We start from the raw sequence: 121,896 nt of genomic DNA, 5'->3' as shown, positions 1-121,896 counted from the left end.
CTCAATCTGCATAAACAAGGAGTAACCTGCCAGTGAGTCAGCTGTTTCCAGGCAATCTCCACCCAGCAACAGGTTTTTCTACTTTAATCAATCACAGAGCCAAGCGGGGCCAAAGTGACCAAGTAAATCGAAATGACGTAGGCTATTGAAACATACCTTGCGCTAAATACTCTTCTATCTTTTCCCACATCTCAAACCAATACTACTTCTTTTCCAGATTCACAGGAAGACCTCCTCCCTTTGCTATTATGATGCATGAAAATAACCCAAAGGCAAACATTTCAACAGAGTTCTCATGAATCTTCAGACCGAGACTTGCTCAACAATTCCAATGCACAACACACATGAAATTAGGCTTGTTGTTTAGTCGTTTAGTCGTGTCCGACTCTTCATGACTCCATGGACCAGAGCACGCCAGGCACTCCTGTCTTCCACTGCCTCCTGCAGTTTGGTCAAACTCATGTTTGACCATGGTCAAACTCATGTTTGACCAAGAACACTGTCCAACCATCTTGTCCTGTCGTCCCCTTCTTCTTGTGCCCTCAATCTTCCCCAACACCAGGGTCTTTTCCAGGGAGCCAGTGTGGTGTAGTGGTTAAGGGCGGTAGACTCATAATCTGGGGAACCGGGTTCATGTCTCTGCTCCTCCACATGCAGCTGGGTGACCTTGGGCTAGTCACACTTCTCTGAAGTCTCTCAGCCCCACACACCTCACAAAGTGTTTGTTGTGGGGGAGGAAGGGAAAGGAGAATGTTAGCCGCTTTGAGACTCCTTAGGGTAGTGATAAAGCAGGATATCAAATCCAAACTCTTCTTCTTCTTCTATTCTCATGAGGTGGCCAAAGTATTGGAGCCTCGGCTTCAGGATCTGTCCTTCCAGTGAGCACTCAGGGCTGATTTCCTTCAGAATGGATAGGTTTGATCTTCTTGCAGTCCATGGGACTCTCAAGACAAGAGTCTCCTCCAGCACCATAATTCAAAAGCATCAATTCTTCAGCGATCAGCCTTCTTTATGGTCCAGCTCTCACTTCCATACATCACTACTGGGAAAACCATAGCTTTAACTATACGGACCTTTGTCGGCAAGGTGATGTCTCTGCTTTTTAAGATGCTGTCTAGGTTTGTCATTGCTTTTCTCCCAAGAAGCAGGCGTCTTTTAATTTCGTGACTGCTGTCACCATCTGCAGTGATCAAGGAGCCCAAGTAAAATCTCTCACTGCAAAGGTGGCAGGTTCTCCATGTATAGTGAAAACAGATTGCTGGACTAGATAGGTCTTTCAGTCTGATGCAGCTGGCTCCTCTTAGGTTTATGTAAAGGACAGAGACAATCACCCAGATTTTTTAGGGTGGCATTGCCCCCAAAATGGCAGATTACAATTTGCAGCTCTCTACTGTGGAGCTTGTTACTTCTGTTGATGTTTGACCATCCAATTTGCTTTGGTTTCTGAACTCGCTATGTTCCTTAAGTGTCTGCACACACCTGGTTAGAGCTTGCAGTATTGCCATCAGTAGACAGTAACGGGGATTGGTTGTCTATAGACACAAGAGTTCCATTTGTTACTATACTACAGACACATTAAAAGAGAGTGAAATATACATTCACCAACCTGTGAGATTTTTTGATGCCCATTTTGGCATCTTGTCAATGTGCCATGGTGGGACACAGAGCCAGAGAATTACAGAACTGTAGAGCTGGAATAGGGTGGATTCTGAAAACACACACCTGAGATATCACAGGCCAGGTTAAAGAGGGGCATCCCCAGCACTCACTGAAAGATAGTGAAGATGCCAAGGGTCATCTAGTCCAACCCCCTAGAACATGCCATAGGGACATGTAGGTACAGCTCTAAACATGTTTACGCAGAACTCTACTATGTGCATAAAATTGCAACCCAATATACCAAAGTATAATATTTTAAAATAGTAACTTTTATTAATCCAAAATCAATAAATCATCATTCATAATGATTTTGTAACCCAGGCATTAAAGAGGCATGTTTATTTGATAGTTTCTTCAGTGCTGGCAAATCTTGATTAGCTCTATACAATTTTTATGTTACGAGTAGCCCAAGAAATTGATATTTGCTTCAGAACCACAACCCCTTTCTAATTTCCTAACGTGGCCTTATGAAAGGGATTGTTTACAGAAACAAAGCAAAAATGATTTATATCCAGAACAAATGATGCCGCCACTAATGATAAATAGGAGGTCTGAAAGATGATAAATCAATTTCAGCTTTGCCAAAGAACATCAGAGTTTCATAACATACTGAACAGGAAGTATAGAGAATTTTTTGGAGCTTTTATTAATAGTGAAATAAGCTCTGGTACATGTATAGCAAACTACAATAAATTAGGGTAGAAAAATAATTGTTTGATTCTTGATTCACATGCTAGAGTGATTAAGTAGACTCAAGTAATGTCTGCAGGTATTCTCAGTAACTCTTCCACTTCTTCTTGTAATGCCTCGGCCTTTTCAGTCAGGAGCATCTGCATCCAAAAACAACCATGTAAAGTCAAATTAAACTGATATAAGAAACATTTCTGAATACATTTTGGTGGTGGTGGTGGTGGGGGAGTTGACAGTTCTCAGAGACTCACAAAGACAAGACTAGTCGGATCCCTGCAAAGGTTGTATCACACACTCATGCATGCCAGTAAAACAAAAACAAAAAATAGAACCAAGGAAGGGGTTATGCAGACGAAAGGACAGGGCTTGATTCTCGGTGGCTATGGTCTCCAGGAGCAAGTGACCCTCACTCCAACTATATCCCTTTACTTTCTCCCATTTTAGTGAAAGCTTATCGTTCATAATGACTTAAGAAGAGCCTCCTGGATCAGGCCAGTGGCCCATCTAGTCCAGCATCCTGTTCTCACAGTGGCCAAATAGATGCCTGTGGAGAAACCAGCAAGTAGGATCCGAGCACAAGAGCTTTCACTCCTATGCAAAAAGCAGGTGTTTTTTATGCACCTTCCCCCAATTTCTGGTTAGAGAACTGCATTGCAAAATTCAGAGAAGTGCAAATTTAGAAGGATAATTGTGTCTTGGTTGGCATATTGGTTTGAAAATGTGCAGATTAGACCATTCCCCATTAAGATTCACATTTTTCATCCCCATTCCTGTTGATGCTTTCCACAAATTTTACTTGCCTTTGCAGATGAAACTATTTGCCTAGCTTGGCTTCTGGACAAATGCTCAATAGTCTTCACCAACACGTCTGGATTTGCATTAGCCAAGTGTGCTAAAGTTTTATACCCTGCGTTGTAGAGTTGCTTGGCTCGAGCCTGAGAAAGTGAACAAAAGGCTAATTAAAAAGAGGTGGGAACAAATCTATTCATCATCACCACACCTCTAGTCTCTACCAACCTGTCATATTTCTAGCTACTGTTTCTGACCACTAAATCTTTCATCAAACAGCCCCTTTTGTATATTAGTCGAGATCTTTCACCACCTCAACGCACACTAGCCTCAATAAGATTTATTGGGCACTATGATAAACACTGAAACAAATGTTTTTGTTTAAAATTGAGGGCTTTTGGAAATATTTTTATGGTTTGTATTTTGAGCACATACACATGTACTAAGAAGATATTTAAAATAGTGCACCAACCGCTAAGCTTTTAGCTTTTCAATCCAGCATTTTATGTGGAGTTGCAATGTCACTCCTGTATAGAGATGATGCAGTAGGTCTATTTAACAGCAAAACTTACTGAGGAAAACTTTCAACTTTAGAAAGCTCAGTTCAGGGCCATCTCCAATCTGTCTAGTCAATTTCCATAAAAAGACTTTCATGAAAAAATGACACCAGAGAACTTTGGCTCCATTGGCCAAGTTCATTTTGTCCTCTGTCTTGTACTGAATATGTGTTTGCTGCTCAGGGTGCTTTTCAACACGTACTCCACAACCATACTGCAATGGTGCACAATTTACAATTCCAAGACACCCCTTTTACTTAATGCATTTATATACACCCTTTTAAATATTTATCCCAGGGTGGTGTTGACAGCTGTGAAGCTACAATTAATGGTGCATAAAATAACTGAAAGAACACAGAGTTCGAATAACTTCCTCAGTGCCAGCCCACAGCAAAAACAGCAATCATGTCATTATGACATATCAAACAGCAGCAAAGATCTGTTCCTGTACTGCCCCCTCCCAAAGGCACATCATCTCAAAAGCTAACATCTGAGTGGATGTAGCAACCGAGTAATTTCGTTGTTCCCGCAAGGGGACAATGACAATAAAGATATCTTATCTTATCTTATCTAACATGGCAAAATGAGGCTTGCTGTAGTGGGTCAGAAGCATAGGAATGCAAAGCAGCACACCTCTGCTGCAGGAATTACATTTTTTTGTTATTTTGCTGGGTATTAAAACTATGCTTCCCTGGAAAAGAGAAAGCTGTACAGTGGTACCTCTACTTACGAATAACTCTACTTACGAATGTTTCTACTTACGAATGGAGCTCCGTCCGCCATCTTGGATGTGGTTTAGATAGGATTTTTTCTACTTACGAATTTTTAGATAGGGTTGCTTCTACTTACGAATTTTTTCTCCCAATGCATTCCTATGGGATTCGACTTACAAATATTTTCGACTTACAAATGTGCATTCGGAACGCATTAAATTCGTAAGTAGAGGTACCACTGTACCAATCTCAGGTAGTAACAGTTACTTTGAAGGATTTTTAAGAAACAATATTTAAATTCCGGTTTGGATTTGTTTGGTAAAATAATACAGTCGTACCTTGTTTGCAACCAGGATCCGTTCTGGAGCCCTGGCCGCTAGCCGAAAAGGACGCAGGGCAAAGTGCAGCGTCTGCACATGCGTGTGGAGTGGTTTGTGCTTCTGCGCATGCGTGAAGTGTGATTTAGCGCTTCTGCGCATGCAGCAAACCCCAAAGTAACCCATTTTGGTAATTCCGGGTTTGCCATGGACATTTGCCGGAATGGAAGCTAGACAAGGTGGACGTTCGTGGAGATATTACTGTACAGTTATTCTGGTTTGTTATGCATATACTGACCTCTAAAACTCCTGCCACCTCCATAAGAGGGATAAGCTCTGCCTTAACACAGTAGGTTAGTCTCTTGGTAAGTTCTGTCAAAAGAGCTTTATAAACCCAAAATTCATTCAGCTCCTGTAAAAATAAATTAAAACATACTGTAATTTAAAATGTTAGGAAACCTTCATTGTTCAGTCTGGACACTGAGGTCTAATGCCGAGGGCCTTCTGGCGGTTCCCTTGCTGTGAGAAGTGAGGTTACAGAGAACCAGGCAGAGGGCCTTCTTGGTAATGGCACCTGCCCTGTGGAACGCCCTCCCATCAGATGTCAAGGCAATAAGCAACTATCTTACTTTTAAAAGACATCTGAAGGCGGCCCTGTTTAGGGAAGTTTTTAATGTTTGATGCTGTATTGTGTTTTTAATATTCGGCTGGAAGCTGCCCAGAGTGGCTGGGGAAATCCAGACAGATGGGCAGGGTATAAATAATAATAATAATTAATAATTAATAATTAATAATTAATAATTAATAATAATAATAATAACAACAACAACAACAACAACTTGTCTGTCCATTTTGGTCAAAAAATTGTCTACCGAAATCCTGTCTAATTTCTGGAAGAGGAACCAATAAGTTATTGTGATCTTTTAGCTGCAGATAATTTAAAACACTGGAAGGTTACTGGAACAGATTCCTTGGGTACCATCTTAAAATGCAATGATTCAATAGCAATAGAAGCAGCTAACAGCAAGAAATCCTTTGCTTCTAGTTGACTAATTTCAATGTGGTTCTTTTTAAATGGATTTTTAAATTGAAACATGTATGAAAATACTGTCATAAAAGCACAATGAAATGGTATTTATTCTCATCTTAAGGATTCTCCACATGCAAGTTAAGTAAAACAGAATGTGCTGAATGTGGACTATTTTTAAGAAATGCAGCCTTGACCAGTTCTGGAATTTGAAAGGGAAGCTGCGAGCAACAATTTGGAAAATCTGAAGTAAAAGAAGTTTCTGAGTGACATTTCTGTGTTCCATCAATGAAGTATTCAGCTACTATACATTACCTCACAGAAATGTAGAACTGAGGAGGAGAACGAAGCAGCTGAATTAAGAAGGGTTTGAATAAATCCTCGCGATATGTTGAATTTTTCTGCCACCTCCCATACGTTGTTCACTTTTAACAAAGCATGAAGAACCAAGGACAAGTAGAGTCTACTGGCTGTGCCAATGTCCACATCCTAAAGGAATATGGAGTATAATTAAAAATTGAAGACACAATCCAATGGAAAAATTGGTTGAATCTTTCAGTTTATCTGAAATAGTGGAACACTGTTACAGTTTTAAATTCATCCATTTCTGAGGCTATCTAAACCATGAAATGCAACATAAGAGGCCACACAAGACAATTTCCAGCTAGGAATTTCAGAAACAAGTAGTCCCAAATACGACAACAAATAAGCTTTAGTATCCCTGTGACAGGGTGAGCTCCCGTTGCTTGGTCCCAGCTCCTGCTAACCTAGCAGTTCAAAAGCACATCAAAGTGCAAGTAGATAAATAGGTACCGCTCCAGTGGGAAGGTGTTCCTGTGCGCTGCTCTGGTTCACCAGAAGCGGCTTAGTCATGCTGGCCACATGACCCGAAAGCTGTCTGTAGACAAACGCCGGCTCCCTTGGCCAGTAAAGCGTGATGAGCACCACAACCCCAGAGTCGTTCGTGACTGGACCTAACGGTCAGGGGTACATTTACCTTTATGACTCTAATATGCTGCTTTTCTGCCATTCATGTGCAACTAATTTCTGATCTACTTAATGTTAAGGTACTCAAAATTTTAATCCAATCATTTATGACCAACTCCAAGAAAGGAATCACAAGTTCCCCTGAATTCACAATTTTGATGAATACCGCAATAATCCATTCCCACAGTTATCTTTAGACACCTGAAATAAGAAATATATCTTCCTCTTACCATTCTGACAGCTTGTCCAGAAGCCTTTTTGGTAATAAAGCTCTCCGGCACACCAACAAGGACTGCTACTTGTTGTTCTGCTGGACTTAGCTGACTGTACTAAAAAGTAGAATTAATCTCAGATTTAAAGGAAAGTTACATTCTGCAGAAAAATATTCTGTCCCTTGTGAGAGACATAGGAGAGTGGCACTGGACTCAAACTTGGCATGAGTGCAGAGATGTGCACAGTGCAGCACTGCAGGGAATCTCTGGGAATGAGAGGCCCCTCCATAAACCCTCCGAGTTCTCTTGTCTTCCCCGGGTGCAAGTTACTCAAATCATGCACGTGCTGGGCTATGGGAAGAAGAGTCCCGTGACATTAATTTCTAAATTAATGTTGCTGCACGTGAAATGAAAAACTTCAGACGTGTAACAGATAAAACACTCACGAGGTATACTGCAAAAAATACACTAGCTGCACATAAGTTTCAATACCTGCCTTGTAACAAATGCAAAAAAAGAAAAACCCAGGAGTTTAATTTTAAAAGGTCTGGATCCTGCATGTATCTGAGCATAATTTATTCCCTAGGATATTTAAGACCCCATGTGTACAAGGAACAACTTTAGCTGTTCCACTGAAGCTGACAAGAGAGCCTTCTGCTTGCTCAGAAAAAGAGAGGAAGGCTTCCAGGGACGCTATGTAAAGATATAAAATTCTTCTTCTTGTTGTTGTTTTAAAAAAAGGTTACCTGTCTAAAATATATCATCCAGTTTGGGCTACACTGCAAAACCATACTATACGGTGTTGTCAGGTAGAGTAAGTGTAGGCAACTTTCAAGCATTAGCCCCTCAAGCCCTTTCTTCAAGTCTGCATAGAGCGTGTCACAGTACGCCAAATCGATAGAACCTAAGATGTAATAAAAAGGTAGACATCATACAATGGCCCACATTCTAGAGATCTGATCTTCAGAATTTGGTGAGACATTTCAGCATGCCAACATGTTGGAAGACTGAAATGCTTACTACCCTTCCCGGGTGGCAAACCATTTACTTTTCTTAGCAGGAAGCGCTGTCACATCAAACTCCATATTTCACCTCCACAAACCAGGCCCGGCAGAGCTCTCCTTGATTCAAGGGGGCATCAGTTCTGTGGGGAAGTAGCCTTTCCTTATGTCTATGACATTCCACACTAATTCATCACTATCATGGGCATGCTTGCAAGCATCGTAGAATACGTAGAGTGCTGCTGTGTCTTTCCCATACATATCTAGTTGGCTGCTGTGTTTGAAAAGATTGCGGAGACAAAGAAAATCCCCTGTGTTACAACACGATCTGATCAACAAAAGGCAACACATGGGATAATAATGTGCTGTTTGCTGCTGCTGTGCTTACAGCACCACCCGGCTCCAGTTCATTCTCAACCAAACTTTGATATAGATATTGAACTGTGGAAAGGCTTTCTGCCTCAACTTCAGTGTTTCTTTGAGATTACACACCATTCTAAGCATTACTTTTGATGGAATATTTGACTTCTATTAGTTCGTGACTTCTTGCACATATTATATGGCTTTTGTTTATGAATTAAGAAACAATTGATAGTGTTTCATAAATATTGCCAATACATTATTAGCCCATGTGTGGCCTTTTGTTGATCAGATTGAAAAGATTGCTGAACAGAATGCTGGATGAGATAGGCTTTTAGTCTGATCCAGCAGGTTTTTATGTAGCTTACAAGCAGATTGATTTTGTGGAGTACTGGGAAATTGTTGTTCCCTTGCAATACACACCAGGAACATGTTTTACCTATTAATGTTTCCTTCCACCCCAATCTGACAGTCGGACAAGGTCTGAATGTGATTAAACTTCAAAACAAGGACAATATTTGGGGGGGCAGAAATGACAAGCTAAAAGAGACACTGGATTTATTTTTATACGTCCATACAAAATCAGTAGTCGAGCTGGGAACTGGCCAGGCCAAGACATTTTGATGAGTGAGGTGAAAAATCAAATCAAATCAAATCTCTTTTCACTTCAAAAAAGATACAGGCGGCAACCATTTCGCATGGGGGGTGCGTCCATTTTTGGTCCCTGCATGCGTCAGCAGAGTGAGCATAAGCCCATCCCACCCCATTCTGCCCTCTTCTGGGTCCTGTGCATCAGCAGATGCACACAAAATGCTCGCTACCTGTAGCTATAAATTAAAATTATGGAGATTTCCTGCCCCCTAATTGCAGTCAGAATCTAATTCATGAGGCTAGTCACTTCATTCTGCTTGCTGGTAAGACTGGCCTTGAGTGATTTTAATAGATCCCAGAGAGAGGTTTCATACCTTTGTAAGTGGCTTGACCCAACCTAGTGACCACTAGAATTTGTCCACCATCACAGCTTGTACTAGCTTTTAGGAGTCCATTTTGTTTCAGCCATTGCAATACTTCCGTAGTTACATCCCGTAGGCTCTTTCCTTCAGGCAGAAGCTGTGGCTGGACACTAAACAAGGTTAGATGCATGAACTGGAAAACCTCTTCAGGACTGGTTGCTATCTGTAGTGGAACACAACAGGACAAATGAGGGTATACTAAGACAAGCTAAACACCACTTTAAAAAAAGAAGAGTTTGGTGTTTCGTTATTCTACCTGGAACTTTCCCTCCCCCAATCAGTCTTCTTAATACAATCAACCAGTTTTAAGGTTTCAAAATTACCTTTAATCCAACCAATGATAAGATTAAACTCCGGATACCCTTGTTGAACTCAAGCAGGAGATTGCTGTAACAGCTTTCCAGAGGGCTGTATACTAACTTTTGAACCTTAAAAAAAGAGCAATAGCTATGTGAATGCAAGTTATAAAATATGGCATATTTGTACCTAATGTTCCTAAAAGATTATCTTCTCCATTATGTCCTAACAAGATCTCCCCAAGATCTGCACTGCTTTAACCACTGCATTTGTGAATCAACTGCCCTGTTCTTTACTGCCTTACAAATAAAGTCATTTGCAGCTTAGGAGTAGCATCTTCTCACAAACTTCAGGTTTATGGAATGACCTCTTTCTCAGGGAGTGGCTGTGAACCACTGGCTATATAATGTCCATCTATTAATGAAACCTTTGGGAAGTAACAGCTCTTGGCTCTTTACAACTCCTTTTGAGTTTTTATGATGTATGATAGTTTGCCCTGTCTTCTGCTGTTGCATTTGTATTTTAAAAATTGTGGTTTTGCTCTGCTTGACTACAGCTTTAAATGCTGCCTGCAATCTGTCTCGAGCTATTTTGGAAAGTTATAAAAGTTTTAAATAAAAACAAGCAAAAAGGATACAGAACAGGGCTGTTCTCAGGGGATGTTTCCCAGATCTACAGATCTATTCCTCTTCAAATTTACTGGGAGTAGTTTTCAATGCTTGTCCTACTCAGAGTAGACCCATCAAAGTTAATGGACATGATTAACTTGTGTTCAGTAATTTCAGTGAGTTTACTCAATGTAGGACTTAGCTGAATACGACACTGAGCCTTTTTCAGTGGTGACTTAAGACTGCAATTTGACATTTGTTTAACATATAAGAAAACAATTATTTCAGCTGTATATAATGTTTCATATTTTAAATGTGTGGATTTATAATCAGTATTTTATTTTTCATATATCACCTTTTTGTTAAATAATTCTACCTACCCAAAGCCCATGCAGACAGGCAGTTAAAACAAACATTTTCTAAAGTCAGTATGTTATGTTACTGGGTGGTGATGCTCTTTTATGATGAGATATCACTAGTTTTCAAGATGAGGTTAACTTATAATAAAACAAAAAGGGCCTTTAAATATACATCCGAAAAGGATGATCAATTATTTCAGAGCACGCTTACATTAAAAAATTTGACCATTACCCCATATTACGCAATTGACTTATACTGATCAGGGTGAAAATCAGTTTTTTTTGCTTAAGTTACCAGATTCCGGTCTTTCTCTTGCACGATCAGAATGCTTTCACCAGCTTTGTCAATACCGGCACGGCCAGCTCTGCCTATCATCTGTTTATACTGGTTTTTCTTCATGAATTCTGTTGCAACATATGGAGCTCTTAAAATGACCCTATGGAAACATTGAGAATGCGTTTTAATTATAGTATATAATGTTCAAAGCATTTGATTTTTTAAAAAAGTAATTACTGAAATGAAGAAAACAAAATGCATCAGATTGTCGGAACCCCAACATTCCTCAGAATTGTTACAGTGCGTACAGTTATACAAACTTTTATACCATAGCAACTTTTGACTTTGGAGCACCTCTTATTTCTGAAATATGCTCAAAAGACAAGTAGAAATCTGCCAAGCATTGCATGCAACAGGGGACACAGCAACAGTATCCTTTATAGCCAAACACTAGACTTCTGCTACGTTCTCTGCCTGGTCCTACTGAGAGAATAAAGAATAGTTAGACCAAAAGACAAGTATGCTACATCCAACTTGATTTAGATTTAATCATATAATTTTGTAGTTGGAAGGGACCAAGAGTGCAATGCAGGATTTGCCCAATGTAGGGCTCAAACCCACAATTCTGAGATTAAGTCTACCGACTGAGCTATCCTCAGAATTAATGAGTAGGCAGCAGCTGAGCAGCAACAGAAACATCTGAACAGTTCATTAAGGGACACTAAAATTCTCAAGACTAATCCTGAAAATTCTCTTCCTTCTTCATGGTTGCCAGAAGTGCTTCAAGGAGGAATAACTGAAGAGCAAAATGACACTGGAAAGGGAAGTTACTCACTATCTCCAGTACTGGCCTTATCTGAGCCCATGCAATAGGACAGGCATAGGCAAACTTGGCCCTCCAGATGTTTTGGGACTACAATTCCCATCATCCCTGACCACTGGTCCTGTTAGCTAGGGGTCATGGGAGTTGTAGTCCCAAAACATCTGGAGAGCCGAGTTTGCCTATGCCTGCAATAGGAACTAGAGAGCATCTTTACACCAGACCCTGAACCCTAGTACGTACCAACAACAAATAAGGTGGTAAATCTGTTTCTGCAAATTACCACTTCAGACTCCTGCATTTCTTTTGTGTATGGGAGGAGGGAAGGAGGCTCAGAGGACAAAATATTCTTCTATGTAAAAACATTTCCCTGCACACAGAATGCTAGCATATCAGGAAAAGGTGCCTGAGCTCTTGTTTTCTGGTCAGCTTCTGATGCCCTGCTAGACCCCTGCCTCCGGCTTCATGCTTCTGAGTGAAGGAGATGTTAAAATCTGTTCTACGCTCCACATGATAAAAACAGAAAGACGCAACATAGCTTAAAGATTAACCTTCGAGCTGGCAAGTTAACCCCGGCAGCAAGGGTAGAGGTGCAGGTAAGGAGACAGAGGATTCCTGAAGAGTAAGCTTCTTCTATTCTTTTCCTTTCCTCACTGGTAAGGCCACTATGGTGATAGGAGATTCCATATGGAATTGTTTGCTTCAGGACTGGGCAAAGTCTTCCACTGCCGATGCTTCTCAAATCTGTAAGAAGATCGTGTTTTTCTTTCTCCTTCAATTTTTTATAGTCTCTAGGAAAGAAAAGTACACTTAGATTATATGTTTGCATACCAACCATTTTGGGAACTGTGTACATAAGCTGCATGTGTCACACAGCGCTAAATTATTCCTAGTCTCTCCCTTTCTCCATCAACATCACTGCCACAACACAGAATTATATGGTACTTCAAAGGCTGTTATTCTGGACACAATAGTACCATCACACCCTGCAGTACTCAACAGTTTGCTCAAGCTGCAGATATAATACTACAGTGTTATACATGATCCTGTTTGATCAATGCATGCCATTCTGATCACTCTGTTTGCAAAGTGAAGGAACAGGCCTTTGCATCAACATTAGTAAATTCTGAGGTTAATTGTAAACATGCCATTCAAGTAGGTATACTACATCCAGGAAGCATACCTGTTCAAGTGCTTGCAAATCATTTCTGCTACATTTTCACAGTTCTTTTTAGTGGGGCAGAAGACAAGGCAGGAGTACTTTGGAATAACTTCTGTCACCAGTGCAATAAGGTGATCAGGGTCAGTCTTCTGCAGACCAGTAGAATACTAAAAGATAACACAGTTTTCTTTCTGTTCTGGATAACTTTGTTGTGCCTCAGTTAATCAAAATATTCATACAAAACTTCAATGTATTTGATGTTACAAACTTATTCATGACTGAAGCATCCATTTTAAATTGTTGCTTCAAATGAAAAAATAAATACAAAAACAGCATGCATTTATTTTGTCATTTTAGTACCCCCCCACCCCACCTAAGGATACTGGAATCTGGACCATACATTCTCTGCTGGCAAAATACACACATATCAATCATTCTCTGTAAACAAAGTAAGCAAATCTATTACTACTACCTAGACTGATTTGCATTTTTTAGAGCCAATTGTTTTTGTCAGACACAAGGAAGAATATGTTGAAGCATATTACTTTAATTTGCTATGGATAAATGTTAAAGAATTTTTTTTCATGCTTATTGACATTACCTTGAAATTCAGAAGACGTGAAAATCTAAAGCCATCTTCCGCTTTGTTGTCAACTTCATATATTGTGTCTCGTATTTTTACATATTCTTTCAGTTCTACCTATATTTTTTTTAATGTACATAGAATAATCAGATTACGACTTCTACTGAGAAAAAGCCATACTGTGGGTGCAATGTGGAAGGCATTTGAAAAGAGAAGAGTAGCTTATTTTTCAAAAATGCATTATTCTTGCCTTTCCTAAAAATCACAAATAAATTGAAACACCTTCTTGAATTATGGTGTCTATGGCTTTTAAATTTGTAAGTTATTTTCCTTATGACTTGTTTAACAAAGAGGAATCCGTAAACTCATTTTTGCCACAATAGTGATTAGAAGGTAACATATTTTAAAGAAATTTGACCATGTAAAGCTAAACATTTGAAAGGCTAATAATGAATGCTATCTTCACTGTCAAATTAAATGTCGGGGACGACGACGACAATGCCACTTTTCACCAAATTAATTGCCTTAAAAGCTCAGAAAGGAAAAATGCCTTCTCACTCCTTCAGTTAGTTCAAAGTGGTCAAAATGCAACATTTACCTCTAAGAAAGTCAACAAATTCTCTAGTCAAATACATACTGGTCTGAAATTACTGGTGTAATATTCCGCTTTCAGGAATTGCTGCAGATCTCCAACGTTATTTAAAGTTGCACTCATTCCAATGATCTGAGTGGTTTCTATACAAAATATAGCAACATACTTTGAAATATTACCCTCAACGTATCATAGAAGAATAGAAAAGGAAAGTCATAGTATCTCATATTCGAAATAGAACAAGACAACCACTTTCTTCTTTAGATAAATAGCAAGAGCAGCATTAACCTCATAATCACCCTTTTTGACCAATTGCAACAGATATTATCAAGACTGCAACACAAAATGCAGCCCTGGACAACTCTACGCTGAGGTGGCAAAACTTCCCAAATCTAAAAGTTACATAGTAAAGTATTTGTATATCTGAGGCTGCAATGGTATTCACATTAACTGCGGAATAATTTCAGTAGAAATCAGTGGGACTTGCTGCTAAAATAAGCAGACAAAACAGAGCTATCCCTATCATGAGGCAGAGTGAGGCAGCTGCCTCAGGCAGCAGTGGCTGTTCTTCCTAAGACCCATGGTTGTACAGTGGAACCTCGGTTTATGAACACCTCGGTTTATGAATTTTCGGTTTATGAACACCGTGGACCCATCTGGAACGGATTAATTCATTTTCCATTACTTTCAATGGGAAAGTTCGCTTCGGTTTATGAACGCTTCAGTTTATGAACAGACTTCCGGAACCAATTGTGTTCATAAACCGAGGTACCACTGTACTTTTCTGTTGAAGGAGAGAGCTGTGCTTGCTACATAGTCTGTTGCCTCCCATGCTCCCTCCATCCTAGGGTGTAACTTGAAAAGGTGAACAAAACAAATCTCATTTAATTTGTATTAAATGACATCATTTTAAACTTCATGTTGCCAATGTTGTTTGCCATTTTATTTTGTATAGCTAACAGCTGCCAACTAACATGTTCTCTGAGTGGCTCACAAAAATTAAGAATAAAATACAAATAAAAAATACAAAATACAAAACAATACAACTGGAATGTATTTTATGCTTCCTGGGGTCTGGGGGCTTGAGATGAAAAATCAGCATTTAAAACACTTTACATGTTGAAATATACTACAGTGGTGCCTCGACTTTAACAAATTTAATCCGTTCCGAAGGCACCTTTGTAAGTCGAAAAATTTGTAAGTCGAAAAACGCCATTGGAAACGCGATTTCCCATAGGAATGCAATGGAAATGGAAAAATTCGTAAGTTGAAGCAACCCTATCTAAAAATTCGTAAGTCGAAAAATCTCTATCTAAAACCGCCACTTTTTTTATGTCAATACATTCGTAAGCGCGCGGCCAATACCCCCATTTGTAAGTTGAAAAATTCGGTTGTCGAGTCGTTCGTAAGTTGAAGTACCACTGTATTACACAAATTATTTAAGTTTTTTTAAAAATGGCACAATTGATATAGCTTTTATTTGAGTTCAAGACATGCAGAAATCACTTACTGCTTTTATAAATAATCTTTGCAAGAGTCATTTCTAGAACAGCCCCACGACTTCCTTCTCCAAGCATGTGCAACTTGAATTAAAGAAAGATGTAAGGAGATTATGAGAGTAGGAAAGCATCAGAACCCAAGAACTTCATGAACATTAAAATGGAGGTCAGATTTCTTTGGCATATGTGCTGCATTTTTACCCACCTCCCTCTTTAAAGCTGTAGGCTTGGTTCTCTGGCATAGTGTAGGGAGACCAATTAATGCCAGTCTTAAACACATTATTATATTTTGTGTTGGTTACAACTGGGACTGAATGCAAGTACAGTATGTGTAATATTACTAGTTACCAATACAGAGTCTTGAATATATTTCAACCAATTAGGGATTATTTAAAAAGCCAAGTGCCCATTAATATAAATAAGTAGCACAGTGCAACTTCTGCAAATAAGTTTGAATTTATAAATAAATTAAAAGCATTTTAAAATAGTGTCAGGAGTTTTATCACAAACCTCATCAACCACAACTAGACCCAGGTCACCAATTCGCCCAGTTTCAATCAAGGAATTCACTAGGGTGTGCCCTCTTTCAATAGTGGCAATGTACAGAGATTTCTTAAGCCTTCTTTTGATTGGAGGAATCCTTCCTCTACTTCCTGCATATTCTTCAACCAGAAAACCTAGTTCCATTCCAAAACCCGACAAACCAGCAACCTACCATATGCAATAAATAAACAATAAAAACACAACAGAGAATTCTTTTTTTACAATTATTATCAAAATTTTATACCAGTAACATGTTTGCAAGTAGCTTATAATAAAGACCAGCTGCTGCATGCAAGCTTTATTTCACAGCTATTTTTATAAGTGTTCAGTGGCACTGCATCTCAAAATTAATAAGAAAATATCAACTGTCAAATAAATGCCTGTCCAGTGCTGTGCTAGTTTCCTCAGAAGCGAGTCCCACAGAATTCAGTAATTCCAGTTAAGGAGCACCTAGCTGCATAAAAGAGCTTTAAAAGAGCTTCCTTTGATAATCTGCTCCCTAGGGATCCCACACTTCATCTTTAATAATAATAATAATAATAATAATAATAATAATAAATTATTTATAACCCGCCCTACCTGGCCAAGCGGCTAACAGGGCGGCTAACATCAGGTATAAAACAATTGATTAAAATACAACTTAAAATGCAGTGGAAGCTCATTCATTTCAGTGGAAACCCAGATCAAAAACTGTTCAGGGGGGAGAAAATGTCAAATCTTCACCAAGCTCAACTATCCAGACTGATCCTACGTGGGCCAGAAAAAAGCCAGGGAAGTCCCCAAACAGGGGTTCCATCACAGAAGGAAAAGGAGAGGGCAAGGGGATCAGGCAGATTCCAGGCCAAAGGCTAGGCAGACTAACTCTGTCTTACAGGCCCTGTGGAAAGAAATCAGATCCCACAGGTCCCTGGTCTCATGAGAGTGTTCCACCCGGCTGGAGCCAGTGTTGAAAAGGCCCTGGCCCTGGTTGAGGCTAATCTGACTTCATTAGGGCCCGGGACCTCTAGAGTGTTGCTATTTATGGACCTTAAGGTCCTCCGCGGGGCATACCAGGAGAGGCGGTACCGTAGTTATGAGGGTCCTAGGCCGCAAAGGGCTTTACAAGTCAAAGCCAGCACCTTAAATCTGACTGATCAGATGCAGACCCCCGTCGTTTAACCACCAGCCAGTTATTTCCCCCTCTCCCACTCGTTTTGTTTATCACTAGTCTGATTAAGAATACTGGAGAAAGCTTGCACACTATTTGGGGGCGTTTTTATTTGGGGGCGTTTTAATATGGATTTTGGAACTCCCACTTAAGTGTGCACAGGGTTGCAGCCCATCACCTTCAGCAATCTATGCAAAAAAGTTGAAGTATACTACAAGGATACATAAAGACAAAAAGCCTATTATTTCCACACCTTCTCCTGGACTATAGCCACGTATGGTAGGATCATTAAAACATCCATTTGTTTGCAGAGTAATTCTTGAAGAATTAAAATTTCAGCTACAAGTGTTTTTCCACCGCTGGTTGGCAAGGAGTATATTAAATTCTTTCTCTGCTGCAGGGATTCTAACGTTAAACAAGCATGCTGCCAGTCTGTAAAAATAAGAAGACAGGTGTTACCCTTCTATGTTATTCAGTGATTAAATATTAAAATAAGAGTCTTTTGGAATTCTGCAAATTGTTCACTAAACAGGATCATTATCGGTCAATTTGTTAGAGTGTGGTGCTGATAATTCCAAGGTTACAGGTTCAATCCCCATATGAGACAACTGCGTATTCCTGCATTGCAGTGGGTTGGACTAGAATGATCCTCAGGGTCACTTCCAACTCTTATCACTAGCACAGAATTTAATACTACAACAAACAGTACAGTGGTATTACCATAAAGTTTGTCAATTCCTCTGAACTCTGTTAGCAGCTCCTTGACCTTGGTTGGCAATCCATAAAATGGACCAATATCAACAAAGGAAGCACTGTGACTTCTCTCAGCAACCCCAATCTCTTCAGATACAACAGCCTCTTTGAGTTGTTTGCTTTTAGACACCAGTGAAGCAGGAGCTCTAGCATTTTCAGTCATTGCACTTTTGAGATGATCTTTGAGACTCCTCCTCCTTGGTTCAGACAAAGAACTTGTAGATGGTTCACTATCTTTTTTAACATTTTCTGTATCATGACAATGAGGTACGTCTGAGATCTTATCAGGACTTTGATTCCGGTGATAAGCTCTTTCTTTTACATTTGCCACTTTGTGAGGATGAATCAAGCATTCCTCTGATTGTTTAAGAAATAAAAGCTGTGATGATGGCAGGTTTTCTAGACTATCACCATGAGGCTCTAGACTGCTATCCTTCTGCTCTTTCATAGTGCTTATAAAATCATATTTTCTTCTGGAGTCGGTAGTTGATTCTGGAATTGGCAATATCTGTTCAATATTCTTAGCATTTTGTAGCTGAACATCTCCACATACAGGCTCAACAGCAGTATTGCAATCTAGGTTTTTACTATCCAGGATACCATCAGTGGACTTCATGCATTTTTGCTCCAGATCATGTACTTCAGCTAACAAAGAATTGTTGCCAGAAAAACTGTCAAAGTCCCCAAACAATTCAACTTCACTGTCAAGATACTGCAAGGAATAAAAATCTGAATGAGGTTTTTTAAAATAATATTTAGCATTTACATAAGCACCTTAGAGAGTTTAATGCACTTCAAACACATTATCTCAATAAAGCTTATGGTAATCTATTAGGGTAGAAGAGTAATATTATTCCCACTGTTCAGAAGGGGAACTAAGACATAGTTTATCAAGGGCCATCTAATGAGGTTTTGGATGAGACAAGTTATTGTTATTGGTTCTGTGTCATTAACAGAATTCTAAAGTGGGAAATTAAATAGTGAAGCTTTCCTTGTCTCATGCTTTAAAAGTGTCCTCTGTTTAGGTTGCTTCAAGTTATTGTTAGAAATGCATCAAAAAATTATGACAGTTCTACTAAGATTTACAGGACAATTAAATGTGAATCTGGTTCAAACACTGACAAAATTCACCTAATATACACTAGTTTCTTCAAGTTAATGTTTAAATTAGATGGATTCCAATGGTAAAATGCACAGCACAGGTTTGTTTCATCTGCCAAAAAGCAAATTAACCTCCACAATCACAGTTGTCAAAATTTCTTTACAAGTCTCACAGACAGAGCTGGAAGGGCTTGGAAAACATTACTCTGGATTCCTTTCCGCATTGGGAGCTGGCTCATACTGAATCGCAGTCCCTTGGCTTCACCTAACTCAGTACAGTATTACAACCGACAGGCAGTGGCTATCCAATATTTCAGAAAGAAGCCCTTCCCAGCCCCACCTGGAGATGTCAAAAGATTGAAGTCTGCATGCAAAGGCAGATGCTGTACCACTGAGCGATGGCCCTTGCCCTTTGGGGAAACGTCACACAAAAGCAAATAGGAACACAACAACACAGCAGATCCACCTCCTTGGCTCGGCTCCCCCTTGCCAAATCCCACCTGTGTCTCCCAGAGTCAAGGCGAGGGCCATCCCTTCCTGCTGCACTGACAGCGCAAGAATTCATACTTCCAACCACAGTGCCGCTGCACCTAACAGGTGTTTTGCACTGGGTGGGAATTATCCCTGGTGTCTTGAGTACACTCCGCGGAAGGTAGCAGGGAGCATCTCCTTTTGAATGCAGGTGGTCCCAGGTTCAAATCCCAGGTAGGGCTTGGAAACCTTGGAAAGCCACTGCAGGTGGGTGAAGGTAATACTGAGCGTGACAGGCAGACCCCTCTGCTCCGAAACCCACAGGGGAAGGGCTGCCGCTCAGTGGTGGGCAGCACTGCGCTCTGCGCAGGTTCAAATCCCCCGCGGCAGCTCCAGGAAGGGCAACGGCTTGCAACCCTAGAGATAAGCTGCCAGCCAGTGTAGGCAATACGGAGCCTGATGGATCTGTGGTCTGAGAGGGGGGTGGGGCCCAGAGTCAGTGTGGGTACCTCATCCTCCGGCTCTCCCTCCGTTTCCCCGGTGCTCAGCTTCTTGGGAGCCGGCGGGGAGCGGGAGGAAGCCCGGCCGCAGCTCCCCTTGCCGTCGCCGGGCTCGGCTCCCGGCCGCTGCCTTTTCTGCCGCCGCTCCCGCGCCCTCCTCACAACGACCCCGTCGCCCTCCATCGAGCAGCGGCATAGCCTAGCACCGGGCTCCCCCGCCAAGCCGGCACCGGGCGGGCGGATGGAGGAGGAGAGAGCCGTTTCGCGTGAGGGGAAGCCGCGGCTCCATCGCCTCGCGTTTGCCTTCTTCACCCCTCCGGACACAAATGGAACGGCTCAGCTCTCCTCACAGCCGCGTTCTTGCCCCTAGGAGGGCGATACCAACTGCTATAGAAAGAGGGCGAAAGGAAGAGAAATGGTTGACTCGAGCAGCTCCACTTCCCCCCTCAACGGCTGTTCTATAGGACATAGCATTAAGGAGACCTTCCGCAGCACCAGTGCCCTCTTGGACTACAACTCCCATCAGCCCCAGCGGAGGGCAGTTGTAATTTGAAACAGGGCAGTTGCAGTTTAAAATCCTCTACATAGGTAAAGGCTGTGAGGGATATGTGTGTGTGATTAAAGGCACGTGCGGGGTGTTTTGTCACTTTCCGTTCATGACCCCTTTGAGCAGAAACTCAGGAAACGGAAAAGTGGGGGGGGGGGAATCTCGACCCAATGACCGTTGAGAGAGGGGAGGGGCAAAGAGAGAACGCCGTGCGGCGATTGGACACCGTGTTTTGTTGACAGTTCGAACGGGGCGCCCTTGCGGCTTCTTCCCGGCGTGGCGCATGCGTGTCACGTGACAGGAAATGTACCGAGAGGGAAGGATTTAGGTGCTGCTCTGTGCGTTTTCCGCAGCGGACGCTTGAAAGGCGGAAAACATGGCTGCCTTGGCGATGGCCGCCAAGGGCTCAGGGCGGGTTTTCAGCCTCTTCGCTGGCGTAAGGAAGGGCGCTATTTCCTCTGCTGCAGGTAGGAAACGGAAGGTCCCGCTCCAACCAAGGAGTGAGTTTACTTCTTTCTCTAAGGCTTGGCCTGGCTTGTGCGGGCTGGGAGACAGATAATAGGCACACCTCGGAGCTCTAAGCTTGGATAAACAAATGGGCGCTGTGTTTCGATGCACGACGACGTACTAACGCGCAGCACAAGACCTATGCACTTTTATTGCTAGGGAATAAGTCCTGCTTGTTGTTAATAAGTGGGCACGGTTTTGAAGTGTTAAAATAACTGCTTCATCTGTCTTCAGATGTAAGTAGTTCGAGCTAGGCTTAAATCCCTTATGATTTACAGATATATTTAGGAAGAGCAGCTCCTCAAGCAAACCCTGAACCACATTACACATAAGCTCTACAATTCTGTTCATTACTGCACTATTTGTAGATGTCCAAGGGTTTACATAATCCCATTGTGAGGCCAGATGTCCAGACTTACATATGCATGCATTGGCTCAAGGGCTGAAGCAGCCCAGCTTTTTATAATCAGTGTTGTATTTCAGAGTTCGAGTGGAACTGAGGCTGATTTCATTAGAATCTGCACTTGGATTTGGCTTGGTCTGGAATATTTCCCTTGTGCGTGCTGGACCTTACAAAAGCCTTTAGAGAGAGCCTGTGTCACAATAATGGGTTGATGACATTGACTTTTGCTGATGCCTAGTAGATACCATCTGCAAAAACTGTGGCTGATGCACTGCATGCTGGGCTTTTTCCATCTTTCTTTTTACTTGGTGTGCATTGTTACACACCCATTTTAGCAGTGAATGCAATTACTTAGAAAATCTACTGTTTGGGGGATTTCCCCCGTTTGATCACCTTTGCATCCAACTGTGTGTAGTGGATTGCCAAAGCTGGTGATTGGGAGCTTTCCATAGCCTGTGTGCTCTCTCTTTTTGAAGTAGCTGAAATCAATAGTATAGTACTGCTTGCAGAATGATATTGGAGATCATGTACCAGCTATATAATTGTTTTTACAGGCTGTGTATTCTTTGTGTGGTTCCTTCTAATGCAGGCTTGTAAATAAGCCAACAGAAATTACTAGCTTGCATTATTGTTGTTTTCACGTTTGCTGGCCACAGAGGAGGGGAAGCCTCTTCTCTGCAGCAAACATGGAAATGCAGCTTCTTAGGCTGCAACTCTTAATGCCATCTACCTGGGCTCACTGAATTCAATAGGAACACTACATTGCACCTCATCCAGCCTACTTGGCTTCTGTGCTTGTTGTGGAGGAAGGGAATTTGCTTCCTCTTGAGGCTAGCATGAAATTAAGTGGGCTGAAAGAGGAGTGTGTGTGATCTGTCCCTCCTCTACCAACCTGCTCAGTCCTCTGCATGGATTTCCATACAGCTGCCTGCATGGGACTCTTTCTCATGTATGGTCACTAGGTATGTTAAATATAAACACAAAACCTGTGCTAACATCAGCATTTTTGGCCGGGGGGGGGGGTTGGGGAACCATTGCTGGTATTTCAATGCATATCTATTGGGTTATGATAAATCTCCACAAAAGTATTTAAAGGGGGAGATCGGCTTTGGGTGCTTTAACATTAATTCTTTGCTACCACGGCTAGCTTTAAATTTCTTGTGAATACTTAAAAACATGTTGTGAGTGTGCTGTGTTACATATGTCTTTTTCAGTTGCATCATGGAGACGGGAGTGTAGTTCATATAGTGAACAGTTGTCCAGTAATGCAGATATGGTAAGAAATGTGTGTTACCGTTAACATTCTAATCTATATATATAAAAATGTAGGCATTGTGCGTGCGGAGGTCACAGCCTTTCTCCATAACTGCTGAACCGTAATGTAACAAATTTGGCCACAACGTTCCATGCCCATCAGGGAGGGATCTGGCATAATTCCCCCCCCCCCCAAAAAAACCCTGCACCTTTCACACCTAAAAGGATTAAACTCAAAAAAGTGGCACCCAAATTAGACGTCACCGCCAGAAGCTCTGAAGACTTCAGCAGCATCCAATAGAAAGGCAGATCACACGCTGCTGCCTCCAAAGCTGCGCCGCCAGATGACATCACAAAATTCCACACCAACCAACTGAAAACAGTAGGGGGGTCAGGGTTGGGACAGGGCAGGTGAGGGGACTCTAAAGGGAGACTCTGAAGGTCCATTTAACAGAAAAGGGTCCATTTAACACAAAAACCCACAGCATCGTGTAGTCGGGCCAGCTAGTCAGCCTATATATTTGTGAAAGTTTTCAAACTCAAAACATAGGATTATAGTGATTAAAAGAAAATAATTGTGTTCCAACTGCATTTATTTTGCTGTGAAACTGCACAGGAGCCAGTATAAAATACATAGGAACATACATCAGGTTTTTCTACTTTATTTAAGGCTCATTATCAACTATACTGTAAACATAGAAGACACTTTGTAGGAAGGTGGCCGAAGTAAAAACGAGAGTTTCAAAATTACAGTGTTTACTATTAACAATCTCAATTTATTTACTCTGAAAACTGTGAGGCATCAAATACAGAACTTGTTTGGTAAATAATTAAAAGAAACTTTGTGACAAGTTGGAAAATGGTACCAAAATTACCAAGGAAGAATGGCTAAGACTGTCTGTGGGTGGCTAGCCACAACGGCTATATTCTGCCTCCCCTGTTGGAGGCAGTATGGCTCTGAATGCTTGTCTCTGGGATTTACAGGTGGTGAGACTGTTGTCTCGCTCAGGTCCCGCAAGTGGCTTAGGCATCAGGTTGACAACAGGCTGCTGGCCTAGAAGGTCTCTTGGTCTGATCCAGCAAGGTCCTTCTTATGAATCTCACCAGTTGATCTTAGGCCAATCACTGCCTCTCAACCTATTTTATTTATTTATTTCATAAAAAGAGTGGCTGGGGAAACCCAGCCAGATGGGTGGGGTATAAATAATAAATTATTATTATTATTATTATTATTATTATTATTATTATTATTATTATTATATAAAAATTATATGTATCATGATTGTAGAAAAACCCCTAAAAGTGTTTTACAAAAAGGAAAAAACAATAAAAAAACTACAACCATAATTAAAAAGATGCAGGTGGTTTAAACCACAATATAATAGACTAAAACAAATCAAAACTCACGCAAATGTTCTAAACATCTGGGTGGGCTTGTCCGAATATGAATGTCTTCAGTAACCCCCCAAACAGAATACTGTGAAGGTGCCTGCCTGATATTAAATGTTTGACCACAGCCTGGTATAAATTACACTAGCCAATGCTTGTAAACCAAAGTGCCAGAAATATGGCTAAAATTTCTACCCTGCCTTTCCTGTACTAGGATGGTACACAAGGATTTGAGATGTAGTTAACGTAGCAACATTTTATAGGCTGAGTGCATAAATACGAGGGGAGACAATGAAGATGATTGATCAAAGATGGATTCTGTTTTTACATTTAAAGTTTAATATAAGGAAGTATGTGGCAATTTTAAGATAAGTTAAAAAATGGTCAGAAGCAGCCTTTTGCTTTTTTTAGTCTATTCTATAGAACAGTTCTAACTAGAAGCCCCATTTGGTGGGTCAACCAAATAGACATGTACCATATATGTAATGGTGCTAGAGTCGTCTGACCTAGGGCTGATTTTTGTGATAACATGTTGGAAGACACTTGTCCTGTATGATAGTATCATGTCTGCTTCAGCACTTGAAGCAGTCAGTACTAGAAGAAAGAGTAGTAAGACACTTCTGCTAAAACTATTTCTGTTTCAGCCTGTGCCAATGGACAATCCCTATAAGGAACCTCCTAAAAAGTGTGTCTTGTGTGGGGTAGCTGTTGACTACAAAAATGTACAGGTAAATTCTTCTGTATTTGTGTTTGTTGTCAAGGTGTATTAAAGGACGCTGAGCAAAGCCTCCTTTATGCTTATCAGAGGAGATCATGCTAGTTCACTTGTCTACACTCCTACGTGTTACAAGAGTACTGCTTCAGGGCAGTACTTTTGCAACATTTCTGTTCCTTTCATGTGGCTCCATTCACCGAGGAGTGAATGCCATTGGCACTAAATATGTAAAATTAAGTTTCACTCTTTTAGACTACACTCAGGAATATGTGCAAGGAAAATATAACAAGATCAGTTGCATGTTGGAAATCCAAAGTATGCCTTGGACCTATGCCAGATTCCCATGGTACAGTATTCGACTTAAAGGTGCGGAGGCAGAATAATTGCAGGAATGCAGAATACAGTGGTGCCTCGACTTGCGAATTTAATCCGTTCCGAAGGTACCTTCGTAGGTCAAAAAATTCGTGAGTCGAAAAGTGCCACTGGAAACGCGATTTCCCATAGGAATGCATTGGAAACGGAAAAATTCGTAAATCGAAGCAACCCCCATCTAAAAATTCGTAAGTCGAAAAACCCTATCTAAATCCGCCACGGGTTCTGTTTGGATGTCGAGAAATCAGTAAGTGTGCGGCCATTTGCCCCATTAGTAAGTCGAAAAATTCAGTTGTCGAGTTGTTCGTAAGTCGAGGTACCACTGTACTGTGCTTGCCCAGCACATGTGGTTGATAGGGTGTCACCTTGTAAGTACAATAATTCTACACCTAATGAGCAATAGTAGGAGATGGAAAGCAAGCATAGAAACAGGATTGCATTTGGAATAAAGTATATAACATTAATGGATCTCTTAACCATGGCTATATCAGGATTATCTTGTGGGGTCATGTACTTCTTCTCTTGCATACAAAATAGTTTCTATACCTGTGGTACAGTGTTAAGCCTCACCCAGTCTTAAGTGCACTGGGCCTCTACTTTGGTTTATTCTACCAATCCTCGGGTCTTCCTTTGGATTTCCACTTTGCAGACTGACCAAACCAGAAACTAGTTACATTTTAAAATGTTTTCTGCTTGTGAAATTTCAGCACAGTACTTAATTTTCTTTGCATGCTTGGTATGTTTAAATGAACTGTGGAGATTTGCTACAAATATGTAAAAAAAAAGAAGTCAAAATGTTGCTTAATATTTGCTATTTTTTCCTTCCTTCAACAGCTTTTATCACAGTTTATTTCGCCATACTCCGGTCACATTTTTGGAAGGCATATAACAGGTATGTGAAAGATTTAGCAGTATTATATTTAAAGTAAATGTTTTTCACTACTTATTAATTTTAAGGCTATTTAAATAGCCAGCCACCTATGACCTGTGCATCATTCTGAATTATATTGAATTTGGTTTCTAAAACTTAAATCGAGACCAGTCTTGAGTGCTCATATTTTTAAAAGCCCCTTATAGGTTTAATCCGCATTGATATAGAAATTGATCTTTTGATGTTTTCAAATGAAGTGGCTTTTTAGGATTTTTTGATTTTACAGGCTTATGTATCAAGAAACACCGAGAGGTTGCAAAAAATATTAAAAGAGCCCGGCAATTGGGTGAGCATCTTTTTAAAATATGGAGCTACTTAGATGTTTTGCAAATTGCTTTGTTTCTAAAGCTTCTGTATTTTATTATGTTGCAGGATTTATGTCGGTTACATTTAAGGATCCAACATTCCTCAGCGACCCTAAAGTATGTAGTATCAAATATCCGGAATGAGTTATGTTAACTGTACTTAATAAAGCTGATTTTGTAACTGATTTGTAGTCATTCCTGGTACATCCTTAATAAGCAAACCACTTAACACATCAGATACGATCCTGTTAATTCTGCTGTATAGAGAGTACAAAGTATTGCCATGTGAATGGAAGAACGCTTCTCCTCTGTGCTAATTATCACGATGTCATTCTTCAAATGGCTGTCACTTTTGTATGCAAGATGGAAAACATGCTGTCATAAAATGAAATAAAAACTTTATAAAGAAGAAAACACATGCTGTCATGCCTAATGATATACCTACCTACTTGGAAGCAAGTATCTATGTCTAATAGGGCTTACTCCTAGGTAGGTGTAGGCTTGGTGCATCTGTGTGCTATATTATATGTACTATATTGCTCCATGTGGAAAATGGAATAGTGGAACACAATTAAAGGCAGTATCATGAATGGAATATTTGTATTAAGGTCTTGCCCATATTTCTGTAGGCTGACATGAAACTATGTTTAGCCTTCAATTCAGCTGCTTCACTTTCAAGCACAGCATGTTACTTAATGGGTTATAACCATTTTGTATCCTACTGCTAACGGAAGTCTCTGATCCAGTGAAGGAGGAAATTTCCCCCTCCTTTCCTCTGCAGACCTGTGCACCACTTTCTGCTCTGCAGACCCTTTCTGCTCCAGAGGGCTGGTGAACCCTTTGGAATTACATGGGAGAAGAGAAGTCTCCACTGAATCAAAGAGGGACAAGTGGATAAAAGTCAAATTGCACTCTTAGTCCAGCCTTGGAGAAAACAAACATGGTACTATCAGTACAGTACATTTTATGCTGAAGTCTTCCACCAGGGATAATCTCTGTGGAAAATAAGGAATACAAAATCTACTGAGGAAGAAATTGGACTATTTTGTTTCCCCCCCAATTGTGGGGATAATGCTGGTTTAATTTTTGATGAATGAATTTTCATAAATAAGACTTCCCCCCAGAGACCATGAACAAATGGAGTTATATAGGCAAAAACTTCTGGGGAAAAAGAAATCCTTTATCTGTACTGAAAGGGATTAAAAACTTGGAGACACACTGCGTTCCTCGGGCTCTTTTGTAACATCCTCATCAGGTTCAGTGTCACTGGTTGCAATGTTTGTTTCTTGGTCACTGTTCTTTTGGTCCTCCCGAAATAGATTTCGACGAAGTTTGAAAGATCGTAGCCTTTTGAATGGCTTTGGTCCACTTGTAGTTACAGTAGCCTTTCGCTTAATTACCTGCTTTGTCTCGGCTTCAGGGAAGCTATTTTCTTTGAACATTAAGGTCAACCAATCCATTATTTTTGTGTTGTGGTCAATGTTGCAGCAATGCTTAGAAATCTTTCTCCCTTTTAAAGTAACACTGCTTGACTGCAGTCCAGAATTTGGGAAAAAGTTTTGCAAAGCTTGACAAAGGAAGGTATTTTCTTTTGATTCATCTGGGTAACTTTTCTTTGTTTGGGTAACTTCTGAAACAGACAGAGGGTATTTTCTTTTGATATAACAGCTACAGCAGCCTACAAGACTTCCAACTGCGTAGAACAGCAGCTGCTTGACTGGTAACTATTTAATGAGCAGTCCTAAGACTTTGGCAAGCCTCAAGTTCCTTGATTTGGATGACGTGACAAGCTATGGTTAAGGAAAGGTAAAAGCATGGGGCCTGAGACTTGCTGAAGCCTTTTCATTTTGTGCGAAACTACAGCTTAATAAAACATCCAACCATAGCATATGTGAAATAGCAGCTCATACATTCTAAATATCTCAACTATTTGCTGAACGTTGCTTTTGTATCATCAAGGTCATTTCTAGACAAGTAAGTATATTAGAGGTAGCCAGCCTGGTGCCATCCAATTGACTGTTGTATTCCTAACCATTACCAACCCCTGCCAGCATGGCCAGGGGTCAGGGTGGTGAAAGCTGCAGTCCAATAACAGCCGTAGGGCATTGCGTAGCCTATTCCTGATCTGGTTCCCATTGTAGAATTCTGAGCAGCGTCTGGTTTACTGCTTGATTAAACATGTAAGCTCTTTTTACAGGAGCAAAGGCTGGCAAGTAAACTGAAGGTGCCAAATGTAAAGGGAAGCCAGTGACAATTCATAAGCGCACCCCTGTTTTAGAATCGGAACCAAGAGACTGAATTTAAGATCCCAGGACGGGTACTGAAGTAGGAACCTGTAACTCTTATTCTTCTGTCTCCTACATTTCTAAGGAGCTTTCACTAAAAGGGAATGAGGGTTCCTATTTCAGCTCTAGTAGATTACGTACCCTGTCAGTTTAATGACATGGAACAGAAAGTTAGGTGTTTTATGTTACCTGCAGTTTGCATCTGTTCTTTTTTTCTTCGTACTTCTTGTCTCAGTTGATCTACTTCTGCTAGCAGATTCTCTACTGATCTTTCAGTATCCGCTACTTTACTGCCTATATTCTAGGAGAGAGAGAAAAATGGACACCTTGTGGAATTCATTGGCATCTTATCAGTAGACAATAAGCATTTTCATTAAGCTTTTTACGAATTAACAGCAAACTGATGATGGCTATCCTCTACCTCCGCAGTTGGAAGTAGCAATGCTTCTGAATACCAGTTGCTGAAAACCACAGAAAGGGAGAGTTTCTCTTGCACTCATGTTCTGCTTACTGGTTTCCCACAGACGTCTGGTTGGCCACTGTGAGAACAGGACACTGGACTAAATGGGCCACTGGCCTGATCCAGCAGAGCTATTCTTATGAAACTGAGGCACTCTCTATGTGTGCTGTTGGAGACTAGATAATGCTGTCACAGAACACTTAATTTCCTGAATAAAAGTTGTGCGATTAAACTTTCAGGTGACCTCAGAACAACAGGTTTTTCTGGAATACAGCCTAAATAAGTGTGATTTGGCACATGCCACTCATTTCCCTACACATGGTTAGGATCCACAATAATATTGTATCTGACTGGTGCACAAGTTAATGGGGTTTACTTTCCCCCAATTTCCAACATCCAGCTTCAGGACATTTTGCTTCAACATTTATTCATATATATATATAGTGTTGCCAAACACTTATTTCAAACTTTGTATTGCTGGTTAAAAGCTGCATGAGAAGTTTTCCAAAAGCATGTAACTTACCTCCATTTCCTCCTGCAAGGTAGCAGACATTTCAGCAGTCTTAAGAACCTCTTTTAGAGACCCATCTTCATTAAAAAACTCTGACCTTTTGATACAAAAAAGGAAATCTAGAATGTACTATTTCCATCTGCCATTTTATGCCAAGTGGATTTTGAAATTAAATTTTGGCATTGATGATTGAACACAACCTTTAAAAAAAGGTAAAGGACCCCTGACAGTTAAGTCCAGTCGCAGACGACTCTGGGGTTGCGGCGCTCATCTCACTTTACAGGCTGAGGGAGCCGCTGTTTGTCCGCAGACAGTTTTTCTGGGTCATGTGGCCAGCATGACTTAAGCCGCTTCTGGTGAAACCAGAGCAGTGCACAGAAACGCCGTTTACCTTCTCGCCACAGCAGAACCTATTTATCTACATGCACTGGCGTGCTTTTGAACTGCTAGGTGGGGAGGAGCTGGGACAGAGCAACGGGAGCTCACCCCGTAGCAGGGATTCGAACCACCGACCTTCTGATCGGCAAGCCCAAGAGGCTCAGTGGTTTAGACCACAGCGCCACCCGCGTCCCTTAGCTGACATGAAAGCCTATAGGAATAAGCAGGAAATCTCGAGCACTATGGCATTTAGGAGACAATGCTCGCTGATCGAATTGCTGGTTAAAATAAGGCAAGTTTGTTTATAGCAAGTTAAAAGTCAAACTCCAATGTAGTGACACCAGTTCTTAAAATAACGCAAGTACATGTTTTTCCTTAGTAAACACCAGGCAGTCCAGCTTTCTAGGCTGAAGCCTCCCCTCCTCCCCTCAGTTATTTAATTGCTTCTTCCAACAGTGAAATTGAGCCACTGAGAAACAAGAGGGGAGAATCCTGAGGTTTGCAGAATAATTAAAAAAAGAAACTTTAACACCGCCAAAAAAGAGCAGCATTTCAAACAAAACAAAAAACAGTCCAGTGAGGGCTGAGCATGCTAATAATATACAAGCAGGCACAGAATGTTGAGTGTCTGGTGAAAGAGAAAAATGGAAAGCTGAAGGAGGAAGGTGAAGTGGCTTGCTTGGCCCTCATTGTGGCCTGGGTCACTTATGGCACTATAAACATAAATGCACAAGCTCACAAGTACTTTCAGCAGAAATTGAAAGCACTTTGCTCCTGCCTGAACCTGGGTTTGTGGTTTCTCTCACTTAACAAGCTGCAAGCGATAGCCAAGGCTTTTTTCTTGGCTTACTGTCCAGTGTTTGAGGGAGACAAACCACAAGGCTGAGGTTTAATTACAACACTATGCCGAACAACGGCTTTGCTTCTGGTAGCACAAGAGCATGAGGACTGAAGAAGGAGCAAAGTAGTCACTATTTCTGCTTTGGTTACCTGTACACTCAGGCTTAACTATAGTTTAGCTTGATTTTACATGCATACTGGGCCAATTTGTAATATCCAGGAAGAGGCCATAGCTGGAACAGGAGCACTCCTATTAGGGGAGATGAAGACACACTGTAATATTTTCCCACTTGTATGTGTTTTTGTGTGTGTGTGTGTGTGTGTGCGCGCGCGCGCAAACACACGCCTATGCTGCTAGTTGGCAATCATTTGGAGTCACCAAAAACGCAATGCAAAAAATTAAAACATCCTTTTCATACCTGTGTTTTGCAACTGCTCTACAATAGCCAGAAGAAATACAAGAACCAGACACAGTATGGTATCCGTGCTCTTCTGCCATTCTCAAATTGACGATAACAAGAGGAACTTTCTGAAAGGGACTTTAGAAAAAGAGAAATAGAAGAATTTAATATAACTACAATGGGAAGGTTTACTGAGTCCACAAAATAGTACCATTCCATTATTAATTCATAATACAACTTACTTTTGAGAAGAGTTGTATAGGATTGCACTGTGTGCCCCACTAAGTTCAATGGGATTTACTCCCAGGTTTGCAGCCTTACAAAAAAAATCTTGTACATTCTTACCTGGGAGTTAAGTCTATTGAGCTCAGAGGAACTTACTTCTGAGCAAACTTTAATATTTTAAGATTGAGTACTGCTCAGACACAAACTAATCCCATGGTTATCTTGGAACTTACAAAGATGGTGTGCAATGCCTAGTGGAACTGCTATTACCGTATTATCTAGACTCTAATGCTCCATCTATTCTAATTCACACCTTAATTTTTGCAACATGATTTGGCCAAAAAGGGTGCCTATTAGATTCAAGTAAATATGGTATTATGCTTTGTGACAGTTTGCTATCACTTGCACCACATCAGCTCTCAAGCTTTTTGTGCTAATGTGATGTTGGGTCTCTCAAGCACATTTCTGTAGAGCTATCACAAGTCTAATTATGTGTAAGCTTGCAGCCAGTGATATCAAGAGTAAGAAAGCGAAATTTCAACAGAAAGAAATCATTTCCATTGCAAGATTTCCACAAAATTTCAAAGGAAAAGGGATTAACCCAAGAAAGTGATTAGCTCTATTTCAGTGAGTTGCAGAAGTGCACTAAAGGATAACAAATATACTTACCCTTCTTGCGGTTTATGTAAGCCATATTCAAATTTGTAAGTAGATAAATTTGAAGACGTTGCGCTGAATGTTAGTAACAGAAAAACAAGGCCCTGATTTGACAAGTGTGACTGTAAATGCCTATGGAGGAGTCGCTCTCTGAACGTCATTGTCTGGTCAGTATTACGCCTGAGTTTGTACCAGCCCACCACAGTCTGGAAAAGAAATGGCAATCTGAAAATTAGATATAGCTTCTTTAAAAATTCAGGGTTCTCATACCTCTTGCATAATGAATGAGAGTCACCCTATTGCTGGTGCTAAAAGGTGATCTTACCTGGGTTCCCCAAGACTCAGCTTGTCTTCCGAGAGGCAATGGAATTTCCACCAGCCAAGATAATAGGCAAAGGGACCCCTGACCATTAGGTCCAGTCGAGGACGACTCTGGGGTTGCAGCGCTCATCTTGCATTATTGGCCGAGGGAGCCGGTGTACAGCTTCCAGGTCATGTGGCCAGCATGACAAAGCTGCTTCTGGCGAACCAGAGCAGCACACGGAAATGCCGTTTACCTTCCCGCTTGGAGCAGTACCTATTTATCTACTTGCACTTTGAGGTTGGCAGGAGCTGGGACCGAGCAACGGGAGCTCACCTGTCGCAGGGATTCGAACCGCCGACCTTCTGATCAGCAAGCCCTAGGCTCTGTGGTTTAACGCACAGCGCCACCTGCGCCCCAGCTCCAAACTTCTTTCAAAAACGCAAGCATTATATTGTACTCCTAGCAAGTGCACCAACAGAAAAACAGCCAAGGTAGTAGGCCTTACTTAAAATGCCTTTTTGGTAACAACAACCTTGTGCCCATAATGTGAAAAGTTGACAAATGCTGAGAAAACTATGTGACTGGCAGAGCAACTGTTTGTATGTTCACTCTGAAGTATGGTCCACTGTATTCAATTGAGCTTCTTTGCCAATAAATACGTGGAGAGAGCAGTCAAAAGCTGCAGTCCTAGGAACACTTATACTTACTTGAAGTAAGCCTACTGAACTCACTGGGACTTTAAAAGTAAAACATCCCTATACATGTCAAATAAGAACCAGTCTGCAGGATATTATGCATGCATTTAAACAAGAATATAGTAGTAATCTAAATTATCCATACATTTCTATGAACACATTTGAGTTCTGTGAAGAGGTTAGTTCTAAATGCAAAATACCTTTTTGCAACTCGACAATATATTATCCAGCAGAGGCTCGTTCAATTCTCCCGCTGAGTTGTAAAAGCTGGAAAAGATTAGAGAAATCCCAAGGGCAACAGAGATGCTGAATCAAAGACATTCCTAGGGTGGCATTTGTTTTGTTACTAAGCTTCACACATTTGTTCATACAGCAAATAAACACAAAGTATAATGATAATTTCAATAAAAATACAGAAATCTAATCCTTTGGGCCTTTGGAAGAGAAGGAAGTCATGGAGAAAATCATGTAACATCTTCTACCCTGAAATAATAATCAGTTTGTTTGATTTACTGACTCTCCACATGTATTGTTCAACATCAATTGAAGACGTATTTATTTACCCAAGCTTTTGCAGTGTGACGGCCCTAGCACCAATATGTATTCAATGACTAGTTGTTAAAATTGGAGTTTGTATATATATATATATATATATATATATATATATATTTATCCTTGTTTTTAAATTTATGTTGGTTGTACATTGCCCTGAACTCCTATGGAGGACATGCAACTAATAAATGCCCTGAATGAATGAATGAATGAATAAATAAATAAATGCATTTCTGCGAAAGGATAAACAGCAACAATGTTTTCAGAATGGCGTCCATATTTTTAGAAGGCGCAAGGCAAGTCATTTGCATATTACATGTGTTTCTAATTGGCTGAGTACAGACTGCTAGTACAGAAAAGAGTCAAGCAAACCATGATTCGTATTCCTTAGTAAGGCAGATGTTAAAAAAAATTGGAAACATATTTCTGCATACTTTTACAGTGCACATTGGATTGCTGACACATCTCTTCACTAGCTTCAAAAATAAATGTACAGTAGACTTAGTTTTCATCTTTGTCTGAGCTGCAGCGCCACAGGCGAGGACTCCAATGACTGAATGCTTCTTTGTACAACAACACAGAAAACTAGGTTATCAGGTAAAACTCAGCCTTCTGCCTAATATGCTATGTGCAGGGAATATTCTTACATGGAGAAGCATTCAGTAACATGACACAAATTCTCACATGTAGTCTGAAGCAGTACAGCTCAGATACGCTTACTGTTCTGTTATGAGAATTATAAGGTCTAAGATATAAAATAAATGTACCAGGCAAACACATACATAAATATATGAACCACGTCTGAAACAGTACAGGAAAACAGTCCTAAAGCCATTTTGACTAATTTCAGTGACCACAAATATTCCTTTGCAGTTTGAATGGAAATGGGAAAAGCCTTCTCCATGGCCTCTGTGCTCACAAATCCTGCCTTAAGGGCACATTTGGATATGAATAGGGTGAGCCTGTGACCTGGACTCAGGAATTAAGTATTTATCATCACAAAAAATGGCCAGGCTGTCTAGGACTAGGTAAACCATGGGTAGGCAAACTAAGGCCCAGGGGGGCCAGATCCGGCCCAATCGCCTTCGGAATCAGTGTATTTTTACATGAGTAGAATGTGTCCTTTTATTTAAAATGCATCTCTGGGTTATTTGTGGGGCATAGGAATTCGTTCTTTTTTTCTTTTCCAAAATATAGTCTGGCCCCCCACAAGGTCTGAGGGACAGTGGACCGGCCCCCTGCTGAAAAAGTTTGCTGACCCCTGATAAACCCTTTAACAGGTTTCCTGCCAGAAAGGATTCTGCTGTAGACTGTCCCCTGTGATGTATTTCTGCTGTAGATTGCCCCTTCTGTGATGTATGTATGATGTACTGGGAGGTGGTCTTGAGCTATAGGGTGGCAATTTCAAAAGTCTATATAAGGGCTTGCACACCATTGTTCTGGGTTCCTCCTCCCTCCTTGCGTGGGGGGTGGGGGGTAAGAACCCTGTTGCAACAGTTTAATAAATATCTGACTTATTAGCTGCTTTGCTTCTCAGTATTCTCAGGTTGGCCTCTGTTATTTTCTCCTACCGATAGAGAACTGACATAAGGACTCTATACGGGCTCTTGGATACCCCGTAAGGGAAAAGGAGCAGTTTTTTCCCCTTATAACAGTTCCCAGACCACATTACCAGAGAAACAATGTTCTGATTCAGATCACACAACTGTGTATAACCTCTGTAGTGTCAAAGTATTGGGGAAAGAACTCTCTAAACATGCTTCTCTTGCTTACTTAGGCTGCAAACTGTGAGCAAGCCCCACCGAAATAAGTTTCCTTAGGCATGCATACTGTATTCTGTTGCCATCCAAGGCTCTGATTGAATCCATCACATGAAGTGCTTCGTGCAAGGGAGAGGGTTTTAGCACCCCCTTGTGTAAAACAGAATTCAAATTTCTTTCTGAAATAGGGTGCAACACTTACCTGAAGGGTTGGTAGCATGGAATGTGACTTTGTATATCTGAAAATGAAACGACATTTTACTTTCCCCTGAATGATTGTCTAAGCCAGGGTCCCCAAACTACGGCCCGGGGGCCGGATGCGGCCCAATTGGCCTCCCAATCCGGCCCGCGATGACCCACGCCGCCGCCCGCTCTTACGTCGCGCAGCACGGCGGCGCTCTTCCAGGTCGGAAAAAAGCGCCGAAAATCCTTTGTGCGCATGCGTATGGGCCTCTCCCGACCCAGAAGAGGTCATTTCTGGTGCACTTCTGGGGCGGGGGAGGCCCATACGCATGCACACAAACGATTTCCGGCGCTTTTTCCGACCTGGAAGCGCGCCGCCACGCCAGTAAGCGCCCGTGCGCATGCGCACAGGCGCGCACTCCCCCGCCCGCCGGCCTGCACGGGCGCGCACTCCCCTGCCCTCCGGCCCGCCGCGCGATCGGCGCGGTGGGAACTGGCCCAAAGCCCGGTAAGTCTGGGGACCCCTGGGACTCTAAGCATATCTCTGCACAATGTGGTCTGCTAACAGCAATAACTGAATTCTGTGTTCAGTCACAACCTTACAAGATACTCAAATGATTTTAATATTTATTACATCTGCTAGTCGCTTTATACAACAAAAAGTCTTAAAGCGACTTAAGATGAAATACAGCTAAAATCAGGCATCCCCAAACTTCGGCTCTCCAGATTTTTTGGACTACAATTCCCATCTTCCCCGACCACTGGTCCTGTTAGCTAGGGATCATGGGAATTGTAAGCCAAAACATCTGGAGGGCCGCAGTTTGGGGATGCCTGGCTAAAATCAACTAAATGTCAGAAAAATTAAGAATGTACCATATAAAATTCCTAAGATGCTCACCCACATTCCATTTATTTACTTCAAACAGTGGATAAGCAAAGGTCCGTGTGACTATAGAGCCTTGAAAAAGGAATATACAGCTGGGTATACCCCCAAAATCACACATCATAGGTATTTTCTCTCATGTGTACACTGACACACAACCTACTGTACAGTAAATTTGAAGATCTGTATAATTTTTCTTCCGCAAAAACAAATGCAAAACAAAGTAGGCAGGCCTTTGATCACGTTTATTCTCTTTCTGCTGCTCTGAAGAGATAGGAGTGTCAAGGGACCCTTATGAAAAGTTGCATAGAAATAAGAGAGCTACACAGCCACAGGACGAACCTGGGGATGACCCTATTCCTTGTGGGGGAGGAAAGGACCAGTTGCGGTATAAAATAGATCCTGCTGCTAGACACCATGGAATCCCACAGAATGACTTCACAGCAGCTCAGAAGCAATTCAGCACCATCACCACATTCAAATATACTGGTACACTCAAGCACTAATAATAATATTTTGCAAGCGCCGCATAATGTTCATTCCGCCCCGAAGGAAATGCGTCAGTTGGTAGCTGACTTACCAATTGTATACACAACTTCAGCACCACCCATCTGAGAGTCAGTAATGATGTCCTTGGCTTCAGCTTTCACCTCCCCAAGGAGGAATCCTTCCTTTGCAATGGAAGAAACACCAAAGTTACACATCACTCCACTAGCAGGAGCTGTATAGTCGTTGTTTTAATATTATTTTCGTTTCTAAACCACTTTATATTTTGAAGAAAAATACCTCAGAGCCATTTGCAACCTACATTAAATCATCAAATAAAACAACCCCGAATAAAACATTACCGAAGAAAGTAAAATACTATATTGTATACACATCCAAAGTAACAAAATGAGCAGGAATCTAAAACGTTAGATTTCAAAACAAAACATTACAAAGGAGGTCAACTACAGAATGCATATTTAATGCAACAAAGTTAGCAAAACAAAACAAGACAAAATTTCAAAAGAAAACATTACTAAAAGAAGTCAAATATAAAATGCTCATTTTAAACAGCATAATTTAAGGGCTGTGCCTGAATTGTCCCCCCTTCAAAAAGCAGATCAAATCGCACCCTCTGCCACTGACTAGTCCCAAACTTTAGCAAATTTGGAAGCATATTCTAACATTAAACTAACTATGGATGCTTCCAGGTGACCTGTCCATGAAGCATCCATTACAGCTGTTTTGCAAGGAGGTTGAGCGACGTTGTGTCAAGCGAATAGTGGCTATGGAGTGCCAGACGACTAGGACCCCGGAGATCTGCGAGGAGGGAAATTTGAAATATATCTCAAGCACGCCCAAGACACAGTGGAGACACACTGCAGCATTTTATGGAGACGTGAAATTTTCATGGGGATGAGGGGAAGCTCAGTTTAATCTGTGCTTTTAAGAGGGGTCTGAGAGAGGGTTACGGTCCCTCTGTTGTTAGAGACCCACGCAGGGCACCAGGCTGGCTGCGAGCACAAAGCACTCGGGTTTGGGAATCACACGAGACGCGAGACAACTCTTCCCAAAGTAAGTGGCGGGGGGGGGGGGTTCTGCGCGCGTTGCAGCTCCGTCGCTGTCTAAAAGTGCGAAATGCACACGTGCATATATACACGCATGCATACAAACATTTAACCAGGAGCGAAACTTGGTGCGGGAAGGGGCAGCCACGGCAGGAGATGCGCCCCCACTTGGCCTCTGCACAAACACATACACCACAACAACACGCCCTGGCTCCCTTTTACGCACAAAACCCCCCAGCTCCCATTAAACAAGGACAAGAGATGCCGGAGCGAAAGCACTTCCTCGGGGTCACCCGAAGGCACCCCCGTCCGCTCCATGCGTAATGGCGCTGGGGATGGGCATCTTTTTACGCACAGTGTCGGAGCCGCTGTTGACCTGGTGGAAAGCCAGCGCGCCCACGAAGGCGCCCGAGAGGAGGGCCGTCGTGCTCTCGGCGGCTGCCATGGCCGGATCCGCGCCCAACGGGCCTGTTCAGCCGCGCGGCGGAAGGCGGGCGAGGCCGGCGGGGAAGGAAGCGAGGCCGGCTGCGAGCGGAGCAATGGCCGCGCCCGGCCCTGGAGACCCGACGAGGGAGGAGGCGGAGACATCAGGCGCCCAGAGGGAGAGAGGCCGCCCACTGGCACACAGAGAAAGGGATCTAAAGGGATCTATACTGTACTATAGTCCGTCCGTCTCCGTTGATGAAAACCAAATAAAGATACGTGTGCGTGTGTACATAAGGAATCACTATACTGTGCACAAGCACAGCCTTTATTTGGTTTTTATTAAGATAACACGCAAGAAACAAGGAATTACAGGTGTCTTAAGTTGGTTTTTATTAACACATGAACATAAGGAATCACACACACAGAGAGATGTATACGTATTTATTTGGTTTTTATTAGCGAACATATGGAATGTGTGTGTGTGTGTATCGCACGTCTTTATTTTGTTATTTATTTAATTATTTAAGCCCCGCCCCCCAAATTGTGGTCAGCACAGTGATGAAAGGAGCTGTACTGTAGTCTGAAAACAAATAAACGTATCTAGGCACTATTTTAATTTATATAGCAGAAATCCTGCCCAGTATGGATAAGGTTTTCCTTTCCGTTTTTTAAGCATCCTTCTTGCCTGTGTTAATAGTAGATCAGGGGTCAGCAAACTTTTTCAGCAGGGGGCCGGTCCACTGTCCCTCAGACCTTGTGGGGGGCCGGACTATATTTTTTTGGGGGGGGGGATGAATTCCTATGCCCCACAAATAACCCAGAGATGCATTTTAAATAAAAGAACACATTCTACTCATGTAAAAACATGCTGATTCCTGAACCATCCACGGGCCGGATTTAGAAGGTGATTGGGCCACATCCGGCCCCCGGGCCTTAGTTTGGACCCCTGTAGTAGATAATTCAGTGTACTGTATACAGATAAGGGGGGGGGTATGCACACTCCCAAATAGTTGAAAGCAGAAAAGCTAATAGGAACCCTAACCAATTATTGAATTAACCATTGTACTTTGGGTTTGAGGTTACCAAGCATCATTCAAGAGTTACCAATTATTTTTGACTGCTATGTTGTGCAACTATAGCAGGTTGACAAACCTGCATTTCTAATAATAATAATAATTCATCTGACACACCTCAGGGTTCTGGCACTTATAGTGGATGGATAAGTGCCAAATGAGGGGAGGGACAACAACTCATGGCATAAATATATACCCTCAAGCACTGCCTACTAGTGTGGACAGTATTTCAGAAGCATAAAATTTGAAACTGAAAACTGCCAGTATGTTTATTATAGCCATGTGCATGAAAAAGGTACTGTCAACTTGATGTCAGTGCTAATCTGCTTTATATTTTGGAATCCTGTTTGTTCTCTGTGCATCTGGGAACCTCTTAAAACACTGTAACCAAATTTTGCATGATGTTCTGGAGATGAGGAGCAGGTTTTCATCTACATTTGGGATGCCATTTTGAATCAAGATGGCGGAATGAACCTTTCAAAACACCACTGATTTTACCCACTGATCTTAAAACTGCATTCATTCATTCATTTATTGTACTTCTTATAATTCCTAAACAGTGCTGGGTACAAGGCTGCTGGTATGATTTATTTCAGTTTTACTCTGCAGTGGGTTCATTGGACAGCTGGTGGATTCTGAGGCACTGTAAGAAAACCTGTAGGAACTTTTTTAAAAAACAAAACAACACCAGTCCAAGGTTCAGAAATAGCAGTTCTTTGGAGTCAGCATTTCCCTCTCACCTAATTTAACCACCAGTTATTAAATGATGAGAATGCAGACAGTGCGTGGACAGTGACCTTTAGCATCTTTTATGGCAGAGTTTGCCAACAGTTGTGTCATTAAAAGATCATGATTAGGCACATTTTTATAGCTGAATGATAACTACAAACAAGGTTAGAATAGATTTTTAATTTTTTTATTCCACGCTGCCTTTACACTTTATAAAAGTTTCCTGAAGCAGTTTAGCATGCAAACCTCTGCATGTTACTTGGATGTAAATTGAACTGTGTTCAATGGACCTTACTCCCAAGTAGTGCATGTTTGCAACCTGAGCATAAAAATCCAATCGAAATAAGTAATAATTGTAATCACCTTGAGCTCAGCTTAAGAAAGACAGAGATGTTTTAAATCAGGCACCCCCAAACTCGGCCCTCCAGATGTTTTGGGACTACAATTTCCATCATCCCTGACCACTGGTCCTGTTAGCTAGGGATGATGGGAGTTGTAGTCCCAAAACATCTGGAGGGCCGAGTTTGGGGGTGCCTGTTTTAAAGGAACAAACATCAGCAGCGGACGACGCTAGCAATAATTTAAGATGTACGGTAAAAGTAATTGTAGCAGGTGAGGCCTCTATCCTCTGCAGAGCTAGGTATGCTTAAATTCATTTATTTTTAATGGGCTCAGGTGCAGCTAACTGTATAGGATCGGGCTGTGCATGATAAAATACTAAGCCTGATAGTTGATGCTAAGCCTGCTGTAGTGCAGGAATGGAGAACATGTGACTCTCCTGATGTTGTCAGAAGTACAACAGCAGAGATCATTTTGTGGGTGATTGAATGGTTAAGTCAGCTATTCAAGGGGTCGTGGGTGTTGTGTTGTTTAGGTGTCTTCGAAAATTTTTACACATCACTTGGGAAGACAGACGAACTAATACCAGTGTACTGGAAGAAGCAAAGGTCACCAGTGTTGAAGCAATGATTCTTCGACTGGTCATGTTGTACGGATGCCTGGTGATCGTCTTCCAAAGCAACTATTCCGAACTTAAAAATGGAAAACGCAATGCTGGTGGTCAACAAAAGAGGTTTAAAGACTGTCTCAAGGCAAATCTTTAAAAATGTATATAAACACCAACAATTTTGGCCTGCAAGCGCTCCAGTTGGAGAACAGCCTTTACCAAAGGTGTCATGGGCTTTGAATACACTCGAACTCAGGATGCAAGGGAGAAACGTGCTAAGAGGAAGGCAGGTTTGGCAAATCCACACCGTGATCAACTCCCACCTGGAAACCTATGTCCCCACTGTGGAAGGACGTGTGGATCCAGAATTGGCCTCCACAGTCACTTACGGACTCATTGTTAAAACCGTGTTTATGGAAGACAATCTTACTCGGCTACGAGTGATCGCCAAAGAAGAAGATGAAGCAACCAAGCAGAGTGGCATATTCTTTGCAGGGGTAGTGTGTTCTCTGATGGGCTATGCAGTTCTGCAGTTGTCGTCCTTTGTATGTTTGGTTGTTTACGACCCAGCATAATTGACACATGCTGCCAAAAAACTTCTCCTGGGCCCCACCTCCACTATACATTTAAAGTACAGTACTGTAGTACCATACCACTTTTAAGAATCATGGCTTTCCCCCAAAGAATCCTGGGAACTGTAGTTTGCTAAGGGTGCCGAGAGATCTCCATTCCCCTTGTTCAGCTCCAGTTCTTATTGTTGACATCAGCCTTGTCTTGAGAGACAATGGTGCGTGCCTCTGGTGGCAAAGTGAAACTGCTGCATTAGCAGAACCAAAGTGACCTCAGGGTGCAAGCCTGGGCAGTGGTTTAACAATACAATTCCCCCCCTAAGACACTCTAGCATGGGTGTAGCCAAGGGGGGGCAGGGAGGGGCAGCTGCCCCCATCAATAAAAACCAATAAAAATACATAGCAAACTGAGGGTCTTCCGCCCAACAAAAGGCCTGCCCCCCCAACAAAAATCCTGGCTACGCCCATGCACTCTAGGAATTGTAGCTCAGTGAGGGGAATAGGGGTCTACTAACCAAACTCACCGTCCTTAAACTTCAGTTCCCAGGATTCTTTGGGGGAAGCTATAACTGCTTAAAGGCAGAGGGCCTTCTCGGTAGTGGCACCTGACCTGTGGAACGCGCTCCCAGCAGATGTCAAGGCAATCAGCAACTATTTTACTTTTAAAGGACATCCGAAGGCAGCCCTGTTTAGGGAAGTTTTTAATGTTTGATGCTGTATTGTGTTTTTAATATTCAGTTAGGAGCCGCCCAGAGTGGCTGGGGAAACCCAGCCAAATGGGCGGGGTATAAATAATAAATTATTATTATATATTATAAAGTGTTACAATACTGCTTTAAATATATAGTGCAGATGTGAATCTGGTTGTGGCACATGCCTTAAGTGCAGGTTAGACCTATCCAGTGCTTTCTCCCCTAAAACAATGTTCAGGGGTACTCTCATTTTCTTACTCATATTGAAATACTGCTCTTCAATGAGGCCAAACCTAGATTCACAAAATGTTTAGGGGTATGCCCCCCCCCCCAAAGCACTGGACCTATCTGTGATCTTGAGGATCATACAACTTCATATCTTGATGCAGAAATAAAACCTGCTTTCAACTGAGGTCATTTCCTTTTGTTTCCTGCTATTATTTCATATCCCTCAAAATACCTTTCCCTTCCCTTCCCTTGATTGATAGAAAGCTTTGACTGCCTTTGACAAACAGCAGAGCTGTTTAAATAAGTGAAACCTGAGCCACCGCGGATAAATATCTGCAAGGCAAGGTGGTTTCCCCTGACAAAGATGTGGGGCCTTGAAATGCGTTAGTGCACACAAGCACAGCGAGGAACACATAGGAATACTGATGGCTCACTAGATCGGAGCATATTTCTGTGACCTTGAAAAGGGAGCTGGTATAAAATTACATTTTCTCCTCTCTCCTGCCCTGAGAATGGGCACTCCATTGTCCAGGGGAGTCTGCCTATACTACAAATATCGGATACATAAAAATACCATATATTTAAAGCACGAGACTTTCCCAAAGAAGAACTATAGTTTATCCCTCACAGAGCTACCATTCCCTTAACAAACTACAGTTTCAGGATTATTTGGAGTGCATGTATTCTTCATATTTCATAATGGTTTTATCTTATTTGTAGATTTTTAATTTTAAAATGGAATTTTAACATTGTATTAATCTGCGTTTTAACTGAATTGTTTCTTTTATACTTGTGTTGATATTATTTGTTGTTAGCCGCCCTGAGCCCGGTCTTGACTGGGAAGGGCGGGGTATAAATAAAAATTATTATTATTATTATATGGTTTATTAACTGCTTTACTTATCATGTTTGCAGAGGATTCTCACCATTCAATATTCCGCGACTACTGAACATGCCTAAGCCACACCAGGATTTTATTTTATTTTTGAGCTGCAGGGGTGGGTGGGTTGTCTGCTTAGTTGGTGGGGTTTTTTTTGGGGGGGGGGGGTAGATTTGCAAATCTTTGAATTCCCCTGAAAATGCTGCTCCCTCTCACATGTTTCTCAGTGGGGCAGTTTGGGTCGCAATCCTGTCGGCTGGGACTTACTATAGAAGGACTTGCTATAACGCAGTGGATAAAATGAATGTAATCAAGGCTGGGCCCATATCCTGGGTACGGTATGTAACTTCCACTATCCACACCCTCAATACTAAAAACCACTTCTTTAGTCTGCCTGATGCAATAGTTACCCGCGTTCATCTGTCACATAATTATGCAATGCATTAATACGAGATGTGAAACCCTGCCTATTGCTATCATTTTTATTTAGATTGAACTTTGCAACAAGTAGGCACCTAGCCTAGTTCTCCAAAGGAGATGTTTACCTTCTGAACTCTCTTACATATTTATCGTAGAGGTCGCTGGCCGTTTTAGCTGCTTATTTTGATTTACCAGCCTCAAAGCCTCTTGGTAGGAAGACGGTTTTTCTAGAGGAACGAGGAAAGTCACATCAGCACAGCTGGACTGAAGCTTCGGAAACCCGTCTATTGGCCATATCTGTGATATAATTTTCCGGTTCCAAAGAACGAATGAAAAGCCTGCTGAATGAGGCCAGTGGCCCATCTAGTCCAGCACCCTGTTTTTGCAACCGCGACCCAGATGCCTGTAGTAAACCCCCAAGCAGGACCCGAGCATAAAAGCAAACTCCCTCCTATGTTTTCCAGCAAACCAGCATTTGGAATCGTACAGTGTTTGGAGAGCATAGCCATCATGACTAGTAAGCCATTGATATTATCCTCCATGAATTTGTTCAGTCCTCTTTCCAAGCCATCCACGCCAGTGGTTACTACTGCCTCCTGTGGCACAGAGTTCCATAGTTTAACTATGTCAGGGGTCGGCAAGGTTTACCTCACCCGGGTTGGTTCACTCCAGCAGAGATACCTCTGTGGGCCGGATCGCGCACGTGCATGCCCGCGATTTCCAGCGTTTGCGCAGACGCAATTTCCGGCACCGCGGAAGTGACTCCCCACGCCGTGCTGTGCCGATATAGCGCAGCGCACAGGGACTCGCCGAGCGGGCGGCTCAGTTCGTGGTCCGGTTAAATGACCCCTGTGGGCCGCTTGTGGACCATGGACCTTAGGTTGTCGACCCCTGAAATATGAGCTGTGTGAAGAAGCACAGCTGTTTGCTCATCTTGAATCTTCTAGCATTCAGCTTCATCAAATGACCCAGGTTCTAGCATTATGAGAGAGGGCCTGACCATTTTCTCCCTGCCCCCCCACGTGTAAAAATTTATACCCTTGGAAGGGGAAAGACCGCAGCTCAGCAAAGTGATGGATTATAACCCACTGCTTGTCACTGATAAAAGATAATAATAATAATAGTAATGGTAATAATATTTATACCTCGCCCATCTGGCTGGGTTTCCCCAGCCACTCTGGGCGGCTTCCAACAGAATATTAAAATACAGTAATCTATTAAACATTAATACCTGATGTTGGGAAAGATTGAGGGCACTAGGAGAAGGGGACGACAGAGGACAAGATGGTTGGACAGTGTTCTCGAAGCTACGAACATGAGTTTGACCAAACTACGGGAGGCAGTGGAAGACAGGAGTGCCTGGCGTGCTCTGGTCCATGGGGTCACGAAGAGTCGGACACGACTAAACGACTAGACAACAACAACAACAATTAAACATTAAAAGCTTTCCTAAACAGCTTCCTCCTTCAGTGCTCTTGGATGACCAAATTAAGAAGAATCAAGGATCACCTAACTAGGTTATAGGTCAGGCAGTACAGAAAGGCATTTAAATGTTCTAGCTGTTCTCATACCTGCAAGAGTACTTCACTGCTCATTTTAAGTCAGCTGTCCTGTGTTGCCTAATCATGTTCTTTCAACCATTTCCTCAGATGACATCTGGAGTCAGAGAGGCAAAATGCGTCTGAATACCAGGTGTAGGGGAAAACCAACAGGAGAGTTGATAGGAATAGGATGCTGGACCAGATGGGCCTTTGGTCTGATCCAGTCATGGCTATTCTTGTGGGTTTTTTTTTATGACAGAGGCATATCTAAAATCACAGTGAGGTCAAGTTCCTGGATGACAACACGTTTTCTTAAAAAACAGGACTGGACAAATTCATGGATGATAAGGCCCACCCATGGCTACAACCCACAATGTCTAAGTTGTAATTATTATCATTACAGTGGTACCTCGGTTTATGAACACAATTGGTTCCGGAAGTGTGTTCATAAACTGAAGCGTTCATAAACTGAAGCGAACTTTCCCATTGAAAGTAATGGAAAATGAATTAATCCGTTCCAGATGGGTCTGCGGTGTTCATAAACCGAAAATTCATAAACCGAGGTGTTCATAAACCGAGGTTCCACTGTATCATTATTGAATTTATATACTGCCCTATACAGTACCTGGAGGTCTCACAGAATAAAACCAAAATATGAAAACCACAAAATACATAATCACGGCAATATACGTGAAGACCAGTTTTTGGGAATCCCAGGTGGGCAGGGGTGGAGCTAGGAGCTCTGGCACATGCTGTGCACCTGGGGGTGGAGCGAGCGACCGGGGGGGGGGCGTCGTCGTGGCGATGTCATCCCCCCTCAGGGATGACACCCAGGGCAGGCCGCAGCCCCCAGCCCCCCCCTCCTCCGCCAGTGCAGGTGGGAGACTTGCTACTGCACTTAGGCCCTGCTTGTGGGCATCTTTGGGCGTCTGGTTGGCCACTGAGAACAGGATGGCACATTAGGTGCTTTGCTTCTGTTCTCCAGGACACGTTGCTGAATACACCTGCAGCTGGTGGGGGCGGGGCTGACAGCAGTCCCGCCCACTGCCGCCGGTCTTACTTGCAGCCCCCATGGGTGCCAACTTGAATAATAGGGGGTGTGCCAGGTAAGCCAGATCTCGCATAATCGATCACAGGACGGGGCACACCCACACTATTTAAATGGCAATGACTATCAACTGGGGCTGGGGTGGGGTGGGGGGGTTTGGGATGGCCGCCTCAGCTATTTTATGGGAGTTGACTCGTATGCTGAGATCACAATGCGGCCGTGAGCGAACAATCGAAGGGGCGCGCCGGAGTTGCGCCTTGATGGCGCGCCCCCCGGAACCTTCGCAGGGAGACACCCACGCCGCTCATGAGATCGGTGAAGCTCGCCTCTTGGGGGGCTCGGCAGGAGCTCCGCTCCTCCACTACCAACCCGGGTCCCAGCTCCGACGACGCCTTCTTGCACAGCGGCGCGCCTTGGGCGCAAAGGAGTTAAGTGGGTGGAGCTGCGCGGAGAAAGAGGCGGCCTCTCCGGCGCTGCTCTTTGCCCAGCCTTCCCCCGGCGAGCCCGCACGGACGGCTTCCCCCTGCCGAGGCGGGGCGCGGCGAGCCGGCGTCCGGCTCAGGCGCTGCAGCAGTAGGGCGACTCAGGAAGCCAGCGCGGCGCCCGCAGCCCTCGGGATGGAGCACCTCTTGGATCTCCTGCTGCGCCTCTTCGGCTTCTGGTTCTCCGCGGTCTTCCTGCTCATTGTGCTGCCCTCCATCTTCGGCGTGTCTTTGGGGATCTCGGAGCTGTACCTCAAAGTCCTAGTGAAGACCTTGGAGGTGAGTCCGGGCTCAGCGCAGCCTGCGCAAAGGGCGACGCGTGCCGCCCCCTCGGGGCTGCCTCTCCGAAAGGAGCAGCAGAGCTTCCCTCCCTCTTTCTCGACCCCCCCCCCCAAGGTAATGCTTCGCCGCCTCCTTTCTCCTTGCTGCGCTTCCCCCCCTACCCGCCCCCTCCCATGCCATAAACAACAGCTGACCTTTCTTGCATGATTCAGCGGTTTGAAACGCGGAGGCGGGCGTGGACGTTTTCGCACCCGCGATGCTTTAATATTTTTTTTTTTTTGCACTTCAATGAAATGGGCCTTTGGGAATCCTGGAAAGGGTCTTGGACGCGAACAATGGCAGCTCTTTAAGGATTCCCCCCCCCCAGGCCGACCTCCAATTCGTTGCTGCGCCTGTCATTCATTTCTCCCCCCAAAAAATCAATCTTCGCGTTGCATGCCCGGCGTTAGCCAATGGGGGAACGCAGATACGCACACACCCAAAGATAATAAAGGGCTATAGGCTCGAGAGATGTCTCCTCTGTGTTGTTCCACCGACAGGTTAGTGCATTTACCCGCCCACCCCCATAAAATACGCTAATTCTGCCTTGTTGTGAGCTTATGTTGGCTTCATTCTAGATGTCTGCAGTGCCTCGGATAATTTCTTCTGATGGGGGAAAAACGGCCTACTAGTCTTTTCAATAAGCCTGAAGGGCTTCCGTTCTTCACCATGCAGAGCATCTGGGATATATCCTTCCCACTTAGTGCCTCTACCTCATTTTTGTGTGATTTCTGGTTTCCTTTTTTTTTTTCTAGGGTTTGGTTTTACCCTAATCCTCCCTCCCTGTTGTTTTGGGCTACAGCTCCCATCAGTGCTGGCTGGGGCTGATGGGAGTTATAGTCCAAAACATCGGGGGGGGGCACCAGGTTGGTTAAGGCTGGCTCTGATGATATCTATTAAATGCTTTGGACTCATATATATGCTGACACACAATGGCAGAGCCAAGCCAATAGAAGAAAAGATTGACGGCGAGACTATTCATAGAGCAGGTAAACAAAAACCTTGTCTTCTCTTAACAAAATTGCATAGTATTGCAGGGAGTTGTTGCGATGGTAAATTCAGTCGCTTGTCAGAGCCACCCAGCCTATTGTCAGCAGCTCCTAAGGCCAGCTGACATCCATCCACCATGTGTGGGATGCAATTGCTCTCCAGAGACTGAAATCTGATCCTCAGGAGCACGATTAACTCAATGTCTTCTTCTTAAACTGTCCTGCTTGCCTTTCATCGTTGGAAGATGATTTATGGGATCTTGGTTTATTTTGGACTTGCAACTGGCTATTAATGAATCTTGTTTGTTGGGCAACAAAACCAGGAACTTAAAGGAAAAGTGCTTAAAGCAAAAGGAGGACAATTTAAGGCTGGAGGTGGACATAAAGAGTTGCCCTTTGGACTCCCCTTACTGACTCGAGGTGGAATAGCAAAATACTGTCCTGCAATCTTTTCCTTAATCTGAAGCAGGTTTTAATTAACAGTGCTGGGAGAGAGAATGGACTTTATTGTCCTTCTGCCTGTATAAAGCTGGCCTTAGACCCAGAATCATGCTTACACTCTTGCAATGAAGTCCTAATTCATCATGCAAAGGGGTTATGCCCATAGTCAGTTTTGTTCTTGGTAAAGATGCAAAGGATGCTTCCAGACTGTCCCTTCTTTTGGGTGGGATTCAGTCACATACTGGCCAATACAGGTTGTGCAATTAAAGCTGATTTGGAGCTCTCTTGGCAATGAAACTGCTTCCCCGAAAGGGCGGTCATTTTGCGGTAAGGACAGTGGTAGGAAAGTGTGGGATGAAACTTGCTTGACACAACATGATCTAATCTCCCTGCAAACAAATTGTGATGACTGCACAATAAACAGGTCATCTGGAAAGGGACCTTGGAGTCATAGCTGTGGTCTGCTGTGTGATGTTAGTTTTGCAAGTTGTGGCATTTCATGAGCATAACTTCGTTGCACTGGATCTTGCACTGAAGATATCGGGTGCCTTTGTCCTGCATCAGCTGCAGCATACATAGATATGCCTTCAAGAGCATCGTTCAGAGACCATACTGCTGTACTAAACTTCTTAACATTGCTAAACATCATGACATTGCTGGATCATAATTAAATGCATTCTAGCACTGTTTCAACCTGTACTTTCTACACCCTGAAAGCATTTACCGAGTCGTGCTTGGACATTCCGATCCAGGCCTTGGACACATAAACATACATAACTGGGAAATAAGTTCTGTTGAGATCAGTGGGGCTTTCATTCAAGTCAGTGTGCTTAGGATAATGATTATGATGATGATTAATTTTGTATACCGCCCTTCATCACAAGGTCACAGGGCGGTTCACAACATAAAAATACAAAATGAGAACACAATTGTGTGTTGGAGGTGATAAGAATTAGCCAGATGCTGTTCATCATGGGGTTAGCTATGAATAGTAGAGCCTTAAAAACAATGTGCTGTCTCTGTTTACTTTCTTCACGGGGTTGCTATGAGGATTAAAATTAGATAACTCCATAATAAGCATCCCTGGACTCCTTGGTGGAAGAAAAGTAGCAGATACTGGTTTGATTCCAGGACTCAACACAGCTAAAACAAGTTAGCTGGGAATGAGGATGGGACTGGGCATGTGAGTGCAGAGAGAATACAAGAGGATCCTTGCAGGATCGTGCCAAAGGTCCAACCAACCCAGATTTTTGCTCCCCAATAACCAAGGAGAAGCCTCTGGAGAAGGGCACGAGCAGGGCTTGTAGGACAGTAGAATAGGAGGCATGTGATTGATTAGAACTTATGTCTGGTTCACCAAGAAGAGGTGAAGTTCACAGGTTGAACCGCTAGCATCTCCAGGTAAGAGATCCCCTGTTGAAGTCCTGGAGAGCTGGTGCCTACTAAGCTCGATAGATGGTCGTCGCACTCTGTAGAAGCCAGCTTCCTGTATTCCTGTGAACAGGTCCCGAGAGTGCTCTAGAGACCCAAGAGTCCTAGCTGAGGCCTTAACTCCTTTGCTGTCATAGTTATGTGGAAGTAGGCAAGGAGACAGGTTTGAAAAGGAATGGGAACTGAAAAATAATGGGCCAAAACATTACTCCACACAGTGGTGGGTAGCCGCGATGCCTGTGCTGTACCTCCACCATTGGAATACCAGCATTCGGGAATCACAAGTGATGAGAGTGTTATTGTGCTCAGGAACTGCTTGTGGGCTTCCCGTAAGGGTTTGGGTAGCTATTGTGCAATGTTGAAAATTAGCCAAGTGCCAAGCACATTTTGCACCTGGCTTTCAACTGCTTGTGGCCAGGTGAAGATGCCTGGGTACCAGGTTGGTGCCTGACATCTCCACCATCTGGGGATCATTGGATCTGGACTGTTTACACACACTAATACCCCATCCTGTAGAATCATATCGGTTCTATTTTATCTGCACAATCGGAATGAATTTCTGAATGCAAAATGCCTTTTCTGTGCAGCCTGAGCAGGAGCAGTCACCATTAAGAAAAAGAGGTTAGAACAGGTCAATATATATGCAAACTGTCCCTGGAGCAAGTGGCTTTTCTTTTAAGTTCTCAAAGCTCTTGACCTAGCTCAAGGTTGTCATCTGAACTAGCCTAGCCAGATGTTTAACTGATAATCACAGCCGGTCAGTCCTTTGAAAAATAAGGATTTAGAGCTGTCTTGCCGCCAAATGGCAACATGTTTTAGTTGAGTTGTTGAAACCTATTTATTTGAAACTGGCTTGCCCCATCTGTTCCTGTGGGGATTAAGTTATTATAGTTGTTAGGTGTTACCTTGTTGAAGTAGTCTGTTGTTTGAAAACCAATAAGATTACATATTACTCCTACACCTTAAAACCAGTAAAGATATTATACAGTTAACAGGGATGAGTATCACATGTTACAATCTGCATGCAGGTTTTAGATTAATTTCTACTGAGAAATGCATCATACATAGCTGCCAAGTTATCCCTTTTTTTAAGGGATTTTCCCTTATGCTGAATAGGCTTCCTCGTGAGAAAAGGGAAAACTTGGCAGCTATGATCATAAGCCTTATAGAGATGTCCAGATACCTGCTTTAAAAACTGCCAATGAGGAAGGAGATTCCAAGAAGTGTTGGTTTCTCAAGGACAGCTTTCTCCCTCCTGCTCTATTTCTTCCTCTCCCTAAAACATGAACATATGGGAGTTGTTGGCAAGCCTTTTCATTTTTCGGATCATAGTTGACCTAACATGAACGGGAGAACCCTTGAGTAGGTGCTGCTGGCTGTTTCTCAAGCTCTTTCCTCAAATCCATTTATAGATCCATCTTCAGACCATTTATCTTGGTCTGGTAGCTCAGCCCCCATACCTGGATTGCAACCAGCCGTGTCGTAACACTCTGTCCCTATAGGTGATGGGAGCAAATTCTGTTTTGTCCAGAGGGGTAGGTTCACATTTACGAGAAAGAGGATGGAGACGAAACATTAGGAAGAACTGCTTGACAGTGGAAGAGACGGCTCTTCATTAGAAGGCTTGAGAGTGAGGCTAGATGACCACCCTCCGCAGATGCAGTAGAAATTCCTGGATCAACAGGAGGTTGTTACTTGCTGACCTTTGACTGGTTGTGTGGTGCTGCTGTTACAGGCGTGTGGTCCAACTGATCTTTGTGGGAAGCAGATTTCTGGTGACTTCGGTGCCCTACTTGCAAAAGTTTCTTTTGAGTTGGACTGTGGTGACAAGTCTATAAATAGGAAAGCTGGGGCTGAAAGAATTGCTTACCTCCAAGTCCTGGACTGCAGAATCCGGGACTGGCAGCCGTGTGACACCGGAGGTTGCGTCGACGTAACTTCCGGTGTCGCTTTGCCTTTCTATGGGCACCAAAAATGGCCGCCGCTGGCTTCGAAAGTCGCTTGTAAGTATGTCAGGAAGTGCGTCGACGCAACTTCTGGTGTCGCTCGGTCCATCTATGGGCACCAAAAATGGCCGCTGCCGACACTGGAAGTCGCGCCTATGCACTTCCGGAAATGCGTAGATGCGACTTTTGAAGCCGGTGGCTGCTATTTTTGGTGCCCATAGAAGGGCAAATCGGAAGGGGGAAAAATGGCCACCGGCAGGAGAAAATAACGGAGAAAAACGGGAGACGAAGTGATACGGGGGACCACCAGGAAAAAGTAAAAACGGGAGTTTCCCGGGGAAAACGGGGTACTTGGCAGCTATGGAATTGTTTCCTATGAACCTGGCTTGGCATATCTAACAGGTGGGGGGATGGCTCTTAATATCAGAAGAATGCTGCCAGTTCGGGGCAAATGCCCATCTAGTCCAGCACTTTGTTCTTACGGTGGCCAAGAAGATGTCCATGGAAAGCTGGCAAAGAGAACAAAAAACTTAAAAGCCACATTGACAGGGCTTGGGCTAGATGATCATTGACTTCTCTCCAATTCTTTAATTCTGTGGCACAGTAGCAGTTAGAATATGATTAGAGGTGTGGTGCTGGTTGGTTTGTTTTGTATAGAAAGCTTGAGAATGGAGAACTGAATGCTCAAGTAGCTACTAGAGTATTACCAATACAGTATTAATTCAAATAAGTACAGTACATCCCTTGTTTTCATCTCTTATAGCAACTCTTGAATGGGTAATAGTCATCATAAAAACACACACATACCAATAAGATGTTGGAAATGATGAAAGGGTAAAGCGGGCATCTCTTGCAACAACAACATTTAGATCAGGAAGATGAAATAAATCAGAATTAATACTGCACATATGCCTTATCTGTCCCTTTTCTTCTTTCCAAAACAGTGGGCCACACTGCGTATTGAGAAACAGAGAGAGGCACAGAGGCTTCCTTCTTCAAATGGTAAGGGTTTTCTTAAAAATTAGAACCGTTGCACCATTATAACAAGAATGGCTGTTTGGAAGGGGGAAAATTGGTCCTGAAATCAGATGTAAAAATACTTGGCTGTCATCTAATGGTGGAGACACTCATGTGGGTCTATCGAGGGTGTTAAACCAAGTCCTCTGTGTGGGGGTCTTGAGGTGATGGTCCTGGAACCCTGATTGCATGCCTGACCCACAATTGCCTGTGTTAGTCATTTGGGACCCATAAGTGTGGCTTTTAAATAAAACAACTTTTGCAATGTTTTCCTTCCTGGACACTTAGGAGATGCCCTGGCGAGTGGCTGTTTATAATCTTGCGCAGATCCATTTGGTTCACGTTGCCCAAAGACAGTGGAAAATTTGTTCACTAGTTGCCTTTCCTTTTTATAATTTTGGAAAGTGATGCTGGATTGCAAGCTAAGCCCATGTCCCCTTTAGTAAATAAGGCCTCTGTCAGGTTTGCGAAAGTACAACTCACTTAATCCCTGACCATTTGGCAGGCTGGCCGGGGCTCAAGGGAGTTTAGAGTCCATCAATCACAGCTTAGCCACCTCTGATGCAGATGCACCCACTGGGTTCCAGGTAGCTTTAATTAGGAGATTAATCAAACAGACAAACATTTTGTTGTGTGGTAACTGTTGAGGTTTGGCTCAAGCAAACATAATACCAAATTATGGTTTTGGCACTACATAGACTAGCCTAGAAGAGTTTGTGTGCTTCTTGCACAAAGCAATTCCCAGTCTTGGTCTGAGGAAAACCATAGTTTATTTTTCCCAAATGACCAAACTATTGTTTGTGCTTGCCTGCAAACCAAGGCCACAGATTTGTCAGTTTGGTACAGAACACAGTTTTGCACTAGGAGTGGAGAGAGGCGGATTCGAACCCCTGCTTGGCTGTGAAGCTTGCAGTGTGGCTTTGCACCAGTCACCTTTTCTCCGCCTATCCTGCCTCACAGGGCTGTTGTGAGAATGAAAATTGGTGTGGCAGAGCCATAGGTTTTCCCTAAGCTCCTTTGGTGGGAGGGTGGCTTTTTTATTATAAAAAACAACAACATAATATTGAAATAAATTGGTTAAATCTTTCCTTTATCCGATTTATTTTACTTGCTCTGATTTCTTTAGTTGCAACACATTTTTTCATCTCGATTCCTTTGCACTTAAGGAAGGGTGGTTGCTTAATACAACTTCCATTTAACCAAGATTTTGAAATTGTGGTTTCACTGTACTGCGGCTGTCAATAGGCCGTGGTTGACCGGGGGGCAAAGAATTACGCTGCTTTTACTTTTGTCGTCACTAGCTTGAGGTTTTGAAGTATTCTGTTGTTACTACTTGATATCCCTACCCTACCCAGAAGAGGGTAAAAGGAGGGTGGATTCTCTTCTCCGAATGTTTCCCCATGCTGTCTCAACTTCATGCTTCCCCTGGCATCCTCTGAGGCTTGCTCCAGTTCTCTCTGCGAACGTGACCCCTGGATTACTCAGTCTTGCACCTCCTCCTTCTGTAGCACATTGTTAGCTAAAACGCCGCCCTGGGCTTGCATAATTCATCACTGTCAGGCTGGCCCCGAGGAACAAGATCTGTGGGGAGGCTCTTCCCTTCACCAGCTGTTGACTTGGAGGAGTGTATTATTCTCTTGAGACCACAGAAACAACTCTCTTATTTTCCCCACCATTGGGGACCTTGGGTCGTTCCAGAGTTGCCGTGTCGTCACTCCTCCGGTTCGGGTTCCAGCGCATTGGGCAATTGTGTGGCAGCGAGGAATCCAGCCTTTTCTTCTTGGCTCAGGAAAGAGAGTAAATATGTAATTAGGAGGAAAACAGAAGCTTCGCTGGCTGAACTGAATTTTCCCATTGCCGCAGGTGGAAGAACAGATGGGGAAGTGGGTGGGTTCTGCTTGAAGCAGCCATGATTTTGCCCTGGGGAAAAGCAGCTGGCAGGTAATTTAGGGTGACACCAACACTGTATGTTTAAAGCACTCTTAACACAGCTTTTGCAATCAATCCTTCCCCCCCCCCAAAAAAAAGAATTCTGGGACTGTAGTTTATTAAGGCTGATAAATTGTTAGGAGATTCCTGTTCCCCTCACAGGACTACAGAGGTTTAATGCTCAGTTGCTCTTCCCAGGGAATTCTGGGAATTGTAGCTGTGTTAGGGGACTAGCAAACTACAGTTCTGAGGATTTATAGGGTGGAAGCCATGACTGTTTAAAGTGGAATGATACCGCCCAAAATATACAGTGCGGATGGTGCCTAAGAAGTTCCGTCTTGGCTCATGGTGCTAGTTCTCAAGTCAAGCCCTTGACCCAGCTGACATCTGAGTAAGAGTTGAAAGGTGTGTAGAGGACTTCTAAAAGCCAAGGTGGGGCACCAAACTCCTTGACAGTCATCTGGTACATCTTGTACCAGATTAAAAAGTACTTATGTACTGCGTAATGTTTTTAAGGATCCCTAAGCAGCATCCTTTTTTTTTAAACCCACAGAATAAACTTTTAGAATGAAAGCAAAACTGGTAAAACAGTAGTATAAAAACACTTAGAAGTGAATAAAACGAATTCAGAGGATTCAAACACGGAAAACTGGGTCCAGTCTCATGGGTCAGGGGAAATGCTTGGGCAAAAATATATGTATTTGCAAGACATCTGAAGCCACTGCTTCACATACGGCAGAGCGAAGAACATTCCGCAGTATAGGGATGAGACCACATAACACTGATCCTGAAAAACCTACATTGGCTCCCAGTATGGTTCCGCGCACATTTCAAAGTGTTGGTGCTGACCTTTAAAGCCCTAAACAGCCTTGGCCCAGTATACTTGAAGGAGTGTCTCATTATTATTACAATTACAGGAATAGTAGCTCAGTCGGTAGAGGATGATAATCTCAGAGTCATGGGTTCGAGCCCCAAGTTGGGCAAAAGATTCCTGCATTGCAGGCGGTTGAACTAGATAATCCTTGTGGTCCCTTCCAACTCTACAATGCTACGCTAAGATTCTAATTTACTTATACCCCACCTTTACCCTGATAGGGACTCAAGGTGGCTTACAGATAAAATAATTGTATGGGGTTGCTATGCAATTAGGTATGGCAAAGCGCAGAGTTGAATTATGGAATATTTGTAAACCTCTTGGAGGTTTTCTTACAGTCAAGTGTTATGTAAATTTTGTTAACTAAAATAAATAACTGAAACTGCTCCCAAAAGAAGTAGTGATAGTCACCAACTTTGATTGGTGGTATCCACCCCCATCGTTCAGCCTGGACACTGAGTCCAGCTCCGAGGGCCTTCTGGTGGTTCCCTCCCTGCGAGAAGTGAGGTTACAGGGAACCAGGCAGAGGGCCTTCTCGCTAGTGGCGCCCGCCCTGTGGAATGCCCTCCCATAAGATGTCAAGGAAATAAACAACTATCTGACTTTTAGAAGACATCTGAAAGCAGCCCTGTTTAGGGAAGTTTTTAATGTCTGATGTTTTATTGTATTTTTAATATTTTGTTGGGAGTCACCCAGAGTGGCTGGGGAAACCCAGCCAGATGGGCAGGGTATAAAATTATTAGGGCCACAGCAGAATATGCCCATTTTCAGGTCACTGCCTCTGATATTCTGTAGGGTGTGGTGTCATTAGTAGAATTTTTTCAGAATCTCTAAGTAATCTTACAGGTCTATACAGGGGCAGGTGGTCTTTTAGGTAGCCAAGCACACTGGAAGTGCAATCCCCACTCAACGGAGCAAACCACTGATGTAGGATCAAAGCACCATCTCCATCTCCACACTCCCAATCAATTTATGCAATTGGTTATTTGGAAGCTGGTGCATTAGATGTGTTGTGGAAAGCTGATTATGGATGAAGTAATTCCAGTTGGTTTAAGCCAAACCACATGTGGAGGAGTGAGGCTTTCCCGCCCAGGGAGTCACCGGGCTAATGGGACTTTGAATGGCAAAATTCTTTCCTGCTGATCTCCTAGATAAGATGTTGCCACCTGATCCCTTTAATGGCAGGTATAAACTGACCTTGTGGAAATGGTAGCAGGTGTTGCGGATAACTGACCTGCCTACTGCATACCTGCCAAGTCCGGGGCTGCAGAATCCGGGACCGGCAGCCGCGTGACAGCGGAAGTTGCATAGATGCAACTTCCGGTGTTGCTTTGCCCATCTATGGGCACCGAAAATGGCCACCGCCGGCTTTGAAAGTAGCGTGTATGCTTGTCCGGAAGTGCGTAGGCGCAACTTCCGGTGTCGCTCTGCCCATCTATGGGCACCAAAAATGGCCGCCGCTGACACCGGAAGTCGCGTCTACGCACTTCCGGACATGCGTAGACACGACTTTCGAAGCCGGCGCTGGCCATTTTTTGTGCCCATAGATGGGCAAAGCAGGAAAAAAAAATGGCCGCTGGCAGGAGGATATAAGGGAGAATAACGGGAGACGAAGAGATACGGGGGACCGCTGGGAAATGGTATGAGAAAACGGGGGTTTCCCGGGGAAAACGGGGTACTTGGCAGCTATGGCCTACTGCCCGGCATCATTTTCTCATTGAGCTATAATGTGCTTTTTATTTATTTATTCCCCACCCTTTACTCTGAAGTTATCATACAGAGGGACCAGACCACCATGGAGAAAGCCATTGCTGGCCTGCGCCATGGGGACTTTGAGCTCTCCGATGTGTTTTACTTCTGCAAAAAGGGGTATGAAGCGATTGTGGAAGACGAAGTCACCCAACGGTTCACCTCGGAGGAGCTGGTCTCCTGGAACCTCCTCACCAGGACCAACGTCAACTTTCACTACATCAGTTTACGGCTGACCATCGTGTGGGTCATTGGAGTCTTCGTGCGCTACTGTCTCCTGCTACCACTTCGGTGAGCCTCTCTCTGTGTGTAGACGTAGGAAGCTGCCTTTATACAGAGTCAGGGCGTGGGCCCATCACGTTCACCATTGGTCCACACCTTGAGTAGCCAGTGGGCAGCATCTCCAGACTATCTATCTAAAATTTAAAAAAATCAGTGAAAAAATAATGTGAAAGAGAAAAAAAAGGATGAATAGTGTGAAAGTAGGGTGGATTTTATTTAAATTAAATCTGTTTAAATCACTAGTCAGTAAGACTTGATTTGAATCTTTTTTTTAACAGAAAGACTCATTCTTGCTGAGATAATATTAATGTTTACAACCAGGTGAAGGTTTCATTTTTGGAATAATTTTCAGAGTAGCTTTTTCAGTTACATCAGAAATTTCCTGATTTGGTTATCCTATTAGAAATACATAGACAGATAACTTATTAAACCTCACAATAATTTCATAATTGACTGTTAGAGTCTAGGGCTTGCTGATCAGAAGGTCGGTGGTTCGAATCCCATTGCTCGGTCCCAGCTCCTGCCCACCTAGCAGTTCGAAAGCACATCAAAGTGCAAGTAGATAAATAGGCGGGAAGGTAAACGGCGTTTCCGTGCACTGCTCTGGTTCGCCAGAAGCAGCTTTGTCATGCTGGCCACATGATCCGGAAGCTGTCTGTGGACAAACGCCGGCTCCCTCGGCCTATAGAGCGAGATGAGCGCCGCAACCCCAGAGTTGGAGACGACTGGACCTGATGGTCAGGGGCCCCTTTTCCTTTATATTTGGACAACTTTTCTGCTGTACTTTATTGGAAGGAGAAAAAAAAATCATTTCCTTTTCCTTAATAACACTTTAAACAATTCATTTAACTAAAATTGATTCTGTGTATATAAATTTGCAAGGGAACAATAGGATTAAGGTTTTTCCTCAACTGTGTGTTTATTTTATAACATTTTTTCCTGTGGAGAAAAGGCATGTTTTCTCTGCAGACACAAATCCACACTTTTGAGAACTGCAAAAACAAGCATCTGTGATAATATCTTCTCGTTAGAAAAACTGTCCCAAGGTTACAGAAACCTCTGGCAGAACATGGTATTGTGAATGGATTAATGGAATTCATTTACCAAAAAAACCTGCATATAAAGCCTCATGCTGCATAATTAAAAACAAATCCTTATTTCCTGATGAATAGCTTTTGGACTATAATGTAACTTAAATAGAAAACTATATTTAGAAAGATTTTTCCTCCTAAAGCATTTTATTTTTAAAAATTCAATTTAAATTAAAAAATGATTTATATATATATATATATATATATATATATATATATATATATATATATATATATATAAAATCACTGATTTTTATCCACTCTGTGTGAAAGTAAAGAAAGAGGAAAAAACCTCCCATTTATTCAGAAGGAACCAGTCAAGCTTTAGCCGTTTTAAATGAGCAAGGGCCTGGTGCACAAAGGCTGTTCTCTGCTCAGCTAGCCCCTGAGAACAAGCCCAAACTGCATGCCAGGTTGAAGGTTTATGCGCAAGGCAGCACTGGTTCCTTTTTTAATTGGGTGGAATAACAAGCCTAGCTGCGACTTAAAGACGTGGCACGTCTATTTGGCAAAGGGCGGTAGCTCGGTGGCAGTTGCACCTGTTTTCCACGCAGGAGCTTTCAGGTTAAATGCCTGGCAACTCCAAGGAGGGCTGGAACCATGGAGAGCAGTGGCCAATCAGCGTACCAATGGACCAACGTGGAATAAGGCTATGTTGTCTCTTGGTTTTCTGGATGATGCCTCCTGCTGGTCTCTGGAACCTGGCAACTGCTCTACTTTGCTATTCTCTATCACTGGGGTAGAGCTGAAATGGACCCTTGGACTCTGCAGGAATGCTGCAAATAATATACAAAAGTCCAAAACAAAACAAGCAGCACGCAAAGGCACCAGATTCGATCAAGTTTCAATCAAGTATTATTAATCCAAAGAGAAAACAATAAGAGAACCATATACAAGTGCTGACACAGGAGCCAAAATCAAACGTTAAACAGATAGCATGTACAAATTAAAGGCAAACCAGTCTTTATAGTCTTTGAGGCTATACAAGCTTGATTTAAGTATTATTTATTACGCTAGTGGCCAAAATTGTGGGAACCTTTTGGAAAAAGTGTATTTCTGAGGTTTGATGGCTCATAACACCATAGTAACGCCATAAAATTATATATCAATGCAAATATAATTTAATGAAGAATGTAATGCAACAGAGTTTGTTCATTTATCTGTATTCTATCCAAAGCTATAGCCAAATAACCGGAAAAAGGAAGCACAACTTGCTTAGGCTGATATGCGGTAGCTTTCCTTCATTTGAATGTAACCAATGAGCATCAGTGTTTGGAGAGCCAATCAGGTATTGTGAGCCATCAAACCTCGGAAATACACTTTCTCCAAAAGGTTCCCACAATTTTGGCCACTAGTCATAGCTGCCAAGTCTCCCGTTTTTCACGGGAAATCCTCGTATTTTGTTACCATTTTCCGCTGTTATCCCGAATTGATTACCGGTATATCCCGTAAATATACCGTAAAGCTCCTGCCGGCGGCCATGTCCCAGCTCCCGGCTGTCTGCGCATGCGCAGAAGTGATTTCTGGTGCCCAGACATGCAGACACGGGCGGCGCCAGCACTGGAAGTCGCTTCTACGCATGTCTGGACATGCGTAGAAGTGACTTCCGGTGCTGCGTAGAAGTGACTTCTGGTGCCGCGCTGCCGCTGATCCCGGATTTTTCAATCCGGAAGTTGGAGGGTATGCCACTAGTGTGTATCTCGGCTTGCCTCCAAGAAGCTCAAAGTGGCAACATGGTCCTTTCCCTCCTCATTTAATCCTCACCACAACAACCCTGTGAGGTAGGTTAGGCTAAGGCACAGTGACTGGCCCAAGGTCACCCAGCGAGCTTCATGGCTGAGTGGGGATTTGAACCCTGGTCGCCCAAGCCCTAGTCTGACGCTCGGTGTTTCCCAAACTTGGGCCTTCAGCTTTTTGGGGGGACTGCAGTTTTCACCATCCCTGACCACTGGTCCTGCTAGCTAGGGATCATGGGAGTTGTAGTCCAACAATAGCTGGAGACCCAAGTTTGGGAAATATTGCTCTAAGCACTAATCCACACCATGATACGTGACCCAGGCCCTCGCCTGAAGGCATACGATGCAGTACTTTGCTGCAGCCAAGGTGGTCCATTCCTGGATGGGAGAAGGATGATGATGATGATAATAATAATAATAATAATAATAATAATAATAATAATAAATAATTTATTATTTATACCCCACCCATCTGGCTGGGTTTCCCTGTGAACCCAAGTATGTTACATGGATAGGGTTACATTTTAAAAAAACTCATCAGGAGACCAAAAGTATGCACTTTAAGGAAGCCTTTCTTCCTCCAGGTAGGATCTGACGGTCTTGAATGGCTAATGCATTTTGGGTTTTCCCTTCTGTTTTTCCCCTCCCAGGGTTACCTTGGCACACATTGGGATCCTTTCCATGATTTGCGGCACCACGCTGGTAGGCCAGCTTCCAAATGGGGAGTAAGTGGATCTCCTTTGCATCAGTAACTTCGGGAAAAGAAGAGGTTATGAAACAGAAAACGGAACTCTACCTCTGCCTTGGGCCAGCCTCTTGCATCAACAACGCAAGCTGTTTCTTAGAATTATTGGAATGCCCTATTGACAGCTGGGATTCACCTGCCAAAGCATAGCGTTATGCCGTGCGAAACTTTATACGCTGTGTAAAAGTTAATGGCCCATCAGTTTTGCCAAAAAAGTTCTTATAAACATACGTGACTGTGTTTATAAGAGGGAAGGCAAAGGGGGGAATTTCCATTTATGGAAACATTGAGATAACAAGCAAAGAGATGGGAACCAGCTGGCAACAGAATCTTAGAGACTTGGGGTGTACTGTAAAAGTAATTGGTAAGGGGAGATCATGATCAAAAGCAGAGTGAGAACTAAGTGGGGGGGGGGGCTGCTGGATTTTGTAGAGAAGAGGGTGTCCGTTATTTTTGTGAGGCCACTTTCCCCAAACACCCATTTTCTGAATATGTATCTTTATAGACAGAGCTACTGAACTATTTGTTCTTCAGCTTGTTTAGAATGCTGACTCCTCTTTTGCTATCAAGAAGTTGAAATTAGGTTGTGATGTATAAATAACCAGTGCTGCAACTCTTAGATCCTGGGAAATGTGGACCTAACTTAGATTTCTAAGGCTGCTATAACACCCAGTTTTTCCTGTTTTGCAGAACCAAAGACCGGCTGAGTGACCTTGTCCATCTCACCTGTTCCCGTATCCTTGTCAGAGCGCTTTCTGGCAACATTTATTACCACAACAAGTGAGTGAAAGAGGGCACGACCCCTTATCAGGACTAAAGTTAGGATAAGTTCTTTGCTGATGGTGCAGTGTTGAGTAGACTACGGTTTATTTTGTTGATGTTGCTGCTGCTGATGTACACATCAGGCAGAATCAAGTGGTAGAATGAATTGTACCACCAAAGTTTACAAGTCTGAAATCACATCTTTTTAACATTCTGATGCATAAAAAAACCCCACCCCTGCAAGTAGACCGCTAGCACAGCAAGGAGTAGATGGCGCTTCAATTCTTTTAAGCTGAAGTTGTGTGTGTGTGTGTGTGTGTGTGTGTGTGTGTGTTGGCTCCTCCAGACAGGTGTGTTGTTTTTGCAGGTACATTCTGCACTACGTCTTTGGTACATCAATAGTTCCCTAGTGGTGGATTAATACTGGGTTGTCCACACATTCCTTCCACTACTGCAATGCTTCTTCAACATTACTGCATTATTGTACTTTTGTGCTAGAGCACAACAAATTTGGGACAACCTGTCGTCCCCCCCCCCAATACATTTGTGGTCTAAAAAGTTACAGAATTTGGGTGGGAAGCAAAAGGGCAGCCACCGATTGGAAACAAAGAAATTACGTCCATTCTAAAATCTATGCAGGCGCAAACGGTATGCAAAGTGGGATTGCACATAACTGCCCCGAAAGCATCATGAATACACAGTCAAAAGGACCCTTGGAAGGGCCTGTTGTGTTTTGTTGTGAGATGGATTCAGAAACTTCATCTTCCCCCAGCTGTCTCAAGTGGTACAGCCCACTCTGTCGTCTCTGGGCTGTTACCTGCATGATGCTTCTGCCTAGTAAGAAGAAAAGGGCTTATCTTTCCCTGCTTGGATGTGAAGATCCTCTTCTGAGTATAGTCTGTGGGCGCCACTGCCTTTTGAATGGGTAGTGACACGAAGTAGGGCCTTTTTGGTGGTGATGCCTTGACCCAGGAGACTTGGGGAGACTTACCCAGTAGTCATTAATAACTGTATTCTCGACAAAGTTGTCTAAACCTCTTTAAAAGCCATCCAAGTTGGTGGTCATAGTTGCTTCCTGTAGGATCATAGAATCATAGAATCGTAGAGTTGGAAGAGACCACAAGGGCCATCCAGTCCAACCCCCTGCCAAGCAGGAAACACCATCAAAGCATTCTTGACATATGCCTGTCAAGCCTCTGCTTAAAGACCTCCAAAGAAGGAGACTCCACCACACTCCTTGGTAGCAAATTCCACTGCCAAACAGCTCTTACTGTCAGGAAGTTCTTCCTAATGTTTAGGTGGAATCTTCTTTCTTGAAGTTTGAATCCATTGCTCCGTGTCCGCTTCTCTGGAGCAGCAGAAAACAATCTTTCTCCCTCCTCCATAGGACATCCTTTCATATATTTGAACATGGCTATCATATCACCCCTTAACCTTCTCCAGGCTAAACATACCCAGTTCCCTAAGCCGTTCCTCATAAGGCATCGTTTCCAGGCCTTTGACCATTTTGGTTGCCCTCTTCTGGACACGTTCCAGCTTGTCAGTATCCTTCTTGAACTGTGGTGCCCAGAACTGGACACAGTACTCCAGGTGAGGTCTGACCAGAGCAGAATACAGTGGTACTATTACTTCCCTTGATCTAGATGCTATACTCCTATTGATGCAGCCCATAATTGCATTGGCTTTTTTAGCTGCTGCATCACACTGCTGACTCATGTCAAGTTTGTGGTCTACCAAGACTCCTAGATCCTTTTCACATGTACTGCTCTCAAACCAGGTGTCTCCCATCCTGTATTTGTGCCTTTCATTTTTTTTGCCCAAGTGTAGTACCTTACATTTCTCCTTGTTAAAATTCATCTTGTTTGCTTTGCCCCAGTTGTCTAATCTGTTAAGGTCATTTTGAAGTGTGATCCTGTCCTCTGGGGTATTAGCCACCCCTCCCAATTTGGTGTCGTCTGCAAACTTGCTCAGGATGCCCTCAAGCCCATCATCTAAGTCATTGATAAAGATGTTGAATAAGATTGGGCCCAAGACAGAACCCTGTGGCACCCCACTAGTCACTACTCCCCAGGATGAGGAGGAGCCATTGATGAACACCCTTTGGGTTTGGTCAGTAAGCCAGTTACAAACCCACTGAATGGTAGCATTGTCTAGCCCACATTTTACCAGCTTCTTTACAAGAATATCATGGGGCACCTTGTCAAAGGCCTTGCTGAAATCAAGATAGGCTACATCCACAGCGTTCCCTTCATCCACTAGGCTTGTAATTCTGTCAAAAAATGAGATCAGATTAGTCTGACATGACTTATTTTTCAGAAACCCATGCTGACTTTTAGTGATCACAGAGTTTCTTTCTAGGTGCTCACAGACTGTTTGCTTAATGATCTGCTCTAGAATCTTTCCTGGTATTGATGTCAGGCTGACTGGGCGGTAATTGTTTGGGTCCTCTCTTTTCCCCTTTTTGAAAATAGGGACAACATTTGCCATCCTCCAGTCTGCTGGAACTTTGCCTGTTCTCCAGGAATTTTTAAATATTATTGCCAGTGGTTCTGAAATCACCTCTGCCAGTTCTTTTAATACTCTTGGATGTAGTTCATCTGGCCCTGGAGACTTGAATACATCTAAACTAGCCAAGTATTCTTGTACTACCTCCTTACTTATTCTGGGCTGTGTTTCCCCTGCTGAATCATCTGCTCCATATTCTTCAGGTCGGGCGTTTTTTTCTTTCTTGGAGAAGACTGAGGCAAAGAAGGCATTGAGGAGTTCTGCCCTTTCTCTGTCCCCTGTTTGCATTTCACCATCTTCTCCTCTAAGTGACCCCACTGTTTCCTTGTTCTTCCTTTTGCTACGGACATACCCATAAAAGCCCTTTTTGTTGCTTTTAACCTCTCTGGCGAGCCTGAGTTCATTCTGTGCTTTAGCTTTTCTGACTTTGTCTCTACACGTGCTGGCTATATGTTTGAATTCCTCTCTGGAGATTCCCCCCCTTTTCCATTTTTGTACATATCCCTTTTAAATCTTAACTCAGTCAAAAGTTCTTTAGATAGCCACCCTGGCTTCTTTAGGCACCTTCCATGTTTCCGTCTCATTGGTATTGCCTGAAGTTGTGCTTTTAATACCTCTCTTTTAACAAACTCCCAACCATCATGAACTCCCTTCCCTTTTAGTATTTCTATCCATGGGATCTCACCCAGTGCTTCCCTAAGTTTTCTGAAGTCGGCTTTCTTAAAGTCTAGGATTTGAGTCTTAGTATGCTTGGTTGCTCCTTTCCGCTGAACAATAAACTCCAGAAGAGCATGATCACTCCCACCTAATGATCCTGCCACTTCTACCCCACCAACCAGGTCATCACTATTGGTTAGGACCAGATCTAAAATGGCTGATCCTCTTGTTGCTTCTCCCACTTTCTGGACAATGAGCGAGCCCTATAGTTGTAACTATGCACTGTGTGAAAAAGTGTTTTCTTTTATCTGTCCTGAATATTCAGCTTCACTAGCTGCCTGAGTATTATGAGAGAGGGACAAAAACCTTTATCCACTTCCTCCGCAGCATACTTAATTTTATACAAGTCTTATCATGCCCCCTCTTACTTGACTTTTCTTGAGCTGAAAGGTCCCACAAGTTGTCTGTGTAGTGCCTGTGTGTGGGTCTTTTGGGGGTTAAACACCATAAAAAAATGCCAAGTCCAATTGCTTTCAGAATATGCTTTTTAAAGTCAGTGCACTTCACTCAGCTTGTGGCTGAGAATTGCAGCTTAGAAATGTTAAATGTTGACAATGCATTTTCTTTTTACTTTGAAATTGCAACCCTGCTTATTAAGCCTTTACAGCAAAGAATACTCATGTGTAACGTGCTGCAGGTTTATGGGAATCTCACAATTGCTCGTCCCCTACTGCAAAGTTGTGAAAAACTTGTGGTGTCCTCCTGTCATTTTGCAGGAAGAACAAGCCTAAGAAAGGAGGAATTTGTGTTGCCAACCACACATCTCCAATAGACGTCATAATCTTGACCAACGATGGCTGTTATGCAATGGTATGTATGTCTTAAGTCTCATGAGTTTTGCAATTGCAAGGACCAAGGGTTGCAAAGACCTCTATACATGAAGCCAGCATTGAACTGTAGCTACTTCCTAGTTGCTAGTAATTGAAGAAGTCATTTGCATTGTCTTGAGTTGAGAAAACTCTTGACGCAGAGAGGAACTGGTGCAACTGATTTAGCTATGCAGCTGCACAGAATCACTTTTAATAGTTTTCACCTTTTAATGCTATCAATGTGGATCACACTTGACATTGCTTAAGAAAGCAGGTCTCTGTCCTGAGGAGCTTACAGTTGACACTGAGAAACAGAGAAAGAAGAGGCAAGGTTAAATAGGGAAAGAAAATGAGGAAGGTTCACTGCTATATCGAGGCAGATATTGAAAGGCTGTGTCTTACCTGTGTGTAGGGTTGCCACAATAGAATGGGGAAAACCAGAGATCTGTTCAAGAAAATTGGAGATATGAAAGGAACATTTCGTACAAAGATTACCATAATCAAGGACAAAAGTGGTAAGGACCTAACAGAAGCAGAAGACATCAAGAAGAGGTGGCAAGAATACACAGAGGAATTATACCAGAAAGACATGGAGGTTTCGTACACCCCAGGTAGTGTGGTTGCTGACCTTGAGCCAGACATCTTGGAGAGTGAAGTCAAATGGGCCTTAGAAAGCACTGCTAATAACAAGGCCAGTGGAAGTGATGATATTCCAGCTGAACTATTTAAAATTTTAAAAGATGATGCTGTTAAGGTGCTACACCCAATATGCCAGCAAGTTTGGAAAACTCAGCAATGGCCAGAGGATTGGAGAAGATCAGTCTACATCCCAATTCCAAAGAAGGGCAGTGCCAAAGAATGCTCCAACTACCGCACTATTGCGCTCATTTTACACGCTAGCAAGGTTATGCTTAAAATTCTACAAGGCAGGCTTAGGCAGTATGTGGACCGAGAACTCCCAGAAGTGCAAGCTGGATTTCGAAAGGGCAGAGGAACCAGAGACCAAATAGCAAACATGCGCTGGATTATGGAGAAAGCTAGAGAGTTCCAGAAAAACGTCTACTTCTGCTTCATTGACTATGCAAAAGCCTTTGACTGTGTCGACCACAGCAAACTATGGCAAGTTCTTAAAGAAATGGGAGTGCCTGATCACCTCATCTGTCTCCTGAGAAATATCTATGTGGGACAAGAAGCTACAGTTAGAACTGGATATGGAACAACTGAGTGGTTCAAAATTGGGAAAGGAGTACGACAAGGTTGTATATTGTCTCCCTGCTTATTTAACTTATATGCAGAATTCATCATGCGAAAGGCTGGACTAGATGAATCCCAAGCCGGAATTAAGATTGCCGGAAGAAATATGAACAACCTCAGATATGCAGATGACACAACCTTGATGGCAGAAAGCGAGGAGGAATTAAAGAACCTTTTAATGAGGGTGAAAGAGGAGAGCGCAAAATATGGTCTGAAGCTCAACATCAAAAAAACCAAGATCATGGCCACTGGTCCCATCACCTCCTGGCAAATAGAAGGGGAAGAAATGGAGGCAGTGAGAGATTTTACTTTCTTGGGCTCCTTGATTACTGCAGATGGTGACAGCAGTCACGAAATTAAAAGACGACTGCTTCTTGGGAGAAAAGCAATGACAAACCTAGACAGCATCTTAAAAAGCAGAGACATCACCTTGCCGACAAAGGTCCGTATAGTTAAAGCTATGGTTTTCCCAGTAGTGATGTATGGAAGTGAGAGCTGGACCATAAAGAAGGCTGATCGCCGAAGAATTGATGCTTTTGAATTATGGTGCTGGAGGAGACTCTTGAGAGTCCCATGGACTGCTAGAAGATCAAACCTATCCATTCTTAAGGAAATCAGCCCTGAGTGCTCCCTGGAAGGACAGATCGTGAAGCTGAGGCTCCAATACTTTGGCCACCTCATGAGAAGAGAAGAATCCTTGGAAAAGACCCTGATGTTGGGAAAGATGGAGGGCACTAGGAGAAGGGGACGTCAGAGGACAAGATGGTTGGACAGTGTTCTCGAAGCTACGAACATGAGTTTGACCAAACTGCGGGAGGCAGTGCAAGACAGGAGTGCCTGGCGTGCTATGGTCCATGGGGTCACGAAGAGTCGGACACGACTAAACGACTAAACAACAAGGGTTGCCAGAAAAATAGCTCCGCATGCAAAACAAACAAATATTGTTGACGTGCCTGGCCAATTCACTGCCACAAAGCAGGGGCATAGGAAAGGGGGGGGGGCGCATCTGCCTCAGGTGCCATCATGGAGGGGGGTGACAAATTATCAAGGAACAATTACTGCCCTACTAAGGTGGTTCATATCTGGCGATGCGGGTGGATCTGGGGACGCGGGTAGCGCTGTGGGTTAAATCAGTGGGTTAAGGTCGGTGGTTTGAATCCCTGCGACGGGATGAGCTCCCGTTGCTCGGTCCTTGCTCCTGCCAACCTAGCAGTTCGAAAGCACGTCAAAGTGCAAGTAGATAAATAGGTACCGCTCCAAATGGAAAGGTAAATGGCCTTTCCGTGTACTGCTCTGGTTCGTCAGAAGCACCTTTGTCATGCTGGCCACATGACCTGGAAGCTGTACGCTGGCTCCCTCGGCCAATAACGCGAGATGCATGCCGCAACCCCAGAGTCGGTCACGACTGGACCTTATGGTCAGGGGTCCCTTTAGCTTTACCTAGGGTGGTTCATAAAAAAACTTTATTTTTTTGAAAATGCCTGCTCCAAAGGTCTTATCTTAATACACTAGGGATTATATAGCTACATATGAAATTTCATGCATATTAGTTAATATCTTGACCCTCCTCCATGAAAATAGCTGTTTACTTGGCTGTTTTCCTATGCCGTGAAGGCTGAAATTTCAACAAAGCACGTCCCTTTGCTAGACTCTTTTCGGGCACCTGCTAAAAGCATTCTTCTTTAGGCAAGCATACCTAGATGCTTAGGAAGTTGAAGTAATTTTAATCTTAATATTTTAACTTTTGTATATTTTTAAGTAGGATTGTTAATTTTTCTTGATTTTACTGCTGTGTTTTTTTGTTTTTTTTGGTAAACCACTTTGCAGGTTTTTAAAAAATAAATTTTATTAAATAAATAAACAATAAACATAAATAAAATAACACAAACCAAAACACAATCCATCCTGTAGATTTAAGTATCTGTCCGTAGTTGCCTACTTGTTATCAGAGGCTCAGAATCCACATTCCTTTGTAAGAAAATATGAAATAACGTAAAACCATTTTTGCAGGCAAAAAATAAAATAAAAATCAGTGTGTGTGTGTGGGGGGGTGACAAGAAATTTTCCGCACCGGGTACCACCTGACCTTCCTACGCCTCTGCCACGAAGCCTTCGTTAATCAAGTAAGTGGCAAAGGCCCCATCTGGACCCTGCCATTAAAGCAATGTTCCATCACGTGGAAGATGGAGCAAGCTTGTTTTCGCCTGCTCCGGAGAGCAGGACCCAAACCAATGGATTCAAGTTACAAGAAAAGAGATTCCGACTAAACATCAGGAAGGGCTTTCTGACAGTAAGAGCTGTTTGACAGTGGAACGGTCTCCTTAAGGAAGTTGTAGACCAGGGGTCCCCAGACTATGGCCCCCGGGCCGGATGCGGCCCAATTAGCCTCCCAATCCGGCCCGCGACGACCCCCGCCGCCCGCCGCCGCCGCCTGCTCTTACGGCGCGCAGCGCGGCGGCGATCTTCAAAAATGGCAAAAAATCGCCGAAAATCCTTTGTGCGCATGCGTATGGGCCTCTCCCGACCCAGAAGAGGTCATTTCCGATGCACTTCTGGGGTGGGGGAGGCCCATACGCATGCGCACAAGCGATTTTCGGCGTTTTTTCCCCGACCGTGTGCGTGTGCGCATGCGCATGGGCGCGCACTCCCCTGCTCTCCAGCCCGCCGCGCAGTCGGCGCGGCGGGCACCGGCCCAAAGCCCGGTAAGTCTGGGGACCCCTGTTGTAGACTCTCCTTCCTTGGAGGTTTTCAAGCAGAGGTTGGACGGTCATCTGTCAGGGATGCTTTAGCTGAGATTCCTGCATTGCAGGGGGTTGGACTAGATGACTCAGGGGGTCCCTTCCGACTCTACAATTCTATTAATTCTATGAATAAGGGAAGTGACAGTAACGTGTAGTAGAAAGTGTGAGATAACCACCTCCCCGACACAGCGTCGTTAACCTCCCAGCAAACAGATCGGAACGGAAGCTCAAAAAGCAGATCGTGGGCACTTAAAGATGACTTCATCATGTCCTTCAAGAATGACATCACTTTCAATGCATCGACTCCACTCACAAGGCTCCTTTATAGTTTTGAAAGGGAACTATTTTGAAGGAACGCCCTGTTGATTTAATTTTGTCTTTTTTTTTGGTGGGGGGGGACCTTGCAGGTGGGCCAAGCTCACGGAGGCCTAATGGGCATTATTCAGAGAGCGACTGTCAAAGCCTGTCCACACGTTTGGTTTGATCGCTCCGAAATGAAAGATCGCCACCTGGTGACGGAAAGGTATGGGGTTTTCGTTTTTTGTTACCTGAACACCAAGAGACAAATGGCTGGGGGTTGTTCTAAAAGCTAACATATTTGTACGCTTCTTATTTACTGCACGGAAAAGTGTGTCGCTCCTTGTGTTAACTGACATTGGGGATTAGAATAGTAAGATAAGGAAGAGGGCCGGGCTAAAGGTGTGTGGTCTCTCTGATATGTCATTCATTAGTTCTGTCCATCGATAATCTTGCGAATGCAAATAAAGGTATAGTCTGCCTAAGGGTGGATTTGATTTAGATTAAATCGATTTAAATCACGATTTAAATCACTAGTCAGTAAGACTTGATTTAAATCATATTTTTTTACAGTAAGGCTCATTCTTGCGGTTATAATCTTAATAGAAGGTTTCATTTTCGGAATGATAAATTTTCAGAGTAGTTTTTTCAGTTATATCAGAAATTCCTGATTTGGTTATACTATTAGAAATACATAGACAGATAATTATGAAATTATTTTGAGGTTGAATGAGTTAACGCCCTCCCATCAGATGTCAAGGAAATAAAACAACTATCTTACTTTTAAAAGACATCTGAAGGCAGCCCTGTTTAGGGAAGTTTTTTATGTTTAATGCTGTATTGTGTCTTTAATATTCATTTGAGAGCCGCCCAGAGTGGCTGGGGAAACCCAGTCAGATGGGTGGGGTATAAATAATAAATTATTATTATGGCTTGTTCAGCAGCTGCAAATGTGCTTTGCAAACCTGCATATACTTCCTTACTAAACCAAAAACCCCTCAGGCAAGTCCACGGAGCTGCTTTGCAGCCACTGCCCAACCACCTTGTCTTCCTTCCATTGCTAAAATTTCTTCGCCAACCACACCAAACTCAAATGAAATGGTGCTTTGAAGAGGAGGACCTGGAAAGGTACCTCCCGATCCGAGAACCACTTAGCTCACTTGATTCTTAAATATTTCACTGCTAAGCTATGCAATTTGCTCCCGCAAGGTGTTGCCAATTTCCGCTGGCTTGGATGGCTTTGAAAAGAGGATGTTGCCATCAAAGGCTACTAACCATGATAGCTATATTCTGCCTCTGAAGACCTTTTGCTGGGAGTCACAGGTTGGAGGAATCCTGTTGCACTTACGTCCTGCTTGTGGGCTTCCACAGATGGTGGCATCTGGTTGGTCACTGTGAGAACAGGATGCTGGATTAGACCTTTGACCTGACCCAGCAACCCTCTACCTATGTCCTTAGTTACTGGAGGCAGATTAATTCCAACAGACCCTCTTGAGTACTGGGGCAAAGACTGAAATATTTATCCTTTTCTTTCAGGTTGAGGGAACACGTTGCGGATAAGGAGAAGTTGCCCATTTTAATTTTTCCAGAAGGTAAAATGCACACTTCTGTTCTCTCATTTGTGGGTTAATAACAAGTCGCTTTGGGACTCTTCCCTCGCTGTGAGGAGTTCCCCTCAGATTGGTTACATCAAATTTCTACGACAGCATCCTCTCTTGTGACAGTCTTATGGAGGAAAACAGCATAATATGACCGTAAACAGATCATAATATGAGGCCTGTCTTTGTGTGGCTCCTCCATGAGAGGTCTGGAGGGTGGCAACACAAGAGCAGGCCTTATCTGTGGTGGCTCCCCGTTTGTGGCATGCTCTCCCCAGGGAAGTTGAATTGGCAACTTTCATTAGGCGCCAGGCAAAAACATAACCATGCCTTTGGCCTAATTTAACTATCTGTGGCTGTTTTTTTTCTTTTTTCTTTTTGCCTGCATGGTTGTAAGTTGCTTTGGGTTGCCCCGGGCAAGGTAATGCGACTAACGAATTCAACAAATAATAATGATGAATACATAAATAATGAAGGCAATGTGGCTGAGGTTCTCTCTGCCCTTGCGCTGTCCTGCCCCCTGATACGTGGCTTGCCATCCAGCATATACCCCTTGTCAGGGGAGACTTTAATTATTTATTTTTTATAATAATTTTTATTAGTTTTATAAACAGAAAAGAAAAGGAAAAAATCAGCAGAAAACATACAACACAATAAAACACATTACGATACAATAACATAACAATAAAAGAAAACACAAACATTCAAATACCAATCCAAATTCCTTTACCATTGTATATTGGGACCTCCTCGAGTTCCCTCAATCTGCGCTTCATTTCATTTTAATCTTTAGCAATTTCCAATACATTTTTATAAAAAATTCTTAAGATTTCAAATCTTTCATACCTCAATATACTTCACATGACCTCCAAATCCACAGCTTCTATACAATTCTAAATCTAATCTTAATATTCAATTTTAGCATATTTTTTTCAAGTAAATTTTAAAATCTTCCCACTCTTCTTCTGTCGCTTCTTCTCCCCGGTCGCGAATTCTTCCGGTCATCTCAGCCATTTCCATGTACTCCATCATCTTCATTTGCCAATAGTGTCAGGGGAGACTTTAACATATGCGCCACCGGGGTGCAAAAATCCACCCAGCGCCCCCAAATTTAGTTTAGCCCCCAAATTAACTTTTATTGTGCTTATGTCAGACACCATGCTTACGCCTTATCTCTTGTTTACAAAAGAAGGGAGGAAAAAGAAACTTTTTTATTTGCTAATTTATTTACTGACAAGCGCTGCTGTTGTAAATGACAAGCGCTGGCACGGTGCGTCTTTGGTAAATGAGCGCACAAAGTCGAAAGTCCTTTAGTGAAGCAGGTATACATTTCAGTAATACCTAGGTATATATGTGTTTTGTTCTTCTAGCTTGATCAAAATTATTTATTATTTTATAACAGGTAGATAGTTAAGAGCTTAAGCCTGGTGCCCCCCAGAATTCAGCGCCCAGGTGCCCTGCACCCCTTTGCAGGGTAAAGACGGCCCTGCCCCTTGTGTAGACATTATTGAGCTGGATGAATCCATGGCCTGGCTCTGCATAAGGCAGCTCTCTGTGTTGCTTTCTCGTTCACGGAAGGACTCCAGCTTGCACAATGGAACTTGCCCTCCCTCTTCTTCCCCAACTCCCCACTCCCACCCCGCAAAAAATATAAAATAAAAAAAATGTGATAGGGATGTAGGGAGAGGAGAAAGATCCATTGAGCAATCAGAAGTCCTGAAATGATTGGGTCAACTTAGTTCAATACAGCCTTCTGCAACTCAGGACTTTAATGCCTAATGCGAATAATGCTCCATCTGGGTTTGTGTTTACTGATGGCTCTGTCTTTTATTTATTTATTTAAAAAAACAGGCACTTGTATAAACAACACCTCGGTCATGATGTTTAAAAAGGGAAGCTTTGAAATCGGTGGCACAATCTACCCAGTTGCTATCAAGGTAAGAACACGCAAAATATGTTCTAGGTTCTAGAAGGGTTTCTAGCCAGTTCCTAGGACAGCTCTTGCCAACCTAGCAGTTCGAAAGCACGCCAGTGCAAGTAGATAAAAAGGTACCACTGTGGTGGGAAGGTAAATGGCATTTCCATGCCCTCTGGCACTTGTCCCGTTGCGCCAGAAGCTGTTTAGTCATGCTGGTCACGTAACCCAGAAAGCTGTCTGTGGACAGACACTAGCTCCCTCGGCCTGAAGTGAGATGAGTGCCGCAACCCCATAGCTGCCTTTGACTGGACTTAACCACCCAGGAGTCCTTTACCTATACTAACTAGCGACAGACTAATTAGCAAGCTCCCCACCATACTTCACCATGCCTGCCTAATGCAGAGTGTTAACCACTTGAAAACCACAGCCCTTTATATGAATACCAACCTTGCAAGCCAAATGGGGGGAGCCTGCCGGACCTCATTGTGCCCATAGGCGAGAGGTTGTCTCACCGCTGGCCTAATGGGTGGACCGCTCCTCACCCTTAGAACTCTTGATTAACTTGATTATGGCAGCTGTAAACAAAATTTGCTCCCCTATATTCTATGATTTAAATGTCTTCGATAGCAGAGCCAATTACGTCACTAAGTTAATAATCCCAGCCCAACGTAGGGCTTTTATGCTGGCCCGTTTGAATGTTTTTCCCTTGGCATTTGTCAGGGGAAGGTATCAAAACATTCCTAGAAACAAGAGATTCTGCAGATGTTCTATGAATGTCCCGGACACTGTAGAGCATATTCTCTTTCATTGCCCATTGTACAATACGCTCCGTCAACGCGTGCTGTCCCCTCTTTTGGGTGGTCTGGAACCCCAGCAAGGTGAAAGTGTGGGATTCTGCCTATCTGACGTTGACCAAAGGGTAACGGTGGGGGTAGCCGAGTTTTTGGTAGCAGTCCTCCAAGGAGCAGGTTAACAAGGAAAACCACAGATTCTCTCTCTCTCTATATATATGTATGTAGCCAGCTGCTGCCCTTTTAATATATACTTCAAGGCTTTTATATGTTGTTTTCTCTTTTATGGTTTTATTTGCAAAATGCCTAATAAAGGTTTGATAAGTAGTAGATTAACTTCTCACAGCACAGCCCTACACCGCTTGGGAATTTTTGCTCTTCCAAGAATGCTCCTTCTAACACGACTTGTGAAATGGCCCTTTTCACGTTGGCCGTGAGCGTGACTCTCAAAAGCTGTCCTCCTCCCTTTTGCAGTACGACCCCCAGTTTGGCGACGCCTTCTGGAACAGCAGCAAGCATGGCATCGTCAGCTACCTTCTGCGAATCATGACCAGCTGGGCCATCGTGTGCCACGTCTGGTACCTGCCACCGGTGACGAGAGAGGTATCTGCCGTTGTTGCATTGTTGGCGGGTTGGCACAGACGCCACAGTACAATAAGCAGGAGGAACGGCCCCTATTGGCGCCTTTATAACTTTTGCGGGCAGCTAACAAGAGATGCTGTTTTGATTCTCAACCCCCTCCTCTCCCTCTCCTGGCTAAACTTGAGAGGTCCACAGTTGACTTCCTTATTGCATTTATATGTGGATTACAGACAACAACTGCATTCTGTTTCTTTGCAGGAAGGAGAAGATGCTGTTCAGTTTGCTAACAGGGTGAAGTCTGCTATTGCTCGTCAAGGAGGACTTACGGAATTGCCCTGGTGAGAAAAATGAGACTATGTCAGAGAGAGAGAGAGAGAGAAATTAGAGAGTACTCTGCAAAAATTTAATGCCTTAAATTTCAGCACTGGGTGGCAATGGCCTAGAATTCAGTTTGCCATTTGTCTTGGGTACTTTAGTTGAGAACTAAAGAACTTTAGTTGAGCTTTAGTTGAGCAGGGGAACGTGAGTGGTGTTGTGGGTTAAACCACAGAGCCTAGGGCTTGCCGATCAGAAGGTTGGCGGTTCAAATCCCTGTGACGGGGTGAGCTCCCGTTGTTCGGTCCCAGCTTCTGCCAACCTAGCAGTTCGAAAGCACATCAAAGTGCAAGTAGATAAATAGGTACCGCTCCGGCGGGAAGGTAAACGGTGTTTCCGTGTGCTGCTCTGGTTCGCCAGAAGCGGCTTTGTCATGCTGGCCACATGACCTGGAAGCTGTACGCCGGCTCCCACAGCCAGCAAAGCGAGATGAGCGCTGCAACCCCAGAGTCGTCCGCAACTGGACCTAATGGTCAGGGGTCCCTTTACCTTTTACTTTAGTTGACATTCCTGCGTTGCAGGGAGTTGAACTAGGCGACCCTCGGGGTCCCTTCCAGCGCTACAATTCTATGATTCTTGAAGTAACAGTGCAAGCCTAACCACGTCTGCTCAGAAGTAAGCCCTAGTCAGTTCAATGGTGCTTACTCCCAAGTAAGTTGCACTTAGGATTGCAGTCTTGATCTTGAACAAATGCAATGGTGTCCAGCTGAACAGATCTGTGAGTGCAATGACTTTTGGTTGTGCAACCGCCTTCTCCTTTCAACCTCTTACTCCACATACCCCTTTAAGTTCCTCCAATCCTTTAGAGCAGGGGTCCCCAGACTTACCGGCGTTTGGGCCGGTTCCCGCCGCGCCGAACGCGCGGCGGGCCGGAGGGCAGGGGAGCGCGTGTCCGTGCGCATGCGCACGGGCGCTTACTGGCGCGGCGGCGCGCTTCCAGGGTGAAAAAGCGCCGAAAATCCGTTGTGCGCATACGTATGGGCCTCCCCCGACCCGGAAGTGCACCAGAAATGACCACTTCCGGGTCGGGAGAGGCCCATACGCATGCGCACAAAGGATTTCCGGCGCTTTTTCCCCGACCCGGAAGAGCGCTGCCGCGCTGTGCGCCGTAAGCGGGCGGCGGGCGGCGGGGGTCGTCGCGGGCCGGATTGGCAGGCCAATTGGGCCGCATCCGGCCCCCGGGCCGTAGTCTGGGGACCCCTGCTTTAGAGCATATCACCTGGATAGCTCAGTTGCTTAGAGCATGGTGCTGATAATGCCAGGGTTGCAGGTTCAATCCCTGTATGGGACAACTGCCTGTTCCTGCATTGCAAGGGGGGGGGGGTTGGCCTTTCAACTCTCGAATTCTATGATTTGGGGAGAGAAGAGTGATACGTTCTGGTGCACAAGTGGGAATCCTTGCGCCAGCCAGCCTACTTAGCAGTGCCATCTTTATCCTGCTTCATACATTTCCCTTTCTGCCCTGTTCTTTTAAGGGATGGAGGTTTGAAACGAGCCAAAGTGAAGGAGACTTTCAAGGAAGAAGAGCAGAAGAACTACAGCAAGATGATAATAGGAAATGGAGCCTTGTCGAGTCGACCAGCAGACTCTGACTGATCTCTTCTGGCGGACGCTTTCCATGCCTCATCGCTATAGAAACGTGTGGATTGTTTCTCTCCCCCCCCCCATTACAAAAGAGAAGAAATCTAAGCACTGAGTGTGGGGAGAGCCCAAGGCATTGCTTTGTTTTCCCTTCAGCTGTGGCTTGTTGGTTTGCCACTGTCTGCCGGCGAATTCTTGCTTTTGACGTCTGGGAAAGAGGACTGGATTGAAGCAGAATGGGAAATCCCAGGCAGCAACTTCTGAATGTTTGCCCAAGGGGGATTGTAGATAATGATTATTATAATTATAATAAAAATCAAGCCCAAGTTACGTAGTTTGTACAAATAACAGTCAACGTTGTTTAAGTGGTTATGGAAAGTTTGGAAAACTCTACGGTCGCTCCGACGGATTGCTGTGTGTTGATTGTTTGAATAGGTGGTCTAACATTTCGATGGCTTGTTTTTGATGGGTGTTGTTGCCGAGAAGTTTTTTAGGGAGGAAGTGAATGTCATTTAGTGTTACCAGGCTGAACAGCTAGAAAAATGAAACCTTGGCTGGTGGCTATTCTAGACAGTTGCAGTGAAGAACCAAAACTGCCTGAAGACATTGTTTTTATTTTTATTTTTTAAAAAAGGTTGCTTCTTGTATAAATCCACTCCATCTTTCAGAAGAACTGTCTGGAAAAATGTTTGATCCAGTCTAGGGGGCCGCTGTCCCACCCCTTGTGGAACAGAGAAGAGCAAGTGGTTGAAACACTAATTTATTTATTTTTTAAAAAATATCACTCTGCTCCCTTTGTAATAAAACGCTAAAAAGTTGGAAGGGGAAAAAATACTGGAGGTAAACAGTGTCTGATGAAACGCACTTCTTCCATGGTCTGTGTTGGCAGCAGCCCTATATGTGTATCTGTCACTTCCTGTATGAGAAATGTTATGTTGCCTTATTGTAAATTGAAATAAATTCTATATTTCTACTAGTGGTAGCATTTCCCCCCCCCTTTTTTTTGCTCGTTCCCCACAGCTGTGCATAGTCCGCACTTAAAATAGAAACCTGGGCCAAGGTCACGCAAAACATTCAGCTTGTATGAATTATGCACGTAAAATACCTTTTACATAATTTTGTCGGGGGAGACCAGGGAACTAATAGAAGCTCCTGGAGCCTCTGCCCCTATCAGTGACAATTGTATTTCCCTTGTGGCTTTTGAGAGTTCGCTCCTGTGTTGCCATTCTCTCTCAAGCATATCTCTGTTTAAAAAAAACCCCTGAAGCCGAGCTTCATGGGAAGCTGATTTCTGTAATCAAGATTGCATATTGTTTTGCGCTCCAGCTTATTTTCTCTGCCCCTGTTTTCTCCCCCCAAATTAAGACCTGTATGCACAATACAGTGGTGCCTCACTTAACGAATGCCCTGCTTAATGAAATTTTTGCTTAACGAAAGGATTTTTCGAGTGGAGGTTGCCTCGGTAGACGAATTCGTTTTACGAAAAATTTGTCTAGCGAATCGCGGTTTCCCATAGGAATGCATTGAAATTCAATTAATGCGTTCCTATGGGCAAAAAATTTTTCAAAAAAAATTCAATGCATTCTTATGGGATTCGCTAGATGAATTTTTCTTTATAAGAAATGACCCGTGGAACAAATTAAATTCGTCTAGCGAGGCACCACTGTACAAGGAGAGACTTCTGATCACGGAGGTAGGTTTTAGTTTTATTTTTTGATTTGGGATGTTTATATTCCCACCCACCCCATAATTTCAGTTTGAAGATCTCCCAGAGTGGCTTCCGGTTCTGCAAACAATGCAGAAGTGATGGCCACACGCTCTCCCTTTCAAAGCTCTTAGTTATTTGATCAACAGATTTTTGGGGAGGCCGTGGGCACTTTTTAACTGGATTGTTTTGCCACCTGGCGCTCATGGGAAACTCCTGTGGGTGCTGATGACCTGTCAATCATGTGCACCCACCATTCACCAACAGACGCACGGTTCTCCTTTTTGATATGCCACCTGCAAACAAATGGGGTGAGGGTACCGATGCTGTAGATGTGCCAGTGAATTGGCCCTTCAGGCTGTATCTCCCTTCTCGAGGAGGGGGGCATGGGTGGAATGGAGAACTCAATTGCTGCCTGCATTCCAGAATGCAGCACAAGGGAAAGCAAGATGTTATCCATCATAGCCCAGCAAGTTGGATGGGATTCCCTGCCTGTACTTTGTGGGGGCTGGGCAGTTGGCAGAGTGCAGGGCCTCAGCATGGGCATCCCGCGGTCTTGGGTACCATCACAGGGAAGACCCCCTCTTTTATGTAGCCTCCGCAGACATGGGGCAAGGATGCTGCTCCAGATCTTAAACCTGGCATTGTCTGCATGGGAGAAGGCGGCTGGAAGATATGGAATGAACTCCCACAAAATTCAGGGATCTCTCAGATGGCTTTAAAGGAGAAACAGACCTTGCTGAGAAAAGTCTGTATAGTTAAAGCTATGGTTTTCCCAGTAGTGATGTATGGAAGTGAGAGCTGGACCATAAAGAAGGTTGATCGCCGAAGAATGGATGCTTTTGAATTATGGTGCTGGAGGAGACTCTTGAGCGGGGGTCCCCAAATTAAGGCCCGGGGGCCGGATGCGGCCCAATCGCCTTCTAAATCCGGCCCGTGGACGGTCCAGGAATCAGCATGGTTTTACATGAGTAGAATGTGTCCTTTTATTTAAAATGCATCTCTGGATTAGTATTTGTGGGGCCTAGGAATTCGTTAATATTTTGCTCCAAAATATAGTCCGGCCCCCCACAAGGTCTGAGGGACAGTGGACCGGCCCCCTGCTGAAAAGGTTTGCTGACCCCTGCTCTTGAGAGTCCCATGGACTGCAGGAAGATCAAACCTATTCATTCTGAAGGAAATCCGCCCTGAGTGCTCACTGGAAGGACAGATCCTAAAGCTGAGGCTCCAATACTTTGGCCACCTCATGAGAAGAGAAGACTCCCTGGAAAAGACCCTGATGTTGGGAAAGATGGAGGGCACAAGGAGAAGGGGACGACAGAGGACGAGATGGTTGGGCAGTGTTCTCGAAGCTACGAACATGAGTCTGACCAAACTGCGGGAGGCAGTGGAAGACAGGAGTGCCTGGCGTGCTCTGGTCCATGGGGTCACGAAGAGTCGGACACGACTAAACAACAACTAGATAAAATTGAGGGAGGGAGAAGACTTAGCAATGACTACTAGGCATGATGGTTAGGTTCTAGTTCCACTGCTGAGCAATATGCTTCTGAAATACCAGTTGCTGGCAAACACAGGTGGACAGAGTCCACCTTGCATCTGATTGGCCACTGTGAGAAGAGGATGCTGGACTAGGTGGACTTTGAGTTTGACTAGGTGGACTTTGAGTATGTTGTTAAGGTGGTGAAAGGTAAAGGACCCCTGGATAGTTGTCCAGTCAAAGGCGACTATGGGGTGTGGCACTCATCTCGTTTTCAGGCCAAGGGAGCCGGTGTTTGTCCACAGACAGCTTTCCGGGTCATGTGGCTAGCATGACTAAACCGCTTCTGGACACCGTGACGGAAACCAGAGTGCACGGAAACGCCGTTTACCTTCCCGCCGCAACGGTACCTATTTATCCGCTTGCACTTCGACGTGCTTTTGAACGGCTAGATTGGCAAGAGCTGGGACAGAGCAATGGGAGCTCACCCCCTCACAGGGATTCAAACCACTGACCTCCTGATTGGCAAGCTGAAGAGGCTCAGTGGTTTAGACCACAGCGCCAGCTGCATGGATCAGGTGCAGTCAGAAGATTGCTGTTGAGCTCTTAATTCCACTTAACTGACCACTGATTTCCATGCATGGTGAGGAATACCTTTGGGATACCTGTTGCCTTCCTGTGCTATGCCAGTGTTGCATAATGGTTAGAGTGTCGGACTTGGACCCAGGTGACCAGGGTTCGAATCCCCCCCTCAGCCATGAAGCTCGCTGGGTGACCTTCGGCCAGTCACCATCTCTTAGCCTAAACCAGGGCTGCCCAACTTCCAGGAGACTGCGATCTACTCTCACTATAAAAAAAAAAAATCGAAGTTGTTGAGCATTTTGGGGGGAGGACGAGCCAAAGTTGTTGAGTGAACTCTCCTTCATTGGAGGTTTTTAAGCAGCGGTTGGATGTTCTTTTTTTTTTTATAAAGCATTTTATTGAATTTTCCAAATAAACACATTTAAAACACTAAACAAAACTGACAAACATTCAAAAACAAATAACACACACAACTATCTTTTTAACAATTCTTCCCAAATTTCTCCTCCTCAATACTCTGCCGAGCTTGACTTCCCTCCCTCCCCTCATTTGGTTTTCTATTCAGCTCTTATCTCGCAGTTCCTTTATTCCATCCATTTAAAATCAATTCGTAGGATTTATTTCAGTCCTGCAAGTGTCTTTAAACTTCTACAGTTCTTTTCCATATAGCCCACAAATTTACTCCAGTCTTTTTGGAACCTTGTTTCCCCCTGGTTCCGGATCCTGCTAGTCAGTCTCGCTAATTCCGCATAGTCTATCATTTTTGTCTGCCACTCTTCAATCGTCGGCAAATCCTGAGTTTTCCATTTTTGGGCTAATAAAGTCCTAGCTGCGGTTGTCGCATATAAAAATATTATATAGTCCTCCTTTACAGTCTCTTGTCCAATAATTCCTAATAAAAATGTCTCTGGTTTCTTGGGAAAAGTATACTTAAGGATCTTTTTCAGCTCATTATATATCATTTCCCAAAATCTTTTAACTTTTTCGCATTTCCACCACATATGATAAAAATCTCCTTCCTTCTCATTACATTTCCAGCACAAAGCAGCGGTTGGATGTTCAAGGCTGCTTTAGTTGAGATTCCTCTTCCAGTCTACAATTACCATCTATGCTCTTTACCTCCAGTGAGGATATTAACTCCAGAGTCTAAAATGACCCACCGGCACCACTCATTGTACTTGAGCTATTGTTCCGAAACCTTAGCCAGCCTCTGAGCCTGCAGACTTTTAATGAAGACGAATCTCTCAGATGCCCGTTGCAGTTGTGAAATGAGCAAGTTTCATTTGCACAGAATAGTGACCAGCTGAGGCATCCATTGCAATAGATTGGTGGTTCCCAAGCTTTTTTTTGGCCATCCCCACCTAAGCACCTCTTAAATCCTGATGCCTCCCCCCCCCCGTGACATACAATTCTTATTATTCAAAAAGTGAACTCCTATTCACATGAAGGAAGCCTAAAAGGCCATTCACTGTTAATAACTCATTCTCGAATTGCCCCCCCCTAAAAATCAAATTGCACCCCTGTGGGGCATGTGCCCCACATTAGGAACTACGTCACTGGATAGAGCTCACCAAGTCTAGCATATGCCTTTGAATGCACGCATTGGAAGGTCTAAGATAAACTCAGAATGAACGCAGTTCTTTTGCCACAAGGTGGCAGTGTTGTAAATTGTTTTATTCAAGAGCCCAAGCCAAAAGCAAAGTGTGCAGTTTTGTATATACCCAGAGGACCTTTGATTTGAATGCATATGAGTGCTAGGCAGAAAATAACAAAACGATGGAATTTTATGGAAAAATCCATTTTGTTTCCTCCATTTGCTTCTCACACTCCTGTCTGCTTTGCAAATGTGACAAAGCTATCTATGGTTAAAAAACTTGGGAGGATGCAGCAACCAGCCATGATTTTGAAGTCCCACTAATTTCAGTGGCAGTCGTCACACTCTTATTGAAATGAACGCACCGAACCCCTTGATTCTAACTACCATCTCACGTGCCAAATGTCCCGACTATTCTTACATCATATTTATTTTCAAAATGTCCTTCCTTCCCTATATTTACTTACTTAGAAAGGCCATAATCTACTTTTCTTTCTTGTCTTTGTCACAACCTTTGCACACCTTTTCAGTTAGAACCACATATTTGGCGTAATAAATTGAATTCACGTAAAAGCACAAATGCAAAGGCATTTTAACACCTCAAACGTTTTAAAAACTGTTAAGGCGGCCCTACAATTTACAAAGGTTTACATAATCCACTTCTCTGCGCTACATGTTTCTGATGCTCCAGAGAAGCGGACAAGGAGCAATGGATTCAAACTACAAGAATGAAGATTCCACCTAAACATTAGGAAGAACTTCCTGACAGTAAGAGCTGTTCGGCAGTGGAATTTGCTACCAAGAGTGTGGTGGAGTCTCCTTCTTTGGAGGTCTTTAAGTAGAGGCTTGACAGGCATATGTCAAGAATGCTTTGATGGTGTTTCCTGCTTGGCAGGGGGTTGGACTGGATGGCCCTTGTGGTCTCTTCCAACTCTATGATTCTATGATTCTATGTTTTCAAAGCAGAGAATATAAATAATAAAAAATTAACAATGATAAACCACCAGCTAAATTTTTTCAAAGCAGACTGAAAATGAATGGACAATATTTGGGGGGAGTTATTTGCCATGCATTTAATGCCTCTTAAGATACTACTACAATGGAGTATTATTGCACTTAGTAAGAAGACTCCTCACGGAGCTACAACTCCCAGCACCCTAAACACACAACAGTTCCAAGGATTCTTTGTGGAGAAGCCATGACGGTTAAAAGTGTTTTAAGAATGCTTTAAATTGACAGCTAAATTCTACTCAGAGTAGTAATGTTCATTAATTTCAGTGGGTTTAGTCTGAGTAAGGCTTACTTGACTGCTACCCACAGCTTGGATGCAAATTTACTCCCAGGTAAGAGTCTTCTTTGAATTATGGTGCTGGAGGAGACTCTTGAGAGTCCCATAGACTGTAAGAAAATCAAACCTATCCATTCTTAAGGAAATCAGCCCTGAGTGCTCACTGGAAGGACAGATCCTGAAGCTGAGGCTCCAATACTTTGGCCACCTCATGAGAAGAGAAGACTCCCTGGAAAAGACCCTGATGTTGGGAAAGATGGAGGGCACTAGGAGAAGGGGACGACAGAGGACAAGATGGTTGGACAGTGTTCTTGAAGCTACGAACATGAGTTTGACCAAACTGCGGGAGGCAGTGCAAGACAGGAGTGCCTGGCGTGCTATGGTCCATGGGGTCACGAAGAGTCGGACACGACTAAACGACTAAACAACAACAAGAGTCTTCTTGCAAGATTATGGTGCAGTTCTCAAGAGCTCCCACTCATTTCTGTGGGGTTTGCGTAAGAGAACTCCCTGCAGAATTGCACCCACAATCGATGGCAAGCTTTAAACTGAAGTGGGGGCGGGGGGGGGGGGGAGAGAGAGAGAAAGAAAGAAAGAAAGAAAGAAAGAATCGTGACCTCAGGATCAGAATACAGACTCCAAATAATGTTTCCCATCCTCATCTTATTAGATTGTCTGTACTATTTTTATTTCATTTTTTTATTATTTATTTGCCGAATAAAAATCCATACAAATGAAATCCAGGCGTACTCAGTAAATAATAACGAAAAGGTAAATTTACTTTATGAAGAAGCCGGGGCTTGTAAGACCTCGTTTTTGAATGACACTAACTTCCCTGCTCACCCAGCTAATTCAGTCAATCAGACAGTCTCTCCCCCTCCCTCCGTCTCTCTCACAAACAGACATCATATCAGCCTTCAAGGCTCTGTCCTCGTGAGCGTGACCTCTCTTTAAATGGGTTCTTAAGAAAAATTGGTTTAAAAAGAAGAGATGGGAGCTGAAGCACTAGACATAGAAGCAGTTTAATTCACTGTACATTTCTTTTTGGAGGAGGCCTGCGTGCTGCTAAGGCCCATTTTGTCCAGTTTCAGGGGTGGTGCCTGAAAAAGAAATATTGGGGGGAGCACAGAATGGGAGAAGTGTGTTTCTTGCATACCCTCCAACTTTTCTCCGATGAAAATAGGGACGTCCCATTCCATATTGTTATTTTTACTATTTATACCCCAAACATCTGACTGGGTTGCCCCAGCCGCTCTGGGTGGCTTCCAACATATATAAAAACATAATAAAACATAAAACCAGTGCTTTTTTCTAAAAAAAATGTTTAGGGATACGATACTCTCATTTTGACTCAAGAAAAACACAATTTTATCTGAAGAAGTGTGCATGCACGCGAAAGCTCATACCAATGACAAACTTAGCTGGTCTCTAAGGTGCTACTGGAAACAATTTCATAGTTCAAATTGGGAAAAATAAATACAGTACAGTAAATGGACAAAGGTACAAAGATTCACAAAATGTTTAGGGGTAAGCGTCTCCCTGCGTCCCCCCAGAAAAAAAGCACTGCATAAAACATTTTAAAAAAACTTCCCTATACAGGATTGCCTTCAGGCAACTCAGGGGTCGGATAATTCCATACCCTCCAACATTTCTCCAATGAAAATAGGGACGTCCTAAGGAAAAGCGGACATTCGGGGATCAAATCAGAAACCGGGACGGCTATTCCAAATCACGGATGTACCTGGAAAAAGGGACACTTGGAGGGTCCATTCTTAGCCAGGGGTGGAGGGAGAAAGTTTTGTCCTGTATTTGTCTTATATTAAAAGGAAGGTGTGCTCTGGTCCATGGGGTCACGAAGAGTCGGACACGACTAAACGACTAAACAACAACAAAAGGAAGGAAGGAAGGAAGGAAGGAAGGAAGGAAGGAAGGAAGGATATTGAAGATAGGTGGGCACTGTAGTGTGATGACTTTTTTACAACCTCATTTCCCTGTATCATAATTTGATGAGCTTTCATTAAAGATTAGATAAAATATTACTTTCAAAGAGATTTGATAAAAAAAACCTCACGCACAAAATGATTTTACAATATTTATTTATCAGTTTTTTGACCATTTTTGAAGTCACTGTAAGCAGATATAAAATTGAACCCAAGCTTTAGAGTCACATATATACAACATTATATAGGGTCATCAAACACACAAGGAAGCATTTTTTAGCTGCAGTAACAGTATAGACGCCGCTAGAGGACGATGTTTTGCTACCTCTCCTGTAGGATCTTTTCCCAGCATGTCCAGCAGGGTCTGCTGGCTGAGTTTTGAGGTCCCAAAAAGGGGCTTTTACCTTGTGCAGGTGTGACATTTGTATACCCTATGTTGCTAAGAACACTCCCCATTGTGGAATGTGGTGCTGTGTCCAAATTTGATATGAAATATATATAGAATTGTTAATACAATTTTATGAAATGGTAAAACGGCATACAAAAAAAAAACACGGTTTGTGCGTAACCTTTTTAAATATTTCAATGGAATATACCTCATTTTAGTCATTAATAGGCAAAAGTTCATCCATTTGTGCTACAGGAAATAATGTTTGAGGGAAAAAAAAATGAAAAAGTCATCACCCTGGTGGGCAGTCTTAAAGTCCAAAACATCTGGAGGGCAACAGGTTGGAAAAGCTGGTCTAGGGGGCATAGCTGCCAAGTCTCCCGTATTCCCTGGGAAACCCCCGTTTTTCCAGCTGTTCCCAGCTGAAAAAACGGATTTTTTGGTTTCCCCCCCAGTTTATTCTGGCGCGGTGGCCATTTTGGAACTGGGCGGAGCAGCATCAAAAGTAGCTTCTGAGCATGCTCCGCCCAGTTCCAAAATGGCGACAGCGCTACTTCCGGTCCAGTCCCTTAATTCTCAGGCCGGAACTTGGCAGCTATGCTAGGGGGTGCTTGATCTTCTCATCCTCCTCCTGCTGCCACCTATGCTGAGTTCAGCTATGGCATTTTGCCTTCTTGCTCTCCAGTCAAAGAGTTATACCAAGTGTGGGATACCTTTGGCCCCCTGGGTGTTGCAGAACTACTATCTCCCTGCCCTGCCTCTCTTGAGGTCATTGGCTGGTTTGCTATTCACTGAAGCTGTGCACCTCTGACTCACCTGCTTCCCCCAAAAGCTGGGAGCTGCAAAAAATGCCCCCTTTTAAAAAATAAAAATAAAATTTATTTCATATTTAAATAGTGTACACTTATAAATAAAAGCATAGATATCAATATGAGGGAATACAATGCCAACCTCTTAATCACACATACCAATTACTTTTCTTTATAATTTCTTTTCCACCTATACTAAATCAGTAATTACATATATTAAGCCTCTAATCCTTGGTTTAACATGTTATATACATTTCAATTAGTTTCCTAATTCTTTTTGCCAATATTTCCCCTGAGCCATAGGATTGGACTCTATTACTGAGCTCCTGTTTTTTATAGCCCCATTTTGCTGGTTTTTCCTCTTTTCTCTCTGTTTGTTCTTATGTTGCATTTCTGTACAGCACTTAGCGATTAAAAAATATATATTAAGTGGTTTAGTTAAAAATGCTTTAGCCAATCATTTAATTCAATTCATCACACCTACAACAGAATCCTTAACATAAAATCTAAAAATGAAATCAAAATAATGTATTCAACCTCCATTTCATCCTCACTCCTTATTTTTAACAAGTTGATTTTGCAGATTTAATCCATTTCCAACTCTTTATTCCCAATAAATAACTCTTGGCACTTCTAAATGTGTATATTATATTTAGATGAATGATGTTGTGTTTTTTTGTAAAAGTGAAAATTATATATTGTAAATTATATATTATATAATTATATATTATATTATAATATATTATATAAAATTATATATTATATAATTATATATAATATTATATAATATATATATATATTGTGTGTGTGTGTATATATATATCTTGGCACTTCAATTGTTTTCCCCCTGTTGCACTGCTAACATTTTTGCTGCCACCAGCAGGTAATGCAACAATTATCTCTTTATCCCTAATAAAATTCTAATAGGATCGAATGAGAGATCTAGCCCTGCAATTTCCTTGTTCTTCCTTTTTGGAGGAAGTTGCCAAAAATAAAACATTTTCTCAAGTTCTGTCCATTTCCCGCATTTAGTATGTGGTTCTTTTGTTTTTTGTTTTAAACCAAGCTTTCTTTAGGGGAAAAATTCCACTCCAAACCTCTTGAGAGTGTTTTCTGTTAAGACGTGAGCACACTTATAGCTGTTTTCCATTTGGCATTTCAAAGAAGCCACCAGAGAGACATTTAATATGAGGATAGTTTCAAAGCAATCCGACAGAGCTGGCATTAGGTAAGGTAAAAGGTAAAGGACCCCTGGACAGTTAAGTCCAGTCAAAGGTGACTATGGGGTTGCAGCGCTCACCTCACTTTCAGGCCAAGGGAGCCAGCTTTCGTCCACAGACACCTTTCTGGGTCATGTGGCCAGCATGACTAAACTGCTTCTGGCGCAACGAGACACCGTGACAGAAGCCAGAGTGCACGGAAACGCCATTTACCTTCCCACCACAGCAGTACCTATTTATCTACTTGCACTGGTGTGATTTCCAACTGCTAGGTTGGCAGGAGCTGGGACAGAGCAACGGGAGCTCACCCCATCATGGGGATTCGAACCGCCGACCTTCCGATCGGGAAGCCCAAGAGGCTCAGTGGCATCTCTGGGCAGATGCCTGTCTGTGGTGCTCTGCTGGGGGGGGGGGAAGCCACTGTTTTAATTTCCCACAATGCCCCTGACAGAAACTTGTCCTGGGGCATTGTGGGAAACTGAAATGGCAGCTGGACTCGCCTCGCTCACTGCTGTGGGTGAACCCAGCAGTGCCCAGCAGAGGACCTGAAAAGAAAACAAAACAAACGATTTTGTTCCTGAAGGAACACTTTGAAAAGGGAGTGAGGGATTGGATAAGATCTGGATTTTATTGATTAGAAAGCAGTGACTGTAAGAGGACTAAGCTTTCTGAGTCTGAAGCATGGGAAGTCAAATTTAAATTTGTATAATTTGGCAGAAGATTTGGATTAATTGTTTAATTGATATTTGTATAATTGGAAAATGGATTAGATATTCAAATTGGAAAATCTAATAAAAATGTTTATTAAAAAAAGAAAGAAAAGGGAGTGAGGGCTGTTGAGGATGGCATTGAGCACCCTCACTTGACAACTAACCTCCTTCCCACAGCTGCTACTTTCTCTGTAGCTCTTTTGCCCCAACGGGTACCACATCTCAGTGGGTGGATTTAGTATGGGGGCCTTTGGCTGCTGACGGGCAACACAGCTCAGGGTGAGCCAATGTACGGCCCTGAAAATTGCAAGTAGGGAGAGTACGGTTGCGCTCATGTCCTGCTTTGGGGGCTTGCCATAGGCATTGGCTGCACACTCTGGGAAAAGGATGCTGAACTGGATGGACCACTGGCCTGATTCAGCAGGTTCTTCTAATGATGTTGTCGGGCTCCAACTCCCATTAGCCTCAGCCAGCATGGCCTATGGTCAGGTAGTCCAACTGCCTTTGGAGAGTACCACATTGGCCACACAGCTGCAGTTGTTTGCTATGAAGATCATTTCACGCAAATTCAAAATCTAGTTTTGCAACATCCCTGGCCACAGCACCTCTCCATCTGTGGGGGTTATTTGAAAGTGCAATATTTCCCTGACCCCACATCAAAAGCCCTTTCCAGCTTTCACCTTCTCTTCCCCTTTATACAGTAGAGCTTGCGATCAGACCAGAGGGGATCATTCCAATCAGCATCTTTATATATATATATATATATTTATATATTAGAGGACAGACATAAATGGGCAGACATAAATGGCGAAAGCGCACCAGGATAAAGAAGGGGCTTTTCGAGCCTCAGCTCTGAGATTTCACATATGCATGTAAAATATCTGCAGGGAGAATGAGCTTTCCTACTCTCAGCACGATTTTTACATTAAAAAAAATATCATCGTGCTATACAGTAATTACCACCCAAGGAACATAAAATTCCTTTTAGGTTTTCCACCAACTTCTCTCTTACTCCAGTGTTTAGCTGCTTCCATTTCCTGGGTCATGGTGAACTTGTCAAAGTGGATCCATTAATCTAACAGCAATAAAAAAAAAATTTTTTTAGAAGCACCTTGAAAGACTTGGAAAGTAGGACACAGGAGGGGCCAGTGACTCTTAATTGTATAGTACAGAATGTATTCCTAATACTTGAAAGTTTGTATCATCCCCAGCTTGGTCTGCTAGAGGTTTTCTTCTTGTTGTTGTTTAGTCATGTCCGACTCTTCGTGACCCCATGGACCATAGCACGCCAGGCACTCCTGTCTTGCACTGCCTCCCGCAGTTTGGTCAAACTCATGTTCGTAGCTTCGAGAACACTGTCCAACCATCTCGTCCTCTGTCGTCCCCTTCTCCTGGAGAAGGAACTGGCAAGCCACTCCAGTATCCCTGCCAAGAAAACTCCATGGACAAAAACAACAGAGGTTTTCACCCTTTGATAAATTGGCCTGCGCCTGCATATATACACTTAGAGCACATTCAAAGCAAATTCTTTCTCTCAAAGAATTCTGGGTACCGCAGTTTACCCCTCACACAGTTACAGTTCCCAGCAACCCTCAACAAAACTACATTGTCCAGAATTCTTTGAGGGGGGAAATGTATTTTGAATGTACTTTAAAGAAACAGTGTGCAAGGCTCACACAGATCTGTCTGTGCGGCCAGATCTCTTTCTTTGATGCCCTCCTCTGAAGTTTCTTAAAGGCATTGGGCTGAAGAAAGTCACATTTCCTACTTCACAGAGGACAGTCTCAGATGTTGGAAGTTTGGCATATATAACTTGCTGCACAAATATAAATAGTTTGGTAAGACTGCTGGTCAAAAGAATAAAGAAAATTAAGGTTTATTACTTCTGGCAAATTATACTATTATGTGCACAAGCTTACATGTGGCCAACATTGGAATCCTCTCTTTGGTGGTTTTTAAGCAGAGGTTAGATGGTCATCTGCCATGAATGCTTTAGAAGAGATTCCTGCATTGCAGGGGGTTGGACCTGATGACCCTTGGGGCCCCTTCGAACTCTACGATTCTATGATTCTAAGATTTAGCTACATATACTACTGTTGCATGCTGCCCCAATCTCCAAGCAGTGCGAGATTCCAGGGGTCCCAGGCGCTTATTCAGGGTTAATGTTTCCTTTTGGAAGTGAGGCACAGCGGAGACTGTGGTGTCTTTATGATCTATGGTTTATTTACAAATACATACGACCTGAGCCTATGATGGAGAGTTTCACAGCATTAACCCTCCAAGAGGGCCTTCCTTCTCCCATCTTGCAGCCTTGGATTCAAATAAAGATAAAACATTGCTCCAACTGACTCTCCTGCTTGCTGATTTGCTTCTAGCTCATAGCGCTGCAACTCTCTGCTCTCAACTCTAGCCGTGTCTTTTGAATGATTCGCAGGTTGAGGGCCCATCCATTGGCCGTCTCGCACAGAGCCCCTTTAATGGCCCATCACCCGGGCGATCACCTCATTAGGAAGCTAGCCTGGCTTACACTTGCTGGATCCAGGCATTAGAAGGGTCTTGACCTACAGCCTACTCTCTCTCGCTCCAAACTCACAACACTTCTACGCACACCTCTGTGCAGGGGTGAATCTGTGCGAGGTGTGTGCAGTTGCACCGGGTGCACACCTGAGAAGGGCTCATTCTCAAAGTACAGAAAGCACTTGCCTGGCTCCGGGCAGAGGGCATGAGGGCTCTGGCAGGTTCCTAGAGCCCTCCTAACTCCTCCCCAAAGCCTGGCTTAAGCAGGCACCATCAGGGTTGGTGAGAGGGCTTCAAATAGCCTAGCATCTTACCAAGGTCCGTCCCTGCCCTGTACCCTGTTGGACAAGATTTTGCTGCAATCTGTGGCTGGAAATAATAATGCTGCTTCCCAAGAAATTTAGGTAATTGTCATTGGTCTATCTTGCTGAACAATCCATGTTCCAGAAAGTGGCTTCTCGGCAGGTATTAGCATGAAGATTACGGAAGCGTTGAGCTTTTTCAAAAAGAGGTATCTCCTATTTCCTCGGATGCATGCATTAGCATTTTACAGCAGCGTAGGCCATCTGTGAAATTTCTATGCTGAAATATGTTCGGGAGACCAAGGTACCTGATTATCGGGGGCAGAATGCAGAGTGAACTGCAAGCAGAGAATGGATGTTCTTCAAAAGGAAAACCTATTGCCTGTTCCTTTTGAATGCGCTAGAAGGAAATCCCTCAACACAAGCCGACATTCTGCAGCATGTAACAGCTAGAGGCCAGCATCACCACACACATTTCTCTGAATCACCTCCAACATGATTCTCTCCTCTTCGCTGCTACGGGGAGCGGGGATTTGAATTCTGATTTGTATGGCGCATTATTTGCATACTCTAATGAGATGGGCTATAATTGGCCTTCATTGATTTTGTTTTCATTGAGCTAAAATAGAGTCAGTGCATCTTCGGCTAGGAGAGCCCATTGATTTGTGGTAGGATTCAGGGTGATTTGGTGGAAAATAATAATTAATTATGCTCTTATTTAGCAACTGGCAGTGGCCAAGCAGGTTTTCTTTACTATCCTAGGATGCTTTGCCACATGTGCATTTTAGAATGTGCCTCTGCTTCCTATAAGAAACCAAAGGTGGGGAACTTGTGGCCTACCAAATGTTGTTGGGACTCCAACTCCCACCAGCATGGCCAAGAGTCAGGGACAATAAGAACATAGGAACAATGTGTTTGTGGGAGAAGGGTTATTGGTTTGTTTATGTTCTTTTGCTAGGTACTTTGTGTCCTCACTTTGTATTTTTAGGTTGCGAACCACCCTGTGATCTTCAGATGAAGGGCTGTATACAAATTACAACACCAACACCAAAAACAACAACACTTCTGGATTTGGCCAATGGCCCATCTAGTCCTTCTTCCAAATTTATACCCCACAGTGTGGCCAATGCAATGTGGAGGAAGAGGAGGAAACAGTAATCATAGAATCATAGAGTTGGAAGAGACCACAAGGGCCATCCAGTCCAACCCCCTGCCGAGCAGGAAACACCACCAAAGCATTCTTGACATATGCCTGTCAAGCCTCTGCTTAAAGACCTCCAAAGAAGGAGACTCCACCACACTCCTTGGGAGCAAATTCCACTCAATACTGTGTACAAAGAACTGAACCAAGCAAAGTCAAAACAACAACAACCTACAGCTGAGGTGAAATCTCCTATTCAAATGACTGATCCCATAAGAGTCAGTTGTCCAAGGATTTTACATGCATGACGCCACTGCAGAAAAGGCCTGTTCTCTGGTTGCCACACACCATATCTGTGTCATAGAGAGTGCCAGCCATCACCTAGCCCTCTTTGGCCACCGTAGTTTCCATGGAGGCACTGTAGGATATTTAAAATGCGGCCAAACCAACAATTCATGTTTTGCTAGATGGGCACATGATAGGAGCTGAAGCTCACAGATTTCCCCCTTAAGTTTCCTAGAGAGAACTCTGTGAGAGAGACTCCCACTGTGCCCTGATATTCTCCTACCTGCCTGGGCACATCACCTTCCTTTTCCCATCTCTTTCTGCTCTGCCAGCAATGTGCGAACATCCGCTTTGTCTGAGCTCCAAGCTCAGGCACCATTTTAAGCTAGACTTAAGTATGCCTTTGTAACTGAATTACCGTTTTAAGCCAGCCTGAACAAAGCTGCTGCATCTGTTGTGTGTTCAGACCCAGAGACCTCCCCCCGTAAATAAATTCACACTCGACTCAAATTTTAGTTTCTGTTTTTGGCAGAATTTAGGCCACAACTTTATTGATTACAGAAACTGAGTGGTTGCATAGGCTCTGGTTCGACTAGCTCCCTGCACCCTTGCAGGTAACGCTGACCCAGGGCACTAGCATAGGTCAGCCTAGGGTCAACACCCTGATAGGCGAAAAGCTGGGAAAAGACTATGTCCGCCACCCAGATGTTCCCTGGACTCAGGCACAGGCACAACCTACTCTCAGGGGTTGACCAAACCATTTGAGTCCTTGGATTCCTTTAACAGAATACCCTTCACATAGGGATGGCAAGAGCGTTCTCCCACCCTTAACCAGTGCCTATCTGCCACACGAGCACCCACACTCGCCGCCAACCACTCACACCTGTAACCAATCCCTTAACCCCGCTGACACAGTGGTCAGCCATAAGTAGTTCTCAACCACAGACAGATGAACCCCCTCAAGCCTGTAAAAGGACACATTATGTTTTTTTTTTAACATACTTTTTATTAATTTTACAAAATACAAAAAAAAACAAAAAAAACGGTACATACTTAAACCCCTTTTCCACCTCCTTCCTACCCACCCACATGGGTCCTCCCCTGCCACAGAAGTATCCCATGTTTGTGAACAGTCAGAAATGGTCCATTTTATGCTTGGATTTCTGTCCTCCTCCCCCTCCCCTGACCCCAAAGCCCCCCCCTGCCACCAGGGAGCTCCAGCAAACCAGGGCAGTACGCAGGAGGACATCCATCCAACCATCTATTGTTATACCAAAAAAAGAGAAAAATAGAAATAGGAAAAAAAGGGGAAAAAGAAAGGGCGAAGAAAAAAAAGAAAAAGAAAAAAAACAATACAAAACAGAAAAATTTTTCTTGCATTCATAGTTGAAAAACCATATTTTATGGGCTTCCCCTCCCCCCCTTCCCCGGTTTTCATCCCTTTTTTATCATCTGCAACAGTTTCTTACTTTATAAAAATACACCTTTGTATCTTATACAACTTATAAATCAATTGTTAACATTTTCATCTAATATTCAAATCACTGAAAATTCAAACTCCCATTTTCTCTTCCCGTGCCTAATTTTTTTTTTTCTCCCTCTATAAGCCTCCATATTTTCACATTTTCCAAAATCCATTCACTTTTAAAACTATAACTATTCTCAATTTAACCTTACATCCCCGATTACCGGCTCCACCCCCCCCAATCCAGCAAATTCCAAAATCAGCAGACCAGTTATAAACCTGTTAATCCATCCTTATAATCACAACATCACTTTCCCTTCACCCCACCCCCTGTTTACAGTCTCTTGCCATCCAGGTCACCATACAGGACCCCTGAATTTCTTCTCTTCTCTGCATATTTTTTCCTTCTTCCCTGTGGGCGTTCTGGAGTTCCAATAATACCAATCGTGCCCCCCTCAAAGGCAGGGCACTCCATCCAACTTTTTGTAGAGTAGAGTCATCATTTTTTTCATGGTGTGTTTCATTTTGTGTTGAATCATCACAGTCCTCATCTTCATCTTTTCCTTCCCCATCATTGTCATTCTCACATTGCTCTTTTTCAGTGTCAAAAGCTTCATCTCCTAGAAAATCATATTCCGCCATCACCTCCTGAAATTTCTGCTGTAACTCCTGTCTTCGTGTCTCCTCTTGACATAACTCTATTCTTGTTTCCCACATTAAGGTCAAAACAGACCGCTGGAACTCAGGGGAACACTTTTTTGTTGACATATTTCAGTCCTGCCAAGGTCAAAACTTATCACGTGGGGTGGAATATGATCACAGTTTATTTTCTCGACTCCATTTTAACAAGCTGGCTGCATTCTTCAAGTCTTGTTAACAATAAAGTTCGAACTCACATTTCACAAACACTTAAGCCAAAAAAGAAATTCCACAAAGTCCAGAAATACAAAGTGAAGTAAAAATTGACTTATAAATCCTGATCAACTCACTGGATTGCCTGGGCTGCCGGCTCCCGAGGGAAAGAAAGGTTTTTCTTAGGCTTTACCTCATTGCTGCAGGGCAGTCATAAACCACAGTCTCTCTCCCCTTTTCACCCTGCATCAAAGGGGATATTCTCTTTGATGCCTTTGAGGGATCCTTTTGAATTACAAATCTTCTGTTTATGGCTTCGGGTTTCTATTTACTGTCTCTTTGTTGCCGTGGGGGGGGGGGTGGCTTCCTCTTTTCTCCCCTCTCTCCCAGACCAAATTGTTTTATAATCCAAATCGTGAGGTTACTTACAGTCTTTTCCAATCGTTTTATTTTCGGAAGAATCCAGCGCTCTCCGCCTTCGGCTTGAAGCTTCTCCCTGCTAGAATAACGTTGCCGCTCAAAATGGCCCCCGCGACTTCTACCCTCCTCGCTCCGGAGCTCTTATTAGAGCTAACCGAAGAGTTGGGGAGTCCGGATTGGGTCTGTGCCGAGCAAATTGCCCTCGGGACGCCCTTCCCGAGGTTCTAAGGGGCGCAGCGTTGCTCTCGCTGCCCTCCCCACTCCTAGCAGAGACGGGCCGTCTCGGAGACGAGACGAAACCCCGCCGATCGACGCTGGCGCTGAACCCGGAAGCCCTAAAAGGACACATTATGGAAGGTAATGCCTGGGTGACAGATCATCGTCCCGCCCAAAGCCAGAACTTTCTTGGCCACTGCGCTCTGGACGCGCCTCCTGGTCCTCTCAGTGGCAGCTGGGCATCGGCTAACACACCACACATGTCGCTGCAACAGCTGTGACCAAAATATTTTGAGTCCAGGAAGAGCTGCCTTCAACTCTTCCCAGTCCTCCTGCATGCGAGTCCACAGGCTCAAGCCGGGAGCTTCCGGAAAACCGTTCTCACCCAACTGCACCACCATTGCTGCAGGCGTGCCTTCTGCAGACACCTTTGCCCGCACCATTGGGAGAAGCTCCTTCCAATGCATTCCTCGTCTGGACACCTAGGAGATGCACACGTGTTTGGGAGTCCGAGCCTGAGTCTGAATCCAGACTCCGCCACCCTCCTGTTGGCTCAGTGGACAATGCTGTGCCAGAGGGTAGTTGGAGGGTAGGTGGACCTAGGAATGAACAAATCAACATTAGCAACTGCACCTCAGCGCTGCATCCGAACATAACCCCTGTATGCTTCAGATTTCCAGTGGCCCAGATCCTTAATCCTGTCAACAGACAGGCCCCAATGCGCAGTGGTAGAGAGGTAGAGAGTGGCAGAGAGCCAGTGTGGTGTAGTGGCTAAGAGCGGTAGACTCGTAATCTGGGGAACCGGGTTCGCATGTCCGCTCCTCCATATGCAGCTGCTGGGTGACCTTGGGCTAGTCACACTTCTTGAAGTCTCTCAGCCCCACTCACCTCACAGAGTGTTTGTTGTGGGGGAGGAAGGGAAAGGAGAATGTTAGCTGCTTTGATACTCCTTCGGGTAGTGATAAAGCGGGATATCAAATCCAAACTCTTCTAGCTGCCCCAATATGGAAGGAATGAGGTACAAACTCATTGGCCAGCAGGCCACATGCTGCAATTGCCTTATGCATTACTGCAGCAAATTGATGCCTCTTTAACAGGGACCCATCCTCGTGGACAAGGAAGGGGCCATCCCCAGGCGGGGATACACTGCAGAAATAACCCCAGCAAATACCTGAAATCATCAAGCCATTTCTCAAAGGTTCTCTCCACTTTAAGGGAGCTGGCCTTGCCCTTGCCCGTTGCAACCTGCTTACCCTTGTCTGGGCATTCATTAGGGGGAAGGAGTTTGAAAACATCCACATAACGACCGTTGCATCCTGGATGGCAAATGTGCACCTGGAATAATATCCCTGACAGCATTGGTCGAAACTTTAACGTCTTTGGCCAGTTTGCCATCAATGCATTCGAGAGGAAGGCCGTACCTGGCCCTGTGCGTGTTGGCTCTATGCAGCCACACCCACCTGGGAAGGCCCAAAGCCCCTTCACTGTGACTCCAATACAGACCCAGAACCACGTCTGAATCGTCATCGGAGGTCTGAGAAGGCGTACCAGTATGGAAGTCCTCCAATCACCCTAACAGACCAGCCTCCACTGCCAGTAGGAAACCTGTAACATTGACAATGTTGAGAATATGTGGCACTACATATTATGTGGGGTAAGATAGCACGGTGCTGCCATTTTCAGAAACAGCCCTTCAGTTCATCGGACTTTTAGTTCTGCCATGACACCCAGGGTGCCAGGCCCAAGTTTTGCTGTTAGGGACATAGGGAGCTAGCTTTGAATGAGTCAGTCTGTTGCTCCATCTAGCTAAGTGTCCACTTGCATTGACTGGCAGGGGCTCGCCTGGGTTTCAGGCACAATTATAGAATCATAGAGTTGGAAGAGACCACAAGGGCCATCCAGTCCAACCCCCTGCTGAGCAGGAAACACCATCAAAGCATTCTTGACATATGGCTGTCAAGCCTCTGCTTAAAGACCTCCAAAGAAGGAGACTCCACCACACTTCTTGGCAGCAAATTCCACTGTTGAACAGCTCTTACTGTCAGGAAGTTCTTCCTAATGTTTAGGTGGAAGCGTCTTTCTTGTAGTTTGAATCCATTGCTCCGTGTCCGCTTCTCTGGAGCAGCAGAAAACAACCTTTCACCCTCCTCATTTCATTCTCTCCCAGGGATTGAACCTGGAACCTTGTACATGCAAGAAAGAGATGCTGATACCACTGAACTACAGCCTTCCCTCCAGCTGGTCCCTCCAGCTTTGTATGGTCAACACTGGCTGCCAGCAGCTCTTCAGGGAACATTCCCACCTCTGCCTTGAGATGCCAGGAATGGTAGCTGGGGTCTGCATGCAATGCAATGCAATGCAATGCAATGCAATGCAATGCAATGCAATGCAATGCAATGCAATGCAATGCAATGCAATGCAATGCAATGCAATGCAATGCAATGCAATATTCTAAGGCTGCACGAGGACCACACACATCTGAGAGGTGTGCTGCAGGATCCTTTGCAATGTCACAGGGGACGCTGGGGCCGAACTCTCCGGCTGCTCATGACATCCTATAAATTGTGCGGGACTCTGTTCATATATATCTCCTCTGGATAATGCAGGAGCTTAGTAATCAGTATTGCAGTTGATGGGCACCTTGGGGGCTGTAAGGATTATTGGACAGGCTACTCCTGCAACTTTTGCTATTGCACTGCGAGGATAATGAATGATTAACAGAGCTCATGCTTTACACTTAACGTTAATTGATAGCCGTGCTTCTGGCCATCTTCTAATGGCAAGTAACGGCTTTCGGGGCATTAGCGGAGCTGTGCTGGAGGAAACGCAAGGAGAAACGGAGGACGAGCAGAAGGGCAAAGTGTCACCGAGAAGATTGCAGAGCCAAAGCTTGTCAGGGGCATTACGGAAGTGATCTGGAGAGCAGCACGTTGGAGACAGAGAGACTGGAGCCCACAGAGCCAGGATAATGGGACGAGTGACAGCAACCTCTACCGAAGTGTTTGGAGGACTTTGACTGATCATCGGCTTGATGCGTGAAACCTTCGAAGGGGTGATTTTCCTCTTCCCCTCCATGTAACCACGATTGCATCTGACTTGGGAGAGAATTGAGGCAGCGGCAAACCATGTCCATCTCTCTCTGCTGCAAAAGTAAGGCCAGAAACGGGAGTGTGCGGAATAGGGAGGGAAAGAGCCAAGTGAGCTTATGAAGTTGGGGGCAAACAGCACCAGCATAGCTGCCAAGTTTTCCCTTTTCTCGCGAGGAAGCCTATTCAGCATAAGGGAATTTCCCTTAAAAAAAGGGAGAACTTGGCAGCTATGAGCACCAGCTGAACAAGAAGCAGCAAAGGTCACATGTCCCTTTGCAGCAAAGAGCTTTGTAGCTGTTTGGTCACTCCTCACTAGCAAGGCACCCTTGGAAAATCAATGGTGCCCAGACCCTGAGAACATGGTTTAGTTCATTTTACAGTGGTACCTTAGTTCTCGAACTTGCTGAGAATATGCCTGCAGTCTTACACGCCCAGCAAATTGCTTTGATTACATTAGGGAACCTGGAGTTAGAGGGGAGCGGTGAAGTGACCAAGTATGCAGCAGACACCAAATTATTCAGGGCAGTTAAAAACAAAAAAGGAATTAGGGGGGCTCAAAAAATGATCTTTCCAGAATGGGCATTAAAATAGCAAACAAGATTCAGTGCAAGAAGGAATAGAGGAGAAACTTGATTCAGTTCACCTTTAAAGGCGAATGTACCAATTTTTGCAATTTTCTGAAACAATATACATACTGAAACGCAGCCATCCATTGAAATGCATACGTCTCTTGATTTTTCAGTGCAGTTCTTCACCAAGTGAAGTGTTCAAAAATGCATATACTTAGGCAAAGTGTGCACCCATACGAGTGAAAATAACATCATTAGGGGAAATGGCTTTGCAAAAGTGTGTATATGAACTAAAACTACATACAAGAATATGTGCATTAGGCTAAATTTGCACTAAAATGCTGGTGAATTTTCATTGGGGTTTTGTTGCTGCTGCTGTTATCACAGACCGATGTGGAAATGGCTTCTCACAAAGAACTCTAGGAGCTGTTGTTTATTAAGACTGCTGAGAGTTTTTAGAAGATCCCTATTGCTCTCCCAGAGCTACAATTCCCAAAGTTACATGGGAATTAAACCAATCTGAGAATTGTAGCTATTGGGTGGGGCGTTTCAGGGAGGAAAAGATGTTGGAGACCTAATCAAGAGGAGGGTTTTCAAATGCTTATCAAGTAATCACACCACCCTTGTGGACTGTAGGAGAATCAATCTAGATTGAAAGCAGCATGTTGAGGACAAGCATGAACAATTATGAATTGAGAAACTTGCATTTTTTGGTGCTACAAATGGGTTAATGGGTACATAGTCTTAGTCTATATTACTGGCAGAGCCGTAGCTAGGTGATCTTGCATCCCTGGCAGAACCGTCCAGATTGCGTCCCCTAGCCATAGACAAATTATCTCTTCTTTCCGCTTCTCCTCCAAATCCCCCTTCTATCTATTCAATTCAACCTCTATTCAAAACCATTTCTTATGAGGCAATAATCAATATTTATATTTATGGACATATTTTTAGCTGATTTTGCTAAAATCACCACCCCCTGGCTACAGCCCTGATTACTGGCCATTTAAAAAGTGAAACCTAGAGCCCCTAAAAAGAAGGGAGAAAAAGTTGTTGTTTTGATCAATTTAATTGGCCCTTCGTCTCATCCTGGCTATGGGCTTTGGCTCCCCACTGCCAAAATGCACCTCAAAGTGGTGTTTGCAATTTTGTTATATGTTCACCTGCAGCATCACTAGACAGGTGTGGCCACACCTCTCACTGCCATGACCACCTACATCTGCTTTCAAGTGAGGAGCTGCGGAATCACTCAGCAATGAACCTTTATTTCAGCGGCCGAGTAATTTCGTTGTTCCCGCAGGGGGGCAATGAAAATAAAGATTATCTTATCTTATTTTCAGAATGAAACCAATTTCTCCAGGAGCACTTTTGGGGGACCCAAAAATATGCAGCTGATCCAGATTGTGTGTGAACTGTGTAGAAAAAAACAAGTACCCACCTGCCATTGATTCCAGAAGAAAATGTGTGTACGTATACAGCCAGAGAATGCAACTTGCCACATTCGCTTTGCAAAAGCTTGTTGCAATGTCCAACCTGTGACAAGATCAGTCACCTGATCCAAAATAGCTATATACAATGTCTGCACTATTAGGACCCCAGAACCGCCATGCTACTTCCCTTTCGAGTTAGGAAGCGACTTTAAAAAAAGCTCAACAGAGTTGTGCTCTTAGGAGGCAAGAAATAAAAATAGAAATGTGAGAAACTAAGAGGTAAATATGATGCATAGCTGCCAAGTACCCCGTTTTCTCCGGGAAACCCCCGCTTTTACTTACCTTTTCCCGGTGGTCCCCCGTATCACTTCGTCTCCCGCTTTTCTCCGTTATTTTCTCCTGCCGGCGGCCAGTTTTTTCTTTCTGATTTGCCCTTCTATGGGCACCCAAAATGGCCACCGCCGGCTTCAAAAGTCACATCTACGCATGTCCAGAAGTGCATTGACGCGACTTCCGGTGTCGGCGGCGGCCATTTTTCGTGCCCATAGATGGGCGGAGCGACACCGGAAGTTGCGTCGACGCACTTCCTGACATGCGTAGAAGCAACTTTCGAAGCCAGCGGCGACCATTTTGGGTGCCCATAGAAGGGCAAAACGACACCGGAAGTTACGTCGACGCAACTTCCGGTGTCACATGGCTGCCGGTCCCGGATTCTGCAGTCCGGGACTTGGAAGGTAAGATATGATGAAGACTATTTGAAAAGTCTTCTTCTGTTTCTTAAGTGAGCTAACACTTTCTTTCCACAGCCAGTGGTGTTTGTGATGGCCCAGCGAGATAGGAAGTATTGCCTCTTCTGCAGTGATAAAGTGGGAAAATCCACTGGGTTGATTTTCTGATTTGCTTCTGCTTCAATTAACCTGTCCTTAAATATATATCTTGTCTCATATAATGATGAACACTTTCCAATATATTGGAACCGTTGTTCTCTCCACAAGGACAATATGCTCGAGTGACCGATCTGTCATCATCATTATCAACCGAAACAATAACAGGAAAGGAGGTTGGTAGTTTGGGGAAAAACAAGACGAGTTGTAGATTCTATCTGGAGCTGATTTTATTAAAATTTGCAGCAAACTTTATAAAGCCCAATGTATGGTTCATTAAGGGAACATTACATTACAATTATGATTAATTAGATTAAACTTATGAAAGTGTTTATTTGTTTAAATCAAAAGGGATGCGAAGGGGGGGGAATGATGGATGATGAAAGAGTGTGATAAATGAAGAAAGCAGCTGAACTAAATTGAATGTGTATTCATCCGTTTTCACTTCATAACTAATGATAAATTGAGCATGTCACATTTAACAATACATGTCCAGGTCTAAACACAATCTCAGGTTCCTCTGCTCTAATGTCTTATGTCAGGTAACTGACTTCAAGAGGTGCAATATTTTTGTTTACAGAAAACCTTATCAAAGTTCATTTTCATTCTGCTCCTGCAGCTGAAAATCATGATGAGTTCCCGCTTCTTCCTAGAAACACGTAAGAAAGGCACGATAATGGAAACGAATGTTCAGGGGAGTACATCCACATAAAAAGTCTGATACTAAAGTTTCAGCCCATTACTTATAAAAATGGATGCAAAGGGACAGTGTTTGGGGCAAGGCTTTCCCCACCTGAATGGACCCTCCTTCCTCCAATGGGATCTCATGGGTCCTGCTCTATGTTCCACCATCAAAGGAATATTGGCTAGTGTCAGGGATGGTGCTGAGGAGGGCTGCACTGAAGAGGAATGGTGGGAGCCTCCCCCTCCCCCTGATCCTGAATCTTCCCTGGAGCAGGAGGACAGTATAGATTTGGAACGGTGGTTTGCAGAGGGGCAAAGTTCAGAAGGCAGAAGCTGGGAAATACTGGATGGGGAGCAGCTAGAAGAAGAAGAAACACTGGAAGAGAGAGAGAGTTAACAGATTCACAGTCTCTGGACAAAATTCACCCCCTAAAGCCACGGAGAGCTCAGAAAGTGGCAGAACAGAACACAGAGGGTACAAGCTCTGATTACAAGACGTAGAAGGGACGTAGACTAATAGGGACAGAAGGGGGTGAGATCCTTAATTGGGAGCACCGCCATTCTAGGAGATGTGTTCTTTGTTCTCTTGCTGTGATTATTAAAGTTTCTAACTGGCAAGAAGACTCCTTTTCCTTTGTTCTGCCTATCTACTGCCATGGGGGGAGGAAACCGATTCCTTGAAGCCTGACAGCTAGAGGTGGTTAGCATCCTGGGTGTGAAACTCTCTCCCAAGAGAGGTCCGACCGGCTCCTTTGTTGATGGGCAGGTCGGGGGATCAAGGCATTTATGTTGGTTTCTAGAAAGGTTTTTCACTGTTCTCAGTATTTAGCACATCAGGGTTTGTGACCTTCCTTAGGGGCAATTGTGGGACCTGAAAGGGGGCACATAAATGTTTCAATAAATAAAATAAAATAAAATAAAATAAATAAAATGTGCGCTTGTACAGCATATGCTATCCTGCCTTTGATTGATGAAAGCCAGATACATTATTTGTGCATGAGAGGGTGGGTGGAGGCTAGAAGGGAGTCTAGCACCCATGGCCTGCTGGGTGCAACACAATCCATGTGCCAATGTATCACATCTAGAAAGTGGGAACTTGGTACCTGCATGTAGATGGGCCCAGTTTAGATTTCAGACAAGCAACGTATTATATGTCAAGTAAAAAGACAACTAATACACAAACATGCACAACCTCTGCCCCATTTTATAACAGAGGAATGCTAAGGCACAACAATAAATGGATGAGTCAGTGAATCCACAGCACATAATTTTAAAGCAGAAATAATGGTTGCGATATAGTAGGGTGCCTCTGAGCATACACAAAGTGCTTTCCTCTCACCATGGAGCGGTTTCAGACTCCCGCATCCTCTTAAACACAATTAAGGAGACATCACACAGATGAAAACCCCAGCACCAAACTTTTCAGAAAGTTTGCTGCAAGTAACATCTTGGTTGCAAGCAAACTACAACCGAGAACCCACAGCGCCCCCCCCCCCACTGATTTCACTGTTGGGTGTTGGTGGAGCTAATTTGTGCTGTGTGAACTTGTATTTAAGTGTGCTGATTTCCTCTAACCTCCTAGTCCATTTTCCTTTTGCATCATCTGTTTTTAGGTTGTAAGCCTGAGGTTAGGGACTGTCTTCCTTGGTGATCTGCAAGCCTCTCTAGGAGCCTTTCTTTGGCTAAAGAAAAGGGATAAAACAGCCTTTAAATAAATCTGTGATAGCCACAACAGAATGAATAGGTTTTTTTATTCCCCTTTTAAAATGAAGAGTGTGATCTCAAAAGAGAGAGAACCCCACAGTTTAGGAGCCATTTCAGATCTGACATAGGTTGTCAACTCGGTTCTCTCCAGCCCACTCACACGATGAGCTAAAACCATCACTTCCTCCGGCTGATTCCTTAAGGGCTTATTAGTTGAAAGGATGTGAATTAACTTAGAATGTTCAATTCATATAGTTGAATCCTCATTATCATTATTACAGGAAGCTCTAATCATCACACAGCCACTAATATAAAACATTCTGCAAGCTTGCCTTTAATGAACATGACTCACATTTCTCTTTAATAATCCCAAACAGAGCGTCTCCCCTGTGGCTCTTTATTCTCATTGCAGAAACATTGGCTTTGAAAAAGGAAAACTGTGGTGTCTAATATGGCTTCAGCGTTTTCAGAGCCTCTGTCTTTGAGTGCCCAGTTTGGGGCGCTCTCTGGGCTCCCACTTACCACATTTACATTATCCCACTTTTTCAGGGAAGAACGACATATACCCAACTCTACCAAAACAATTTGATAGACTCCACCCAAGATGGTGCCCTCCAGACAAGGCCGGCTCGCCCATGAGGCAAGGTGAGGCAATTGCCTCAGGCGGCAGAATCCATAGGGACATCAGATCCCAATGCAGATCTTTAGATTTCCCCCCCCTGTTCCTGATAGAGATCTTCACTCACCCCTTCTTCCCTGGCAGGGAGGGAGGCATCATTTGGTGGTTTGCCTCAGGTGCCAAAATGTCTTGTGCTGGCCCTGCTTCCAGATACAGTGGTACCTCAGGTTAAGTACTTAATTGGTTCTGGAAGTCTGTACTTCACCTGAAGCGGATTTTCCCATTGAAAGTAATGGAAAGTGGATTAATCTGTTCCAGACGGGTCCGCAGCGTGCTTAAATTGAAAGTGCTCAACCTGAAGCGTACTTAACCCGAAGTATGAGTGTACAATGGTACCTCTGCTTACGAATTTAATGTGTTCCGAACGCACATTCGTAAGTCGAAAAAAATTGTAAGTCAAATCCCATAGGAATGCATTGGGAGAAAAAAATTGTAAGTCGAAGCAACCCTATCTAAAAATTCGTAAGTAGAAAAAAATCCTATCTAAACCACATCCAAGATGGCGGACGGAGCTCCGTTCGTAAGTAGAAACATTTGTAAGTAGAGTTATTCGTAAGTAGAGGAACCACTGTAATTGGTTCTGGAAGTCCGTACTTAACATGAAGCGTACTTAACCTGAAGCGAACTTTCCCATTGAAAGTAATGGAAAGTGGATCATTCCGTTCCAGACAGGTCCGCGGAGTACTTAAATTGAAAGTACTCAACCTGAAGCATACTTAACCCGAGGTATAACTGTATTGCTGGACTACAATCCCCCTTGCCATTGACCATACTAGCTGTGGCTGATGGGAGTTGTAGTCTAATAGCACCTGCGGGCACCATGTTGGCTACCCCTGCTATAGCTTAATGGGACCACCCACCCCACTTTTGTTCTATTTCTTTTCACCCTTTCGTCCTGGCTCTCTTTCCCCCTCTCATGCTTATCTTAGGCACCACTTATTAGCCTCTCTCTCTCTCTCTCCCTCTCCCTCTCCCTCTCCCTCTCCCTCTCTCTCTCTCTCTCTCTCTCTCTCTCTCTCTCTCTCTCTCTCTCTCTCATATTGGCCATGCTGAAACAAAAGTGCTTTTTAATGTAGGAGATGTACTTCAGCCATAACACCAGGGTCACTTTCTGAGTAACATTTTATGGGATTGATTAAAGTTTAGCACCATAACTGTTGACTTCAGAGGCCTGGGAAAGACACCAGGAGTGCTATGGCTTGGGTAATTTGTGCTTCACCATTAAAAAAATAAAATAAAACAGAAGGGAGGGTATAATAGGCTTGAAAATTTGGCCATCTATTTCTTTCCTCACCTTAGCTACATATATTAAAAGCCTCATCCTTCCAACCTGAGAAACAACAACACTGTCAACTTCATCTTAAGTTCCGCCCAGCACAGACCCATTGAAAGTAATGGAACAGACCTAAGTTAGTCATATTTATTGATTTCAATGAGTGGAATGTAGCTGGGTACCACCCTGCATCAACACTAGGGAATGGGTGAATGCATCTATTTTGTTTCTCTTAGTTTTTCATTTTTGTAATCTTAAATTCAATTCTCTACATTGCCGTATCAGTTTGCCAATTTATTTTAAAAATCCTCAGGTAACTATATCAGCATCTTAGGGTGAATTTTTCCTAATATATAACTTTTGTATGCAATTTTTGCCCAATATAAACATTGTTGCAAACCAAATTCTACTAATATAGTGCATTTTTGTATGTTATTTTCACTGATGTATGCATTTTAATGCACACTTATCCTTTTTCGTACACATAATTTGGAGAACCGCACAACAAAACTTGTACATGTACAGATCGTACATGTACAGGTTTTGAAGGATGGACTGTGTTTCGGATAACATATCCCCCCCCCAAGTCCATACCAGGTAATTTTGCCTTTAAATGTGAATTCAATTTCTAATACACACAAATGAATGAAAATATTTATACTTCTATAATATGTGTGGACTAGCTGCGTCTCTCTGCTGGTTGCACTCCCTGGAAATAGCTAGTATAGGGACCTGGTTCCACAAGGGAGATTTGATTCAGAGGTGGAGAACCTCCAGATGTGGTTCTCCAGATGTTGCTGAACTACAATTCCCATCATCACTAGCCAGCATGGCCAAAAACCAGGCATGATGGACAGTGGCGGAGCTTCATGCTCTGGCACCAGGGGCAGGGGCGGGGCTGGCGCCCGTTCTCGGGGTGGGGCACGCCTCCCGGAGGGGCGGGGCATGCATTCCAGGGCCATGGTGCACCTCCTGGAGGGCCGTGGCATGCCTCCCGGGGGCACTGTGCGCTTCCCGGAGGGGCGTGACACACATTCCGGGGGCGGGGTGCATGTTTTGGGGGCGGGATGGGCGCCTGCAATGGCGCCCCTTGGAGCCCGCCGCTCGGGGCGGCCCGCCCTACTGCCCCTATCTCCCTACGCCCCTGATGATGGAAGTTATAGTTCAGCAATGTCTGGAGGGCCAAAAGTTCCCATCCCCGATTGAATGGATCAAAAATGTCATGGATGGTTCAGCAATGTCTGGAGGGCCAAAAGTTCCCATCCCCGATTGAATGGATCTAAAATGTCACGGATGGAAAAAGTTAATAGAACTTTCTCCTTCCAAGTTGGGCTGTCGGCCCACCTAGCTTCATATAGTCTACACTAGCCTTCCCCAGCTTCAGATGTAGTCCAAAGTTGCTCTCTGGTCAGAAGTAGCTGGCCTGGCCTATACAGCTTTCCAGTATATCAATCAGGGCTCCTCCCCGGCTACACCTGGATATTCCAGGATTGAACTGAGGACCTTTTGCACACAAACAACATGCTCTGCCACTGAGCTACGACTCCTCCCCAGTTGGCTGTCGCGGAAATGTTTTCTTCTCGTGGAAAATGATCACTATGCTGAATACGGTTTGCACAGAGTGATTTCTCTGCTGGCTGCAGCCTGGCAAACAACTGAGAAGGAACGGTCTGCTTTCTCCAGTTTTGCACACCGGGCAGTTCTTCCCAACAGGGTTAAAGAGATGGGGAATGGCTGCATTAACTCACAACTTACGGTTCTTAAGCAAGATGAGGTCATCCTGCTGAGAAACTGATTTTGAGGAGAAGCACAATGAGTGTCTTTTAAGAGAACTGGTGAAGGGTGGGAATGGGCAATGCAAGGCTTTCTTTCTTCCTCTACAAAGCTCAGTTTCTTCCTCTACCACAGTTAATCTTGATTGCCATGAGCATGTCACTATTCAGTTTTATATGATGGCCTCAGCAGTACAAAGGCGAGGCTTCAATGGCAGAATATCCTCAGAGGGACACCCGCAACCCCATGATGTTTCACTGCTGGTCAAGTCTAGGGAGGAAAGACAAATTGTAAACAGATAAGAATTGAACGTTGGCAGGATTATTGTAAGAACCTGCAGTTTCATAAGAGTTTATATTTAAACTAGATGAATAAATGAACAAATTAAGTTAATTTGGATATGCAGAAGATATTAAAAATAGCTTTAAGGAACCGCAGAAAGCTGTACGCCGGCTCCCTCGGCCAATAATGCGAGATGAGCGCGCAACCTCAGAGTCGGTCACAACTGGACCTAATGGTCAGGGGTCCCTTTACCTTTACCTTTAATTTTTTATATTATTTTCCTCCTTAAACAATATTTTCAACAATACAATAGCAAACACAAAAACTTTCTGCTCTGCCGAGCATGCAACTTCCCTCCTTCCCCTCAGCAGGTTTTCCACTTTCGAGTCCAATCTTGCAATTTAGTTCTTTGACCTATTGTCCACATTGTAAGATTTATTTCAATCCTGCTATTGTCTTCAAATTTTTGCAATTATTGTTCAAATATACAATTAATTTACTCCAGTTCCTTTGAATTTTTTTTAAAAAATTATATTTATTGGTTTTTATAAAACAAAACATACAACACAAAAAACACACAATTTACACAACAAAACAAAATACAAACACTACAATAAAAAAGATATCAAATCGATCTTCTAGCATAAATCTTTATCAACTTCCTCCATTCCCTCCCAACTGCATTTCTTTATATTACTTCTTTAGTACTTTCCAAATCTTTTCCCAATCTTTTTAATAATTTTCTAAACCTATTAATACTCTTAATTACTTATAAATACTATGAATCTCTTATGCTTATCTCAAAATACACTTCTATCCCTTTGAAATTTTTGATCGTCCTGGTCTCGAATCCTGCAGGTCTGTCTGGCCAGTTCTGCAAAGTACATCATCTTCGCCTGCCACTCTGCAATCGTAGGTACCTCCTGTAACTTCCACTTTTGGGCCATTGAGGTTCTCACTGCTGCTGTGGCATGTTCTGCCTTCTTCCAAATCCAAAGCGACCTGCGCATTGGCAATCATGCGTCAATCGGACATGCCTAAAATGGTTGCTGCCTGTACTGGATTCTTAACCAGCAATGGTCACTCAGCAATATTGCACCTGATTGTCCTCTCTGGCACTGTGGAGCCTGAGGAGATCTCTCATTTTCTGGGGAGCTCTGGGCAATAAAACACGCCTGGGGAGAGCTGAGGCACAAGTTATTAGGAAATGTTATTGAAATCCTGCTGTATTTTTATTGCTTTTATGTAAACCCCTTGGAGTTTCTTGTTACCTAAAAATTGCATAGATCAACAACAATTTTATTTAATTTAACAGATTTTAGAATGTTCGGAAAGCTGCTTAGAGATTTCACTACGGTCCAGCGGTATATAAATTTTGTTAAACCAAAAAGCAAGTCACTTGTAGTTGAACTTTTAAGATTAGATGTATTGGCCCCAGCACTGCTAATGTGAGTTGTGACTAACCTGTTCCAATGGGGCTTAGTCACAACTAATTGTATCTGTATTGGATCAGGGCCACCACCTTCCACTTCCTGTTCCATTCCTGCCTTTGCATCATTATTGTTGCTTTTTTTCCTGGCTGATCTAACACAGAGATTATAGACATCTATGGGCATCTCTCTAATACCTGCCTAGAGACCGTTCTCCAAGCAATTGAATACAAACACTTCACCTAGACAGAATGGTATCGCCCCCAATACAATATAGGCCACCTCTCGTCGACTCAAGGAGAAAATCAATAGCTTTCATTCTTGCTTTTCACAAAGGACCCCTGGAATTTTCCTTGCTTGGGCTAACCTGTCAAGAAACCAGGCCCTTCTCAAACAGAGATGGTGGCATATTAGTTTGGGCGTGCACACAGAATGCAAGATGGGCATGTAGCTGGGGTATGCGTTATGTTGAGATGTGCAACAATAGGCCAACCTGAAGCTCCAATTCATCATCATTTTGTGGATGTGATTTAGGAAGCATTGACATCTATGAACGGTAATATCTGACAATCTGCCAGTGCGGATTCTGGGCTGGCACCCAAAACTATGATGAGAAGTGGCTCCTATAGAGCAGAGCATCAGTCATGACCTTCCCACGGGAAGATTACAGATGTGTCACCTGCCCAAGTTTTGATGATTCAGGATGAACATTTCCAATCACTATGGGTAAAATATTAAACTGACTCTGCATGGATGCAGGGCTGGTGAGGGGAGACAAGTGCATTATAGCAGGGCGACAGTGAAAAGGCACTAATCAGTGAATTTTCCCTGCGACGTAGAAACCTTCCTTGTGTTGCTTTGAACTTTGCTCATGAACTAAAAATGGCTGTTACCTAAGCACAAATGTTTCACCATCCTGCACTTAATACAGCTGCTGCGCCTAAAGCTATTTTAAATGCACATAAGAAGCAATTTCCAGGTTTTCCCCTAAGCCAGATCCTTGCCAAAGAGGAGGTTAATCAGCTTAAAATAAGTAAATTGGAACGGGTCCTCCCCCCCCCCCTCAGCAAATCATTATCTTATACTACCATCTAATATCTTTTCTTACCGGGTTTTGGTCTCATGTTTAAAACACTGAATTTGTCTCACTGGCTCTGCCTCCCCGTCTCTGTTTGTGTTCACCCAAGGCAAAGAATTACATTGCCTCGGTGAAATAACTTTCCCTCTTTAGCTGTTGCATTTGATTCAAGAATTTTTGATTAAGCATTCAAGGGTTATGAATAAATAAGAAGAAGCAGCCCAATAATTGGGATATCATTACTACCTGCTAGCACATTTAATCCTCAGCTTCGCTGCACCGCGTAACCTCCCCTCCCCTCCACCTTTCCAACATCCTCACTAATATTGCTTTTAAAAAAAAAACAACACAAAATAATAAAAAGCAATGTCACTGCAGACTTCACAACTTAGCATTAAAATGAATACTTTTTAATTTCTCCAGATGAGATGAGGCCCTGAGCTTTGGGACAATGCTGATGGATGATGTTTTAATGCAGCCGAAATGTTATTCTTACTGAACCAGGGAAAACTATAAATTTTGCTTCATTGCCACTGATGGCTCTATGCATAAAACTATGGTGTCACCCGCTGCCCATGAATAATCACCTCGGCGCAGCAGATGTTACTTTGCAGGGAGAGCAATTCTTATGCCGGAGAATTGTGGAAAGATTAATTGTCTACAGCTGTTTCATGGCCCACAGCAATCTTGATACATTTATGATAAGTTTAAGAGCTCGCTGGAGGCAGTCGCTATTCCCAGTTGTGAGGGGAGAGGAGGAGGGAGTTCTTTGAGGGAAGGAATAGCAAAGGTGGCATTGGGGAGATAAGGAACAGTTGTATTTTGACACTTGGATTCTTGGAACCTGTCAGCTGCAATACAGCTTTTTTGCAAAGGACCCACTGTTGGCCGCCGGGAAAGCTTTGGACGAGATGCTCAAATGCAAGAATTATCTGCAGAGCGGGCCCGGGAAAAGGAGACGGAGAAGAATTATTCAAATTTGTGCAAATGAATCGCTTCCATTTTTCCTCCCTCTGCCAAGTGGAAATTGAATATGACCTGCTCTGACCCCTCTCTATTAAGTGCTAGAAATTGCAGTAAATGCACAGTTCTGAGTGCCCTAATGAGACAAAGCTCCAGCGATGCCTCATTAATAAGGAAAGGATGACCTTGCTGGTCAGCCCTTCATTCGATATTGAAAAGAAATAGAGGGAGGAAAAAAGAAGAGGTGACCTGCTGTAAATTTTGAACAATACCTTTGATTTAGTTTGTATAGACTCCCAAGCAGGCAGTTCTCAACCTTCTCCTTCTCCCGTCTCTTTCCACCCTTCCGCCCCCACCCCTCCAACCATACATGACTCCTCTGTAAATTCGCAAACATGCTGCAGTTTGTGACCTGGGCACCTGGGAGACACAGCGAGCATCTTTCCGAGGAGGGTGAAGCTACATTTGCAAAAGTCGATCAGGCTGATGCAGGAACCACCTTGGTCAAAGCTCAGGGCAAGAGCCCAGGTCAGCACCTGGATTGGCCTGGTTTAAGAAGGGGGAGGGAGTGTCCTCTGAATGTGGCCCATCAGGAATTCCCATTCCTGCAGCCACCACTCCCATATTGCCTCTGGCTCGGCAGTTCAGGAAACCCAGCATCATTGTTCAAGTCACCAGACTTGACCCACGCACCCTACAAGTGTCCCGATTTTATTGGGACATCCTGGAATGACATCCTGGTTTGATCACGGAATGCCTTGTCCCCCCCCCTCCAGCGCTGCTGCCACCAAGCTTGGGGAAGAGGATGTGCCGGTGCTTGTAGCCGGCGCTGGTGATTGCAGTGGTCTCATGCCCTTCCCTGAGTCAGCTGGCTCCTGCAAGAGCACCAAAAGACACACGTCTTGATTTTCATCAGAGTAATGCTGGAGGGACCCAGGTGGTGCTGTGGTTAAACCACTGAGCCTAGGGCTTGCTGATCAGAAGGTCGGAGGTTCGAATCCCTGTGACGGGGTGAGCTCCTGTTGCTTGGTCCCAGCTCCTGCCAACCTAGCAGTTCGAAAGCACGTCAAAATGCAAGTAGATAAATAGGAACCGCTACAGCAGGAAGGTAAACGGCGTTTCCATGTGCTGCTCTGGTTTGCCAGAAGCGGCTTTGTCATGCTGGCCACATGACCTGGAAGCTATACGCCGGCTCCCTCGGCCAATAATGCGAGATGAGCGCGCAACCCCAGAGTCGGTCACGACTGGACCTAAAGGTCAGGGGTCCCTTTACCTTTTAATGCTGGAGTGTATGGACTCAGTTGCTGATCCCTAGTATAACGTTGCACAATGGCTCTCTACCACACAGACCTTCAGTTTTGGGGATCAGGAGTACTGTGGCGTTTCTCGCATTTCTGGTCAGTGTTAAAGATGGGAACTAGCCTTGGGTGAGGTTGAGGTGAAGAGAGGGAGAGAGAGAGAGCGCTTTGCTTCTTAGGTTCATTGTTGCCAGGAGGAAAAGGTGTAGTGTAAAAGTGGAGAATCTCAGGCCTAGGAGTAGTAAGAGGCCCTCCAGACCCCTTCCTCTGGGCCACAATTCTCACTGGTCCTGCTTGGCACCCTCCTAAAGTGCTTTTTGGAAGGCTGGAACTATGAAAATACATTTTGCTTACCTGGTGTCAGGGTGGGTGGTGGGGTCAGGTCAGCAGAAACTCACAAGATGTCAGTGATGTTAACTCTTTATTCAAAGAAACAAAAACAGCTAAGGCCTATTGAGCACAGCAAGTCTTCCCAGTTGATCTTGCTCTAATGAGGCAGCTGCAAAGACTGAAAGTCCCCGACTTCCCACAGCTCTCTAAGTCTCCTCCTCCCCAGGGTCTTTCCCTTGCATCCTGAGACTTCTTCACCTTGTCTGTCTCTGCTCTGCCCATTTCATACCTCTGTGAGTGCTGGGAAACCGGGGGGAAGGCAGCTGGTCACAGCAGGTGGGTAGGCATCTTGGCTTCAGCAGCCTGCCTGATCTCTGCCTCTTGGCCGGCTTTCTTTCATGCTTCTTGACTTCTGCCACCACAGCCTCTTCCTGCTCACTAAACCTTGTTATCTCTTCAGCTTCGGACACTTCCTCCTCCCAATCTGCTCCACCTTCTCCCTCTGACCACCCCTCATTGTCCCACCACCAACCCCCTGGCTCTAACCCTTCTTCCCCTGGGGGTTCTCTGGCTGGTGTCCCTCACCACAGTTCTGCATCTAGCCAGTCCACAACACCTGGATAGAGAGAGGGCAAGTAGAAACCTCCGAAGCCTACTGTAGAAAATGTAAGAGAGGCATCCATTGCTCCAGAGAGCCAGTTAAGAGCGGTAGACTTGTAATCTGGGGAACTGGGTTCGTGTCCCCGCTCCTCCACATGCAGCTGCTGGGGGACCTTGGGCTAGTCACACTTCTCTGAAGTCTCTCAGCCCCACTCACCTCACAGAGTGTTTGTTGTGGGGGAGGAAGGGAAAGGAGAATGTTAGCTGCTTTGAGACTCCTTCGGGTAGTGATAAAGTGGGATATCAAATCCAAACTACTCTTCTTCTTCTTGATTGATTGACATTTATTACGGCCATTGGCCCTTCTTCTTCTTCTTCTTCTTCTTCTTCTTCTTCTTCTTCTTCTTCTTCTTCTTCTTCTTCTTCTTCTTCTTCTTCTTCTTCTTCTTCCCCACCTACTTTTGCCTCTGGCCTCACCCACAACTAGCACACAGCTCCCAGAAGGTTCCACAGGAGGGGATGTGGCCCTAGGAAGTTCCCCTAGCAGTGGGAGGATAAAGCATACAAACTATTTCCAAGGTGGGATGAATATTTAGGATACCTTCTCATCTCTCCCATGTGAACTACCAATCCAGTGACTGGATTCTGCTCTGGTCAGACCTCACCTGGAGTACTCTGTCCAGTTCTGGGCACCACAGTTCAAGAAGGATACCGACAAGCTGGAACGTGTCCAGAAGAGGGCAACCAAAATGGTCAAAGGCTTGGAAACAATGCCTTATGAGGAATGGCTTAGGGAGCTGGGTATGTTTAGCCTGGAGAAGAGAAGGTTAAGGGGTGATATGATAGCCATGTTCAAATATATAAAAGGATGTCATATAGAGGAGGGTGAAAGGTTGTTTTCTGCTGCTCCAGAGAAGCGGACACGGAGCAATGGATTCAAACTACAAGAAAGAAGCTTCCACCTAAACATTAGGAAGAACTTCCTGACAGTAAGAGCTGTTCGACAGTGGAATTTGTTGCCAAGAAGTGTGGTGGAGTCTCCTTCTTTGGAGGTCTTTAAGCGGAGGCTTGACAGCCATATGTCAAGAATGCTTTGATGGTGTTTCCTGCTTGGCAGGGGGTTGGACTGGATGGCCCTTGTGGTCTCTTCCAACTCTATGATTCTATGATTCTATGACTTGCCTGTGTCACACAAAATCAGGAGCACAGATCAGATGTTCTCAGAACTGCTTAAAATAATACAGAACCACGTTGTACTTAGGGAAAAGAGGGAAATGCAGTTGATTCACATTTTCATGCAAACTTTTAAGGAGGGAGCCAGATCCTCATAGGAAGTGAATGCTCTACAACCCCTCCATCTAGGTGCTGGTTGTGTATATGTGTAAATAAAACCATATATAACAAAGACACCACAGACCAAAGTGTGAGTGCCTGGAATGGCTGGAATCTTACACTGCTCAGACATAGGGGTGTAGCAATATGATTTTTTAAAAAAACACATCATTAAATACAAAAAGATGCATTTTTGTGTGTCATAGCTGCCAAGTTTTCCCTTTTCTCGCGAGGAAGCCTATTCAGCATAAGGGAAAATCCCTTTAAAAAGGGGATAACTTGGCAGCTATGTTGTGTGTACTTTTTTCACAATGAAATTTTATCGCAAAATCCAGAGAAGTGCAAAATCCATCTGGGAGCTGCATTCCGATCCACAGGTAGGTTTGTGAGCCATTGTTTGGACGGCCCACTGCAAAAAGCAGATCAAATAAATTCTTCGTCCATTCCTTCTTACAGCTCCATAGACTCGAGGAGCCATGCTATGATCTATTTCTTTAAATCAATATTTACTGAAAGCCACAGACAAATGATAGAAATCCATCCATAATCCTTTCAGGAGTGAAGTGATTGTCACCGAACTGAAATGTGACACAATGGATTTTAGCTTCTCCTTTTCTTTTGCCTCCATTTTTATAATTAACTTGGTCTTTTGACAACTCCTTTTGAAGCATATATTAATTAAATATGGAATAATGAATTGGGACTGCTCTATCACAGAGGTATAAATCAATTTGAGGGGCTCAAATTATGATTCCATAGACCTGAGAATAGAGTACGGACGCTTAGTAATACCATCAGATCCCTGTGATTGATTTGAAACTTAGCTGTCATTCCACTTTTATTATTTTACATAATACCTAGGAAAAAAGAGAGAGATGAGGACAGGACCTGCCTTCCTGCAGACTTCCCAGAGGCACCTTTTTGCCCACTCTGTCTGGCCCTACCATAGACCATGACCATGACACATTATTGCTTATACCGGCTGCAGCACCTCCGACTGCTGGTGTTGGAAGCCAATTGCACATGACATTAGACAATCCCTAGGCATCCTGTAGTTCCTTGTGAAATACACCTATTTGATGTGCCTTCCTTCAGACCAGCTTCCATCTGATTTGAAAACATAAGCTGCAGTTAAGCCGAGGTGTGTACATTTTATACAGCCATTGCACATGTGCAGATGATAGCTACAGTGAATGCAAGTTTATTTTTTGTGTGGTGGGTGGTGGGTGGGTCTGCAGGTGCAGGGAAACAAATCAAGTAATGGGCACACAGAAAAAAACACCACCACCCCTCTTTGGTGTGGACAGTAGTGCAAAAGTGGGGTTTGAAATACAATGCAGGTGCGGGGAGACGCCCTTGCTGCATTTTAAGCAGCTAATGGGTGCATAGCTTATGTCCTCCATTCTGAGGCCACAACCTTCACGCACTATGCTCCATGCCCTCTTTGAGTGCTTTTGAGTAGTTAGGTTGTGCCTCTTCTTTGCCTGGGTGGAGAATAGAGAAAGGTGTGTGTGTGTGTGTGTGTGTGTGTGTGTGTGTGTGTGCATAAACCTCCAGCTTTTGCCTGGCTGAAATGCAGACAACTATACAAAGGTAAGAGATGCATCCGTTGCTCTTTTGACCACACTCCCTTTCCATACCTGGGGCATTCCGTTTTGTTTTGTTTTTTGGCACGAGAGCACGGCGGCCATTTTGGGCACCAACATCTCATGCAATCTTGACCCCAAAGGGCACTTTTTTTCAGAGCCACGATCTTGTGCTCTGCCCCAACATGCCCATCTTGGGGTGGTAGCCCCCCCCAAAAGCGTGTCTTTTGGGGCCGCAATGTTGCATAGGCTTACCTTCCAAGTCCCGGACTGCAGAATCCGGGACCGGCAGCCGTGTGACACCGGAAGTTGCGTCGACGTAACTTCCGGTGTCGCTTTGCCCTTCTATGGGCACCAAAAATGGCTGCCGCCGACACCGGAAGTCTCGTCTATGCACTTCCGGACATGCGTAGATGCGACTTTTGAAGCCGGCGGCGGCCATTTTTGGTGCCCATAGAAGGGCAAATCGGAAAGAAAAAAAATGGCCGCCGGCAGGAGAAAATAACGGAGAAAAACGGGAGACGAAGTGATACGGGGGACCACTGGGAAAAGGTAAGTAAAATCGGGGTTTTCCCGGAGAATACGGGGTACTTGGCAGCTATGTGCATGGGTCATGTGACTCATGCAGAAGTGTGGCCCCAGAAGATGGCTTCCTCTTTTTCTGCCTTGATGCCTCCCTGCCTCTGGCCCTCCCCACCACTTGCAAGTGGTCCACGGAAAGCTGCATGGAAGGAAATGTGACCCTCAGGCTAGGAAATGCTCCCTCTCTTGCTGTACAGAATTCTCCCTTCTCACACACTTTACCCTCACAACACCCCTGTGGCAGTGGGTTAAGTGGAGTCATAGCAACTGACCCAAAGTGAATTCCATGGCTGGCTGGTGGCTAGGGCCCAGCCCCCAGACCAGCATTACAATCGCAACAGTGAAGGAGGCCTGCCTCAACAATCTCTGGGGATGGCATGCAAACCTTTTTAAAAAATCAATCACTGAAACTGCAGCTGTGAGAGGGGAAAAGGAATGCTTTTATACTGAATATCCAAAGAGCTTGAAATGGCAACCTTTCAACTATCTGCAATTTAGTTTAGCGAATATTACCCAAACTAGCAGAATTTTAATAGCTAGACATATTGCATGAGTTACAGCGGATCGTGTTGTAATGTTAAAGAAACCTGAGCATGCTTGTGCAATCTCTCCCCCCCCCCATTCTCACTCTCACTGAACTTTGAACACCATTCGGCAGCCTTGCGTTTGGGAGAGATGGGTCAGGAAACATCTAGAATATTAAATACCCAGTTATATGTTTCCCCGAGGAACAGGCTGCTAATATTATACATTGCAACAACATTGCCCGAATGGTTTATTAATGGCAGCCAAACAGAGTGAACACGACATATAATGATAATAACAATAAATGTTATTTATGTGGCATCTATCTGCCACAGCGCGCCAGGGGCCTCACAAAAATTCACTTTAAAAGGTTAGTGTTGCAGTAACTGCTTGGGCCTGGTGCATTAATATGATGGCGCAAAAAGATAGCAGCATTCAGGCTTAAGATTCTCAGAATGGTTTTAATGGTAAATCTCTCTTCACAGGAAACTCGGGTGATTGTAGCTCTGTGAGAGAACTAGGGCCCTCCTCTTAGCACCCTTAACAAATCACAGCTCCCAGAATTGTTTGGGGGAAGCCATAATTGTTAAAAGTGGTATTATAAAGCTTTATATGTATGGTGTGAATGTGGCCTAACAGGGCTAGAAGGAGATGATTGTTAAAATAAAGAAGACCCCTCTCTATAGAACAGGGACGGGGAACCTCAGGCCCAGTTGCTTAAACGAAAATTTATTTATATTATTTTTATATTATTTATTTTTATTATTTATTTTCGTTGGGATATGTAAACTGCTTAGAGATTTCTGTTGAAATATCAATATTTTTAAAAAAGCAAATGATAAAATATAGTGGGTGTTATGGGTGGATGTGGAAAAATGTGAGGTGCCGGTACTCGTATATTGATAAAATTGTCATGGGTGCCAAAACAAAATGGCTGCCATGGGTAGCCAAAAGAGAGCAGACAGTATTCTGTACTGGTGATGATTATCACTTTAAAAAAAAAAAAAGCAGTGGTAATATGTGTCAACAACAGCAACTGTTTCCAGCCTAGGGCAGCAGTTGTGGATTAGGGATGTGGGCCAGAGCTTTGTGGGATCTGTGGTTGGGCCTAGAGCAAAGGTGGCGAACCTGAGGCCTGGGGAGCTGAATGTGACTTTCTAGGTCTCTCTATGTGGCCTTTGGGACTTCCCCCAGACCACATTCTTTCCTGCACCCGTCTTCCTCAAGTGCTTTTGCCTGGCTAGAAGGTGTCCTTGCACTACCATAATGCCTCTTGTCTGTTTGGGACGAGGGGTGTTCATGTAGAAACCTGACTCTTGCATGGTTGGAATGTGGCTTATTGTACACAGGCAAGAGTCACACCCTTTGCCTGGCCCTTGTTTACCTTTGCCTCCGCCTACCAGTTTGTTGCCCCCCCCCAGAAGATTACCCAGGAGGGAACGTGGCCCTTCGGCTGAACTCCCCCCGCCCCCATAAGACAGAAATAGACTATTGTTATGGAGAAGTCTAGACTAAACCTTTCTCTGTTGTAGGATCCCCCTGCTCGAGAGATTAACCACAAACTCTATGGTTTTTCTTTTCTTTTATTAACTGTTCATTTCGAAATGCAATACTTTCTCTTAATCCAGCATCCTCCCCAGCAAAGGTTTATTGGAGTAAACTTTTAACCTTGGTTCATAAGGCCATGTGGTCTCTTTTCGTCAAGAGCCAAACTCCACACTACATAGAGATGTTCTTGAGCTCAGGCTGTTCGATGGAGGCAGATATTTGACCACAGTCAAAGGTTCATAGGAAATGAAGGCAAACAGAGGGGGCACTTGGGTTGGCACTTGGGCACTTTCCTCACAAGGGCCAGAGACTAGGTGGGGGACCCACAACAAAGAGGATTAGATGAATTCATGACCACTAGCCATGATGACTACGTTGACTGTCAGATGCAATATGCATCTGAATACTAGTTTCTGGGAATCACAAATGGGGAGAGTTGCTCTTGCATTCATGTGGGACATAACATGGGCATCTGCTTGGCCACTGTGAGACTTGAGTGTTGGGCTAGGTGGACCACTGGCCTGATCCAGCCAACCTCTTATGTTCTTAAGCAGGGCCGTCTTAAGCTCATCCAGTGCCCTGGCGCTAAGGTCCCTCCAGCGCCCCCCTCCAGAGCCCCTCCAAGGACCTAGGAGTGGCAAGCGGACCGCGGCAGCAGCAGGAGGACACCTCCGAGGACTCTGCGCTGCACCTCCTTCTCGTTTCCCCAGCACTGGGTTCTGTGAGCATTTTCACCCCTCCCATTCTGAAAATCTGGTGATATCTGCTGTTGGGAGGGAACAGTTAGGAATTGTTACTTTGTTGTTTTTCATTCCTGACTCTGCTCTCTGCTGTGTGCTGTGTGCAGTATAATTTCTTCTGTAGACAAGATGGCTAAGTGAGAGGCTGTAACACTCACAAAGCCAGATCTGTAAATATGCAGTAGTTAATAGAAATAAATGAGGAATGTTTTGAAACCTCTACAAATGCTTCTGCTGTTCACTGCTGATTTGGTGCTCATAAAGCCCAGTTATGAGTCCATGATTCCCGGGTGTATGCTGAAGGTGTTCCAGACGTCCTGCCCAGGCATAGGGGCCTAAGAAGACCTGGACAGATCCTGGCATTTACCCACATATGGTAGCAGGCGGATGGTTGCTGGTAGCAGACTGGTGGTTGCAGATGGCTATTGATGGTTGGATAATTGGATGTTTCTGATCCATTTCCATCTGATGCTGCACATCGGAGTTGAGCTGTGAGCTGAAGCTGTTTTTCAAGCTGCTGTTTGATTTACAGAAAGGTATGTTGCTGGCTGCCAAGAAGACAGCAGAGACGCTTTTCCAGTTTGCCTGTTAATTGTGCTGAGTGGGGAGAGAAGTTGCTGAGAGAGTCAAGAGTATTTGGGGTGCATGAAGGGAAGTGTCTTGCTGTTAACTAAACACAGGCATGGCTTCTGCACATTCTGGCCAGATGTCTCTATCTTTTCCTCTCCTTACACCAGAGACCTATCCTACATGGCAGGTCAAAATGAAAGCACTTTTACAAAGGGAAAAGCTTTACCATATTATAGAAGATGACCCCCCTAATGAGGATGATGATGGATGGCCAGCGTGGCATGAGGCAGACATGAGAGCCAGGGGGACAATTATTCTGAGTGTCCAGGACCAGTTGTTGGTCAACTTGGAGAACCAGCAGACTGCACGGGCTGTTT

At 43.8% G+C, this 121,896-nt stretch overlaps 4 protein-coding genes across 13 annotated transcripts; 2 read left to right on the top strand and 2 right to left on the bottom strand.

Moving 5' to 3' along the window:
* Window positions 1–1,907: 1,907 nt before the first annotated feature.
* HELQ (helicase, POLQ like) lies at window positions 1,908–20,361 on the bottom strand. Of its 2 annotated transcripts, none has more exons than XR_015947801.1 (18): window positions 20,047–20,361; window positions 17,933–18,677; window positions 17,466–17,644; window positions 16,033–16,233; window positions 15,534–15,606; window positions 14,069–14,166; window positions 13,450–13,548; window positions 12,870–13,015; window positions 12,238–12,477; window positions 10,885–11,026; window positions 9,649–9,753; window positions 9,278–9,488; window positions 7,698–7,855; window positions 6,970–7,063; window positions 6,068–6,241; window positions 5,024–5,137; window positions 3,150–3,284; window positions 1,908–2,489 (listed from the first exon to the last, which is right to left on the bottom strand). XR_015947801.1 is itself a non-coding variant. In XM_035112968.3 (18 exons), the coding sequence occupies exons 1-18, from the start codon at window positions 20,218–20,220 to the stop codon at window positions 2,412–2,414; spliced, it is 3,171 nt and encodes a 1,056-aa protein (XP_034968859.1). In that variant the 5' UTR covers window positions 20,221–20,361; the 3' UTR covers window positions 1,908–2,411. The 2 variants fall into 2 exon arrangements, 1 of the variants encoding a protein (XP_034968859.1); XM_035112968.3 differs by having other exon boundaries at window positions 6,970–7,068.
* A 589-nt stretch (window positions 20,362–20,950) lies between these two features.
* Window positions 20,951–26,874, top strand: MRPS18C (mitochondrial ribosomal protein S18C). 6 transcript variants are annotated; one of them, XM_035111856.3, is made up of 6 exons: window positions 20,951–21,051; window positions 22,709–22,770; window positions 24,782–24,865; window positions 26,059–26,116; window positions 26,382–26,441; window positions 26,528–26,874. In XM_035111856.3, exons 1-6 carry the CDS (start codon window positions 20,961–20,963, stop codon window positions 26,602–26,604), a joined length of 432 nt encoding a protein of 143 aa, XP_034967747.1. In that variant the 5' UTR covers window positions 20,951–20,960; the 3' UTR covers window positions 26,605–26,874. The 6 variants fall into 6 exon arrangements, with proteins under 6 accessions (XP_034967747.1, XP_034967746.1, XP_088516708.1 ...); XM_035111855.3 differs by having other exon boundaries at window positions 20,951–21,084; XM_088660582.1 differs by lacking the exon at window positions 24,782–24,865.
* A 629-nt stretch (window positions 26,875–27,503) lies between these two features.
* Window positions 27,504–44,332, bottom strand: ABRAXAS1 (abraxas 1, BRCA1 A complex subunit). Of its 4 annotated transcripts, none has more exons than XM_088660579.1 (9): window positions 44,236–44,332; window positions 37,175–37,265; window positions 35,731–35,767; window positions 33,417–33,483; window positions 32,230–32,423; window positions 31,354–31,473; window positions 29,729–29,813; window positions 28,935–29,046; window positions 27,504–28,090 (listed from the first exon to the last, which is right to left on the bottom strand). In XM_088660579.1, exons 2-9 carry the CDS (start codon window positions 37,203–37,205, stop codon window positions 27,660–27,662), a joined length of 1,077 nt encoding a protein of 358 aa, XP_088516705.1. In that variant the 5' UTR covers window positions 37,206–37,265; window positions 44,236–44,332; the 3' UTR covers window positions 27,504–27,659. The 4 variants fall into 4 exon arrangements, with proteins under 4 accessions (XP_088516705.1, XP_034967741.1, XP_034967742.1 ...); XM_035111850.3 differs by lacking the exon at window positions 44,236–44,332 and adding an exon at window positions 38,503–38,704; XM_035111851.3 differs by lacking the exon at window positions 44,236–44,332 and adding an exon at window positions 38,503–38,704 and having other exon boundaries at window positions 37,175–37,261.
* A 909-nt stretch (window positions 44,333–45,241) lies between these two features.
* On the top strand, window positions 45,242–78,638 carry GPAT3 (glycerol-3-phosphate acyltransferase 3). The gene is made up of 12 exons (XM_035111858.3): window positions 45,242–47,460; window positions 53,254–53,311; window positions 57,899–58,169; window positions 61,638–61,712; window positions 62,423–62,512; window positions 66,433–66,526; window positions 70,928–71,043; window positions 72,354–72,409; window positions 74,267–74,352; window positions 75,599–75,727; window positions 75,965–76,044; window positions 77,557–78,638. Exons 1-12 carry the CDS (start codon window positions 46,813–46,815, stop codon window positions 77,675–77,677), a joined length of 1,824 nt encoding a protein of 607 aa, XP_034967749.3. The 5' UTR covers window positions 45,242–46,812; the 3' UTR covers window positions 77,678–78,638.
* The last annotated feature ends 43,258 nt before the right edge of the window (window positions 78,639–121,896 follow it).

Source organism: Zootoca vivipara, chromosome Z1 (genome assembly GCF_965207765.1).
Source record: "Zootoca vivipara chromosome Z1, rZooViv2.hap1.1, whole genome shotgun sequence".
Lineage (NCBI taxonomy): Eukaryota > Metazoa > Chordata > Lepidosauria > Squamata > Lacertidae > Zootoca > Zootoca vivipara.
Note: the sequence above shows the minus strand (reverse complement) of the source record. Positions and strands in the feature narration are given on the sequence as shown.

Bases quoted from the DNA above. Each gene is read 5' to 3' on its own strand.
- HELQ (XM_035112968.3), bottom strand. From the start codon at position 20,220: ATGGAGGGCGACGGGGTCGTTGTGAGGAGGGCGCGGGAGCGGCGGCAG. The intron at 16,234-17,465 runs GTGTGGAAATAA...TGCATATGGTAG, and splicing joins TGGCTATAGTCCAGGAGAAG to GTTGCTGGTTTGTCGGGTTT. The intron at 6,242-6,969 runs GTAAGAGGAAGA...ATATTCCTTTAG, and splicing joins CTGGACAAGCTGTCAGAATG to GATGTGGACATTGGCACAGC.
- MRPS18C (XM_035111855.3), top strand. From the start codon at position 20,961: ATGGCTGCCTTGGCGATGGCCGCCAAGGGCTCAGGGCGGGTTTTCAGC. The intron at 24,866-26,058 runs GTAAATTCTTCT...TTCCTTCAACAG, and splicing joins TTGACTACAAAAATGTACAG to CTTTTATCACAGTTTATTTC. The intron at 26,442-26,527 runs GTGAGCATCTTT...ATTATGTTGCAG, and splicing joins TAAAAGAGCCCGGCAATTGG to GATTTATGTCGGTTACATTT.
- ABRAXAS1 (XM_035111850.3), bottom strand. From the start codon at position 38,592: ATGGCAGCCGCCGAGAGCACGACGGCCCTCCTCTCGGGCGCCTTCGTG. The intron at 33,484-35,730 runs GTAAGTGTTGCA...AATCTTTTCCAG, and splicing joins CCATGCTACCAACCCTTCAG to CTTTTACAACTCAGCGGGAG. The intron at 29,814-31,353 runs GTATGAAAAGGA...TTGTATCAAAAG, and splicing joins AGAGCAGTTGCAAAACACAG to GTCAGAGTTTTTTAATGAAG.
- GPAT3 (XM_035111858.3), top strand. From the start codon at position 46,813: ATGGCAATGACTATCAACTGGGGCTGGGGTGGGGTGGGGGGGTTTGGG. The intron at 61,713-62,422 runs GTAAGTGGATCT...CCTGTTTTGCAG, and splicing joins GGCCAGCTTCCAAATGGGGA to AACCAAAGACCGGCTGAGTG. The intron at 71,044-72,353 runs GTATGGGGTTTT...CTTTTCTTTCAG, and splicing joins CGCCACCTGGTGACGGAAAG to GTTGAGGGAACACGTTGCGG.